The sequence below is a fragment of the Coturnix japonica genome, chromosome 1 (assembly GCF_054131305.1).
Source record: "Coturnix japonica strain WE chromosome 1, WE-NBRP24, whole genome shotgun sequence".
In the NCBI taxonomy this organism is placed as follows: domain Eukaryota; kingdom Metazoa; phylum Chordata; class Aves; order Galliformes; family Phasianidae; genus Coturnix; species Coturnix japonica.
In genome coordinates, this window is record NC_140663.1 from 131,389,677 (window position 1) to 131,533,855 (window position 144,179).

Below are 144,179 nucleotides of genomic sequence, written 5' to 3' on the forward strand. Positions count from 1 at the left end.
AGCAAGTACCTTTGCAAAAGCTTGTGAAAAATCACAAGTGTGATATTAAATACAGGGTGCTAAACTATAAGTTTGGTGACCCTTTCAGAAGACACTATTAGGAAGAAATTCTTTACTGTGAGGGTGATGAGACACTGGAACATGTTGCCCTGAGAGGTTGTGGATTTCCCCTCCCTGAAAGCATTCAAGGCCAGGCTGGACAGGGCTGTGAGCTTTGGGTCTAGAAGGAGGTGTCCCTGCCTATAGCAGGGGGTTGAAACTAGATGATCTCAAAAGTCCCTTCCAACCCAAAGCATTCTATGATTCTATGGCATTTAAAACCCTTTTTCCTTTCCACAGAAAGCCTTATCATTCATCAGCTCCCACCAGCACTGCTGCTCCTCAGCGCCAAACCCTGCTCCAGGTGGCAGCTGGTAACATCCCTGCAATGTCCTGACAGTTTGTGACCAGTCTCCTTGATAAGCAGAAGGAAACCCTGCCTGCATTGCTGGCAGTCTAAGAGCACAGCAAAGGGAAGAGAGCCTCACAACCAGCAGGGCTTCACATAAACAGAACTAAAACAAGCAAACAAACCTCAAGCCACATTTCTCCCCTCTCTACTTTGCCCATTTAAGATCTGCCTGGAGTACTGCACCCAGGTATGGGTCTCCCAGCACAGGAGGGATGCAGAGCTCTTGGACCAAGTCCAGAGGAGGGCCATGAAGATGACCAGAAGACTGCAGCTCCTGTCTTATGAGGGCTAGGCTTGTTCAGCCTGAAGAAATCTCCACGGAGACCCCATTGTGGCATTCCAGTACTTAAAGAGAGCTCATATTCAGCAGAGGATCAACTTTTTACATGTCTTGATAGCGATAGGACAAGGCCAAATGGTATTAAATTCAAAGAGGGGATATTTAAGCTAGATGTCAGGAAGAAACATCTTGCTTTGAGGGTGGTGAGGAGCTGGCACAGCTGCTCCATCCCTGAAAGCACTCAAGGCCAAGTTGGATGGGCCCTGGGCAGCCTGATGGAGGGGGCCAGCCCTGCCCATGGCACAGGGTTGGGGCTGGGTGGCTTAAGGCCCCTTCCAACCCAAACCATTCTGTGATTCTATATCATAGAAAGCAGATCCCTCACAAGGCCTGAAGTGGTGGTGGGTTGCCCTCTGCCCACTCAAGCCTGCAGAAACTTTAGTGCCGTGGTGCTGCACCCCCAAGATGAGGCTCATTTGCAACATAAAACAAAAAGTGCTTGGAGAAAGAGGGCAGCACAAGAAGCATTTGCAGAAATTATGTATGAAGTATATTTGAACATCACTCATATTTCAAGCATCTAATGTTGCTACCCGCTTAACTTACAAGGAAGAAATAAAACCACACCTAAATTATTTCCAACTATGCTGTACCACTGATCCTGAAGCAGCTTTTCAGCTGCCCTCAGGAGACAGAGCTCCTGGCCTTGCTCAGGGACCCCTATTTCCATAATGGAGGGGGGCTGTGCAGTGCTCAAGGACCAGATGCGGTATTTAAGATATAGTGTAGTTAATTTAATTCTCAGTCCTTCCTACCCATAAATAAATAACTAAGCAAATAGATTCTTTTAAATACTAGATTGCAGAGAAAGGAGAACAGGGTGCCTTGGCACAGGCATCCAGGCGTCTCCCGCACTCGGTGCGACTGCTGGAGCCATCCCGTGGCCGAGGTGGGAAATGCACAGCCCCAAAGGGCTCATCTCGGGTCCCTGCTTAGGAGAACCAGACCCGAATTCACGGGCTGTTCCCCAAAGGATGCACTTCCTTACACTCTGAGCCGAGTCTGCATTGCTGCCCTCCTCTCCTGCTCCAACCTGCCGCTGCTTTCTGGCCCTTCGGCTTTCACAGCTCCTTTTTATTCCGATTTCTTTTTTTCCTCCTTAAAAATCCTTTCTGAGGAGAGCGGAGGGCAGAAAGGCATCTACGGAAAACTCACACAACTGCTCGGTTCTTAACGTGTGTAAGAATCGCACATCTGGCGTATCTCTGACATCTGTAAGTCCCGTTAGTGCTGTAGAGCAACAAGACCTCCCTGCGGGAGCGCAGTTCCCATTGCTGCTGCTCCCGATTCCCGGCTATAGGACCGGCTGCATGGAGCCTGCCGAGCCCTGACCCTCCCTCGGAGCCGCCTCCGACCCCTCGATTTCCTCCGCTCTTGGGTTGTGCCTCCCGCACTCAGCCGCTCCCCTGGGTCAGGACTGGAGATCCTAACGGGGCACAACCAGCCTGGAAAATGAGAAGCTGAAAGAGCCCGAAAGTTCTGCTTCTGAGGCTGCAGCACTCGGGACTATGAGGTTCAGGAGCGTTTTCGTTTCACGCCCCAAGTGGAAAAGATCCGAGCATGGGGAAACGAGCCCTTCTCACGCTGCCTGGTCATGTTGCTGTAAATAACCCACCAGCCCCACGCGGGCAGCGCGGTTGCTTCCAGGTGCGGTATAAAAACCTCTGGAGAAGGCATCGGGCTGCGGGAGCCTCTCAGCGCCCTGCAGCACAACAGGTAACGGCACCGCTCCTCTGCCTTAACCCTGACCCTGCTGCGGCTGCTTCCTGCTGACTAACAAAGGAACTCAGCTCTGCGCTCCTCTCCTGCTCTCCCCACGCAAACCTAACCCCGGTTTGACCATTGGTTTTCTGCGTTTGGATGCATGTACCTCGTGGGCTCAAATAGCTTAACGGTGTACAGCAGCGCTCTTAGCATTTACATATATATATATATATATATATATATATATATATATTCACACACACACACGCATATTATGCAGCTTATGAGAAGTTTGCATGAGTGCTCAGAATCACCGAGCGCTCGCCCAGTCCTCACTCACACCACAGTGCTTCCCTCTGAGCAGATGGAAAGGCTTTTTGCCTGCTGATTCCGACTACGACAGGCAATGCGGTGTGATAGCGTGCCAGGAAAAGGGAGCAGCCTTTCAGCAGAGCTGTGCTCACAGCTGGGGACCGAGTGACACGCTACTGCTGCTCAGTAACCTACTTCTTTTATTTCGGGCCACGCGGTCGGATCCAAAAGCCCTTCCCAAGCAATGAAACTCAGAGGTTGAGGCAGAAAGTTTCTTAGAGGGGATAAAGCGTTACCGTAAGGTTTATTACCATCTTACAGTTGGCTCTTAAGCATTTTATTACCTCGTTCACTTCACGCGGCAGTCACATAGACGCGATTGTGTGACTTATTCCATCTCCTTCAAGTTCTGAAGAAATCAAATGTGGCGTTGCAACTTTGTTGGCAACAAAGTCAAAGACCAGTAGCCCCCAGGTGTCGATTCCATTCAGAACCATTGTCCCAATAACTCAGCTGTTCACCACCATAAAGAGCCAGTGTTTTCTATGGGAACGGGTTTTGCTTGCTGTATTATCTTCCCTAAATTAAATGTTTATAAGAGATGTATCACTTTCAGTGAAATATGGATCAGAAAACCACCAAAACTGTAAGAAATGCCTGTTCTAGTAGGACAGCAGCAACTGGACCATCCTGCACACGATGATGCAGATACCGCCCAAGAGCAACGAGTAGCTCAGCAGCAACCTGCGCCTGCAGCCCTAAGGCAGAGTTGGTCATTCACAATAATAAATGAAAGCTGTTTGTACATTAATGTCCTTGAATCCAGATGTATCATGATGTAACGCTACAGGAGGTGGCACACAAATCTTATGCTTGTGACTAAAGAGAGCGGTAAGGACTAGATCGGGTATCAGTAGAACTGCAATGGTGTCAGTATTGTGGGTGCAAATAAACCACCTCCACCTGTCAGCAGTCATTCTGCCCTTAAAAACTACCTGCAGGCACTGCCAAGCTTCTCCTCTGGGGACTGGATGAGATGCCAAGGGAAACCTCTGGCAGTGTGAGGCCACCCAACACAATCACATGAACCTGGGCAGAGCCAGAGCAGGATGGGGAGATCCCACAGGCAGCTTTCCAATCATCTTACGCTAAGAAATTGCCCTCAACTTTCTATACGTGTATTTCTATTTCAGCTCCAAGATCTCTGCACAGCAGCTGCTATTTCCCAACAGGATGCAAAGGGCAACAGACTGCCAAGCAGTGGAAGGAGAAGCTTGTGAAGAGCCCCGTGACTCTGAGAACTGCACTTGCAGCTCCAACTGCTCATCAACAGCAGAATCCAACTCCGGTATAATCCTTTGTAATACTGTAATTGCTGTGGCATGCTGGCATTGCATCGCTTCATTTTTCTGTCTTCAGATAGTAAATGTCAATCTGTCACTCTTCTTGAGCGCTACTTTTCCCAGGCTTTTTTCCTCTGTTGTCATTTATTTTTGGACCAAACCTAGGAAGAATATTCTAATTCCACAATTGACATGGGCTGCCCCCACCAGATCAAGGCTGCCCATGGCTGGAGAGCAGATGGTCTTGGAGCCCCATCACCCAACAGCTTTTCCAGTGCATACACTCATGTACAACACTCACAAAATACATTTAAACAAGCTGTGCGTTAACACATGCATATAAAATACCCATTCTCTCTCTCTCTCTCTCTCTCTCACAGATTCACCAGTAATTCTTAAAATATTGCAGAACTGGGCTCCTACAGTTTCCCACTACTTCGACAAAGAGCATTACACTTACGCAGGCCAGCGCATTGTCATCCAGGAATCCATAGAACACTATGGAGCGGTGGTATGGCCTGGGGTAAGTACTCTCTATATATGACATCCAGGGAGCTGACGTGACAGATAAATCAGTTGTGACAGTGGTAGACAAACCTTGAGCTGATATTGTTTTTAATTAACATCTGTTTCTTGTGAGGAACCAAGCTGTGAAGCACCAGAGCAGAAAACTCTGCCTTACACTGACTTGGTAGTTTGCACCAAAAGAAATGGGGGATGGAAGTGAATAGAATCATAGAATCATAGAATTACCCAGGTTGGAAGACCTTGAAGATCATCAAGTCCAACCACAGCCTAACCATAGTACCCTAACTCTAAGAACCCTACACTAAATCATATCCCTGAGCACCACATCCAAATGGCTCTTAAACACATCCAGAGATGGTGATTCAACCACCTCCCTGGGGAGCCTATTCCAATACCTAACTACCCTTTCTGTAAAGTTCTTCCTAATATCCAACCTAAACTTGCCCTGGCGCAACTTGAGGCCATTTCCCCTTGTCCTGTCACTTGTCACCAGTGAGAAGAGACCTGCCCCACTCTCACTGTAAGAACCTTTCAGGTACTGGAAGAGAGTGATACGGTCTCCCATCAGCCTCCTTTTCCCCAGACTAAAATAGACGGTAAATCTATGTACAGAACTAAGGAAATAAAAAGAAACAACAACATACACACACCGACCTCTTCCTATTTGTCAGCTGGATGAAGATATCAAGGAAAAATAATGTTAAAATTGATTGGAAATACTGAAAATGTTTCTTTCAAAGAACATTCTGGAGCTATCCCAGTGCAATATACAAACTTGCAAACAGGTCTTTTCCAATCTTCATTCCTCCTGCTGCAAAAAAGAACTTTAACGGAGACTCAGAAATGTGGCTCTGAAGGAAGAGAGGGTTTATTTATTGGAAAAGCTCACCAACAATGTCTGACCAAAAAGAAGAGAAAAATGAAGCGTATGGATGAATGAAATGGTACCCTAACCTGGAAAGTCATGTCATGGAATGACATCAGTTCTCAAATTAACCAGGTGTCAGATCGTGGATGGTAAAACCTCCCAAGCAAAGCGACAGCTTGTGCAAATTGAACGGGTGATTCATGAGCTGTCAGCCTTCCCAGAGCAGGTAGGCAGCGTTGCATTATAAGAAAGCACAGAAGTTAAAACCCCAACACCACCATGAAGAAGACGAGTAAAAGAGCAGTTAATTTCTTTGGCATCTGTTTATGTTTACTTATCAATAGAACAGCTCCCATCTGGATGCTACCTATCTTGAGCTGTAAAAGGAATCACAAATGATATACGTGTCTGCTGCAAATCCATTATCTCACAAAACCTAAAATGAATAATAAATTACTTTAATTGGAATCGCTTGACATAAAGAACAGGACACAATGTTTCTTTCCATATTATGTTTATGTTACAGCCATCAGTGTTTTCCACTGTATAAAAAAATACAGTATAAAAACATCAAATTAATTTTTGTGCAACTTAATTGATACCGTCTTATGAATACGTGGTAACTATTTCAGGCACTGGCTTTGTCTCAGTATCTGGAATCAAATCAAGAACGATTCAACCTCAAAGACAAGAAAGTGTTGGAAATTGGTGCTGGAACAGGCTTGGTTTCCATCGTGGCTTCCATCTTAGGTCAGTAAACTATTTCCTTTCAGATTTCCTGTGAAACACGATCTAAATCTGTGACTGCTACTTAAAAGCAATGAAGCAACAGCTGAAATTAATACATTCACCACTGCTCTTTAAAAACATGAAAGCAAGTTGAATACTGTTTTGTTAATGAAGATGCTAGTAATTGTGGAGGGGGAAGCAGGGGAAGTAATATCACAAGAAGTCTATATCTTTAGGTTCAACTATATACGTTTGGATTAAAACAAATCTATGTATTCTTTAGGAGCTTATGTTACAGCTACCGATTTGCCTGAAGTTCTTGAAAATCTCTCATTCAATATTTCAAGAAATACACACAACGTGAATACGCACAAACCTGAAGTGAGAAAATTGGTGTGGGGGGAAAGACTCAATGAAGACTTCCCTTTATCAACTCACCATTATGATTTTATACTGGCAAGTGATGTTGTATACCATCATAGTGCTCTGGATGCCCTACTAGCAACAATGGTGTACTTCTGCCAGCCAGGGACTGTTTTACTGTGGGCAAATAAATTCAGATTCAGTACGGACTATGAATTTTTAGAACAACTTTGCAGTATATTTGATACATCCATCCTGGCAGAATTTCCAGAATCAAATGTCAAGTTGCTTAAAGCCACAGTAAGAGAGAACTGAAGGGAAAAAAACCAACTACTGATTTTGATTTAATGCCTGCATCTCGCAGTTTGGAATGCGATGTGGAATTACGGTACGCCCTCTGTGCATTTATGTCGGTGAAGCTGTAGCTGTATCTGAATTCTGCATTTTGTGTTACAAGAAATCTGGCAAGACGGTACTACAGTTCATTTGTCTTGGGTTCACACTTGCAACCTATTCAAACAGACCAATTTCAATCCACTGGGGGAGCACTGGCAGTAAGTCAGATAGCAGGGAGGCATTAACAGAAAGCACTGATCTTCTAGGCTGCACTCAACTTCTGCTGTTTGGAAGGCGTTCTCTTTCAGCAAGTTTCATTTACGTATTCCCAGATAAACCGATATTTTTAACTTTATTTGTTTTTATTCCCTTAATCTCTTAAAGTATCAGAGTGCACGTGGTGTTTTCCAATCGTCAGTTCTGCACGTTTATTCTGCCGTGTTTTACATTTTTAACATTATTAAACATATATGTATAGCTTTACAATACCTGGTCAAGATTTAACTGTCTGGCACTTTATAATACACGTATCAGCCTGTCCTGATACTCAGGTTCATGTGGATTTTTGAGTTTGCTCGAAATCACCCCAAAATGAAGATATACAAGAGCACCTATGCATCAGCAATTCTGAGCTGCATCTGTTAACAGTTTCAGAGGTTGAATTTTTCTTATTAAAAAAACCCAAACAAATAAACATAAAACAAAACCACAAATGTAAACTCCTGCAAACAATACGGATAATTATGTCCCATTACTTTTGTCTAATAAATAAGGTTTTAGCTACTCCTTAAGTAGCTTTAAGGCCTTCATACAATTGAAAATGAAATTAAGATCAAACGTGTTAAAAGTCATTTTACTGTAAAAAATACAGAGCTTTTACAGGTTTGCAGTTAAAATTAACAGTTAAGAACCTAACGTGCATGCAGTAAGTTACATCAGCCTAATTCCAAATCCTCTGTGTTGGCAGTTCTGGCACATCCATTGCCAGCAATGGGATGCACAATAAGGTAACTCCCTGATGACTGGAGTCAGGTTAACAGGTATTAAGCTGTACCCAGGTGCCTTTACTGATAAATACACACAATGTAATGATCGACATTCAGTAATGAAAACATGCGTTTAAAAAAAAAATAATAATCAAACTTATCTTTTCATATCCTGCCCTTATAGAATTACTTTAGGTTTACAATGTTCAGACTCCTAGAATACACAATAATCAGGGGGATACATAACAGGAAGCCAGTTTTCAGAGAAAGTTGCACAGTGAGTCCATCCAAGTAACTTCATTAGCTGAAAAAAGAAAGCAAACATTAAAAAGATAGTGAGACACTCATGGATCTTATTCTTCAATTTCAGTCCTTCCACCAAATATTGCATTGACATGAACAGCTCACTAAGGATATCTGTAATCAGAAAGATAAGCCCGGAGAACTTTAATTTATTTAGCTCTGAAAGGCTAAGTGATCTACAGCCTTTCAATTACACATACAAGTATTTGATGTGATCATATTTCGTAGGAGGTACAGTAATTCCCCTTGATTCTCTACCTGTATTATAGTGGTACTATTAGTGATTACTAACAGTAATGATAACAGTGGTTAAACACCCACATAATGATTGAAATATGCAGAAGAAATATGGCAAGTACTCTAGGAAAAAAAAAAAAAAATCAAAGAAGAAACTGCTATTAAAAATGGGACCAAACATCAAAAGCTTGGATAAGGTTAGCACTTTGAGTTCTACAACGTAAAATATAACAAAGATTATGCCTCCTATGTTTAAACATTTACTCAGCACTAATATAGACCATCGTTTTACTAAATACACTTTACCTGAATGCAGTTTTTCAAGTTGTCTTTTGTTGGCTTTTCTTCTGCAAGTTTTGTTGCAAACTTGAGCCCTCTCCCATACATTTTGTTCACCAATGCGTGCTTATAGGCAAAAGTCAAAACCTACAAGGTGAAAATATAGCAGCTTAGATATTAAAATACATGGCTCTTATAAGGCTTAACAAATAACTGAGCAGATTCTCTTCAGGTAGTAGAAGTGATTTAAACATTTACATGAATGAGATTGCTTTTTTTTTGGCAGGAAAACAGATCTTTCCTAGTGGCTGTTATAAACACGAATGTCCTAGAAACTACTTATGACTTCATGAACATATTTGACTTGAGAACATTTTATGCAATACAGGCATCATTATTCAAATTATTTAGTCATCACATTCTTAGATTCTTTGGATTTTCATTTGCAATCCAATGGTAAAAAGTAGTTTAAGCAAAATAAAATCAAGAACAAGGCAGAAATATCCGTAATCCACAGAAACAAAGACCCCATTAAGAGTGTTGGTTCGCAGGAAATAAACTTACTGCAGAAACAAATATGAACATATATATTGAATGATATATGTGTATATATATGTATACATACAGAGGTATGCACATAGTTATAAACAGGCAATGAAGACAGGTAAGCGTGAAGACGAACCTCAGGTTTTTGGTCAACTCCTCAACACTGGCACTGTATTAAGAATAGACGATAAGAAAACTTCCTCTTGACACTCAAACTCGATAGTGTTCACAATACCTGACAATGCTGCAACTAGCATTCATGAATGAACGTGTTTACTTCAGAGATATGTGAAATAAATCAGGTTCTGAACATTGTAATTGCGTTCAGAGTGTTGCATGGTGGTTCATACTACTTCACCCATCATTAAGAATTAGTGATGAATCAGGACACTTTCATCTATTCCCTTTGGAATACTCACAGTAAGTAGCCTATTTTATTATTATTTTTAAAAGAGTAACAGCACCTAAGTTGGAGAACATGGCATTACTATTATTTTTAGTACAGTTCTAATGCAATCTGGTATTAGAGTTTGCAATTCATTCACTCAGTACAGTGATTTTCCTTTCCTCTGATTCCTCAAATGGAAGACAGTTTTCCAACAATGCATACTTAAAATACACCACTGAGAAGCCAACAAAAAAATACCTCAAGGATGTACAGAAATATTTTGCTTTATTAAGATTTTAAGTATTTTTCTAGTAATAAAATAGTAAGGAATCCAATATTCCTTTCTGCAAGGAATGAAGAACCTGCCTAATTTTAGCTAATTGAACACACTTACTGACTGTTAATTGACATGCGATATTCTGCAGTATCTATATCTAAAAGACTGAGCAAGAAAAGGAATGGCACACTTAATTATCATGGAAGTGAAGGTACAGTTTTCAAGCTCTGAAGAGCCAAATACTTCATATGCAAAGCACTCAAGCATTGCCCGTTCTTCTTCCGTCTTCCAGTATTATTTGGTTATGCTGAAGTATTCACTTAAGCTGCAATAGCTTTTCAATACAAACTGTACTAGTTAAAGCACACACACATATGCAACAATGAGCATAGAGCATCATTCACATACAAATCTTTCCAAATATCGCTATTGGAAAAGTACTTTGCATGCTGCATTCTCAATCCAAACACTTCTGAACAACTGCTCAGTGGATCCATCAGCAGACTCGATTAAACTAAACTTAAAGAAGTAAAATGAAGAAAAAAAAATCCTTTCTGAAAATATGATAGAACCACAAAACAAAACAAAAGAAAACAAACCAAAATTAAGTGAGAGATGCATTGGAGCTTTCAGCAAATATAACATATTAAAGGCTAACCAGAAATAATGTCACTGCTCCATTAAGAAAGCTCTTACCTGACCCCTGTAAGTTTTGAATGGTTATTGAACATCAGTGATAAAGGCAGGATGAAAGCCACTTGACAGCATTTCTTTCGTAACAGGGCTTCCTAGAGTTTTTGTGGCAAGAAAACAAAGTATTTTACGAAACACCCTTACTCTGGCCAAATAAAAGTCTGGGTATTTCTAAATGAAAAAATCTCTGAAGGACCAAAAGGTTGAAACAGTGCTCCAAGACCCTTCGATAAAAGATCATTTCTGTCTAAGTGCTTGAAAAATAAACAAACAAAACCCCACAGTAAACTGTAAACAAGTAAGAATACTGAAAGTTTGTTAGAACTTCAGAAGTTAAGAATAATGCATGAAATGCTTTAAAATCAGTATAGATTTACAAGTAAGGATTTAAGAAATAATACTTCATTAATTTGATCAATAAATGCACATGTAAGCCTTACAATAGTGCAAGCTTTATAGCATCACAGAACTATATAAATAGATATAACAAAGAGCTGCTATCAGAATGTACAGCAACAGCAAATAAATCTATAGCATACAAAAACAGCTACTAAGTGTAAGAATAGGAATGAATTCTAAATGCTTGGTATTATTTCAAGATTTCAATTAATACAGGGCCAGCTTTTATAGAACAAATGATATAGATGAGAAACTGGCCAAAGAACCATATCAAGGGAAACAAAACAACATGCACTTTGAGGGTGCTTTTGGGTTGGGAACTAAACCTACAATCCCAAGCTAATATCCTGTAATAATAAGTGTACTTAAAGCTGGACCCACAGCAATAGTTGGTAACCGCCTGCCTAACTTGCTGACAGCCACAAAAAGATGCATACACTTTGGAAGATAAAGTTCTGAAGTTCTCTCTCAACACATTTGCATGGCTACAGCCCTTTCAAAGCTGAAAACGCTTCTTTAAAAAGCCAGTGCACTGAAGATCCACAAATACTAAACAACTACATAATGAAAATCTTTCTGGGATCTTAATATTTGGCAAAAAGAAAAGAGATTAGTATAATTAGTTACTTCATTATTTGAACTGTTGATTAAAATGTATCTGCATTTACAAGTAACTAAAATGCTACATTATACAACACCTATAGACTACACACCTCCCTGTAAGAATACTGAAGCTGTTGTGATTATAATTATCAGGGAGTGAGCTTCTTCAGGCTCAAGTGTTGCTGTGGGAATAAACTAAGGTTTCTCAGCTACTTATGTTGACTCTCTGCTCAATCAAATATTACAAATAAAAGCAATATTCATACAAAAATTGACTTATCTTATTTTCAGAGAGGAACAGGAGTTCATGGAATCAAGTGCAGAGCAACAAGCTTTTGGCAGTGACTGAGTATGATCTGCTGGAACAGACAGCTGCATATGTCTGTGAAAAACACTCCAGGCCAAAGATTCTTAGAAGGCAGGATGGAAAGGTCTGGGTATTTTATCTGTTTGCTTATTTTTAAACATGACTTTTTGCTTAACCTTTGGATTAGCTGTTGGGGAGTTAAATACTATAGATGAGTCAGGGTCAGTAAGAAATAGGTAAATCCTACTACTCTCCTGTAGAAGTTTTGTTTAAATCCGGTCATTTTGGCCTGCAAAGTTTACAGTTATGTTCAGGTAAATTTAAAGTAAATAAATAGAAGACCCAAACTTATACTTAAATACTAAAAAAATACTAAGGCACTATCACACATGTGCCTGCTGAACAGAGCTACCTCAAATGTGGTATATTCAAATTGCTTTTCTATATAGAATACATATTTTCTTTCATGTAACATTTAAAATAAAACTTCAGAGATAAGAGAACTAACTAAGGAACAATGTACTTACTATCAACAGCAAGCAACAGTCTCCCTACACACTTGTTAACATGATGACAAGCATGATACTTCAGTGGAAAAAAGCAGTTAAGGGAATTTAAGAACACTCTGTGGTAATGCACATACTTCAATAGCAGAAAAGAGGTAGTACACAAATAGTACTTGATTTACTAGGGGGTGAACAAAAACACACAGTAGTGATTATATTCTCAATGCACCTTTAGAAATAACATAGAAGAAAACACAGTTTTCAGCAATTCACTTAGCTTTTAAACATTGTCATCTGGAAGAACTTTGACTCAATAAAGCTTTGAGGTAAAAAAACAATGCAGTGTTTCTATCTAAAGCTGTTAGATTACATGAAGCACTAGAGTACCGTACTGAATATTAACATCCACTTGTTCTCACCCTATTGCTCCACCTTTTGAGTATTAATGACACAAAATCATGTTCACGTATAGTAAGAGCTCCGTATTTTCAGTTCTAACTTCATGTGTTAGAATAACTTTGCTGCCTCATTTAAGTCTTTCCAGAACTCAGTCACAGAAATGCATTCTAGACTTTTTGTTTGTTTTGTTTACTACCAGTGTGAATTTTGTCAAGCACAAGTCCATTGTACTGAAGGCTATCATGAACAGCAAAGACACCTTTGCTCTTTGTTGCAATAATACTTGTCTGTTTCTTACAGTTTGTTTTGAAGCTCTTAATACTATTATGTTCTCAATGCTATTCTCAAACTTCCCTCTGGAAGTCTTGGTGCAACATGATCTAGTCCACCTGTCCATCTTGGAGGCCTTTTCCCACCTTGGCAATTCTATGACTCCTAAAAGGATGTGAGCTACACAAACATTAACGTTTCTCTTAAATGCTCAGAACTTCAGATTGTCTTCTACCAGTCTTCAAAACAAAATTACATGCACCAAACACACAGTTTCTGAAGTAGTAAAATAATCCAGTAGTAAAACAGTAAAACTGTATGTAACACTGAGCCAGTGGCTTATAGGAACAATTATTCTACATGGATAAAAAGTTACAAAGGAAGAAAACTGGACGCTAATAGCAATATTTAAAATAAGAAGATACTTGTGTGTATTCAAACAGAAGGTTCAGAAAATTTTAAGCACAATCCCACCTACAAAACTTGCCACAATAAAAATAGGTGAATATTGACCAGTCAGCTTGAGCATCAGAGGCGGTTTGGTAGAAGTGAGTGGAAAGAAAGAGCTGCAAATCGTCCCATTCATTTTTTGTTTTTGTAGAAAAACAACAGCCCATGATACACATGTATTGCTACTCTCACAGTTTACAGCAACAGATAGTAGAACACAACTACGTTCTTCCTATTTTTATTTTTTTTTTTCATGTTAGGTTATACCATAATACAGATCTATACTCTAGGACATTAATAGAGTTAAATAAAGCATAACTGGATCATCATTATCTGTTTATGTTTCTGAATGACCACATGCAGTGGAATTGCTAGGTCATGGCCTCAACCAATGGTTGAGCACGAGGTGAGAAGACATGGCTAACCCAAGGGAGTTCAGGTGCAAGCAATGCACCAGAGTGACCAGAAGTAGTAGAACCTGGGTCCACCCCTCCTCATCCCTGCTTACGGGTCAGCAGCCAAGGGAGCAGTGTCTCTCTGGATAGTGATCACTCTTCTCTTGAACCGTCACTGTTTATCAGAAGGGATGAGCCAATTTTCCTTCTTTCTTGTCTGCTATCGCTCTGTAGGGCCTGCAACCCATCTGAAAGCAATGTCATTGCCTCCTTTTGTCATACACCACACAAAGAACACTCCTTTGCTGTCTGGAAAGCATCCTATCTCAAGGATTGCTAGGAAGACTCATTTTCAAGTTTTCAGAAGCTACTGGTCTAAAATACTCAGAGCGTTCCACAACAGTTCTGCACTAGAGTTAGTGTCCATAATCAGTTCAGAATTGCTTGACTAGTAACTCCAAGAAGGAAAGCAAAGAAACAGTGCATAACCACAATGGAACTCACTTCCACATGAAATGCTACAACAATATCAGCCTCTAAGTTACCTATTTAACAGCACAAGAAGCATCTGTTTTCAGAGCATAACCTGCACTCGCACACAGATAGGTCCCATGCTTGGATCCAATCCTTCATATGTCCAAATCAAACCAGAGTTGCTCATTCCAGACCCAGAGCACTTTTCTTGATAGGTTTCCAGCTGGACAGCCATGCTGGCAGTTTTTCCATTGAAATTATTCACATCATGTTTATAATCAAAAGATTAAGGGCTTCACTATTGCCAGTACTGTACTTACAGATACACAGGAAGAAAATTCTTTCCTACACAGTACAGTTAAAGGACAATCATGGGTTACTATAATCAAATGAAGATCAGAAAGAATATGCTTAAAAGATGCATGTGTACAAGAGTACATGTGCTAAAAGAAGTGAGTAGCGACCATCAACCTTCTTGTTCAAACCTCCAGCTAAAGCACAAGTTCTTACTAGGAAGACTGCTTATTATCAAGAAAATTAATTATTTTTATGATTTTCTTTTGTAATTATCTGAAGTGCTTTGGCAGCTTAACTGAAATAGAAATAAGTGCATTAGCTGCTTCATCTTCCAAAGCCATACACAGAGTTACACACAGCAACTAATTACATAGCACACAGTAACTCAATCATTAAAAGGTCAAACTCAGTGAATTAGAAGCTACTCAAGTAGAATGCCCGAAATGACTCTTTTCTTCTGGAATAGCTGTTTCAAATTGAAACAGAAAAACTTAGTTTCAGCATCAGTATACATAAAATAACAAGAAATTTTTTGCCAATAAATTTTTCAGTGTAAACATTTCCAAGAATTTCTTCTTTTACTTCTATAGACATTAATGATAGCAAAACACAAAACTTCTGCTGTCTTATTTTATAGAAGGGGCAAAAGAATGGAGGACTACACAGAGTAGCTGTTTATACTTCTGTGTACAGCTACAGCAGCTCACAAGTTCCAAAACCATGCCTGAAAGGTACAGAGAGGGGGCAATTCAACAAAGCAAGCACCTTTTTCAAGGAAGCTTGGTACTCTATTCCTTTCCTTTTAACCCTATGTAAACATTCAGCGAGATGGGTTTACCACAGATTTGATAGGTTTTGCAAAATCTCTATGAAAAAAGTTCATTAAGGAAGCACAACTTACGGGGACAGCATGAAAATGCAGAAGGGAGGAACATACATGTGCACACAGAGGTGGTGCATAATTCCAGGAGGAGCACAAAAAAAAATACAATATGCAAAAGGAAGGATTTACTCTGCACTCTTACCTTGCTGTCAAATAGATCAGTCCATTTCGTTGTTTCCCAGAATGTCTCTGTCAAGGCTTCTGAGCAACTTTCATGATCCTCATCCTTGCCTTCAGCATCACTGGAAGCAGCCCCATCTTGGGTCTGCAGATGAAGAAGCTGGTCAGCCAGTGCGCTTCCTTTTCGACAAAGTGCATCCACTAAAGTAGTCTTCTGTTTTTCCATTTCACTAGAAAAAAAAGCAGCATGAAAAATATTAAGGACTTTATTTATAGACACATCATTAAGAACAGAATCAGTACCGACAACCAGCAGTTAGCACATGCACATTGAAAATAAGCACAAACATCATCCTAAAAACAGGGCTATTTACAATAACTAAAAATAACTGAGAAAAAAAAAATCTGAGACATACTATAAATGACAAAAACTTGATTGTTCTCCTCAGTTTGAAACATCTTTGGTGTCTTAGGGTTAGGGCAGCTCAGAATTTTAAAACTAAGTAAGCCAGCATCTAGAAATATAGCTTTACAGCTCTTGGCATTATAAACAGAGTCAAATCCAGCACTAACACGAGCAGATGCAATTCTGCTGACTTCAAAGGACTTGCACCCATTTAAAGCACTGCTACATCTGGTGTTCAGTTTCAGATGTTAGATTCAACCACATGACCTAATGGTTCAACTTACCAAGAAATGTTCAGAATGAAATTTATTATAGCGTAACTTTGTTTTTATGTCAGTAACTCTAGAATTACATACACACACATTCAGGAAAGCTAGACTACTTTTACAATGGAAATCTGGTATATTATCTAACACACCAAATAAATGTTCAACCTCCCTAAGACCCTAAGCTTCAAATCTGTAGCTCTGGTATTTGCAACTAAAACCACAACACAGTAATTCTCCAGACTAGGGTATCAGTTTAAACATATTGTCTTCCTAGGGATGAATACTGATAAATCACAGAAACATATCTAACAGTAAAAAGAAAAATAATAGAAAAAAAGATTCTCAAAAATACTCAGAAGTATGCTCATCGTATCTTTCACAAATGAGATCTTTGGCAAGCAGTTACTTCTAAGACTGCTGCCAATTTTAGCTGCTAACCCAGTTACAAAAGGTTGCAAAGTATTATGAAAAGGAAGTTAGCATTTCAAATACAAGCCTCTACATCAAGGTTCTAATGGTTCCTCTGATGTGACATTAAGCTTAGATACAACCTTAGTATCCCATTTTTTTTTTTTTCAGAGTTATTTACATCCTGAAAGCACCCTTACTTTATTCACCATTTCTAGGTAACAAATTGCAGACTTCCCTGTTCCTGTACTCTTGAAACATAATAAACCAAATCCTGCAAACAAGCTTGAAACTGTCTGTGCTTAGAAAAACAACAGAAGCCATTCAAGACAGTTATAGTCATTCCAATTCTTATATGCAGAGAAAGTACAGAGAGTACAAAAATAGGATGCAAGAAAATTATTTACTGGTTAGGTACTTTTTTATAGTAGTTGCATCAGGTCTGGGATCAGTCTTCATAGCAAAATAAACTGCTAATGCTGTTTGATCAATATGAGAGATTACAGTATTTGCGGCTTCAACAATTTCATCAAGTCTCTTCATACGTTCCTAAAAGAAGAGGAAGAAACATATTTAGAGATATGAAATCATGCTACTTGATTGCTGATTTTATTACCCCTAGGATAACTGTGAGGCATGCAGAAATTAGACTAAGTGATTCACTATGCCCTTTTCTACACTTTCTCCAACTTCTCACGTAGAAAAACCTGATGATCATAGTATCATAGTCTGGTGCGGATTGGAAGGGACCTTAGAGATCATCGAGTCCAACCCCCAGGATTCAGCCTCCTGTGTAGCAAAGCGGCACTTGTACCACTTGCGCCACAGGGGATTCAAACTCGGGCCCCGGTGTTGCAACACGGCATTCCTACCACTGCGCCACCAGGGCACACATATGTCTGCATTATCAAGACATCCCATGTACGTAGTACATTTCACTCAAAAGAGACTAGAAAAAAAATGTAAACACACAGATGCAGATTTCACAGGAAGAAAACACGTTCCATAAAAAACTGATGTTCTCTCAAGAAATAATGGTAGCATTTATGCACTTCTGACTGAAATGCAAAATCAGAATGAAAATGAAAAAAAATTGAAACTAATGACATACACGTGAAGGTGTATTTCTTCATGATGAAGAAAAAAAAGCCCATGCACACAGACACTTCTGTGTAATAGTTTGCAGTTGTCATTTTTCGATGGCAATGACAGATGGTAAATTTAGCTGTATTATTTCAAGGGGTTACTGCCCTCACTTGTCTGGGCAATTCTGATGCAACATATTATCAATTCATAAGTGGAGCAAAATGAGAAATGTCCTCTGCTCAGATATTATCAAAGTAATATTTTGTAGCCTAAAGCGATAAGGAAGCTTAGAATATGTTTAACTGAACAAGGAACAGATGACAAGCCAATATACAGAAGGCACACCTTCTTTCATTCTATTGCAGGATTAAGTTATTCATGTTCAGTCAGCTTACATCACTGTCAATCTAATCAGGATATTCTGCTTTATTGTACTGAGTACAGCTATGGCAATCAATTCAAGACCAAACATGTATGAAGATTCAGTTGTTTAGGCTAAAAAGATGAAGTGAGACGAAGTTTTAAAACATTAAATAACCTTTTCAGAATCCAGTTGATGAAGTCTCGCAACATACAGAGGAAGGTGATTAGGAAAGGCTTCTTTCAACTCGTTGTACACATCAGGGGTATCCAGCCTAGAAGAGAGGAAGACAGAACATGAAAATACAGACTCTGAAGTTCAAAGCAATGTTTTTCTCAGTTTCTTTTGTATAGCTGCTTCAAGGTTCTGTAGTAACAACAGCAGACATACTTGGTCATCCATTGTATTTTTAGATCTCGTAAAGCTTCAGCAAATTCTTCTTTTACATCTTTTTCTTTTTCCTGTTCTCTTTCTTTTTCTTTGCTGCCATTTTTACTCTTGGATGGTGATGGTATCAGATGATAGTGAACTGTAAGGACATCCTGGAAGTGGGAGAAGAGGCACATATTGAGAGGGATACAAAAGCTAAATAAATCATAGCAAGCAACTACTCTGAGCTACACATACACTGAATAGGAATTCCAAGAGCACAGGTATTATTAGTCTCTAAGAACTATTTTTTAAGCAATATAAAGGTGCAAAAAACAAAATAGCACGCTTAGCATAAGATGATGCTTAAAATTGAACAAGTTGACTTCTGTGTATTCAGATAATTTTATATAATATTAATTAGGAAAACAGCAGGGTTTTTTTGTTGTTGTTTTTAAAGAGAGCAAACAGATTGGTTAGAAGGTAAAGAAGACAGAGATCCTATCCTACAAATCTAGCAATAAACAAGCAAATGAAGATGACTGAACTCTAGAAATAATACAGTAATATACACACATGAATTACATCATATAATAAACAGGTTTATTTCTCCTGAATTTTTCTTCCCCCAAATTAGCTACTGCGCTCACAGTCAACTGTGTCTTAGCTTGCTGCTAGAGATGTCCCAGTTTCACCTGTATTTGTGTTCAAAACAGGTGTATCGTGGTTTTATGATTCTTGGTTGCTGGTATTCCATACCATAACATCATGACAAGGTGAAAGATAATACAGCTTATTTACTACTTTGATAACTCTTGAATGCTAGCACTGAAATATAACTACAGCTTGAGTTCATGGTAGTCAACAATTAGCACAAGAAAATCAGCTACAAGATTTTATAGCTAACTAAGCTAACACCAGGCTCTGAAAGCCAATCCTGAGATAATTTACAGATAAGTTTTTAAATAAGCCAATATTAGACTTCAGTCTTTTTCTTTAAGACATTACAGCTGTTGGGGGAAGTTATTTTGTTGTTTTTATTGATGCCTTTAAAAAGAAAAAAAAACACCACAAAAACAACACTAGTAACTGAACACTGAGGGCACATATCCAGCTATTCCCTATTTAAAGTACTTCACAAAGAAGATGACTTCAATTGAAATACTTCAGACACAGTTATCCTGCTGAAATATCATGCTGCCCAATCAACTGTTCTGGCAATTTAGTTGTTCAGACCAATTACCCTGAAACAGACCTGTGTGAATGCAGAAATGATATCAGTGCTACATAATGAAATGCAATCTCGTGCACGATATATTTCAGTCAAGTATAAGGGTGACTATAAGAAATGACTATGCATAACTTTAGAATAATAGACTTTAACATCACATTTTTAAATCTATTCAAGAATGCTGAAGCAGAACAATTTTATTTCTAATGACAGCTAATCAGACCAGCAGCTTGCCAAGTAACCAGCATAGTATTCACTATGCCTAAGACAAAACGTCATCAATATTCCCCCCTGGCAATTCTTCCTGCTACTTATTAAGCAGTTACAGGTTGAACTACAGAAGTGACATTTACAGATAGATTTTTTCAATGTTGTTTAGAGCACATTGTAGTTTTCATAGGAACTACCCTACACCAGTATTTCGTGCATGACACATACCTAAACAAGACTTTGGCAATACCTAGACCAAAGCATGACAGAACAATTCACAAACTCACAAATTCTGTATCCTCATGTAGTGGAGGATATAGAGGTTAGGAACAGGGTGCTGGGGCTGGCTACAGTAATTAGAAAGGTATAAACTAATAATGTAGTTCATTAAAGCAAACCATTTTGAGATGCCTAAGAAATCAGTCCAGTGAGAAGATCTGAATCACGAGTCTGCAGTGTTTTATGAGACACACTCTACTAACACTTTCCTGAGAAAGAAATCTGCCTTCCTGTAAGTATTCTAACACTTCAGCATTTCCTTACTTAAGGTCCTCCACTACCTTACTTAGCAACAAAAGTTTCAGGTTATGTACCCAAATGCTCTGGGCATTCTCAAGCCTTGCCTAAATCACAAGGCTTTGCTAGTCCAGTTTAAGGTTTCAAACCAAGTATGATCACGTTAGCAAAATCCTAGCTATAAACGATGCACATTTTCTTTTAAGAGACTAATTCAATGTAGGTCATTCTGAAAGTAATGCCTCCTATTTATTTCCATGGAAACTACATCAGATGCAAAGAATATGATAACGCTATTTGATAGAACAAATTCTCAGCTACAAAACCTTATTTTTCAATGTATCCATCATCATTGGTTCAGAATTTTTGCCAGCAATGAGTAGGAGCCATAACAATCTGCATCAGCAAAAGTAACTTACTGCTGCCACTGCTGAAATGCACCAGCCACCACCTTACTGTCCTTGCATCCACTGTTTGGTCTTCACAGACATCCAGCAAGCACTAATGAATGTCAGTGGGCACTATTTTTTCCATCCAGAAGGAATACAGTGACACCCCTTTCCTTCACATGCACTTTGATGTCAGACACCATTTTGTCAGAATGCCCTTCTGCTAGGCAACAAAATGGACTGGAATAATGGCAGGAGGTTCAGCCTCTACTAACATATCACCACCCATTTTCCTCTGACTTCATGAACCAATGTAATAAAATAGGAGGCATTACTTTCAGAGCAGCCCTTGTACATAGCTAAGCCATCAAAAAGGCAGTAAAATCACTGCTCTCTCAGCCAGCTGGCTTTGGTCACATGAGATTCTACAAACACTACAAGCTATGACCTCTGAAAGAAAAACAATAAGCCTCATCTCTTGGCACCTTTTTCAAGAGTTTACAGAAAAATACTCATGCTTCTCAATATAAATCAAATGCATTTCAAAGGGTAAATAAGGTGTTCTAATAAAACACAATAGGCATTAAGACAGACTGAAGGCATCTGCATTCTCTTTTCTCTACTCCATGAGTAAACACCAGCATTACTTAAAGCTCTGCATCTCCCTCAAGTTACTAGAACATCCCAGAGTGACACTGTCATTGCCTTTACTCTTATCGGAGAGCAAGGAGAAGGAAGCTTCATGAATCACAGAATCACAGGCGTTGGAAGGGACCTTAAGAGATCATCAAAAGTTCAACCCCTGCTAAAGCAGCTTCCCTGTAATAGGTCACACAGGAGCTACAAACTGAAGAGCAGCGAGCAAGAATATTTTACCTTGAACGGATTACCTTAAGGCAACTTACAAATTAATGAGAAAGCTGCCCTTTGTTTATCCTATAAAAAACTTAAGCACTATTAAAAACTTTGGAAGTATACATGGCATGCACTTTGGTCAGTACAGAATCATAGAATCACCAAGGTTGGAAAAGACCTAAAAGATCATCCAGTCCAACCATTCACCTATTACCAATAGCTCCCACTAAACCATGTCCCTCAACACAACATCAGTCGTTCCCTGAACACCCCCAGGGTCGGTGACTCCACCACCTCCCTGCGCAGTCCTTTCCAGTGCCTGACCACCCTTTCTGAGAAGTAATATTTCCTAATGTCCAGCCTGAATCTCCCCTGCCCTATCACTAATGACATGAGAGAAGAGGCTGACCCCCAGCTCACTACAGCGTCCCTTCAGGAAGTTATAGAGAGCAATGAGGTCTCCCCTGAGCTTCCTCTTCTCCAGGCTGAACATTCCCAGCTCCTTCAGCCTCTCCTCATATGGCCTGTGCTCCAGACCCCTCATCAGCTTTGTTGCCCTCCTTTGAACATGTTCCAAGGCCTCAATGTCTTTCTTGCAGTGAGGGGCCCAAAACTGAACACAGTACTCGAGGTGTGGCCTCACCAGTGCTGAGTACAGGGGGACAATCACCTCTCTGCTCCTGTTGGCAACACTCTGCTATACTCTGTGTACAATTTGGTAAGCCTCAGAGAGTTTACTTTTAACTTGAACATAACTTGTATATATCCTCAACATATAAAATGCCCTCACGAGACCTATATTAATAGATAACCATTTCATTTAAGTATTTTAATTTATACTTACGTCTGATGTTTCAACATCTGGAACTCTACATGGAAATTCCATTAAAAATACTATTTTCATTTCAAGGCATTTGAAAGCATAACTAACTAAAACCTCCTTGAAGAAAATCATCTTTGGTCTTATTTTCCATTTAATAAATGCCTTGCACATGCATGCCTACGTACACACAGTGGAATGTGTCAAGGGAATTTGTAGCTACTTTAAGATGCAGATAATTTGTGTAACATTGTTTCTATGGCAATGTTTATGTTTTATGGTTAAACTGAAAATGAAGTACCTAAACTCACAAGCCAGACTTAAACGAATTGGGTAGGCACACTTCATTTTTGAAAAGGGGCTGATTAGCATGTGATTACACATTGCAAACAAGGTTAAGTCTCCTTCCTGTGCTAGTATCACAGAATCACAGAATTGTAGGGGTTGGAAGGGACCTCTAGAGATCATTGAGTCCAACCCCCCTGCCAAAGCAGGCTCCCTACACCACATCACACAGGTAGGCGTCCAGGCGGGTCTTGAATATCTCCAGAGAAGGAGACTCCACCACCTCCCTGGGCAGCCTGTTCCAGTGCTCCGTCACCCTCACTGTAAAGAAGTTCTTGCGCACATTTGTGCGGAACTTCCTATGCTGTAGTTTCATCCCAATATAATGTGGTTCTCTCTACTTCAATGTGAATCAAGAGATCCAAGAAAAACATCACTGAATTCTGAACAATATACTTATCAAGTGATCAGAGAGAAAGGAATTGTTGTTTGTTTGTTTTTTCTTCAGGTCTACGCATAGTGAAGACAGGAAAACACTGCATAAAAACCCATGCCCTAAGGGTTTTTATTTTTGTGTTCAGATAAAATTAAGTCCCTTGGCATTGCTTTTGATCCAGAAAACTAGGGATTAGGTGAATGCTTTGTCCAATAAGACAAAGACTTGCTTATACTGTGGAAAGAACCTACTGTCTTTTTGTCCAGTTACAACAGCTTTTGTTCTGGCTTGGGCATATATACGGCTCAGGTATGAACACAAATCTGTTCTAAAAGCAAAAGAAAAAAAATAGCATAACATGCAACCTTGAGTTTGTTTTGTTAAATTGAATTACGATTGGAAATAAACTCCCTTATTACGGATCTACTTAATGAGGACTTTATATCCTATCCACTGGAACCCATTCATTCAGAAGGATTTTTAAAGCACCTTTCCAAAAAGCGATCTGCATAATCTTCAGTCAAATTATGAAAATAAAATGGCAGTGAGGTTATTAAATTGAAATCTTTCTGAAGTCTAATCACACTCCAACACAGCTATTCCACCAATACCAAAGAAACCAACCAACAAAACCAAACATTTTACTGCTATTAGCTGTGGTATTCACAGCTCTCACACCCTATTTCTAATAAGAATCCTAACTAATTTGGATGCCATTCCAGAAAACAGTGCTTTGAAAACAAGAGAAGGTAAATAGCCTTATAGATTCAGAAGAACAAAACAAGAAATAAAGATAACCACAAACCACTCCCCACAAACAGCAGCCCTATAGAGGGCATCTTATATACTCTATATATTCTTTTCACCCCCCAGTTCCACTAATTCCTACACCACTGTATATACTCTAGTCTACATCATGTCATATTTGAATAAATCTCAATCTTGAATCGAGACACTTCTCAATCAAGTTCATCCTCACTAACAAAATATGCTTTTTAGGATATTTTTTCTACAACTTTAACAAAGCCCTCATAAGCAGACAGTTGTTTTGGTATGCAGTTTGGTATCCAATACTACATAAAGCATAAGGTTTGTACTTAATTTCTAATCTGCAGACAGAACACAATGGGTAGAAACACTCGCCACAGAAAATCTTTGCTACAAACACTGAAGATGCCTGTATATCTCATAGAAAGAGAAGCTGCAAACCACTAATCACATGCATTTTTATGGCACTTTTTGCTGTAATATTCAGCTGCTCACGTGCCTCTTAGTTACAGTGAGACACATTTACAGTGCTGAAGGAAGTAACCCAGGACTAAGGAGGTAGAATGAGGGAAACAAATTAAAAATCAATACTGGCAGACAAATTCTTTAAGTCATATGCAACAAGACTTAAATATATATTTATATAGATATATATATCTTTGTCAAAAACTAACATTCAGTACCTTTTTAAATTTTCCTTGTCGCTTTGCTGCAGACTGCCCCTGGGAGTTAGAATAACATACTGTAAGAAAACATGCACACACCACATAGGCTGGAGACACCTTCTCTGTACAATTATGGTTATATTTTCAACCTACATATTTTTCAACTGTTAGAGAGTCACATCTATGACCAAACATGCTCTTATAGCATGCTCTTTCATTTTAAAATTAATAAAACAGTACATTTTTTGTGTGTAGTTCTTTATTCCTGTAAGACAAGCAAGTGTTGTTAACCACTTAGCTTACATTAAAGACATTACAGAAATTCATTTACTAAAGCATAGATTTGAGGCTTTGTCTAGTGGCATTGTTCCATTTCCTAGGATTGCACAGAAATAAGACACTTCCCTGAAATTGCACCCCACTTGCTGAACTACTCATTCCTCCCTTGAGTACTCATTCTCTTCTGTTTGCTGTTACATACTGAGATCTGCTAAAGGCAATGGAAAGAAGTTGATATTATTTGATAACATAATTTTTTCCAGTGAAATATGAACATTTAAGCCTTAGAATATGGTACACAACAGACCTCAGCTAGAATTTGAGTGTAAGATCTTACATATTTCTTCACCATCAAGAAATGAAACTCAACAGGAAATACCTAATACTTCCTACTTCCCAGTCAAGAAATCCTTATGTATAATCACTTAATCTAGTTATAAAATGAGAATTAGAAACAACAGTTCAAGAAAGTGCAGAATTCAGGTTGAGTCAAGTATACTACACCGTTACAATGGATTTATCATGGATTTCAAGAAAGTACGTTTGCAACTTTGCAGGAACGACAAACATATCTAAACCTTTATATTTTAAAGCAAAGCTTAACTACTTTTTTCTTTTTCCACACCACATTCATTCATTTATACTCTTGACAAACAGGTGTTACTGGAAGTTAGGTAATAAGGTAAGATTAATATGTGAAATTTTATTCATTAGTTCTACCAGCAACACAACAGACTGAATGAACTACAACTATCTACTCAACAAGATCTAAAGATATGTGTCAACCTCCTCACAGAGACCTACTTTCTTAAAAAAAAAAAAACAACAACAAAACACTGCAGTTCTATCTAAGTTATCAGTCACATTTAGCGATACACGAACATGGATTATTTCTAAATACTACCCATCAATCACCAGCACTACTCAAAGTTCATTCTTCTCTTTGCCAACTATTTTAAAACACTTAAATAACTAAAGGAATCCCATGATACACAGACCACTGATCTGGTCACTTGTAAGCACTGCTGTACTATGGATTCATTCAAGTTAGCTAGTAGCTTTCATGGGATACTACATTATGAGCAAAAATACCACATAGCTTTTTTCCACCACAACATAGAGATCTTATGTCATTCTGTTGGAGCATACAGCCATATTAGTGGTTGACAACATCAGTCTGCAGAAGGTAAAAATATCTGCTTAAGTATTTGAGTCAACAAATCGCCTTCTCTGTAAAGATAACACGCAGGTGTTAAAGAAGGACTTAATTTTTTTCTGCAAACTGCATGCATGCAAGGAAGAGTATTGTTGTTTACTAGAGAACCAACATGCACAAAACACATACGTACATATTTTTCATTCAAAAAATGACACCAAATAAGGAATTTTAAAGTCACTTTTATAGACTGCCATGCCAGTAACAACAACAAAAAAGCAGTTGCTTCTAGAAATAAGGATTCAGAGACAAGGAATTAGAATTTAAACTTTAGAAGATGTGATTACTTTTGAAATTTGAAGATGAAAACTAAATTTAAAAAGTTACTCTGACTTTATAGTGAAATAGCTGCTTCAAAAATGCATTACGTCGCTAGAAGAGGTGCTCTTCACAGTACTAGAAGCATAACATACAGTGCGCTCCCTTGGCATGCCATTTGCCCACTTCAGAAATTTGCAAAAAAGAAGCTATCATCCATTTAAGATACTCACAGCTTTCTTTCCAAGTTCTGTTTTAGACAGTGTAAGAGCTCCCGCAAGATAACATCCTGGTCCTGCTCCTTTTGGTATCCTATTCAGAGAAAGAAGACTCCATGTTAGAACTAGGTTCAGTAACGTTCTGTTTGAACTACAATAAAGAATTTGAACAGTGTGAGAAAAATACACAAAGAATACCAAGTGTGGACAGATAGACAGTATCAGACAAAGCATTAATTTATTTAATTGTAGAGGTTGTTGGTTAGGTGTAGTTGAAAACAGAGGACTTCAGTAACTTACTTGTCATCAGGCAGAGATGTAACAAAGAATGGCTGACTGTGTTTTGGTGGTAATGTCAAACTGTTGGATTTCTTCTTTCCTAAGAGAGCAAGACTATGGTTTTCATAAATATCTAAGCTCAAGGTACTAGACAACCTGTGTGAAACAATAAATGGAAGGTCCTTGATGCGATCCAGCTCACTGTTCTGTTCATGGCGAATTTGTAACCGAATAGTGTAGTCTCCTTTTTCCAGTTTCACAGAATACTGAAAGAAAGAAGCACCTGTAAATGTCAAGATTAAATACCTGACCAAGAACACAGATATCCTGAAGTAAGACTGTCCTATTTTTCTTGATTCATATAGCTCTGGTCATTAAAAATATTCTGGATAGCTTAGTTTTGAAATCTCTTGAAAACAGCTAAAACACATTCCTGATCAACTGAAAATTATTAATAGTTTTCAGACCACAAGATAGGCTGACATAATTTATTCCCGTTCTAACACTGTATTAACTGCTCAAACAGAAATCAGACTACTTGTTAAATGTTCAGTGCAAAACTTCTCACAGGTTTGCCTTAATACACATTATGTTTACAACACAACTTTGGGCGTTCAGTGGTTAAGATCACAATACATTTTCTACTGTTTTACCAGTTTCACACTGCAGGATTTAAGGTTGCACTTTAAAGAACTGGCAGGCTCTGTGACCTGATTGTACAAAGCTTTCTATACCTGCCATTAGGAATAGGTAGATGACATTTATTTAAAAAGCAAAGAAAACAAACAAACAAACACAAGGATTTTTAGTTATGAAAGCATTCTTTAATTTATGTCAACTTCAAAAGGCACCACAAGGATATTCTGAGTAGCAGTATGCTAAGCTCCCTAAGCTCCCTTTAGGATGTTTCTGATGCTGCTGCTGTAATCCAAAAGGTTGTCCTGAGAGGAGTCAATTAAGGACTACCCTTCTCTCAAAATCTCTTTCTTCTGGATTAGAATTATGCTTCCTCTTGATACAGCTTCCTGGATTGGAAAACTTTGAATTGCTTTGGAATTGTTCTATGAGGCAGAACATCAGAAATGCAGTGTGGTGGTGCACCAGGTGGAAGCACAGGCTACTTTCATACTTTTCAAGACACGTTTCAGAAGCCATCTTTCATATGCTTCCACAATGATCAATCTTTCCTTTGAAACTCACTTTGAAAGGCACCAACAAAAAGTAACTGAGCTTTAGCACTCAGAAGGCTGCTTAAAGACAAACAGCATAGATGACAGTGTAACATAGATGAATGTAACAGTGTCTGAGCTATCAGACCACAGAAAAAAAAAACAAAAAACAGTACATGCTTTTCACATAAAAGTTTACAATATCATCTTTGAAAAACAAACAAGAAGTCACAAAAGGCAACTGAACTTCAGTTCATTTCTTGAGAAGCCCCATCAAAAATACAAGAGATCACGAGTGAACTGCTTGTTGTAGAAATAAAACATACCAGAGCTCTGACTCTTTTCTTGGGAAAGTGAATCACACTCAAAGTTTGATTCACATAAACAAATCTGTCAATTCTTATTTTTTTTTCCATACAAATATATAACCACTGGAAGGTACGACTGTATTTTTTCCTCATCTCTTCACAATATTATATTATCCTTATTCATCAGGATCGGTTAGGAGGTAACAGCAAGTATGGAAGGGGAAAAAGTCCAAGTTCCACAGTGTGCAGAAAACAAAAGATAAAATAAATATAGTACTCTGTACCTGGTGTGGGTAGGCATCTCCTGACCCCATCTGTCTTTTGTTTTGGTCAAAAATAATCCACAGTTGGCTATCAAATTCAGACTCATACAACAACTCACACAGAAGTGGACAGCTTGGTGTTACTTCTCCACTCTTAGGCTATTAGAAGAAAGTTCAAAACATGTCAGCCATTGTTGAATAAAACAAGTATAATTCTTACACACATTCAAGAAGAAAATTGACCTGAAGCTATCTGAAGTCACAGTAGCTCCTAAAAGGAATCACAGAATCACAGAATTACCCGGGTTGGAAGGGACCTCAAGGATCATGTAGTTCCAACCCCCCTGCCTGGCAGGGCCACCAAACATACACCTTTACTAGATCAGGTTGCCCAGGGCCCCATCCAACCTGGTCTTGAACACCTCCAAGGACGAGGCATCCACAATCTCACTGGGCAGCCTGTTCCAGGACCTAACCACTCTTCTAGTAAAGAACTTTCCCCTAACATCCAACCTAAATCTTCCCTCTTTTAACTTAAAACCATTAGTCCTGCTATTATCAGCCCTTTCGAAGAGTTTACTCCCCTCCTGGGAGTAAGTTCCCTTCAGGTACTGAAAGGCTGCAATGAGGTCACCCCGCAACCTTCTCTTCTCCAGGCTGAACAAACCCAACTCCCTCAGCCTGTCCTCATAGGGGAGGTGCTCCAGCCCCCTGATCATCTTTGTGGCCCTCCTCTGGACCCTTTCCAAAATCTCCATATCTTTTTTGTACTGAGGGCTCCACACCTGGACACAGTACTCCAGATGGGGCCTCACAAGAGCCGAGTAGAGAGGGACGATCACCTCCCTATCCCTGCTGACCACCCCTCTCCTGATGGAGCCCAGGATCCCATTTGCTTTCCGGGCTGCCAGAGCGCACTGCTGGCTCATGTTAAGTTTCTCATCTATCAGGACCCCTAGGTCTTTTTCTGCCGAGCTGCTCTCAAGAACAACTCCCCCCAGCCTGTACAGGTGCCTGGGGTTCTTCCGGCCCAAGTGCAAAACCTTGCACTTTGCCGTGTTGAACCTCATTAGGTTCACCCGACCCCAGCTTTCCAGCCTGTCAAGGTCCCTCTGAATGGCATCCGTTCCCTCCACCATATCGACCGCACCACTCAGCTTGGTGTCATCAGCAAACTTGCTGAGGGTGCACTCCATTCCCTCATCGATGTCATTAATAAAGATGTTAAAGAGCACCGGTCCCAAGACAGACCCTTGAGGGACACCGCTTGTTACCGGCCTCCACCTGGACATAGAGCCATTGACCACCACCCTCTGTCTGTGGCCTTTCAACCAATTGCTTATCCATCTAGTTGTCCACCCATCAAATCCACCTTCCTCCAATTTGGAGATGAGGATGTGGTGGGGGACCATGTCAAAGGCCTTGCTCAGGTCCAGGTAAGAGAATCAGATTAGAATTCTGACAGTAGAGAATCTAGAACTTTGATCTAATAATTTGTTTCTGACAGAAAGGTAAAGTTAAGAGCTGTTTTTAAGGAACAGACTATATTTATCAATGACTTACAAAAAAACCAACAAGCATAAACTCTACCTGATGGAAGTTGTAGGTCAAAATCATCTCATACAGTTGACGGTTATTTGGTAAAATATCTCTGGATCCCAAAGGTTTTATTTTTGCACTCACTGGTCTGCAGTTAAAATAAAAACAAAGAAGGCACTGCTAAGAAACACGTATCTGCTGTCAAAACTTGTATTCTTTAAGCAGAAGCATATTTTGAAGCACATCTGAATACAACACTAAAATCTTCAGTTAAAAAGAATGCTTAACAACATTACAGACGCTGCCAAAACAAGAAGCCAATAGAACTCAGTAAGCTCAAAACTAAAAGCCGTTAAAAAAAAATAAAAAAGGAAAAACAAAAGAAGTCACAACTTTGGAAGTAACAGAACTGATGACATAAGGTAGTCCATGAGGTAGATGACAATTCAGCTATACAAATCTGACAGTCTTTAATTATAAAATCAAAAAAATCTATTCCGTCAGCTATTCCAGTGCAACCCTGACTCCAACTATTTAATGAGAAGCCTTTCAGTACCTCCCCACTATTTTATGATTCGCTACTCCACTCAAGAGACTATCAAACTTCAATTGAAATATATAAATATTTCTTACTAGTATTTGTAACTGGAGTTAGTTTACTACCAAACGCCTTAAATTTCACAAGGAAATAAGAATCTCTATTTTACTAGCCAAGAATGAGACTAATATACATGAAGGGATGGTTTCATTTCCTCACTTAAGCCATAAGAAATTAAATATTTCTGAATGTAGTATTAAGCAGCATCTACAGTCATAACCAAATATTCCCTGACATCAGTTCTAGTTATTAGACTCTATGAACTGTCATAGTCCAATACTGCTACTGCAGGGCCCAGAAAACGAAAAATATTAGATTACTGACCTTTGTGAAATTGTCTGGCCAAAACCTTAAAAGCGCTGCTTAAACTGTATAGCATTTCTTTCTCCCTGTCGAACTACCAATGTTAGTGACTGCTGTATTGATTAGTCATTTTTCCTCCATGTCAGCTTGTGTCAAACCAACACGACCAACAACAGAAGAAATACAGCTTTCCACATGAAACACGGTACCGGATTCTACAGAAAAACATTTCCAATCAAGCAAAAGAGTGAAAAATAATGTTTCCATGTAAAAATTAGGCAGGATCTGAGGCAGATGCTTCAAAGAAAAAGAAAGAAATACGTAGCACCAAATAACTCAGTAGAATTTCTTTCTTTAGATATTAAAATGCCTCTTCAGCTCTGCCGCCTTTGGAAACACCGAGAAGGTTTACTATACTATTTTTCCTTCTAAATTTAGATAGAGAAAAATAATTTATATGGAATAAGTGACAATAACTGTCCACTTCTGTCAAAGCTAAGTGGAACTAAAAAATAACATGCTAAGAAACAGGACTTCTAAATTCATGCCTCCAAACCCACTTCAAGTTTTACAAGAATACTCTTGTTACCTTACATTTCACTGTTCATTTGGGACCATTTTAGAAAGATATTAATAGTTCTCTAACTTTCACCATACAGTTCCCCAGAAACAGTACCTGAGAGTTTGAATCCAGCTTTTCAGGTTTATGCATGGAGCAATATCCTCATACTTCAACATGGACTGAACATCAAACCGTACAATTCCTTCTGAAGCATGCTAAGGAAAGAATAAATAGCAATTATGCTTCTATGCATCTGTAACATCAGACATGGACCACCTGATTTATCCCTCATAAATATAACAGCTGTACCTATCCATACTAGAAGTAAAACTGTGAGTTTCTTAGTGTCATAAGCTTATCTCTATTTTAAGAATGCAGACATACTGAGACTTCAAACAACATAAAAAAAACTACAACAAAAGCAAGAAAAGGTACTGATATGGCCAGAAGCCTTACTAAGATTTATTTTTCCAAGACTATCCGCTATTAATAATTTAAGGAATTTGTACAGAACTGTATAAATCACATGTAGGGCATACGCGATACTTTCTCTGAATACGTAATTCAATAAGTGCAAGCATTTTTCATCTAGAATCTTAAATCAAGTATTTTATAGTGTTTCTGCGTAGGATTGTTATTACAGAATCATTTATCTTAACGAAAAAGAAACAACACTACACACAGTTTAGCGATGGTTATTTTGGGAGTTTTCTAGTCTTTTTTCTCTTTTTTGTCGTATTTCATGACAAAGCCACCAGTAAATTAGCTTTATTAAATTACATTTTAAAACATTCAAAAAAAGTGTAAAAATGTATTCTCTTATTTTTAACTCCTCACTTCTCAGCTCATCTGACACCGCTGGTGTGGCTTGAACCCACTTCAGTAGAGGCTGCCATGCACAACACCAACACAGCTTCCTCCCCCCACCTTAATGATTCAAGATCTGGATCCTTAGGAGAATGCACCCTTTCCTTTTTCCTCCTGGTTACTCAGCTCTTAGATCCTGAATACATTCAACTGCAATTTGTTCTGGCCCTTGAATGAAAAAAAAGCAAGGAGCAAAGTGAAATCAGTATGGTACTGCTTCCTGCTCAGCCCTTGAAAAGGAGGTGACAAAAATCAAGCCATGGCAGGTTGCCCAGGACAGCAAAGAACACTGGAGCAAAGCAAAGTACTGTAAATAATAAGATAGTAATGTTTTTAGTAACTTCCCAGTCCTTTGGTATCATGGAGCCTCAGCAGTTACGATGCTGCCCATCCATTGTGCCTTCAACTGACCTAAACAACGAATCTCAAACCAAAATTGGCAGATCTCAACAAAAGCCTGAACAGAATAAAGTAAATTTTAATGATATTTTATTCCAAAAATGCTATTTGCTGTACTGCATTTCAGCAATTGTGGTCTAGCAAAGTTTCTTCACACAAAAACTTGCAATAGTTACAATGTGAACCTGTCAGTACGCCCTTTTTTCTACTGGTGCCGTGGGTATTAATTTTTCTGCTCCTTTTTTCCCCACTGATTTATAATGAAAGGCATAGAAAATCCATAACTAATGGTTTTTACCTATTTTTAAAGGAAAACAAAAACATCTCAGGTATAACCATGCTTTTTGTCTGCCTAAATACAGAAAAGAACAGAGAAAACTTAAAAAAAAAAAAAAAAAAAAAAAGAAATAATAAAAAATTCTGATATGTCAGAGGACTTCAGAATAATTGTAGGTAAGTAGCCTGGAAGACTTACCATGTTTAGCTGAGGAGTAGCACAAAGTACACCATGAAAAGAAACTGTGTAATTAATGCTAACGTCACTAAGGCTTGCCCACCACCGAGCAACACAAAATTCAATTGTTTTTCCAGCCTGAATAATAAAAATGCAAAGTTAGACAGATGCAAACTCTCATCTTCTCTTTCTATTCACCCATGCCTTTCGCAACCCAAAGCCAAAAAAAAAGGGAGTAATACAGCTGCAAGCATACCCTATAATGTCCAGTTTACTCAATTATGTTAATTTGTGTGGTAGTAAATAAAACACTACAGTCGATTCCCATCAAAAGCAAGTGTGCCAGGGAGACACTAGAAAGAAAGTTACAGCTTTTAAACATTAAATATTCTTTTCCCACTCTTTCAAATTTAACATACATGGTAGTTTATAGAAGACATTAATGCGTATCAGAAAATAAGATAGCGCTCTCTACTTCTAGAAGACATGAAGCTTGGCAGGTTTTTTGTTGGTACTCTTTCTTTTGCTTGCATTTTTTTGAAGTAACATGATAAAATTTACATTCAGACCATGTATCTTAATGCCCCCACTTGACATTGACTGAGCAGCAAAGAAATCACCACCTCCCTTAAGCAGGGCAAACTTGTTAGTGGACTCATTCACACACCTGAATATCCTGGTTCTGTTTTAGACTCTTGAACTAAAATTAACCAAAATAAGTAGACTTGTAAGCCAGTCAGTGTCACTTGGCTTCAACATCGCATAGATTTCTCAGATTATCACACTAAGCATTAAAAGCAAAATGTGCTTAACCAAATCTATTCAACAAGCATAAGTTCCTGTTTAAAAGGGAAACAAATGGGACTGCATAAACAAGTACTAATAAATTGATGGAGCTATTTGAGACCTTTCCAAAGCAAGAAAAAGGTTTAATTCCCTACTATAATAAATAGGTGATTTATCTGTTTTTATTTATTTTTTATTTTTCTTTTCCCCTTAAAAAGGCAAAAATCCAAGATCAACAACAACAAAATCCCAATGTTTTCTTTCCTCTACCCCCCAACATAACTTACTAAGACAGGAAATGCTTCAGTCACTGATCCTTTTTCTGGCAAGGATAGAAATTTGTAGAATTCATGACTTCTATATGCTTTTTGCTTCACTAGCTGGACAGCATGGAGCACAAACTTGGCAGTCACATCAGAAGAACATGAACTTATTGTCACTTCTAGACAATAGAAGAAAGAAAGTTTAGTTACGACAGTAGAGAATTTTAGACAGGAAACGGAGATTCAACAGAAGACGACCATTTTCACAAGACAGTCACATTTTTAGAAGTTATAAGGCTCACATGTGAACAATACCTACTTATCAGTTATTTATTAAGACCCTGTCAGATTAAGGAAAACTAAGCAGGGTCAGAGATCAGATAAGATAAATGTTACTCAGCTGTATGGTAAAAACTAATAGGACATTATATACCTGTACAGCATCGATTACTGGTGAATTTCAAATTAAGAGCCTTATCCATAAACTTCAGTACATAAGAAAGATTTTTATTTATTAATATCATATATGTAGAAGAGGAATACTTTTTTCTCCCTATAGGATTACAAGCTTCTTGCCCATCACATTTAAGGCATCATTCAAAGCTATGCCTACAAAGGTTAAAAATTATGCACAACTCAGAAAATAATATTTTTCCATAAATACGGGATATGCCTCCAGTAATGGCCATCATTTCAGACTGTGTTTGCTAGATCATAGAACATATAATCAGTTTTTCATTATAACAGAAACCATAAGAAAACCCCTCCACAAAAAGAAAAAAAGAAAAAGGAATAATTTCAAAACAACTTTGTCAAGTCTGATGGATGTGATTTATTATTTAATATGCTCTTTTTCCTTACCAGCCCACGTAGCTCCCTGGGGAACATCAATGAAGTGCCTTCGGATTTGGCCAGGTTTGAAGTGAACATCTGTATAGGCAAGGTCGTAGCTTGATGATTCATCTACTCTGTACACCAAAATGCAAATACAAGTAGTAATGGAACAAGGTGTGAATTTTTTTTTAAAAGACGTTTTAAATACAGAAATAATCTCCAAAAAGAGCATAATGAAGATACTCAGCCCTCAGCAGCAAAAGTATTTTGAACTACAAATTTGCTTCTACTTAATCATACTACTTGATAAAACAGAAAAACCTACAAAAATAAACTGACTTTAACCAATATGGATTTATGAAGGTCAAAAATGGAACCTGTGTTCAATGTCAGATGAGGCTGTCAGATTGTTACTGACACTTTCAGAATATCCAGAATTGGAATGGACACATAGTGGCCATTGAGTCTAACCATGGTACCCCACAGGACCACCTAAAATTCAAACCCTATGTCTGAAAGTGTTATCCAAACAGTCCTTGAACTCTGCCAGTTTGAGGCCTTGACCACTACTCCAGTGAGCCTGTTCCAGTGCCTGATCACCCTGTGGTGAAGAAACTTTTCCAAAACACCCAGACTGATCCTACCCTGACACAGCTTCACGCAGTTCCTCTGAGTCCTGTCACTGGACAAAAGAGGTCAGTGGCTGCCCCTCTGCTCCCTGTGTAAGGAAGCTAACAACACTAACTCTGTAAATTTTCTGTACTGAAGTTGAAAAGGAACTCTACCCCAAATTTCATCTGCCAAATAACACCCACTGCCCTTAAGGACGCTAATACATCAGCTAGAAGTCCGAGAAAAAAAATAGCCAAACTCAGCTGACCTGCACTTAAAAATACATTGATATTTTGTTTAAAATTCTGAAATCATTTGTATTCTGATGGTACAGAAAAACTCTGTCATTGTTGTCAAGAATATTCTGCCTTTTGGCTTCCGGCACCATAATGAAAAACAAAAGCTACTGCAGTATAAGTCTGTTGCAAGAATCTTTTCAGAGCTCTTATCTCCTATCAGTCCTAGTTCAAGAACTCACAGAAAAAGGAGGTGAAATAAGTATGACAGCACAAGTAAACTGAATATATGAAACTAAATGTTAAAAAAAAAAAACAACAAAAAAACTAATACAGTTCGAGCTTACCGACCTTGTTGGTATAACAACAGTTATTGGAACCCTGAAGAGCGGGCCTGCATTAGGTGTTGCTATATCATATCCACAAACCTGACAAAATAAAATATAGCTGCTTAAGATCTTTGGTCAAAATGAAATTATAGAAGACAATGTTGAACTAGTTGGAGAGAGCTTTCAACTGCTGTAAATGAATATACATAGCGAAGAAAAAACTTTCATTATAGTTACTTATTTCACTTACATTTTTATATGGTTACATTTTTCCAATAAAGATACTCAAAAATCCCTTGGAATCTAATGTATAAAATTGCATAGCATATCTGCTGCTAAGCCCTGGACTCAGCCTACGTAGTACCAAAGGTGGCACTATATTCTCATTTATAATACACAGCTTTCATTACATCATAAAATTAATTCTAGAAAAAAGTTGACAGAAGCAGTTTGAAAAAGAAAGGGCATGCAGACCTGCACAGAATACCAATCCTTTCATACCTCTGTATAATGCACTCCTTCTCTCAGACCACGTGGATCCACACGAACATTAATGTGTCGACACTGGTTCATAAGCTCTAAATGACTGGGGCACTGGACCCATGGTGCATTTGAAGTTAAAGCTAAATGAAGCTGAAGAGATATCCTTTCAGTGTTTTCTGTCAAGAAATAACAGCAATAAAAATCAATACCAGATTTTGAACTCACATTGCACAGTAACACAGAATTTGCCATTAAAATGTATCCATCTCAATAAAATGTAGGAACCAATTCCATGGAGTCCCCTGAAGTCAGATTCTCCACAAAAGGACGCTGTTCTATATTACCTTTTAACTTGAGAAAACAGCAAAACAGAAATATATAATACAATAAAGCCTATATCTAAGTTCAGTTTTTTTTTTTCTAGCATATAAAAGAGGTAAACACGAAAGAGGCAAAGGTAATGTAGCAAGCGATCCTTCAGTTGCCCATAACGTAAGACTGGAAGCAGGCAAAAATATTCTCATACAGATGCAAAGTCTTGTCTAAAGTACATATATGAAGTAAAAGCCAACCTCACAGCCTCTGAAGGTTTTGCTAATCACCAGATCACATTATAGAGTAACTTAAGTGAAAGCTTATGATTACTGAAAAAATTACTAGCAGAAACTGAACATCTGCCTCTGACTTTGTTAGCCAACATAATAAAATAGGAGGCATTATTTTCAGAGCAACCCTTAAACGTTTTCATGTTGTTTGCTTCTTACAGAATAAAGCCTAGAATACGATTGTTTTATTTCTTAATGTCATATGATTAGTTAACAAAATTACTGATTGCAATGCAATCCAGCAAACAACAAAGCTAATCCTAGCTAGTAACCTGTCCTTACTCACATTATCTCTTCCCCTCAGTACATTTACCATTTTCTGACATGCCAACTTTCTGGATCGCTGGAAAGGAATCATCTCAATAATAAGCTCTCACATAGTTTTTTTTTTTTTTGAATACAATGCAATCCATTTTTCAGTGAGGCGAGACCCATTTGTTACTTAATAAAATACAGCAGGGTAAACCAATCCATGAAGAGAAGTTGTGAAACATACTTTCATTGGCACTAGTTACCATAGTTCACATGCATCTACAACCTGTATCAATTGCTATATTACCTTTAGGTATATTTATGCTTAGCTACTTAACAGAACTTTTTTGTTGAAATCTTACATTTTTTCCCAGATTAGATAAAATCCAAACCTAGAATCTGTAGTCTTCAAATACCCAGAGATTAGTTTTTCACTAAGGTTTTTCCCTTTATTGAACAGCCTACATTCTTTGTCAAGAGTTATTCCTGGATACTAAAGATGTTTGATTATTTTTTTCTATATTATTTTCCTGGGAGCCACAACTTCACTTTAAAGTTATTTAGAACAAAAGGAAGCTTGAAGCAACAGAAAAATCTGAAAAGAAGTTCTACAATTATAAATCTGAGATTAGGATTGAAAAGATGTTTAGACTCTTGCCTTCATTTACCAACTATTTTGGAGTTGCATTTATTCTTTCTGTAGTAGGAGACGTGTACAGCTCCTCGTTACCGTAGCTTTTCTATTTAAAGACTACATTTCCTTTTTAACTCACACAAAATAAATTTTCCTACCTGTATTCTCAGGAAAGACAGGCTCTATACCAACTCCATGATCAGAAGGTGCAGATATCTGCACGGGGTCTCTGAGGTAGATGCCACGATTGCTTCCAACAGTAATAGTAAAGCCTATGTTGCTTGTGAATGATGAATTCTGAATGAGGTAGTCATAGGCTTTATCAACCTGTTAGAACACATTCTAAATTAACACAATTCAACTTCAATAGTCATTCATGCACATTATCCCTTCCATGAGGTATTCAGCAAATACAGCAACAAGCAATGAAGTTACCGACATCCTAACTATCAGAGTCATACTGATTTTGAGGCAACACTTTGTGCACAGCCATATAGAGCAATGAAATAGTAAAGAACATTTAAAAAAAATAATAATATGACAAATCCCCCTTGCAATAAATTTATAAGAAGACATAAAACAAAGGCTTGCTTGGAAGTAAAAGGCCCAATATTACTTTAGATTCCTTTCCCAGCATTTTCCCAGCATTACAGATGTGTTCAGAAGACATCTCCTACTGGGTTCCAGAATCTCAAGAATAAGAATTTAGGGTTAAGCATTTAATATTAAACATCTTTAAGCATGAGAGAAAAATCTTGGCACCTCTTTTTGGCAAGGATAGGAATGGCCACAGGAAAAAACATAGGTTTAGTTTTTAATAGCTTAACTTTATGCAAAGGGCTGTCATTCATGCTGCCCGTATCATAAAAAAATTCACACTGGAGATTTCCAAGTTCTTAAAAGACAATACAATGAATGCTCAATGAATTTTTAGTGCAGGCCTACCCACAGCAAAATCACCCCACTACTGCAGATGTACTTTTTGTGAAGCAAAGGTGTCCTTTGCTTTAGCGTGGGTATCTCTGCATTTTCATTGCTCAGAATGCACTGTTCTAGCTTTTGTCTGCAAAGAACAAGTTCAGCTCTTTGACAACATATAAAAAGTTTTCCAACAATGAGACAGAATTTACACATAAAAATCCATATGTGGGTGACAAAATCCCACGTCCTACTTTTACGTCCACACAAAGGAATTTGTCTAGTTAACACATATTCAAGAGAAACCAACTACATGCTGAAACAAAGAGAAATATTTCATTCCTTCTCCCCTCCCACTACATTCCCTTCTTTATCCTGAATCAGATCTGATATTTAAGTAGCTTGGGAGCAAGCTGAGTGAGCTCATCCAGAAAACTTCAGTTAATTTACAGGCAGTTATTTAAGGGTTTTTTTGTTTGTTTGTTTTGCTGGCAATTACCTGAATAACACCATGTCCTTGTGCAAATACTTCTATATTTTCAGCTTTCACTGCCGTATTTTCTAAGGCTCTTCTGACAGAATGAACAGTGTAATGAATATTGTTAGCTTTGAGCCCTGAAATTAAAAGTAAGGATGGCATTAGAAAACAAGTTACAAAGTTGGAAAGCTACAGAAAAAGACTTTATCTTTTATGTTATGCACTGACATTACCTGACAGAACTAATGCAATGCCTCCACATGCATTGGGAGAAGACATGGATGTGCCATTCATAAGTTGTGTTCCTCGCAGAGTCCAGTTTGGAACTGAAGCAATAGCACCTCCTGGGGCACTGATACTTACTCCAAGGGCTCCATCAGTGCTAGTGTAAAAAACAGAATTGTTGAAAAAACAAGCTTTGATTTTCTGCACAGTTTACCTTGAAGTTATCTGCGCACTTAAAAAGATAATTTTAGCTTTGGCACAGTCCCAAATAGTATTTTACTAAATCATTAATCCATTAAATACAAGATAAAGCATTACATTAAGTAGCAACTTAATGTCAAACTAATCAGCTAGGCCTGTTTTCCACAGTGCAAGTTATTCAAACTTTCATTCCTTAAATACTATACAAAGTTCAGTCAGCTGACTTATCGAGCCAAAATTGAATTAGAAAGCATACACAAATACACTAAGTATTTCACTACGTAAATAAATATTTCACTGAGCCTATTTAACCATTATTGTTTTTAATGAAAATATACTATATCTTAAAGCAAAATTAGTAAAAAAAAAAAAAAAGAGACTAGAAAAAAAAACATAGAATCTAGAGATCTGGATTTTGCACAGCCACTGCACAAGCTGGTAAAATTTTGAATTAACATACAGAAGTTGATACATTTTATCTTCTTCCCTTGCTGTTCTTGTCTCAAGAAGTGGTTCAGCATCAGCCGGGCTGAAGTCACCTTCTACCTTGCCCGATCATTTTTAAAACCCCAATGAGTACCTACGAAGCATCTAGGTTTTAACTGTATGAGGCTAATACTCTAAATATTCCTCACTCTGTTCAGATGAAAACATGTATCACTTCAATAAGGACCACACTGAGCTTTAACTATTAAATTTTGTGGAGAAGCAAGGTGGATTTGTATCATACACTAATAGCTTCATGTAAGTCTCAAAATCAGAGTTCTCTACATTACAGAGTCACAACAAATTTAATACACTTTATGACAGTCCTATATAAATTACAGTGTTTTTATCGTACATCCCAGACAAGCAGATCATGGCATATCTGTCTGAAAGCCTCTAGTGCTTACTAAGACTTCTTTTGGCTACCGCATTACTACCAAATTCTTATGAGACATAAAATAATAATAAAAATTCTCGAAGAACCAACATTTTCATAGATCTTTGAAATAATTCTCTATAACGAGTTGGAAAAGCATTCTTCTGTCCTCTCGCACCTCCCCTAGATTCAAGCAAAACCAATAATGGTGCCATTATAATGTCACTGAAGCCAGAAGTAACAATATCACAACGGTATTTCTTCAGGTCTTCAGCACCAACAGAATAGTTAGCTATACCACACTACTGAATGAAACAAATGATACTGAAAAGAACCTTAGAAAAAGAACTGAGAAATAGTACACATCTCCAAACCACTTTACTCAGGCTTTCATTTTCTTAATAGACTTTACTGAAACGTACAGATTGTGACACTGACAGTTCAGTCATCCTCCCTCCCACTAAGAATTCTAGAGGCCTATAGATGAAGCCCTTCCAATACCAGCAGACTACCTAAGCAATTCCTGGGGAATACTTCCATTTTGGCATCAGTGACCAATTTTTAGACCTGTAATTAGTTAACCAGAACTGCAAAGTAAGGAATTCCCTCTTTTTACCATAACTTACCTTGGCCCCCTGGATGACCAAGTATATTGATTTGCTGGCAGTTTTTCTCTCAAAGAATATTCAGCAACCATCATATCAGGTGATACATAGGCACCAACACCTATTAGAAAACAAACATCTTAGATGCAAAATGAATTTGTAATAAAACAAAAAATGAACTATTTTAAATACACTACAGAATGACTATTTTAAAAAGGCTTTAAAAGAATGTTTTTTCCATCTCAGTAAATTTTATTGTTACAAACCAAGTGTAAAGCACATGCTACAAAGTTACAATGCTCACAGTGATACTAAGTAATATGTAAATCTTGCATGAAATAGGTAACTTAGAAGTGCTATTTGCATTCAACTGAACAATCCCTATCCACCATCTGTACTTATTTCACAACAGATCACTACCAAATGCGCCTTCCCCTTTTTGGGGAAAATAATTTTGTCAGTGTTTACACTGACACAAACTACACTAAGGCTGCTGCAAAGGAATCTATGTGAATTGGTTCATGTTCCCATGACTCAGAGCTATACTACCTTAAACAGATGGGCAAAATCACACTCCTGAACCACCACACGGTGGAAAGTCAGCATTTCCCTGCTGATCAGCTCAGTGGGCCCAGAGCCCAGGCAGAATGGAAATACTGTCTTTTGTTTTAGGGGAAGAAAAAAACCCAGCAAACGTTCATACCTATTACACTAGATGTAGTACCACCAGGACACCCTACTGTAGAAAGGCAAGGGCCATTATTTCCCGCACTTGAAACATAGATTACATTGTGTTTCCACACCGCTTCGTTAATTACTTCACAAATTCTCCTGAAGTATGAGGGAAAAAAAAAAAAAAAAAGGAGTTATTTAATCAACAATACACACATCAACATTAAAATAAAAACCCAGAAAACAAAAAAACACCCAGATTACATAGTGTTTCAACTACCAGAACACTTCTTTGCTCTAAACTATTCCTAGTATCAAAATTCATAGCACTTTCAATATGCCTATGTAGTTTTCGTAGGTATTTAAAAAAAATAAACTGCAATATTTTAATGCCATCATTTCGGCCTGGACAATTCTTCCTTACTGACAGTACATTTACAGAAAGTCAACACCTGAAATTACACTTGTGTGATGTTAAATAACTTTATGCTAAATACAGTAGCACTTACCCAGAATTTGGCCAATGTGTTGCCTCTCCATAGCTGTAGTTGACAAGATCACATTTGTATTTTATTGCTTCTATCATCTGATAAAGCAAAAATTAAAGGCAATGTAGGTAATTACGGAATAGGAAAAAACATCTGCTTAAAACTGCCTGCTACACATTTATGGAAAAAAGCAACATTTTTTTCAACCCTCCGGAGGGGACTGAAGTAATCTACATTAAAGTGGTGTTTTCCTAGGAGCCCAGTTAAAAAACAAAACAAGCCATTAACATGCCATGTACCAAGCTATAAATTAAGACATTAACATAATATAAAACCACAAAACTCATTAGTATTAAATATGTGTCCTTAATAAGACAAATTTCTCCTTTCTTCTGTGGTTTAGTTAAATTCCAAAAAGCCACAGTAGTAGTATTCACACAAATCTTCACTATAGCAATATATTCTATGATCTATACAAATAATCATTTTATATCTTCATTTCTTCTCTTACATCCATTCTCCTCAAACACGTAACTGTATAGCAGAGGCATTAGGACTTTGATCATGAGAAAGTAGTATTTTTTCCTCACTCTTAAGAAACAGTCACAAAGTTATACACCAGTTGCTACTCTAAGTATTATAGTTATGTAGCTAACCATAAAAAAAAGGATAAGAATAAATAACTTTAAATAGGCTTACAAGCCACTTATCCTATGGGCTAAGTTAGACAAACACCGCAACACTCATCTGAAAAAAAAATATATATAAGCCTTACTGAATGTTTATTTCTTATAAAACAGAAGTTTTTCAATGAGCTTGGAATTATTGTTTCCTTTTATTTATTTTAAGGCTGGTGGTACTATAGGACTATAAAACCAAAGCATATGAGTTACTGAACTAGAAAGTATCTCAAATTATTCCATAACAAATTCAAACTGCTGAGGTTAACGTTTATCCAATGAAATACCTACAGCTCTTATTAAACCAGTGCCAGTTTCCATTGTACTAAGTCTCGTATCACCAATCTTGATTGCAAGAATCTGAGCTCCAGGAGCCACACCATTTCGCTCTGGCTCTTCAGGAAAATATCCTGCTGCAATACTAGCCACGTGTGTTCCATGTGCCCCTAGGCAAATGAAAATTCAAACCACTGTATGGTTAGTGAACTTCTTTTATGCTGATTTAATACACTATAGCTCTATTAGTTTTCATTTAATGAGCTACATTAGCAAACCCAGAATTGAAACTACTTAGTATAATATGATATTTATTTAAATGAGAGGCAAAAAGCCAGTAATTAGGAGCAATTTGCCAAACAAAACAGCTTTTGAGGGCAGGAAGGAGGAGGCAGAAGAAGAGAAAGAAAGTATAATAAACTTCACTGACAGCCATTAACAAAAAGGCCCAACACTTCCTACCCAAAGTAACAAAAATTATACCAAAAATAATCAGACTGTGGAAATTAGGGGGAAAAAATAAATAAAACTCCACACAGCCATAAAAGGAATCTCACAAAGTTATCACTGATTTAGAAGCCAGAACTGTTTCTGTAGTTCTTCTGATATATGACAGCTTCATGAGAAATCAAGAGCATTTAAAAAAAGGAAAACCAACCAAACAAACACATTCATACCACGTTAACCACTCAGGACGTTCCCAAAACAAAACATGGTTATAGAGAGAACACATAAAAATGGGATCAGAGCAGTCAGGGCTACAGCTATGGTGGCACCTATCATCGTTAAAAAGTTTGGATAAGGCAAAATACTGATACTCTTTTGTTGACAGATGTTTTAAATAAGATTCTTAAATTGTGAAAGCCCAAAAAACAATGACAAAATGCAATAACCAACCTACATTCAAAAGCAAAACAAAAAAGCTGCTTTCAATGAAGGTTCAATGGCTAAAGCCATTAAGATGCAGGAAGATCTTAAAGAGTAACTAAACTTAAGTACACTATACAAATACATGCATATGGACAAAAAGTTGACTGAATTTCAGACACAAAATGTAAGTTTAGAAACAAGACGTTGTTATGGGTTTACTACAGGAAATACAAATAATGATTTTTAATGCCTTTAATCCCAAGTACCAAAAATGGGAACCAATACAAATTGTTGCTTCTCACGGTACCAACTCAGTAACAAGACTTTAATTAACTTTACTTTTATTTACCTCCACTTGTCACAATCGAAAGAAGGTTCCCATCATCATATATATTAACGGAATAATTCAACATTTCAGATGTTCCAAAAGATCCATATTCCTGAGCCTCTTTGTAGGTTCTCAACACTGTGCAGCCAGTTAAGTCACCACTCTCACTTGTATCTATGCAGGCTCTGTTGATAACAACAGTAAGAAAAAGGTGATTTTTCAACTGCTATGTATTCCAGTTATTGGTCCTCCCCCTCCAACAGAGAAGTATCACAAAGACCTCAACGGGTCTGGTGCTGGGTTGACACTATCTTAGTTCACCATGTCAATACTTTAAAACTTGGCCTTTTATAATTAGATTCAGAAACTACAAAGACCTCTAAATTAATTCATTTTCAAATGCTACTAAATTCAAATAACGCATGCTTTACAAAAAGAGATTATGTAAATGCAGGTAATTCCTTCAGGGGAGGAATTGTACTTAAACTAGCTGCTCAGTACTCATATACAGACATCTGAAGTCTCAGCTACTAGCTGTATGATGCATGTCAACAGTCAAGAAAAGTGACAAACTACATTCTGAAGCATGCAATGTCTTCTTCCTCCCCTATTCAGCTTCCTACTACCAATGCATACTCAAAGCAATTTTATTTTTTGCCTTAGAGGAAAAATCTACAAGCTTAATATTATCAGAGTGGTACAAAGTGTAAGACTTGATTCTATTCCATCTTCATTTACGATCAGAACTCTGTCACGATACAGGATCATTTCAAAGCAAGTAAAATTTCAGAACTCTACAGACAAGTAGACGTAAAAATTAACATAGTACTTATTGCAAACTATTGTTTTATATGATTAAAATGTTTTGTTTCACAAGTTTGGGTACTTACCTCCAGGTTTCACCATCATGCCATACTAAACAATCATATACTGGACCAGGATCACTGTATTTTTTCTCAAAAGAATTCAACAGTTCCACTTGATTTTGAAGTTCTTCCTTTATTAGCTTATTTATCTGACACAGCAATAAAAATACAGTTAAGAGTATTACTAAAATTACTACTAAGTAGTTATGAATACAGTCTTAAGGCCTGTTCTTCCTGATGTCAAATATTTACTCCATTACTTCATTGGAAACAAAGACTACCACAGAAGTCACAGACATCAACAGTGTTCTATCCATTCTTAGCCTACTATGTATAATTCTGACTTCCATAATTATTCTATTTCATATCTTTATTTTTTCTTCAGATGGTTAAATGACACAGAAACATCCCAAGGAATTTCTGGTATTTCAATGAAATAGTATCTAGTTTACAAAAGAAAGAATATGCTTAAAAGATTCCAACTTTGTGCACAACAAAGATGATCGTCTCAAAAGTTAAAAATAAATCTTACTAAAAATATGGTATCAAGTATTTGAACTAATTCCCTTTTCATAATCAGCAACAAATTTAGACAGTTAATAACATTTGGCAAATCAAGGAATCACCCATATACTGTGGTTTGTGGGGTTGGTTTTTTTTTTAATGAATCAGAAGATGCAGTGATAAATTATCACTGCAAACATCTTTCATTCGCTCAAGTAATAAAAATATTTCAGCCCTCTCCATCAGTATCACATTGTTACAAGTTCACAGAGAAGTATACTAACTTGGGAAGGAGAGCTATGAGCAGCATCAAATTCTTCTTGTTTCCTACAGGCTTCTGCTAGAGCCAGTCTGTGAAGAGGATCCCAGAGCTTCTCCTTGCGCTCTTTCTATAAAATAAAACTCAGTTCTTCAGTACATATTTCATTGGCAAGTTATGATTTCAGACACAATGGCTAAGACATTCAATACAATACTACAAATAAACAGCGGCTACACTGGAAAATTAAACAGATACCAGCAATACTAGACTTTTTTACTCAAGGAACTTGTGTAAGGAGGACCATTTGACCATCTGCTGTGACTTCGAAAATTCACAGGAGAAACTAATTGTGTCAGAATTAAGCAAAAAAATCAACCTTATGGCTAACAGCCTATTTATGTTAGTAAAGCACATACCATGTTTCTCTAGAAAAACCTCTACACTAAAATAATGAAATATCAATATATAACAGAAGCAAAAATGTGATTTCTCACCTGAATCCTCTCCTTGAGAGCTTTGGGATATATGTCATAGCCATTTTTTATCCCAATATGATATTTGCCAGAAGGATTTACCCAGTTTGCTGGAATCTACAAAAAAGTAAATTCAGGAATACGTTAATCAACAGCAACAAACAAAATTCAACATGGAGCAAAGGAGTTAAGCAGAACAGTCTTGAAGATATTAGAAATCAGTATGTGACAACGCAGATAAACACTTCAGTATCTGTACTTTTACAAACACAGCCCCAGTAAGCAACTTTTCTGGTAAAGGTCTATGGAAATAACAGTACTATCAATGAAGACAAATGTCCTGTTATGGAGAGTTAATAGGATAAGGACAAGTATCTGAATATTTAGCTTCTTATCTTACTGTAATTTACACCCTCAGTAGAATAAATTCATGACTCTTAATAACAACAAGAAAAGAGAGCTGGTAGCTGCCCAGGGATCCCGCTGTTCCACCATACAAATTCTCACCTTTAAAGTTCTTCCAGAGAGACCCATGATTTCTCCATCTTTAGCTTCTACAACAGTACATGTAGTTACATCACCACTGCCAGTTGTATCAATTATATCAATTATCTTGGGCTTCCCATCAGTTGTAATCTGAAAACATAACCATAGAAGGAAATTAAAATGCAGCTGAATAGTCCATAATCATTTTTCACTTTTGCTAATTAATAAATATATAAATAATAATAAAAATCAAGTAACTTTGTTGAGCTTTAACTGGAAGACAGAAAAATACCTTCAAATCAGTTTAACTTTCTGTGAGCCAAGGACACCACATCTAACTTCCTGGCTTCTAAGTCTTCCCTAATTTCACAGAACTACTATTTGCAAAATGAAATGCTTATATTTCAATGACAGGCAACACTGCTTTCATCCTACTGTTCCAGCCACATCCTGCAGTAACTACAGCACAGATCTAGAAAGGTGAAAGGTGTTGAACTACATGCAGTTACAAGCTTGAGTCTTAACTGAGCACAAATCTAGCAGGAACACAAATTACTATCACCAATTATCTTTCTGCTACAGGGATTCTAAGTCATGTTTTAATAAACCTGAAGCGGTAGGAGCCATCTCCCAGTCCCCCCAGTAAAAACAGGTTTAAATGGTTAAGTAAAAAAAAGTAGTAAGTATAAGCAGGACACTGATTCCTATATTCCAGAATGTAATAAATACTGTTTTTGGAGTGTCTAATTAAGTAAGAGCTCCCGTTTCATAAACCAACACTGTTTACTTCTCAGAAGGGTGGTCAGGCACTGGAAAGGACTGTCCAGGGAGGGGCTGGAGTCACTGACCCTGGGGGTGTTCAAGGAACGACTGGATGTTGTGTTGAGGGACATGGTTTAGTGGGAGGTATTGGTAACAGGTGAACAGTTGGACTGGGTGATCTTTTAGGTCTTTTCCAACCTTGGTGATTCTATGGTTCTATTCTATGTTAATATGTTCATAGAAAAGTGTTAAGAAAACTGTTATAACAGTCCTCCAGGAGTCAATACTGGGACCAATATTCTTCAGTATCTTCTTCAATGTCATCGACAGTGGGGCAAGCGCACCCTTGGCAAGTTTGCAGATGATACCAAGATGTGGGGTGCAGCTGACAGACTTGAGAGATGGGATGTCATCCAGAAGGATCTAGACAGGCTTCCACAGCAGGTCAGAGAGAACCTTATGAAGTTCAAGAGACGCAAGTGTAAGACCTTGCACCTGCATTACAGCAACCCTCTCTTCCAATACAAGCTGGGGAATGAAAGAATAAAGCACAGTCCTGCTGAACAGGACTTGGGGGGTACTGGAGAACAATAAGCTGAACATGAGCCAGCCATGTGCTCTCACGGCCCAGAAAACCAACTGTATTGTGGTATGGTCAGTAGGTTGAGGGAGGTGATCCTACCCATCTACTCTGCACTACTGAGACCTCACCTAGAGTGCAATGCCCAGATGTGGAGTCCTCAGTACAGGACAGTCATGGGCCTGTTTGAGTGTGTCCAGAAGAGAGCCACAAAAATGACCCAAGGGATGGAGCATCTCCCCTTTAAGAATGGGCTGAAAGAGTTGTGGGCTGTTCAGTCTGGAGAAATGGAAGCTCGTGGGAGACCTGAGAGCAGCCTTTCAATATCTAAAAGAGGGCTATACAAGAAAGAAGACAGACCATTTAGGAGGGTCTGTTGTGACAGGACAAGGAGAAACTGCATCAAACAAAAGATGAAAGATTTTGATTGGATATAAAGAAGAAGTTCTTTACAATAAGGGTCATGAGACACTAAAATAGGTTGTCCAGAGAGGTGGTGAATATTCTGCCCCCGTAGACACTCAACATTAGACTGGATGTCCCTGTTCATCGCAAGGGAACTAAATGAAATGAGGGGATTTGATACAGGTTTATAAATACCTGAGGTGTGGGGGCCATAGTGGCGAGGCTGGTCTCTTTTCAGTAGTGCGTGGGGACAGGACTAGGGGTAATGGGATGAAAGTACAGCATAGGAAGTTCCGCATGAATGTGCGGAAGAACTTCTTTACAGTGAGGGTGACAGAGCACTGGAACAGGCTGCCCAGGGAGGTGGTGGAGTCTCCTCCTCTGGAGATATTCAAGACCTGCCTGGACGCCTACCTGTGTGACGTGGTGTAGGGAACCTGCTTTGGCAGGGGAGTTGGACTCGATGATCTCTAGAGGTCCCTTCCAACCCCTACAATTCTGTGACCTTTACAGGTCCCTTCGGACTCAAATGATTCTATGATTTTAACCTGGTAACACACCTTCTGAAACACTTAAGCAGCACTAGAAACTTATGTGAGAAACAGAGCTCCAAAGCATTTACAAAATACAATTTCCTTACGCTCATAATTAATTCTTTCAGATGCCAGACTCCACTGGCAAAGAAATCAGTAGTTACACCAATCCTGAAGCAAGTGGAAGCCAAACCTGAGACCATCCAAACCAGACACTTCAGTTGGAAGCACGTGGTAATCTAAGTTATTCACTGATCAAAGCACGGGAAAACAAGAAGGAAAACATAATCCAATGCGACGTGTTGGAAGTAAACAAGTTACACAGCAACAGGTGGCCCAAACACCAATTTATGCTATGGTGAGCTCGCGTAGTTTTGAAAGTCGCTCCCCAGACAGTCCAGAAAAGCCTTGTGCAACTCCTGCACTACACAGCTCTTTGCCTTTTAGCTGAATAGTAGGTCTACACTCACACGTGAATTTGTACGCACAATAAGAACGAACAATTCAGAGTCCTACAGTCAGACAAAAGAAACTCAGCATTTCAGCTGAAAAGGTCCAAGGTTCAATTCCTAGTGGCAGAGATCCAGTCAGAGTCCGCCATTCAGTGCAAGTAACCGATATGGCTTCTGCTGCTGACACAAACTGTTTGGACTGCTGCCCAACAGTAGTAATGCTACAGTGAAACTCAGATTTCAGCTTGTTTTTACCTTCTCAAGTCCTGCAGTTCTAAGAAAAACAAAACGAAGCGACCTTGTTTAATCTCCTTGTTTGATCAGAAGGTCTGGAACTACTTAATTTACTACAGACAGGAGGCATCTGCACTAAAATTAAAAAGTAGAGAATTTCTATACAGTAAAAAGTATTTTACAGAATCATTAAGGTTGGAAAAGACTTCTAAGACCGTTTAGCCCTACCATTACTGCCTGCCATGGCCATATCCCTTAATACCATATCTACACATTTCATGAACACCTCCAGGGATGGTGACTCCACCACGTCTAGTGCGTGGGGACAGGACTAGGGGTAACGGGATGAAACTACAGCATAGGAAGTTCTGCACGAATGTGCGGAAGAACTTCTTTACAGTGACGGAGCACTGGAACAGGCTGCCCAGGGAGGTGGTGGAGTCTCCTTCTCTGGAGATATTTAAGACCCGCCTGGACGCCTACCTGTGTGACGTGGTGTAGGGAACCTGCTTTGGCAGGGGGGTTGGACTCGATGATCTCTAAGGTCCCTTCCAACCCCTATGATTCTGTGATTCTGTGATGTCCACAGGCAGCCTGTGCCACTGTCTCAACACTCTTTTGGACAAGTACTTCCTTACTATAGAATCACTAAGGTTGCAAAAGACCTCCAAAATCACCTAGTCCAACCACACCTACCATCAGTATTTCCCCACTAAACCACGTCCCCTAATACAACATCTAAACATTGTGACATTATGTTTTATTTACAAGAAAAAAAAAAACCCACAACATAATTCTACTTATTTATTTCTTACAGTTGTTTGAAAAATTAGCTTACAGTAGAATTATATTATTTATACATATTTATTGAAGTTTCAAAAACGTGCTTTCACGTTAACTCTGACTTTACAAAACTCAAAGTAGTTTCTTTTTGAAGTGCTCAATATATCTGCATAATCCTGGCAGCTGATACATATAGTAGTAGCAGAGAATCATAGAATCATCCAGGTTGGAAAAGACCTTGAAGATCATCAAGTCCAACCGCAGCCTAACCATAGTACCCTAACTCTAAAAACCCTCTGCTAAATCATATCTCTGAGCACCACATCTAAATGGCTCTTAAACACATCCAGGGATGTCGATTCAACCACCTCCCTGGGGAGCCTAGCACCACTATCTGTGACAATGCTCAATTAAAGGGTAAAGACAGGCGTCTTCATAGTACTTCATAGTAATGGGGAAATTACAGTGTAGGGATGATCAAAGACAATGCATATATACAGCCACAACACCCCATTAAATTCATGGGGACTCTCAAAAGTTCATCAGGATTTGGCAAATAACAACAGGATATAGTGTAATGTAATGTACCAAGAGGGCTGAGAAGGGAAGAAACCAGCACAAAAAAAAGCACACAAACTGAACTGTGAGCTGGAAGCACCAGGTGAAGTGTAAACCAATGGAATGCTAGGTGAAAAGAGTTCCCTACAGAGCATTGGCTGCCAAAGGTCTGGAAAAGAAAGGAAAATCTGTACAAGGGTAAATGCTTTATCCAAAAAAGAAAGCAAACAGGCAGAAAAATAGCTACTGGCTTAAGTTTTGTTAAGCCCAGTAACTGTTGTCTTTATAGCAACAAGTGTTCAGGTAAGAATATAAACATGAAGGTATTTCCTTGTTATACTGCTCCCCAGCAAACGACTGCGTGTCATATGTTTATGGCATCAGTGTTCAAAAATCAAAGCATAAAATAACAAACAAAGTAAATCCACCCAAATAAATTAGACACCGGGGAGCAACAAAACATAAACTTCTTTAATGTGACTAAGATCTCCCACTATATTCAAAACAGGACAGCTCACTTTGGCCTTTCAACAGTACTGATACTAACCACAACTAAAAGCTGTAATGTTTATTAGCCTTTCAGCACATACTGCCCTCTTTGCACTTTAAACAAGAGATTCAATTTGCGCCAGGCTGAGAACTGACAGTAAGTCTGACAGCAAAAAAACGCAGCAGTGTTTTACATGGTGTAGGGAACCTGCTTTGGCAGAGGGGTTGGACACGATGATCTCTAGAGGTCCCTTCCAACCCCTACAATTCTGTGATTCTGTGAGTAAAGAAAGTAGCAGGAAGGCTGGCATCTCAAGACTGGGAACTGCATGTCACAGTACAGCTACTATTCCAGACCATATGTTGTTTATCTGCAAGACAGTCTTACACTGGAGAGGCAAGACATAAACTGCCCACTTCACTAAGAGAGAGGACATCCTCTTTCCAAAGCAATGATTACAAAGCTATGCTACATTCTGTGTGTGGCCCATGCCTCCTTTATAATTTCCCAGACTTGAAATTTCACCTTCCATACAACAAAAACAAGTAATTTCAGGCTGTTATGGATTTTAAATCCCCATTATCTTAGTACTGACCATATCAACTGGCTTGAAATTTACACCAAAGCAAAGCTTCCCCTACTGCCCATAAACTCATGCTCTTTTTGGTTCACCAATTCTTGTTTACAGCATATAGAAATTTGAGTGTTTTGCTTCCACATGTAAAACTTCAGAACTACGCACATCCCCTTTATATTCCTGTCTACATAACTGCCTTTTGATAGAATAACTTAGGGTAAGAGGAGCCTTAAAGCTTATTCAGCCCCAACTCATGTTGTTGCAGGGCTGCCCTGAGCCAGCACAGGCTGCCCTGTGCCCATCCAACCTGGCCTTGAGTGTCTGCAGGGATGAGGCTCCACAGCTTCTCTGGGCAGAATCACAGAATGACCCGGGTTGGAAGAGACCTCAAGGACCATGTAGTTCCAACCCCCCTGCCTGGCAGGGCCACCAAACATACACATTTACTAGATCAGGTTGCCCAGGGCCCCGTCCAACCTGGTCTTGAACACCTCCAAGGACGGGGCATCCACAACCTCCCTGGTGGGGCAGCCTGTTCCAGGGCCTAACCACTCTCCTAGTGAAGAACTTCCCTCTAACATCCAACCTAAATCTTCCCTCTTTCAACTTAAAACCATTTCCCCGTGTCCTGCTATTGTCAGCCCTTTTGAAGAGTTCACTCCCCTCCTGGGTGTAGGTTCCCTTCAGGTACTGAAAGGCTGCAATGAGGTCACCCCGCAACCTTCTCTTCTCCAGGCTGAACAAACCCAACTCCCTCAGCCTGTCCTCATAGGGGAGGTGCTCCAGCCCCCTGATCATCTTCGTGGCAAGAAGATCACAGAATTATCAAGGTTGGAAAAGACCTAGAAGATCATCTAGTCCAACCATTACCAATACTTCCCAGCTAAATCATATCCCTCAACACAACATCCAAACGTTTCTTGAACACTCCCATGGTCGGTGACTCCACCACCTCCCTGGGCAGTGCATTCCAATGCCTGACTACCGCACACATTAACAAAACGCAGAGCTCTCAGGAGCAGCCATTGTGTAACAGGAGGTGCAGACAAAGCCAGGCGGGCTGTAGTCCAGCAGGGAGCGGCAGGACCGGCCTATAGCCCTGGATGTCCCCTCAGTCCCCGCGGTCACTATGACCGCTGCCCAGCCCGGTGCCCGCCCCCCGGCCGGCACCCAGGTGCGGTGACTCAGGGCCCTCTGCCCGTTACCTGCATGCCCGGAGCTCCCGGGTCCACACCGGTGTCCAACACAGCCAACAGCACCCCCCGCCCATCGAAATCGGGGAAGCGGGCGAGGAAAGCAGCAGCGCCGGTCTCTTTCTTGGGCAGGAGGCCGTGGAAAGGGAAGGGCTCCTCAGCGGCAGCCGCCATGGCGAAAGGGCAGACGGGGCCGCGAGTCAACGGGCGCTAAAGGATGGGGACACGACGCATGCGCCTGCGCACTGGCCCAAGAGGGGGAAGCATCCCCTGGAGGCACACGGAGGGGGCGGGACTAGGATGAAGCATCCAATCAAAGCGCGAGAGCTGGAGCGGGCAGGGGGATGTAGCCAATCGGAAAGTCAGCCTTCTCCACGTGTCGGGGCCGCTGTCTTAAAGTGACAGGCCGCGATCCTTCGGGGCCGTAAGGGTGTGAGAGGGAGCGGATGTGGGGTGTGGTGTGGTGGGAGCGCTGTGTTGTTTACACGGCCGGGTCGGGGCCTCAATGGAGGACTGGGGTGGTCAGCAGGGATAGGGAGGTGATTGTCCCTCTCTACTCTGCTCTTGTGAAGCCCCATCTGGAGTACTGTGTCCAGGTGTGGAGCCCTCAGTACAAAATAGACATGGAGATTTTGGAAAGGGTCCAGAGGAGGGCCACGAAGATGATCAGGGGGCTGGAGCACCTCCCCTATGAGGACAGGCTGAGGGAGTTGGGTTTGTTCAGCCTGGAGAAGAGAAGGTTGCGGGGTGACCTCATTGCAGCCTTTCAGTACCTGAAGGGAACTTACTCCCAGGAGGGGAGTAAACTCTTGGAAAGGGCTGACAATAGCAGGACACGGGGAAATGGTTTTAAGTAAAAAGAGGGAAGATTTAGGTTGGATGTTAGAGGGAAGTTCTTCACTAGGAGAGTGGTTGGAACAGGCTGGAACAGGCTGCCCAGGGAGGTTGTGGATGCCCCGTCCTTGGAGGTGTTCAAGACCAGGTTGGACGGGGCCCTGGGCAACCTGATCTAGTAAAGGTGTATGTTTGGTGGCCTTACTAGGCAGGGGGGTTGGAACTACATGATCCTTGAGGTCCCTTCCAACCCGGGTCATTCTGTGATTCTGTGTAATGCTTTATATCCCATTCAATACACAAGCTGTATGTTGCAGGTTGGAGACATACTTACTGCTAGCTGAAAATTTCTGTTCTGTTGCCTGGGTCCCAGAGGCAAACAAACCATCTAATGAGCAGTTCCTATTAGCTGTACCCTATAGCTCAGTGATGCGCACTGCCAAACAGCAGAACAGGTTCAGCAGGAAAAATTAGGCTCCAGGGAAGGTGTGCCAAACATCTTTTAACAGATTGAAACAATAATAAGAGAAAAGAAGGTAAATTTAATTTAATTTACAGTCTTTAAAACTCATAACCCTATTTTAATATCATTACTGTGTGTGATGGCACAGAGTTAAGGTTAAGGCTGTTTATCTTACTGAACCTTTGCAGCTCTGCACATACAGATTTTCCTTTTTCTTTTTAATTTTATGTTTCATCCTAAGCTTCTCAGGTTTCTTCTGTTTCCTTTGGTTGTACAGCTTGTTCCACTAATTCTGGAATATATATGTATGGTTTTTTTTTCTTTATGGTAGTATCCACTCTCAGCTCTGATTCACATTACTGTGTCTAAGTTCTTGAATTTTACGTAATAAGCAGAACTGTGTTGTGGTTTTTTTTTAATGAGTAATAATGATGCTCTTCCACAAAAGTACAGCTGCCATATTGAAAACTCAAAAGAAGAGTTTTTCACGTAACTTCTTGACACAGTATGGTTTGGTCATTTAAATAATGATTTAACTCCCCTTGGGATCTAAGTTTATGCAGCAGATCATCTGGATTTGCTGTATTAAGTAGGCTCACATCTCCATATTAGGAGCCATTTCAGCTGTTTGTATGGGAATCTGGGGACTGAGCCAGAAGGAAGGAGTATGCAACAGCTGTCACATTCCAGGACCCTGATTTTCAAAGTTGCACATGATTTGCAACTTTGCCTTTGAAATCAATGAAAACTATAGCTTCATTTTCCCTAAATATTTCTCTTGTATTGTGAAATAAGTTTTAGCTCTTGCAGCATCTAAACATCTACAGGTAACTAGATTTCTGTAGACAGGTGGTGTTCCTTCCAGCTTCAGCTCTGAGGATGGCAAATTTCATGCACATTTTCCAGCTGCAGAGTGGCTTCCAGAACACTAGATGACAATACGTGGGATAGGTATCTCTCAGAACATTACTGAGTACAGTGCATCATGTGTGTCAGCCAACATGTGCCACCAGTGTCAAAAACACTGTTTATAGATTCACTGCTGTGGTGGGACAGTGTGATTCTGAGATTAGCATTAAAGCTACCCCAAACAGTACTGATGGTATTCTAGGTCTAATTCTGAGAATCAGCAAAGCTTCTTCAATCTCAACAGTACATAGCCGTTCTCTACCTTGTTTGTGTAGGCCTGTCAGGACAAACAACAAATCCCCTCTGATTTCACATGCAACCCTAACATTCTTCAGGCAAGAATGTTGAGGATACTCACCACCTCTTTCACTTGAAATTTCACCCAGAAGTTGGATGCTTGGATTCAAGTTTCTTTTCTGTCTAAGCTTGAATCTTTCCGCGAACTAGAAAACTCTAGCTGCAACAGGAGCCTTTTCTATTTTGTGTGGAAGAGTCCCAAAGTGAACAAGAGACAACTTGACCCAGTATCTTACTAGTGCAGGCATTGACATGGATGGAGTACAGGGATTTTCATTCTTTCTCTAATTAAGATGAATTACTCTATGCAAAGTATCAATTGGAGTTAGTACAAGACCTCTTGCAAGCAATTACCTTGGTCTCCAATTAAAGATTTCACCCACTCATGTCTACTTTCAACCTTGCCTTAGTTACAACATGTTTAAAGGAGGAATGAGTATACTAGTTAAACTGGGGTCAAAGGCTTTTGATAAAATCATATTAGGCAACGGAAGGACTTCAGTATTCTGAGTGAATCCATTAATTACCAAGGTCCTCAGTAAATGTCCCTCCCCATTCCAACTTAATGAGGTGGTTTTAGCTTTGGTATTTAACTCTTTAAGTTATAGTGGGGATAGATGGTAAGAGGTGGACAGCAAGATGTACCTGAGTCTGGTCATTTCCTTTCTATTGTCTTCTGATGGCACTGGCTCTTGTGAGTCCCATCTGAGTGCAAATCGACAAAGATCCAGAAGGAGCAGTTTCCCACCTGCACATTCAAAGAACTGATTAGTTATGAAAAACTAAGAAGATGAAGTTCATTTGGCCAGACACTGACCTGATCAAAATGCTGCAACTGGCATTCAGTACCTGTTCAACCTCAAACACATTACATAGTGGTAATCTGAAGTGCCTTCTGGTACAAAATTAAAGGTATAGTTGATTTTTTAACCATTTATTTCCTTGAGAATAGAGACAAAAATAAAATAGTATGCTGACCTTTTGTCATGGTGTCATGGAATCATTTGAGTTGGAAGGGACCTTTAAAGGTCCTCTAGTCCAACTCCCGTGTAATTAACAGGGATTAGGTTGCTCAGAACCGGATCCAGCCTGACCTTGAATGTTTCCAGTGATGTGGAGTCTGCCACATTTCAGCATTCTCAGGCTGTTATCAACTCTCTCAGCCTATTGTCAGAAGAGAGGTGTTCTATCCTTTGTATCATTTTTGTGGCCCTACTCTGGTTGCACTTCATCAGGTTCATTACTCTTCTGTACTGAGGACTCCATGTCTGGACACAGGACTCCAAGTGAGGTTTCACCAGTGTGGAGTAGGAAGAAGTCTCAGAGGAGATGTGCTTGGGTCATCAGCTCAAGGACAAATATAAGAAATGACCACCTGTTATCATAAAGAAAGCTTAACAAGCTTAACTCAGCTCAAAAAGTGTTGAGAAAGACTTTTATTTTAGGTATCCAAGTGTACCAGTGTGTTTTGGGATTGTGTAAACAGCCTTCCTTGAGATAATTAGTGGAGAGAAGCAGCGTGGGTGGAGAAGGGTGTTGTCGACCCAGAAAAACCCAAGGTATAAAAAGCTGGACAGCCAATAAATAAAAACTGAGGAGAGCCACGGCCTTGATCTGGTTTCAACCCATGTGTACCTCCCCCATGGTAGGGACACTCAGTGTTGTAATGATGACCATATAGAGACCAGTAATGGAAATTATGTTTGTGTTGTGATTCAACATTGTATCGCAACTGCTATATTGCACTTGTGATTTCAGTACAGGGCTGTCGCACTCTGCTAAATCCAAATCCTCTGTAACATCAAATATCTGCAAATAAGGAAATGCGCAATTAAACATGAAGACCTCCTCATGTGGAACATCTCAAAGAATTGTTCAGAGAGTATTGGGCTTTGGCACACCTCCAGCCATAAAAGCAATGAGGGCCACTGCCAAACATAGCTGGCAGTTGACGCTATTGGTAGCATTCCTTCCCAGGAATTATTCAAGTTGTTGGAGATTGTGTTCCAATCACAAAGCAATTTATTGAAATATATCTTCCCTAAGAAGATTAGAAATGCATTTAGTGAGGAACAATGCAAGCACTGCAAGCAATTGGAGAGAATTATAAGTTTAAATTACAGCTGAGTTTTGCAATGGCGTTAAACAAAATAATGAGTGTCTGGCAAATGTGGCCTCCATGATCAGTCTTCTGTTCAAAGCGAAGGTAACACATTCTGTTTAAGAACATAAATGAAACTGAGACAAGCATGCCTTCATTAGTGTAAGTCAAATGTGACTGAGAGCTGTAGGGTTCTCTTTAACATTGCTGTGCAATTGAACAAAGAAATTGATGGATAAAAAATATGTACTTGCTAATTCTAGAGGTGCTCAGATTCACTTCTTATGTTTCTCTGAACCTTGAAACAGAACTTTTAATCAGACTTCCTCTTGCATAGGATGCAGAGATTTGTAGCAGAAATATAAAAAAAGTATAACATATTTAATGGAAATCTATGTATGTAAAAACAACAACATCAAAAAACAGCAACAACAACAGCAAGAAAACCCAACTGAAACTGCAATGTCAACCAAAAGATGAAGGACATTATATACAGATTGCAAAGCCCATGACTAACAGCAGGCAATGGTGTAAATAGCAGGGAATGGGTCTGGAACCAGACAGCCGAAAGCTCTGATGTGACCACAGCATGAATGACTCTTCAGAAGAAAACTCAAACTTGTAAGATGAGGATGACAGCAAGGTTACAGCAAGGTTGTAGTCACAAAGATTTTCACATGAAGAAACCAACCATGGTTAGCAACCTTCCCTAAAGATTATGGAAAAAAGAAGTAAGCAAGATTCTCAGGCAAAAGTTGATACCACTGTAACTAACTCATGAAGTGTGTAAATGACATCCAAAACCCACTGTCAGCAAGAGGAATCCAAGAGGTTTAGCTAGCTGTTGACAGCTGATGTCCCTTGTTCCCTGTGTCATATATACATGAACTTGGCAAGACCACAAGGACATACGTGTTGCTGCAAGTGGATGTGTGGGTGTAACCTCTGAGGTAATTAATGTAATGATCAAAATTAGTTTTGCTTAGTGTAAGTACCCCTTTCATCCATGTGATTTCACACTAATTTTTGTTATATTAAATTTATGCAATCACAGGAATATTGTATTAACGGGGTGACTGCCAAAGCAGTTCAGCGCTGCAGCAGACATTATTTTATATGAAAGCCATTTGGGTGTTCTTATGCTTTTAATTGGTTGGATTTTGTAAGACATCACAGCTTTGTTTCATTTCAAATTTATGAAGGTAAATACTCTTGTGCAAGTTGCAATATTATAGTCTTAAGTACAGCAACTCAAGCTTATTTGTGCTGGAATGTAAAGCATACATCCTTACAAGCTGCTTAAACACTAAAGCTTTTGAAGCTGAAAAATATATCACGTCTGTATGCATATAAGAGATATATTTATATTTGTAATGGTAGAACTCAGGAGCTTATGTTTTAGAAATGCTTCATTTGTTTAGAAATAAATATATGAAGTATTTGAGACTGTTTTCTTAGAAACTGTGCAGTAAGCCAACAAAGAATATATGTAGACATATATATCTGTAGACAATACTTCTTATTATAGATGAGCTTGAACTCAAGAAACTACAAACTTCATACAAACTAGTGGCAGCATGTATTAACACTTTACATCTTGCATTCATAAAAATTATAGGGAAATTAACAGAGCGTATTAGTAGGCCTGAGTGGGGATTTCACTGACTGTCTTTAAGGGCATAGAGGCAGTCATGGCACATTATGGAGAAAAGGAAGCATAGGAGAAAACTACGGGACCCTGTACAATGTAATGGACATTTTCATGTTTTCCAATGGGCGACAAAAAGCAACATAGCCTAATATGACATAGGACTAATGGGATAGTAAGAAACAATGACACACCTTTTCTTCATATGCGTTTCCATGTCACACCCCATTCTCTCAGACAGCCCCTCTGCTGCCATCTGTGGCATAACAGCATAAACAGAATATTAGTGAAGAGGTTCAATCTCTACTGCCGTACCACCATGCTGGCCACCATATCACAGGCCAACATAATAAAACAGGAGGCATTACTTTTGGAGCAGCCCTCATAAATTATATAGTACTGTTAGTGAGTACAAACAACAAAACCTATTTTATTTCTTTAAATTTTATTCTAAACATTAAAAAAATAAAAAAGAGAGCAATAGTATGAGTGGAATATGTGACCTTGTTCTTGTGACACTAATGAGTGTATCAGTCTGGGTTGGTCAGGGTGGTTGCAATGGTAAGTTCTCAAGATGTTCATCAGAGAGTTTTGGTGAAATTTTACTCTTTTTGTACTTCTTCTTTGGAAACAGGAGGAAAGAACAGTTCACAAATGTATTGGTTCTCAAATATATTAAAAAATTGATGATTTATTTTCAGAAATCTTGAAAGATCTTCTCAAACTTCTTTATCAAAACAGAAAGCAAGGCTGTGTTTTTTTCACTGTTCACAGGACGGTGTTTAGCCAGTGCACCTAAATGCATACAATTATTTGCCATAACTTGAGTTGGCACTGCACCGCACCCTCTCTGTATCCTGTTCTGAGCTCAGACAGTTTTAGTAGCACACTGATGGTTTGGCTGTTGTGAACAACCAGTGGATGCCCTGGACTGGGCCAGGCCACTTGATAGAGCAGAGCTGCCATGATGATGTGAGGCCGGGGGCAGCCTCAGGATGGGTTGGCCCAGGTACATGTGGGCCCTGGGTTTGACGTGCCTGAAATAGATCTACAGATTAGCTCAGTTCTTTAAACTAACTTTTATTTGTTCGTGGTTTTGTGTTTTGGTTTTTTTTCCCCCCTAAGTTGCTCTCTAATTTCATTTCTTTATTACTCTTCTACTTTCGCAGAAAAGCAAAGATGCCTTTGAAATATGAATTTAAAAGAAATCTAGAAATCTGGTAGAATGCTGTTAGAAGAACAAGCTGTCAAGAATCTCCAGGAGGGTGTTTTGACTGCTTCTAGGAAATATCTTTTAACATCTTTTTGGAAGAGCTGCACGACTACTTCCAGATGATAGTGAGAATGATTGGTTTCTCAGAGGTGTTTTCTGGGTAACTTAATGCCTGAAAAATTTATTTTAGCACAGAAGGGCCAGTGAGTCCATCTGATTCTGTATCCTGTCTCCCAGGGAAGGCAGGTGACACCTGGGGAAGAATAAGACCTGGGCAAATCAAAGCATTATTTGTGAATAGTCTCCTACCCTTTCATTATTTTCAGACCAGGCTGTTTCCTGAAACTAATGAGGCTTGTATATGAGCTTCAAAGCTCTGTGTTTCAGATTCTGAAACAAACAAACAAAAAAAATGTATCTCTTGGAAGACACATTCTGCCAGAGATACAGTGGGTGGAATGTGGTTTTGTTTTGCAGAATATAAAAAACACACCCCTAAGTCATTACTTCTAATGAGAGTAATGTCACAAATTAAATGTATGTTAAAGTTCTCCTCTTGAGGGCAGCAAACATTCAGAACTAAATGTTCATGTTAATATTGCAGTGAAGACTATCTGGAAATGATGACAGTTCAGTGTTAGCTTGCCCAATGGCCCCAGAGGTCAGAGGACAGCTGTTATGCTTTAACCCCAGTGGGCAGCTTTACCACACAGAGCTGCTTGCTCACTCCCTCCAGGTGATGGGCAAGAAAATTGAAAAGATAAAGGTGAGAGAACTTGTGGACTGAGATTAAGGCATATTAATAGGTAAGGTGAAGCTGCGTGCTCAAGCAAAGCAAGGCAAACAACTCACTTGGTACTTCCAATCAGCAGGCAGATATTCAGTCACTTCCAGGAAAGCAGAGATTGTCATGTGTAGCTGTTTCTTGGGAAGACAAATACTGTCATTTGGAACATCTTTCCAGTTTTCTTACTCAGCATGATGCCATGTTATGGAATATCCCTTTGGTCATCTGGGTCAGCTGTCCTGGCTACATCCCCTCATGAATTCTTGTGCATCTCCAGCTCCTCATTGACAGGGCAGCATGAGAAATAGGGAAGTCTTTGGTCCTGTACAAGCACTGCTCTGACACAACTGAAAACATCAGTGTTCTGTCACCACTGTTTACATCAAAAATCCAAACCATAGCACCATACAGGTCCTCTACAAAGAAAATTAAATCTAACCTAGCCAAAACCATTAACAGCTCTACCCACTGCTTTGCAGCTCTTGCATTAAAGGACAAAGCCTGAAAGTTTAACTTAAAAATATAGCGTATGAAACCAAGGCTTAATGTTATAAACCAACAGATTAACTGAAAAGTAGACAAGTAACCATTTGTACCTGTGATTGTAAGGCAAAGTGAAAAAATGTGGACATCTACTACAGATTATGCTGTTTTCATTTTCTGTGCATTGCTGCAACTAGTGTCAGTTGAGTGTGGTGAAGTTTAACACAAGCTTTCGAAATGTGGCTTGAATTCTAAGAATATACATTGGCATATCTCATTTTACTGTTACATTGATCTTATTAATAGGAAATGTGACTCAGAACTTTAATCCTTGCTTTTGACCCAGAAAGTAAGCCTAACCCAGGAATGACCTGCTTCTCTTGAAAGAAGATGTATTTCATATGCTAGAAAACATAATATCCTGAAACTTGGAGAGCAAGCTGGAACTCATAGGAACAGCAGAGAGAGTTTGATTGTCCTCTATTCATTTTGTGTTATTTCCAGCTGCCAGAGAATCTTATTTCCAGTGTGGTATAGCTGTTTTGTACTCAACTATACACTACAGCACTAGTAACAAAATGTAGTCCAGAGCAATTCTCTAAATCCTCTTCTCAAATACTGAAGTAATGTACGTCTACTTCACTCTTGGTGATAATGATCAGTTCTTTGTAAGGGAAAAGGAATTTGGGTAAGTGATCCCCAAGGAATATGACATGTTCCAAAAGAATGAAATTCATGCTGCTGTGAAAGGCAGTGAATGTTGCGTGCCTTTCCTGGCAAAGCTGTCCAGGGACTTATTTGTTAAGGAGACTATACCATGCAGGGTTGTTCTGTATAGTGTACCAAATGAGCTGCATTCAGGTTGGTTAAAGAGCGTGTGTTGTGACACTCCATCCATCTACATAGTTGGACTTAAATTCTGGGATGGCTGATTCCTATTAGCAGCCATTTCAACTTGTTCCTTGCCTCTCTGTAAGCCTCTGTTGTTGGATCACATGGAGCCCTCTTCTGCTTAAGTCATCTCTTGAAAAAGTCCTTTGGAGCGGTACCCTAGCAGCCTGTCTGGTGTAGGGAGAAGTTTCCTCTTTTCCCAGGCAGATCTCTATTCAACTTGAAGAATGACTTATCCTGGCCGGATAAGAGGAAATGTTTTACTCCATGTGCTCTAATGTGCCCAGAAGCATTAGGTTGATAAACACTGTACATCTTGCTGTCATAGACAGCAAGCCTCAGGATGGTGCTTCTGCTTTCAAGGGCTTAAAACACATAAAACCTTTGTATTTCTGCAGATGTTATCATCTTACATGTCAGATTTGGCAGGGTTCATAAATGTCATCACCCACTGTTTCTAAGAAAACACCCATATGAACTTCTTTAAATCCCTTCTGCACTGCTTATTCTCTCCTACTTTTTTTTTTTTTTTAATATAACTTGAAATTTTGAAGTATGTATTTTTGCACAGAAATACATGCATGTTTTTTACATGTGTATTTCAAATTTCATCGAGGGTCATACCACTCAAATAGGAAACAATAGCTAATACTTAGTATGCAAAATCTTTCATATTAGCCATGCAGAATATATATAAATGATTAACTTTCTGGCCACTAGATGTGACTGTTGCTCTATGTAAACACAGCTGAATTTATTGCTATGAATTCTAGTTCTTTGGAAACATTATGTGCAGTAGCTATAGCTTTCTAACATTGTCTTTAATTTTATAAATTAAATGTTCACTATTTACTTTAAAAATTAGACCTTAGAAGTTTCAGAGCATTGGAAATACATTATTTAATAATTCCGAAGTCTAACAGTTAGAACACTGTGTTAGAATGACAAAATATTTTGCTATGGAAAAATAAATCAGTAGTAGAAATAAATTAGTAGATCTTTGGACTGAAGTTCTACTAGATGCTCTTTAACATGCAAAATATTTTACAGTGGGATATTAGCCTTTTCTTTCACTAACTTCATAGGATCATAGAATGGTTTGGGTTGGAAGGGACTTCCAAGGTCAACTGTATTCAATATCCCTGCTATAGGCAGGGACACCTCACTCTAGACAAAGTTGCTCACAGCCCCATCCAGCCTGGTCTTGATCACCTCCAGCGTAGGAGCATCCAGACCTTCTTGGGGCAACCTGTTCCAGTGTCTCATCATCCTCACAGCAACACTGACCATAGTACCTACATGTGCTCTAGTGAGCACTGAGAAGGGGATAACTGCTACCCCTGATGTCTGGCTGGGCTCCTGCCAATGCAGCCCTGGATGTTGGCCACTTCTGCTGCCAGGGGATGCTGGTGTCTTGTGCTCATGTAATAGTTTGAAATAGGAAGCACAGCACAGAAACAAGTTTTCAGCTTTTTCTAAATGGAAGAAGTTGTAAGTGAGCTCTATGTGGATCTGTGCTGGGATGATTGCATGTGCCTGGAGAAAGGGACAAATTGGTGAGTGTGAAGATAAAGGTTTTTTGGATGTTACTATGCTATTCATGAAAACGAGAGTGAGGGAATATTGTGAAGATGAATGGACACATGCAGAAAAAACCCTTGCTTTGTATGTGCATATGTAGGTTACTCTTAATATATGATGCATATTAATATACATATATATAAATGTACATATAACGAAAAATGCCATTTTTATTGTGTATAACTTTTTGAAAGATAAAAAAATCCACCAAAAGTTTCATGGATCTCTCACCCCTCCCAGTCTTGCATGCTTAGATAGATGATGCATGAGGTCCAATTGAAATGCTCAGCATATCTAAGAAAGAGCAGAGAGGTTCCCTCTGGGTTGGGCATTTGTGAGATGTTGTGTGCCTAGCATCAGAGTCAACACGAAAATGATCATACATGAAGAAGCCCAGCTTTTTAGACCATTATAGGAAAAGTGACAGGAACAGTGCCAGCTAGGAGCTGGTAGCTACAAATGTGCTGTAGAGATTTACATTAAAGAATGTGTAACAGAGAATTATACATCTGAGCCATCACAGTAGCTGCTGATTGAGCCCATCTAGGGTGGCCAACACCTCGTGTTGCCACATGTATTTGGGTGAATTTGCAATTAATCTTTGAAGTCCTTTTCTCCACGTGCAACTCCTCTCTCATCTAAGCCAGCCTAGCACCACTGCCTGCTCAGTGCTGCTGGATCCATTAGCTCTTCCCTAATTCATCCGAATCGCAGTTAATAATACCTTGGTACTTACAGAGTACTTGTGTATTCAATACACTTTACAAATATTCTCTAATTAACTTTGAAGTGTTTCCTGGCAGCATCATAGAAAGTAGAGATGAGAAATGCTTAGAGATAGAGAAGTGCTCTATTCATTACAGTTTCCAAAATACTCAGAGATAGGGGCATCAGCTGCTTTCTCCAGAGACCTTTGGGAAAAAAGATCACCAGTATCTGCTAGCACCCTACCTTCTTTCACTCTGCATCCTACCTTCCAAATTTCTCCCCAGGTCTTCCCAAAATGTCAGCTAGTTAGATATTGGTATATGTCTAGACCAACCTCTGTAATCCCTCTTCCTTCTTCTGGCTGATTGAGTGTCATCTGTGCTATAATCTGACTGTTAGTATTTTGGGGGAAAGAGGACAGTGAGCAAAGCAGATGAGATATCTTTAGAAAAACTGCTTAAAGAAGCTGTGGGAACAACTCATTAAGTGAAGTTATACATTGCTGACGATAACCAGAACAAATAAAGCTTTTCTAAAAATGAATGTTCTTTTTACCTGAGCTTAGCTGAACAGCTCATCGCCACTCACACTTGTTAAGGGCTGATAGAGTATATAGCACAGCAGCCTAGGTAGCTGGCACCATGATTTAGTGGCTCAAAAGACATTCCTAAATCTGTTTTATCTTAAGAATGTCTTAATTAAGAATTAAGAGTAATGCTAACATATGCTTTAGGTTTTTTTGTCATTTCTCTCAAGACTTGAGAAAGCTTCAAAATCACAGAATCACAGAATCACAGAATTGTAGGGGTTGGAAGGGACCTCTAGAGATCATCGAGTCCAACCCCCCTGCCAAAGCAGGTTCCCTACACCATGAAAATAAACCAAGTGAACTCATTTCCAATCCCTTCAATTCAGCAGGTACTGACTGTTAATCCTAAACTACAGGGAACATAGCATATACCATCTCTGAACCACATTTAAGAGAATTCATACGTCATACAGTGTTCTTCTGCTGAAGCCAGTAGCAAAATAAATGACTGAACGAATAAATTCTCTTTACATCAGTGGAGACCAAATTATCTCTCAAATTAACAACAAATACCTTGCTAAATTAAATCTTGTTTTCTTCAAATAGCCACAAGGAGTTAGAGCACAGAGCAGCAAGCTAATTGCATTGAAACAAAGACATCTTAGGCAAATGCCAGTTATAACAAGCAGGGTATTGTTTAACATCCTGATACTCAGATAGGAATTTATGAACACTATTCAGACTTTATATAAGCATTTTTTTTCTCTGTAAAGGAAATTAAAGGCAAGATTCAGGCCAAAACAATGCTTCAAGTCAAAATAATTGTATTATTAAAATAGGATTTTGTAATGAAAGAAGATTATATCTTCCTCTGTAAGTACCAGCTTCCTTTTAGTAAGATACAACCTACTTCTCCCAATGCTGCAGTGCCTGTAGCTTTTTTCTCTCTTTCCTTATGTATACATGCATATGTGTATAAATGAATTCCTGATCATAGAGAGAAACAGTCTCACACACCACTTCCACACGTCCTCTTGGGCTTTTTCAACTAATGGAGCACTCTAGCATCTGTAGGCTGAGATGAAATATTCAACACCTTCCAGAGGTTATGCAAGCCTTTTTTATATGTAATTAAACAACTGTGGTTTAGCTGGATTAAAAAATTCATAAACACTTCAGTCCTTTTGGTTAAGTCTTCTGCTGGTACAATGAAGGCACTCCAAGTAAATCTTCTGTACAAAGTTTTTTGTGATTCTGGGGAGAGCGTTCTGTCTTTCCTCCAGAATAAGTAATGTGAGGAGACTGACATGAAAGCTGTAAGTCTTTTGTATTGCTCTTCTTTATTATGGAAGCAACAGGGTTTGAAACATGTTGTCTGTAACCAGTAATACAACTGACTTGCTGTATCCTTTTTTCTCCTCCTTTGTTTTTCCCTAGTATTCTTAAGCCCAGAATGTTTATTTGCAAGAAGCAGCAATACTTTAGTTGCTACATATGTGCTGACTGGCTCCCAGGCTGTTGCAGAGCTGAATTCTACTAGCCCTTTTCTTGGTGGAAACATTAATCTAAGTCCCATTCTTGAACCACCAATTTTCATATGATTTATCACATAATTGTTTTTCATAGATTTATTTTTTTTATAGTTTTCATAGTCCTATTTTTTCAGGTTTTGAAGAGAATGCCCAGCGGATTCAGTGGTTGTTGGTGGTCAGGACAGATACCTAGACATTTGGGCAGAAAGGCAGTACAATTGTGTAAATTCCTTTTACCTTCAGAAAGCCAACAGTGAAAAGGAAGGGAAAGGAAGGGAAGGGAAGAGGACACAGCTTAATCTGCTCTGATCAACTGTCCTGCGCTTGCTTACTGTTTGACAGGATGGCTGCTCCTGTGGACTGATAGAAGGCTGAGAAATCACGCCTTTCTTTTCACACAAGAATTCAGCTAGGACCCCAGCTTCTGCATTCCCAGGAGCCTAGAATATTTAATATTTAATATAATATTTAAGACATCAACTAATCTGTCAAATTTGATTGAAATTGGCTGGTATGTCCAAAAATTATGAAACAGTGAACAAATGGAGACATGAGAACACACGTGGATAGGCAAAACAAAAATATCTCTCCTCTTGAATCCATACCTAATCAAAGTTTAATTAAAGTTTCCCATGAAAGTCACCTCGATAAGTTTCCTAATTTATATTCCCATGATTTAATCATATAATCATCTGACTGATAAATCTAAGCATTATTCAAATACTATATAAGCCCCACCAATTTTTTTAACCTAGAAATCAGAAGTCCTCAAGTGCTGGATTTCCAAGCTCTGAATATTACGATAATACTAAGTATACCATGAACTCTATTTCCTCCCTAGTGTTGATTTGTCTACTATTACAAAGCTATATGAATGAAAACACTGTTTTTATAAACAGTGTTATTCAGTGACCTACAAATAAAAATTCCACAATTCAGAATGATATTCTGAGTTCAGTTACTGGAAGCTGCTTCAATATAATTCTTCAGATACCTTTTAAAATAAGGGAGATAAGCTTTAACTTACTGGTCATTTGAACTCTTGTGTAGTGTGCTTACAAGAAAAGAACTCTGCTCCCCAAGGGCATTGATATGAGAACTTCTTGCAGCATTTTGAGAGAAAGGCATGGCCAGGGAGGCAGCACTGTCACCAACAGGGATGGGAGCTGTCTGCATGCTCCTCTGTTACAGAGAGCTGCCTGAGCTTCTTCTGCAGCCGGGGGTGTGGGAAGAACTACACAGGCCTCTAGATTATACTAATACTATACAAACTTCTTTAGATCTAAGTTCCAGACCCAATATAGCAGACATGGCCTGATCCAGGTCACTGACTCCCCATTATGTGTTCTGCAAGGTTCCCAATACAGAAGTATGTTTTCTTTACATCTTCCATTTACAAATAAGCTGGTATGTATAAATGTACATGAATCATTTAAAAATGTTGCCAGAGAGTTACACTGAAAGGTAATGTAGCAGACTGTAGCAACTAGGAGTAAATCCCATTGCACTGAATACTGCTGTAATGTAGAACCACAATTACAAGCAAACAAAAGGAAACAAGAAGATTCTTGAATCTTCTGGCTGTATCTCAGAGCCTAATTAGTATAGCTATGTCAAAGAAGTACATTAATGAACCTCTGAATCATCCGTACTCCTCTGTGACTGATACCATGACTCAGAATTATATCAGCTACCAGGGTCAGGTGGTTTGGTGATGAAAACAATAAATTGCCATCTATCTCCATGTTCTGCCATGAACTTGCATGGGCACACTGTCATTTCTACACCTCAGTTCTTCATTGGCACCACAATTGTTTCTCACAGAATGGATCATTCATTGCAGTGAGCCTTGATCCTAGAGGAGTCTTCCTGGAAATCCTGAAGATCTCAAGAAAGGAAAGACAGTGATCACAAAGAGGAGTCATCAGATGCAGAATGACCTAAATTTCCAGAAGTTCCCTAGAGAAGAAATGTTGGAAGTGGCCAAGTTGGGAGAAGAGGATTGAGGTTTTAGGGGAATAGAGACTGAGGGTTCATGGGGGGGAAACAGACAGACAGAAAAGCAAAGAAACAATGAGCAGATCTAAGTTTAAAAGAGCAAAGAACAGACTCAGATCATTCGAGGAAGGAAAATGGAGTTACTAGCATATTATGTGGAGGGTAACTAATGAAAAAACTGGATGCAGAAATCCTGGTAGGGAAACACGATGAAGGAATGGAGGAAATATCTACCTAAGATAGTTATGTAAAACAGAAATCTTCTCGTATGTTATTGTGTAAAACCAATATGCAAGGAAGCCATCATACTCTGATTGGTCCCGATGACAAAGACACATTTTTTGCTACCTTTTTCTTGCAGAGGCACATCAATAATGCATATCTTAATTACATTCAACTACAGAACCTACATATTAGAATGGTGCTGCTGCTTTAGTGATGAATAGAGTGGTCTGCCAATTTGTCATCTTGTGGGAAAAGCTTCGTTTGCCTGAATAAAGCTACAAGGGCCAGTCTATAAGAGAAGACTGGAAAATATGTACTATAAAAAAAACAAACAACATTGTATTGAACAGTAGTAGGTCCCTGACATGAACACTGTGCTATATTCTAACCTTTGCATTATAGCTTAGCTATATTGTCAGTTGTATCTGAAATATAAGCAGTCCAGAAAGGAACAACAAAGATGAGACTTATACCACACAGAAAACTGCAAAGTCAAAGGTTGATTGACCTGAAAATTGGAAAAACTATGAAAATATGACATTTCAGGAAAAACATGTATTTTTAGATAAAATCATTTAGGTACTTTGAACAAGTTTACCTGATGTTCTCATGTTCTTTTAAAACCATAATACTAAGAAAAACTGAAACTGTCTTTATAGCATCTGTTTTTAGGTAGTATCAAAAATTCTGAACAAGTTTTCTTGCACATTGGCGCATATACCACTTACTGCTAGCATAGTTTTCATGATACAGGGATGGATGGCAAGATTGTCTCCCTGAGAAACTGTCAGTCAAAATCCTGTGCACTCTGCTGTGTCATAAAATCCAAATATAAAAAACTTTTCTGCTGGTTTCAGGCTTTGACTACATCTGAATCTCCTATCAGTTTAGATCGCATAAAATTTCCTTGTTTTGAAACAAAATTTGGGTAGAAATGTTAGGTTTTCACTTCTTTTAATTGTAAAATACAAGGTTGAAGCTCCTTCAGCCACAAGTACTGTAAATGGAGAGGTGTAACTGATTGCATGTTAACTTCAGATACAGCCTTGCACAGCAGGAATCAAAATTTCTTAGTGTCTTTTTCTTGCTTGACTCTAGATAAAGGCACATCCCTTGGAGAGAATATGGAGCATCAGAGAAACTGATCTGTAAGAAAGGAAAAAGCATTTAGATACATTAGCATTGCATCAAAATTTAAAATAACTTAGATGATACCAGATTTTACTTCAGGGGAGAAAGACTTTTATTTAAAGGTGAAACACGGTATGTGGATTGTATGGGCTACATAGGTGATGTCTTGCAAGAGTATTTCCAAGAGCACACTCAGCACATGGACGTGTGCAGTCTGTGTTGCCTATGCCTGTTGAGTCTCAGACATCTTCCTGGGGCACAGTTGCCTTGTTCCTAACACATACTATATTCTCACCTTTATGTCCATTGTCTTGGAAAGATATCCTAAGCATCACCCAAAGTCAGTATGGAAATGCCACTGAAAACAGAACCAAATTTACTAGCTGTGCCATTTCTACCACTAAGATGTCCCACATGAGCAGGAGAAGCAGAAGAAACAATATGAGACATTATAAACTGTAGGCTCCCTTTCATGGATATTAGGCCAAAACCTTTGATGCTGGGTTTGGCTGGGGATGCAATAAATTTAGTGGAAGTTTCTATCTGAAGCTATCCTTGTAAAGGAAACTTCCAGTGCTGAGGAGCTCTTAAGATAACGGTTTTATGTCAGTCCTGTTAGTCTCTTTGCCAGAGATCTGACTGTCAAGTTTACATCAGTCCTCAGGTAGTCATGATAGTCGTGACAGATTTCCGTTCATTCCCAGGCTGCAAAAGCCACTGATAAGACTCAAGTGAGGCACTGTTTTCTCTACCAGAATTCTGTAATTCTTCTTTCACACTTCCGTTCTAATCTTTCTATGCTTATCCATGTCTGCTTTTGTTTTTGTTGCAGTTTCTTAGTCTCTGCTTTTTACAGGTCTGAGCTCACGCATTTATCTTCATGTGAGATTCCACTAGATTGATGTGAGGTGTTATCTCTGAATAATTTTTCACTTTAAGTAATCCATCATACAAAGACAGACAATGAAAACTTTACAGATCTTTCTTTCTTTTTTTTTTTTTTTTCATTGTGGGATGAAGAAAGTTCTGTGGTGGGCAGGGAACAAGCCACAAAGATCAGAAAAGAAAGAAAGACTTCTTGTCCTTTTTCAACATCTGCAACCCTGAAGAAAAGCACTGGATTGACCACTTACTCCATATTGAGTTAATAGTACCTGTCTGTGAAGAAAGAGTGACAACTGTTTTGAAGACACAGATAAAGGATTTATTTATTTATTTATTTATGTCAATATTATACTCGATTCCATGAGGTGAGAATTTTTAGTGGATGAGACATGGGAGTAGATGCATGCAAGTACAAAGGATTTCTGGGGGGAAATTCCTGATGATCTTATGCTATTTCACGTGGAGTGGAAGTCCACTGGAACTGGAACATTCTAGAATTAATAGGTCACTTCTGTTCTGTGTGACTCTCCCCTGGGAACTTGAAGTACTATTAGGATAATAAGCACAGTTATCGGGCAGATATGTTACTAAATCACTTTTCAAGTGAGCAAGACAAAAAGTTTGTTTTGTAAAAATTATTTCATCATCTGCAGCTCTTTTGGTGCAGAAGCTCTCAGAAATATTTTCTCTGTCATTCAAGTTTAAGACAAATATTTTAACTAAAATATTACCTCAATGTAACTTAAACATAAAACAAGGAAGGTTAATGACCGTCTCCTGACATTAATGGTTTGATTTTAAAAATAAATCTATCTTGTATATTTCTTCAGCTTTAAAATGGATAAATTCTCTGCTCTCCATAGCAATCCAACAGGAAGACACTAGCTTCTATCTACTGGGCAATGACTCAGGGCATCATTGTTGTCTCAGAAGGCTGAAGGCAGAGCAATAGGTTAGGATAGGAAAGAACTATAAGGATAAATGTTCCTTAATAGCCTACAGGAAAATCATGGAGCAGGGAGGAGAGTTTGGAAAAACAGAGTAGATGATTTGCTCAATGGAGGCTTGCTCTTTGTATCCTTCCATAGTAAACTCAGAGAGGAAGAGGGTCCTGCCATGCCAACTGAGAGAAGGAACCTGCCATCACGTATTCTGCACTGGCACTTAGTAAGCTAAGATATGTGAAATCCTCAAAATATGGATAAAAAGGAAAGAGAGAAAAAAAGTAGAAAAATGGACAGAGAATAACAGAAACAGAGTGTGAGGGCAGATGGACATTCATATGAGAAGTACCACAGTTATACGACAACTTAGCATGGGTTCTCTCAACAGAACAGACCAGACTTAATCCTTTATATTAAGAATTTTGCTTATGGTAGAAAACTGTGAGGAATGGCTGACATACCAGAAGGCTGTGCTGTCATTCAGTGAGACTTGGACAGACTGATGAGTTGGGCACAGAGGAAGCTAATTAGGTTAAGCAAAAGCAAGTGTAGAGTCGTACACCTAGGGAGAAATAACCACATGCGTCAGTACAGGTTAGGGACTGACCTGCTGGAGAGGAGGTCTGCAGAGAAGACGTGGGTGTCCTGGTTGATAACAGGTTGAGCATGAGACAGCAGTGCGCCCTTGTGGCCAAGAAGGCCAATGGTATCTTGGGGAGTATTAAAAAGAGAGTGACCGGCAGGTCAAGGGAGGTTCTCCTTCCCTTCTACTCTGTTCTGGTGAGGCTACATCTGGAATGCTGTGTCCAGCTCTGGGCTCCCCAATTTGAAAAAGACAGGGAGCTACTGGAGGAACTCCAGTGAAGAGACACACAGTTGATGTAGGGTCTGAAGCATCTCCTATATGAGGAAAGGCTGAGAGATCTGAGGCTGTTCAGCTTGGGGAAGACTGGGAGGGTATCTTGTCAATGCTTATAAATATCTGGCGGGCAGGAATTAAGTGGATAAGGCCAAGCTCTTTTCAGCTGTACTCAGTGACAGAATAGGGAGCAATGGGCACAGCCTGGAGCATAGGAAGTTCTACATGACTGTGAAGAAAATCTTATTTACTTTCAAGGTGACAGAGCACTGGAGCAGGCTGCCCAGAAGGGTGGTAGAGCCTCCTTCTCTGGAAATATTCAGAATCAAACTGGACAATATCATTTGCATCCTACTCTAGGGAATTTTTTTAGCAGTGGGTTGGAATAGATGATCTCTAGAGGTCTAGATATGATTTGCTGCTGTAGATGTAAAGCTGGGTTTAGAAGGACATATTAGAAAAGTAAAGCCTCCCAAAGTTTAAGAAGGGTCAGAGAACTATAAAGCTGGAAATTTAAATTACTGAAAGTACATCTGAAATGTCAATGACAATAACATAAAAGAAGGATAGGAAGAAAGAAAATTCAATTTTAGTATTCTAAAGCTGAGTAAGTACAGGCCTTAACAGTGATTCTATCTCCACTTCCAGAGTGCCACAGGACACACAGTGTGCCTAATTTAGCCTTTTAACTTGCACTTAAAATTTAGGCTGATAATACCTCTTTCTGAAGATGCTCAAAATCACAATCTTCACTCCATTAGCTACACGGCATAGTCATTAAGTTTACAAAGGCTGATGAACTAGGAACAGAAAATTGAGGTACAAGTCTGTTTTCTAAGTTAGTTAGACTGGATCCCAGCCAGGAACAAAAATAAAGGACATTTAGGCAGTGGTTTAAGAAGCAAAAAACGTATTTACAAAAGTTAACAGAGTATTTACAGAGAATATGAAGCAAAAGAGGTTACTCAGGAAGTTGAATTCCAGAAAAATAGGAAAAATAAAAATAAATGCCGGCAATATTTTGGCTGAGGAATGGAAAGACTGAAGAGCAGGTAGAGACAGGACATTGAAAGAAGCAGTAAGCAGAGAAGAACCTGATGGGAAGAGACAGAGACAAGAGCAGAGGAGATGATATAGTACCCCAGTGACTGAGAAGAATAATGATTCCTTCAGAATCAAGTAAAAATTTGGCTACAGCAGAGTTTAGGAGAGGATCTCAAATTTTTGTAATGCTACAGCTACAACAGTATATCAAGAAACAGCTTTAACTTGTTATTTCAATTGTGTTAAAGACAGTTTCAGGTAATATAAACCTTGTTTCTAAATTTCACTTGCCCACTTTTTGGTCATTTGCATTTGGCCTTGATCCAGTATCCTTACTACTTTCAATGAAACTCAGATACATATTGGTATCTGGAAATATTTCAGTTTCAGTAGTGTTTGGCCTCAAATTTAATGTTTATTAAGCAAGGCAATACTTAGAATTTATTTGAATTGTTACTTTTTTTTTTTTTAGTTTTCTTCCAACTTAAGCTCTGGCATAGGGAAATTGATATGTTACATATATATGTATATATATATATATGTCAATACTATGAACATAAATGAAAGCTGATAATATACATCTGAAAGTAAAATTTGACTGTAAATCAATAGATAAAGTTATCCTTCTGAAAGCATTAAAGAGAACAGTGCTAGGAAAGATCATAGGGCAGATCTTCCTGGAAGCTATGCTAATTGAAATGGAAGGCAGGGAGGTGATATGCAAGAACCAGTATGGCTTCACCAAAGGCAAATCCAGCTTTCTGTGATGGTATAACTGCATCAATGGACAAAAGGGAGAACAAGGGAAGAGCCACTGGTGTCATCTATGTGCACTTCAGTAAGGCCTTTGACACAGTACCCCACAACATCCTTCTCTCTGAACTGGAAAATGGGCAAACTGCTCGATGGACAAAGAACTGGCTGCAGGATTGAGTTCACAGAGTGGTGGTCAGTGGCTCTATGTCTGGTTGGAGATCACTTGATGAGTGGAGTCCTTCAGTGATCAGTGCTGCCACCAGTACTCCTTAATGCCTTAATCACTGACAGTGACAGTGCACCCTCAGCAGTTTTGCAGATGACACCAAGCTATGGGGCAGGCACTTTAGAAGAGTCTGTTGTGATAGCACAAAGGGAAATGGTTTCAAATTTAAAGAGGGTAGTCTGAGGTTGGATATAGAAAAAAAGTCTTTTACAGTGAGGGTGGTGAGGCACTAGAACAGGTTGCTCCGAGATGTGGTGGAAGTCCTGTCTCTGGAGACATTCAAGGCCAAGATGGACCAGGCTATGAGCAACCTTATCTCTCCATGCATGTCCCTGTTCATTGCAGGGGAGTTGGACTAGATGACCTTTAAAGGCCCGTTCCAACTCTAAGGTTTCTATGATTCTATGAACTTTTGTAAGAATTGCTGCCCAGACAAACCAAAATTTTGTACATCATAAAACACAGTGACACAACAAAAACCAACCTGCTGGATTCATAACACACCAGAGGTGATTACTGTGAATGTACAGTGTGGTTAAAATATGTTTAGAAACTCAGTAGAACATATTTTAGAGGCACAGTCATTCACTATTCACCACTGTTATGATGAGCTGCAAATTAGCAGTGCATAATTACCTCCTGGTCTGATGCAAAAATGGGACTTTTTATTTTAAATAGCAGTTCTCACATTGCCTTCTCACCAGTAGAGTATTTCAGGCAGTACTGCATACATACCATGGTGTTCTACAATGTGATCCATATTAAAATGCAAAGTGAAAGAAAGGAGGTTTTTTTCACATATCTCAGCTAAAAAGGATGTGTCTTGTTAGAGCTCTGAGTCTAAAATCTTGATCTCCACTGGGATGCCAGCATAGGAAACTACATGTACTGTCTTTGAAATTGTGTTTTACTGGTGGGAACCTTTAGTTTCCAACTTGAAGAAAATATATGAGATGAACACGTCGTTTGAAAATTCTCCTGCCTATTCGACTTGTGTTTGCTTTGACATCACTTGGAAGTAACTATGTGATACATCAATTTTTAATCAAAAATATTTTAGCAAAATATATTTGTTTGGGAAGCTACAACAAAATGAATTATACTGTTCTTTCATTGTACATCATAAAAGAGAATGCTTAATAACACCATGCAGCACAAATTGTGCTTACATAGTGATTTTCACAGAGTGTCTTAAGGAAAATTACATGTAAAGAATGCAAAACCACAGATTTACTTCATTTTATGAAAGCTGAAGAGAACAAATAAAATTTATGTCTAGATTTATACAAGAAATTGAATTAATGATGAAAACCTCTGTGGGCAGTATGCTCCAGATGTGGGAAATACTGACATACTACTCCAACACAGTCTCTAACTTCCAACAAATGTAAGCATACCATTAAGACAGCTGAGACAAAGAATAGCAGAGTTATTACCATAGTGATATTTTGCCACATACGTGAACAAAAGGCAGTGGGTTGCTCTAGGTTAAAATAGAATAAAAGATTAAAAGCAATATAGTGCTTTTCATAACAGGCCTACAACCTAAGAAATGGAAGGATGAGGGACAGGATACTAAACCATGGAAATCTGTATTGATAACATTTGTTTTAGGGATACTCCTAACAGACTATAAATTGACTAATAACAGTAATCCAGAAATTATTAAAGCACAAGTTGGTGCTTATATATCACATAATTATGCAAAGTTGAATTTTAATCTTAGAGACAATGATTCATCATAGAGATCTGTATGATACCCAATGGTTTTCTCACTAACTTATATAGAGCCATTATGTACATGTAATATTATCACTAACTGGTAACTGAGCAGTCCACCACAAGTAGTGCACCCATAAACACTCAATGGTCAGAAATTTAATCACAGAATGGCCTGGATTGAAAAGGACCTCAAAAATCTAATCAAACTATTCTGTTGCTCTCTAAATCCCAAGAGTTGCTATTAGAAAAACACCACTGTGCCCCGGTGGCGCAGTGGTAGGAATGCCGCGTTGCAACACTGGAGGCCCGGGTTCGAATCCCCTGTGGTGCAAGTGGTAGAAGTGCCGCTCTGCTACACAGGAGGCTCGAATCTCGGGGGTTGGACTCGATAATCTCTAAGGTCCCTTCCAACCCGCACAAGACTATGATACTATGATACTATGAAAACAAAGAGAATAAATGAAAAAAGTCAAACAACAACAAAACCCATTTCAGTCCACAAAAATGTAGAACCAGAATGAAAGGAAAGAGAATGAAACTCCTTTTCCTTTAATCCCAAGTTGAGACTGGAAGGCTAAAGTGATGGCTGTGATGTGGTGCTATATCATTCATTTGATGGACAATGCTTACTTCCTTATTGCCTAACAGGCAACATTAAGTTGTTAAATTAAGGTAGGACAGGATCATATGGAAATTGGACAATTCTTTTTACCAGTCTTCAGCTTGAAAATAATTGATAATCCTTTGGAAGGGTGGCTTGCAACAAAATAATGGAATAATGGGGCTTAAAGGAGAAACAATTGAAGTTCTACTACTTCCCTCCTTCCTTCATGAAATTATAAAGAAAAAATGTGCATTTCACTACTAACTTATTCTATTACATTGTCAACTTAACTACAGCTATATGTACAAACATAGTATTAACCAAATTGCTGGCTACTAACAGCCAGTTACGTGCACAGTTAACCAGTGTATTAAATTATGGTTACAAATAGCAGAACGGACAGATTTTTTTAAGTATAGCACTGCTCATTAGCACTTTGGGAGAAACTAGAGTCTAAGATGATTGCTTCTTGTACAGCATCTCTCCTGATTTACTTGTGGCTACGTAAAGCACAGAGACGACTCTTCAGAAATGTCTTTCATTCTCTCATTGGAGAGTGAGGGTTTAATTTTCAGAGGGGGACAAAAGTCTAGATATCTGGGGAAATTTCCTCAGGTATGAAAACAAATGATGGGAAAAAGATGATTTTTGTTTAAAAAATTCCTTTTGTCTGATACTTGATTGACTCACCAGCAATTGGGGTTTTAAAAAAAGCAAAAGACCAAATTGTTTTCTACTGCATGAAATCTCTTCCTGCCTTTTTCATCACACACTTAACAAATGTCGTGCTAGTAAGATTTATAAGTTCATTAGCATTCAATTTAATTGTGACTTCATTAAAAATAGGAAGAAAATCTTCTGGAAAAGTGTGGCCAACAGTATCTTAATATAAGTTTAGAGTCACAGTATCAAAATATAGAATTATTATGAGCTTAACGAATTAGATGTAATCAATTGTCCTGAATAGTGCTGAAACTGAAACCTGACTCAATATCATCTACATTCTTTTCCAGATCAGGCCTTTTGTCCTCGGTTCCCAAAAAATAAATAAATACAAATCCACTCTAAAACAACTGATGGCAGGTCTTACTTCGCAGTCCTCATTATTTTATAGAAAGCTTTGAAAATCTGGAAGTTTAACATTAGATTAATAATAACAGCCCTTATTACAATAATTATTAACAGTTTACAGTTGTAATCAAGTTGCTGAAGGCCCCGCTCATTGCAATGAGGCCGGAAAAAGTTCAATTTGTTGCATAATTAGCTATCTGCTCTTCAGCACACAAGATAAATATAGTAGAAGATGTCAGTTGCTAAATATGGAAGACTTGATGAAACAGCTCCTCTCTAACATCAATTCTTCCAAACAAGTAAGTGCTACCAAATTCTGTAGAATTTTGGCTTTATCTACATATCAATATAGAAATAAGCACACTTGAGCTTGTGTGGTTCAGATGAAAACCCTCTGAATGCTAAGAAAGAATGATCAGTAAAATGCTGTCTTCCTTGGTGGTATGAGCACACAGTTGCTAGTGTTTCTGCTGCTGCTTCCAGCTTTCTCAAGCAATGGCTGAATGAAGTCCTCGGCATTTTTACCTGCCCTTTATATCTATTTTGGAATAGAATGAATTAGTAACTCTGAGTTTCCTGTGAATGTGGTATTGCTGGGATCTCTGGGGATGCTTGAGCTACTGAAATAACTTGGGTCAGTCATCCACCAAAGGCTTGTAAAAGCTCTGAAGAAGAGTTTTGGTGACAACCAGGAACTATTTACAGTAGCATGAGGTACAAAATAGGATGAGAAGAGAAAGACATGCAGTGACTTCCGGCTGCGCAATAAATAGCTCAGTGTTTAAGGTGGGAGAAAATCAAAGGTGGGAGAAGCAGAAAGAGAACGCTCCATCTGGCTTGAAGAAATTGGAAGAGATGGCAGGAAAGAAGGACTTTTTTTTCATTTATCAGACTGCTACTTCTTGAAGAATGCAAGTGAAGTTAATGGCTTCGGAAGAATCTGTGTATAGCATGTTGAGATGGTGAGATGTAATACTCCTCCAGTGCAGTGAAGGTTTTAATTTTGATCAGTCTTCCAGAAAGAAATAAAAATGAGAGATTCTTGGACTGAATTAGAGGAAAATCACAAATTCAAATTTTAATTCTTAATGACCGTTTTAAATTAAAAGTTGACCACATTGTGATTAAAGATGGCTCACAGATCCTTCTTCCTCTTGATGGCTTTGGCATGGGATGACAATATAGCATTCAGACTCAGTACACAGAGTTGAGAGATGTGACCGAACTATTAAACTTCTGTTTCTTTGATTACTTAGGTTTGAATTTGCCTGTTTTGAATTTGGCCTCAGGATAGCATCCTCACTATTCTTGGAATGACAATAAAACTTGAAATACCAACTGCATAAGAAAGTGAAAAAAATATGTGTGAACTGCTCATGTTTCTCTCTCATTCATCTAATAGTGAGGTAATAATGAGCAGCTCAAATTATGTGGCATTTATTTCATGCAACTTCAGACACTCAAAACCTAGATCTGTGCAGAAGTTATCACTCAAGAAGTAGTATAGGGTATCAAATTACAATCATTCCTGGATTTACCTTAGAAAATGAGTGTACAACCTTTTGATTTGTCATACTCACTAAAACCTGCACCAGTGAAGGTGTCCCACTGAGCTCTTGGAGCAGGTCCAGAGGAGGGCTGCTAAGATGATCAAAGGGCTGGAGCACCCCTTCTATGAAGAAAGGCTGAGGGAGCTGGAGAATAGAAGGCTCTGGGAAGACCTCTTTGTGGTCTTCCAGTACTTGAAGGCAGCTTATAAACAAGAGGGATATCAGCTTTTAACAGCGGTAGATAGTGATAGGACAAGGGGGAATGGTTTAAAACTAGAAGAGGGATGTTCCATACCTTGAAGTGTTCAAGGTTAGGCTGGATGGGATCCTGAACAATCCTATTTAGTGTGTGTCCATCCTGCCCATATCAAGGGGTTTAGAGCTAAATGATCTTTGAGATACCTTCCAACTCAAACCATACTGTGATTAAGTGGTTCTATGATTCTATGATTCTGTGCTCCTAGACCATCAGGCACCAACACTAAAAAGAACTGCTAATTGATGTAAAACTTATCTGCAAAGACAGCAAACCTGCGAAAAAGGGATACAATTCACTGCAGTAATGATGATGTAATGGACAATTATCAGGCTCAAATAAGGAAAACTATTAGGAAGAATGCAGTGTTCATACTAATCATGTTTTAAGATTTTTATATAGTGATATCTCCAATAGGAGATGAGTATAACAAATTGTAGGCATACTGACAGTCCCTCCTACAGCTCAATTTGCCTGACACATTCCATTAGAAGACTCTGTTTTCAGCTATTTAAAATGCTGCAATAGATTAGCCAGAGTTCTGGGCTAATTTTTTTCCAGGCTGAAAAATCTGTAATTTCTTTCAAGATTTCAGGTTAAAATGAAAACCAGGGAGGAGCTCTTTGCCTTTCTGATGGTTTTTTTTTTTTTTTTTTTTTTTTGGTTGGTTTTTTTGGTTTTTTTGTGGAGAGCAGTGAATGCTCCTGTGCTTGAACATAGAACCTGGAAGTTTACTGGTAGGGTCCAGATCCCATCAGGAGCTGCACAAATTTGAACAATGTTTTTATGTCAAAAATTTAAAAATAAAAATAAAAAAATAATAAATAAATAAATATATATATATATATTTTCAATCTCGAAGCCTGTTTTCAAATTATTTATCACAATAGAAAGCACAGCTGCATGTTTTTTTTGCTGTTCACAGGACTGTGTAAAGCCCATGTATCAAAATGCATAATATTCTTTGCCATAACTTGAGCTAGCATTGCACTGTGCCCTGTGTCTTGGATACAGCTCAGATAGCGTGAATAGCACACTGATGCTTGGTTGGTGCACCATGTAGGTCATGGTCCTTCTCCACTCTCACCAGCAGCTCCTGGCTGACCTAGCTTTCTCTCAATAAAATTTTCAAGAAACTGGTATTTTTTCAGAAACACAAAAAAGAAGTAGAGGAAGCCATCTATTATGTTTTCCATAGGCTTTGTCTTTTCACTGTGAGACACTCTGTAGGAACTCCAGCATTCAGTTGTTAAGAATTCTGCGCAGGGTGGACCATTCTCATACTCAAATCAGGCTTTGCCACTCTACAAGGAATTCTTCTGGCACCTTTGTACTCCTGAACAACAAACTGCACCCAAGAATGACTGAACTCTGGCTGTCTGATAACCTCTGCTTAATGTAAAAAAAAAAAAAAAAAAAGGCAAGTAGAAATTTTATGAAACTACTTATAAGCTTATCTCCCACAGAAGGCTTCATTTTCCGTCAGTCAGTAGAAGCCAGTCTAAACCCACCACTGATCCTATTCTTACAGAAAAGAATGCATTAGCTCATCTGGAAGCAAGGAGAAAGTCATGTCAAAGTCCAGCATGTGCTAGCAAAAACAGAAATCCAAACAAAAGGAGCTGATGTCAGTTGTATTATTACTTGAAATTTTTCCATTTTTTTCTTCTAAATTTCATTTATCTACGACTAGAAAACCAGGGCAATCTATCATACTCTCTCTTCCATTTGTTTTGACTTTGCTTTCGTTACCTGTAGAATAGACAGTGATTGCAGCAGTCTGGGAGACGGTGCTTCAGTTTTGAATCAGATTCCTGTAGGCTCCACCACCTCCCTGGGCAGGCTATTCCAGTGCCTGACCACACTCTGAGAGAAAAGTCTGTTCTAATAAGTTTTTTACAAACTCTTCCACCTCTATTTTCCTTAGACATCAACCTTCTTGTCCACAGTTCTCTTTTTTTCCCCCAGTCCTTTGTCTTCCTCCCATTCATCCACTACTGTGGATCTGTTTCAGCTTTATTTCCCTCTCAGCCCTACTGAACTTTATTTCTCAACCAATCCACTGATACTTCATCACTTTTGATGATGGTATGCTTTTGTTAATTGTAGTTTCTTCTCTATTATTTCCTCTACCTCTTCTTTTGCTATCAACCATTCCAAATCCAGGGTAAAAATAACAGCTCTACCGCTCTTTTTGTTTGTTTGTTTGTTTGTTTGTTTGTTTCCCATCTCATTTAATCTGAGATAGCAATTTAACATTTTGGCTACATCTGGTTCCTACAGCAATCGCTTGGAGGACAGACAACCAGTTTGATCCATTTGCATTTCTGTTTCTTCAGCATCCAAATGGCAGAACTTCTTATATATGGGATACAGAGACTGTTTTCAAGGCAGTACTAATTCCTGCTGCTGTATTTGAAACCTTAAAAAATTGGGAAAGTTCACTAGATGTGTAGAATGAGTGAGTGTGTCTGAAACACCCATCAACTGTTTCACTAGACTCAACTGTAATGAAGAATCACAGAATCATAGAATGGTTTAGATTGGAAGGGATCTTTAAGATCATCCAGTTCCAACCCCCTGCTACAGACAGGGTCATCTCCCTCTAGACCCAAAGCTCAAAGCCCCATCCAGCCTGGCCTTGAATGCTTCCAGGGAGGGGGCATCCACAACCTCTCTTCCAGTGTGTCACCATCCTCATGGTAATGAATTTCTTCCTAATACCTATTCTGAACCTACTCTTTTCCAATTAAAAAAAAAAAAAAAAAAAAAAAAGATATTAAATAGATATAAATCACACACTGTTACAAGCAATAAATAAATATAAAAAAGTACATAAAAATTAGTTATATTCTTACAGATACAAAAATGAAAATATTTAATACTAACAATGCAGCAATATTAATTAAATCTGTAATTTCAAGAGAGAATTTATTCTTTCTTTTTCTCACACTCATTTTATACTGAAGTAACTCAATCATATTTATGCTCTGTACAATGCCTCGCACAACAGAATTCTGCTCTGCATGGACAGCAAAATTAGCCACTAAAATGTTTTTGCATCCATAAGAGCACAGAGAACCAAAATAAAGAACAGTAATTTATTCTACTGCATTTATAATTTTCTCCTGTTTTACATCACTACTGGAAATGGAAAAGGGGGGAGTGAAATAGGAGTTCTGATCCTGAAAAAGCAGCACTGCTTCTCTTCATTCAAAACCTTAATGAGAAAGAGAAAGGGAGCAGTCTCAATTGAGCAAGACAGTTTTCATCACATGCCTCTTCACCAAACAGGGTTTTGACATAGTCATATTTTGTGTTCCCCAAAATAGCACTTCAGTATGCTTCAGTTTCTGAACTTGTTTTTTTTTAACTCCTTTGAATTTAATTAGGCTATTCATCAGCTTGGTAAATGCAAAGAACCTTTTAAAAGGGAACAGTGTTTGATTTTTTAAGTGCTATAATCACTCCATCTAACTGTAAAAAGATATTTCCCAGTGAGATGTTTCAAAGGATATTAATATTCACTTTACAAAATAATAAAAAAATAAAAATCCTCTGTCCTTATTTTAATATTTAACCAGGAAGCCACCATAGTATCACTGGGAATGATCCCCTTTACGCAGAAAACCCCTATGTACGCTGTCCCTTGTGGACATTTTCGAAGCCCCATTTTTGAGTAGTTCTTTAAATAAATCAGAAACATGCAATTCCCATTTAAAGTAGCAGTGTAAACCATGGCTGTTATTAGTTGCACTTTCCCTTTTCACTCCTCTTATCCTTTTTGTTTTCCTGATGAGCTGACAGTTCTTCATGTCCAAAAACCAGACCTTATGCCTTGTTCCTCACATCCCATTGTAACTGTGAGTTTTGCCCTTCGCACAAGCACTCTTGCTCTATTCCCATTTGCTTCTCTCTTAACAGAGATATAAAGCAACAGCTCAATTATCAGAAGCACTGCCTGCGGTAGAAGGCTGAATGGCCTTAAAGAGTATGATGACCACCACAGACATGGCTGCTGAGACCTTTGACAAAGGCAATGAACACTTCTCTGCTGCGTGAAGCACTGAAGACCTGACCATTTCTGGAGTGGGGGCTGCTGCTTCCCTTATGTGAGATGCTCCTCTGCATCCAGCAAGCGCTTCCATGGACTCAAAGAGAAGAAAGTGGGACAGTTTTGGCCTCTCATTTCTCTACAGCATGTTTCAAAACACTTCCTCATCTCTTTTCCGCACCGAAGTAAGTGGTTTCCTTAGCTATTTGTCACTCAACTTGTCTATCCTCCTCACTTATCCATCAGCTCAGTGTATTGGGTTTACATGGCAGGGTTTTGGCAGTGGGGCTGCAGGGGTGGCCTCTGTGAGCAGAGCCCAGCACTGCCCTGTATCAGAGCAAAGCCAGCTTCAACTGCTTCAAAGGCACACAATGCTGCCAGAGCTGAGCCCCTAAATGATGCTGAGTGTGCTTGGAGAGTAGATTGAAAGGAAAATCTGCTGCACAACAGCAGCTGGGAGAGAGGAGTGAGAAATATCAGAGAACAGCCCTGCAGCCATCCAGGTCAGTGCAGAAGGAAGGTAGGAGGTACTCCAGGTGCAGAGCAGGGAGGTTGTGGATGCCCCATCCTTGGAGGTGTTCAAGACCAGGTTGGACAGGGCCCTGGGCAACCTGATCTAGTAAATGTGTGTGTTTGGTGGCCCTGCTAGGCAGGGGGGTTGGAACTGCATGATCCTTGAGGTCCCTTCTAACCCGGGTCATTCCGTGATTCTGTGATTCAGAGCAGCAGCTCCCTGCAGCCCAGGAGAGGCCCATGGAGGAGCAGGCCGTCTGTCCCTCTGCAGCCCATGGGTGTCGCATGGAGCAGATCTCCCCATGCAGCCACGGAGCAGCCCATGGGACAGCAGTGGATGGGGCCTGAAGGAGGTACAGCCCATGGATACCCCACAGGAGAAGCCCAGGCCACAGCTTCAGCCCATGGAGAGTAGCCTGAGGTGGGGCAGGAGGGCCAAGAGTTAGTGGCGTTGCCACCCATGGGGACCGATTCCTGGAGAGTGGTTCCATTGTACAGAGCCATGTTGGAGCAGTGCTTGGAGAGCTGCAGCCTGTGGGAAGCCCATGAGAGAGTAAATCATGGGAGAGCAGCAGAGACAAAGTATTGGGGACTGACCACAGCAGCCCATTCTCTATTCCCCTGCATAGCTTGAGGGGCTGGGAAGGTAGAATGGGGTGGATGGAGAGAGTTGTTTTGTAGTTTGCTTTTAGTTTCTTGCTGCTCTAGTCCATTATCAATAGACTCTTCTCCTTTATATTGTCTGTTTTGTTCATAATGGCAGTTGGGGAGTGACTTCCCTGCTCTTATTTCAATTAATGATCCTGATTTCTGATTGTGTTTTCTCCCTTTGCGTGGAGGAGAGGGAGCCAGAGAGTGATATTGTGAAGCTTAGCTACCCATCAGTATGAAACCACTACATCCCGTTCCATCTTGTCTCTAGCAATGCACACACATGTACTTGACCTTATTCCATCTAGAGCTGACAGCTCCTGAAGTCACTATGCCCTGGAGAGAGTGCAGCATGGTGGTGCACACCCGTGTACTGCCATGCCATTAGAAAACAAGCATTCATTCTTTCCTGCCTGTGGAGATTAAAAATCACAAAAAGCATGTGGAAGCGTAATTGCTATTCCTGTCATCTTACTGTTGGGTATGAAGCATGTTAAATTGACCACGGGAAAAGTATTTCAATTATCCCATTAATGGCACTGAGAAATCCAGTCATGAGTCACACCAGTAAATTTTAGGGAAGACAAACAGATTCATACTGTGTGCCCACAATGCTCTTCTATTGATACAATGCTCTGTAATCCCCAAGGGCCTGACGCCACACTGAATGCATAGGGAAGGCTCAGAGCGGCAAGGAGCCTTACAGCAGTGTCTGCGAGAAGCAGAGCACAGAGCAAATCCCCCTCTCCCATGGCAGGAAAGGGGAAGGCATCACTGCAGCCAGCACAGTGTTTTGCAAGAGCATCCCTGTGCTTGCTGCCGATGGCTTCACAGATACTGGCTTTACAAGAAGCAGCAGGCTTCAAGCAGAGAAAATATTGGTTGCGGGAGAAAACAGTGTGCTAATAGGAACGTAACTGTGGCATTTCCTGAGCTTTGCTCTCCTCTGTCTGTCATGCGTCTGCGGGAAGTATGCGCTTGTGTTTTAGGACAGCTCCCTTCAATGGAGAGCACCAAAGAGCAAGTGAACCCTCTGCACTCTCCTCCATTTTATCTAGCAGATTTAAATAATTCATGTAATAGCTATGAAAAATACCAGAAAGCAAAAGCATTTCAAAATTTGCTTCCATTTGTGTACTTCAGGCTTCAGTGAAACAGCTTTAAAAATATAGGTCCATTCAAGCTGAAACTGCTTGATTTTCTCAGGACTTGCACACAAAATACTTTCACAGTCACTCTGCTCTGAGCGATCCTTTTTCTTCCTGAGTTCTGTTGTCACAAATAGCAAACCCGTCTGCCTCCAAGCTTCATCACCTTGAGCGAACGAGTGCTACATACAGGATTTGGAACACCATACATGTCATCAAAATATTACAATGCATCTCAAGTTTGGAGACAACACCATAGAAATATGCACGAGAATGCCAGAGGTGATGAAGGGCTGATGAATAGAACATGAGATTGAGGTGGCCTGTTTTATTTATTTATTTATTTACTGGGAAAGTCGATCACTTTCCTTATTTATTAATTTATTTTCCCAATGAATAAGCTGTTTTCATTTATTACAGTTCAGTCCCCCCACCACACATCCCCTGACCCTCATGGCTACAGGATGTCTGAGTGCTTATAAGTGGGTCCTGGTTACAAAATTAATTCCTGCTTTTATTCAGATTACAGGAAGTTCTAGCTACAGCTTTTGTAAATGACTGACGCAGGTATCTTGATTAGTTTCTGAAATCATTAGATTCTATTCTCATATAGTAAAAATCGCTTCTAGGGTTTAAATTTATTTTTCTCACCTGCTATTTCCACACTTAAAATAAATGAATCATTAATAAGTCCAATATGCTACCAGCTCAAGAGATATAAGGGAGAACTGGATGCAGATCTGCCCAGTTTAACATTTTAACTGCGTGTTTGTTTCAGAGGCCCAACAAAGCCAGCCTTCTGAATTAAGGGTTGAGCTTTCCAATATCAACAATTAAGATGTGTTGGTGATGGCTTACAGAGAGAGAGAGAGAGAGAGAGAGAGAGAGAGAGAGAAAGAGATCTTGACTCTCACAGTGGGATGCCCTGGATCTCTAGTGATGAGGAACAGGAAGAGACTCTTATCATCTAAGATCCATTATAATGAAACATTTCTGCCTGCAGTTTTAACTAGGCAATTATCTATATTTAAAAGATTTTTAAAAGGACCAAGTTGGCAAGGTCTGGATTTCCTAATGCTTTTGCACATACATTCAGTTTGTTGCCTTTAGACACTGGAGAATTAAAAGAAGGTACTCCTTCAGCTTACTACATTTTGCAGAAAAGCACTTCATGTCAAAGGCTCATCTGTAACATCCCACATTGTGCTTCTTGACATCCACTTATACCAGCCTTGTTGTATTCCATCTCATGATTGGGGATAATGAGGAGTGTGGCTGGTATGCCAGGGACTGACGTGTTGCAACATGGCATTATCTGCCTTGGGAAATGTGACATGAAGGCATTGTCTGAAAAAAAAACCCAACAATTTAATTAAGAAAAAGGTTTCTTAGCCCTTAACAACAGAGCATAAACACTACCAACACCGCTGCTCTTTTCTGGAAGTAAGTGGAATAACTACTGTCAAACTGAAGTGTTTTTATTCTTATTTCTTTGGCTGGGGGAAGCATTCTGGAGAATATACCCTTTCAAGAAAAATGGAATGAACTGAAGCAATTGAATTAGGGCTATATAATGCCCTTGAAAACATAGCTTTGTGCTTGCATAATGTGTTATTATATTTCCACATCACCTGTACCCCATTAAAAGGAACTATTCCTAGAAAATAAATATTCAAATCATTCACATCCTCACAAAGAAGCCAAGTTATGGGAAAAAAAATTCAAAGGGTTTGCTGGATGATCAGGACTCCAGAGTGAATTTCTTCTTATGTTACCCGCACATGAAATCAGCCTACATTGTTGCTGGTCATGATTGTTTGTTTTTTTTATAGAAAAAATTGTTAAGCAGCCCACTGCTAGTTATACAAATTAAAATGCATCACTAATTGTATGTTCTTATAACTGTATTTAGTACTGTTATTATCTGTGGTGCAGCAACACTTATAAGTAGCCTTAGTATGGATCTGGGACCCATTGCACTGAGAACCCTGTAGCAAGATGTTATACATGACATCTGCTATACGCAAGCACAAAAGATAGTGGTTTGTGCTTAAAAGTGCTTGTGTTGTAATGACATAAGAAATCGATGAAATGCTCTGGGACCAAATTGGAGAATAAACTACAGAGAATAAGTATATTCACTTATGTAACAGAGTGCTTGTTGCTTTCATTTCCAAGTGACCAAACTACCTATATGTGAGACTTCAAGGTTTATAGTGCGAGCAGATGTGAGAGCTACGCTTGCACCCAGGGTCGTGTTCTGCCACAGATGCCATGCTTGCTGTAAGGGATCAGTGCAGTAAAACTCTAAGAAGCTCATGTGGAGGGTGAGGAGTACAGGGCTACAAATTAAATAAAATATCCAAAGCAAGAAAATATTTGTAGGATCAGGGTCCTAAATTTTTCATACTCTTCAGAGTCGTTTCAACTGAGTTAAATGAAATTTAAAATCAATCCTTTCCCATTTACTTATGGGATGAAACTGTGGAGATGATGAGGTTAGTCAGGCAAGCAAGGTGAATACTTTGGGCCTCATTGACCCAACAGGGCAAAGATCTGGAAATTCCATTTTTGTGATATTTGACAGAGTATAAATTATATTAAGTGCTCCTGTACCTTTGTCATGCTCTAAAGCCCAAGTATTGGCATCTAGGTCAGTGTACGAAGGTCTTGTCGTAAATGAGAATTGGGCTGTGAGTGTCTGCAGGCTTCTCTAGTATTTTCCTCAAAGATATGAAGTACACACATGGCTCTGCCAGGATATCTTTAGGCCCCACACTTCAAGAAGTCTATCTGGCCCACTTCTGTTCAGTGACAGAAACAGCTGCTTGAAATAGCAGAAAAAGAGTTTTACCCTGCTTTAATACATGGATCATCAGTGCATTGGTAAAATGCAGGTTCCTCATCTTGTCTCTGCAACCCATCACACCGTTAATTTTTAAATGCATATTTTTTCTTTAAGAAGGCAGCAAAATACAACAGGCAAGTGCTGAATAGCGATGACAGCACAACTGAAAGAACGCTGTGCCTCAGAAGAACTGCAGTTCTAATTTTGGCCTATCTTTGTCCTGCATGTGTTGGACATCCTGCAATTGTCAAAGCAGTCCAATGACAGATTCCAGTAGTGTGGAGTTGCTTTTTCAGCAGTTACAAAATGATGGTCACCAGGCTTTGGGTAAAATTACTGAATATGACAACATAAATATAGTGCAATCACATGCAACAAAAAAGTCCCTGATCTACAAAAAACGATTACTGAAGTTGCCACACTTTGCTATCTGCCATCATATACAAAAGATGTCCATTGTCCAGTACCGTAATTGCTGAATAAATTGGCATTACTGCAGGATGTGGTTACCTATGCTAACGGCAGTCACAAAACACCTCCCAGACTCATGAAATATTTCATCTGTTATATTTGCGTTTTTTAGGGACATATAAGGAAATTTAACCAATAATACTGAATTCATACTGAATCTCTTTCTCTCAGAGGGGGTCTTTTACAGGAAGTTTTGAATGCTTTTATGCTATAGAGTCATATAACTGTGTAATTACACTGTCAGCAGAAACTGAACAATGGCATTCAAATTCACATCTGGGCAGGGGACTGGAGTCTGTATTTAGGTGCTAAGCAAAGACTCAGTACAGGCTTGGCTTTGCTAATGCAGAAATCCTCAGAGATGACCCTACAAGAATGTGGTTGTGCTTGGATCAGAGAATGCTGATGCACTTCCTAGCTCAAGGGGTCCATGCCTACTCCCTGGTCTAGTAATAAATGTGGAGGTTGGTGGCCCTGCCTATGATAGGGGGGTTGGAGATTCATGATCCTTGAGGTCCCCTCCAACCCTGGCCATTCTGTGAATGTGTGTGATACTGTGCCCATACGAGCTCCACATGTCCATTCTAGTGACAGCCTGTCTCTTTGTTCTGCACAAATCCAGTAACACAATGCTTCAAGCTTACTGTCATTTAGATAAATGTTCAGGTGGAGTGGGCATTTAATTACCTCACTAGAAATTTCATTCATTAATTGTTGGTGTTGGTTTATTGTTAGAAATGCCACATTGGTTCTGGTAGTTCCAGATATATATGTCTTTTTACATAAGTCTGTAGAGGTGAACAGCAAGTCCTGAAGGCAGTTTCATTACAATGTACTGCATTTATCCTGAGGGGCCAGGGATAACAAAGAGCCACATTTATCTTCCAGCTTGGCACATGCACATATATTTCATGCTACACCCTGAAGCTGCATGAAAAGTTCCAGGGGACAATCTGGGATGGATTGAAGGAGACTGACTGAAACTTCTCTCTGCAGAAAGTCACAGAATTAAGGTTAAGATATTTTTTAAAGTATTTTTACCATTTCCACTCTTCTCCTAGTGGTTCACTTTTTAACTGACAAAGTGATTTATTAGCTGTCTTTAAAACGTTCCATCTCACTGAACAAAATGATAAATATCAAAACCTGAAGCCTGACCCAACATCAATATCAAGCAGCTCAAACGTGTATGAACTTAGTTTATTTTTCAAAGAATAAACAAAAGGCAAGTGAATGAATACTCTATATAAGAATGCTATAGAAAAGAGTTATTAGTCATAGTGACTAGAAGACCCAACTCACTAGGTTAATTCCACTAGAGACAGAATGTAATCACACTTGAAAATTGTGAATCAGTTACTTTTTTCCCCTCCTTCCCTGGAGAAAGAAGCTCTGCGAAGCAGAAAATGTAGTGTTTTTAAGTAAAATAAACCAAAAATCTAAATTGTGTCTTCCTGGTTTGCTTTGTCCTCACCATCATCCATCTTCTGAAAGTCATATGACAATTAATGTGGTCAACTCTGTCAGGTTCATGGAGGAGCACGATTTGAGCCTCCTGTGAGTAACAACAGAGAAGATGATCTCAGTTCCAAATGTGCACACACACAGCGTAAAGGTAAAAACTGTGAAGCAGTCAGAAGTAATTCTTTCATTAGAAAATGGGACTTCCTACTGTTCATGAATGCTAGTAGTTTCACAACAGTGTGGTTTCACTTAAGCCATTTATAACTTGTTCATTGTGTTTTGTTTAAGCTCGTCTTATTCAGTCTTTTTTTTTTTTTTTCCAGTTCAAACAGTTTAAATACAGAATATATAATAAATATTATGAAAATATTCACAATTTTGGTGCAACTTGTTTTACATTCTGCTGATGCTTGTTGAACTGGCTGTCAGAAAAGTTAATAACAAGGACTCAAGCACAACCCTGCTACTGAAGTACCTGACAGTTCTCTACTCCTACCAGCGTCTGTCAGCTCAAACCCAGCATAATCACATGAGAACTTTTACAACAGAACCATTATCTCATTTAATCAACATAAGTTGTCACTCACTCATTGGAAAGGGATGACAGACTCGACAGACTAAAACCTCCCCAAATGGACTCCAGTTTTCTGAAGCTTGTTGATTCTTAATATATACTTCTGGACTGGAAGCAAAGGAGCAACGGCTTATGAATTTCACCTTTAGAGATTGTAAATACAGATTTCTTCAGGGAAATGCTAAACATAGCCTAAAAGATGATCAATCACCATGGACCAAAGCAGAACACCTTAGGATTACAGAATCATGGCTACTCTGCATATTTCTTGATATCCATTTGGCATGGCAGTGTGTATCAGAAGCTCAGATTTCAGAAAGAATCTAGAATACTGCTTTGAAGAGAGACATAAAGTGATGGGCTGAGAGCCTGCTCTGAAGGGGAGAGCAAGGAGCTGGAGGAGTCGAAGCAGATTCCTCCATTGGCATGAACATTTCTTTAGAAGAAAGAAGATCTGGGGAAGACCAGAAGCAAGACAGGCTTAAACTGAAGGAATTACTAACTTTCTGTGTATTAAGATTGAGTTCAATGTATTTTAAAGGAGCTGTTGCATTGAAATACTCCTTTGAGGCAATTAAACAACAAAGTTGATCCTACATGTTCTTGCATTTTCCAGAAAAGTGACAAAGAAAATATTTGCAGCTCAGGAAAGATTGAAAATGCTTATTTTCAGTCACTTTTATAAAGGTTCCTGTCGTGTTAAAACCTGCAGAGTGACAGAGAAGCCCCTGCATAAAAGTGGGGAAAGGACAAAAAGGAAGAGAATGGCATTCTCCCGTGAGACTAGAATAGAATGTAGATAAAAATATGGAATTTCTGACCTATCTTTTCCATGCAGAATACCAGATCAGTGAAGTGCAAGTGCTGTTTGTCTCCTTGTCAGTAGCTGAAGACCAAAGATAGCACACTGACCTTCTCCAGGGTCTGCTGGGAGAGAGGTAACCTTCAGGGTTGGGCTCATCAGATTTGCTGGTATCACAGCAGATTGTCTCCATGACTGAGATATCTGTTGCAATATCTCTTTTCCTTATTCATCCAAACGACCATAAAGAAAAACAGATTCTCTGAAGCAGAAAGGCAGAAAACTTGTGTGTATGGAAAAATGTGGGGCTGAATAGCACTGTGAGCACTCATAAGAATAAATTTATTTAATGATATGGCCCTAATCACCAATCATTAGCTTTTTAGAAAATAATGAGAAACTAAATTTATGTGAGTGGCTTTAGCATCGGGAAGTTCACAGAAAATTCTGTAGCAAGTGTTTCCATGAAGGGCAAATCAAAAAGAATGAGGAATGATTTTCTGAACAGACTGGAAAATGTCAAAGGGAAAACTTTTGTTTTAAGGCTCCAGCTCAAGAAGCTCATAACAACAAAGTCAAAGAACTGTATTCCTGTGCAATCTCACTTGTCCTATAAGTCCAGCTTAGGCACAACCAACTGTGAATGCTGTTTAGTCCCTCAGCATCCATAGCTGGATGCCTTCTCCACATTGTTCATCATTTGGGTTACTCTATTCCCTGGATTTCTGCCTCTACTTCTTCAAAGAAAGCCAGCCACTTAAAATATCTTATCTCCAAAAGTAGGCAGTAGCAACAGCCTGTTTTAATTTTGTTTTAGAGATCAAATTCAATCAAAATCCTTTGTTCCTATTCTGAGAGCTTCATGGTTGGGAGGTAGGGATCCATCCTTCAGGGCTGAAAACATCAGCGGAAATAAAAAATCCCGAGGAACTACATCTACCAGATACTGGGTAAAAAGGACTCGGCTTTTCCTAAATGGTAAACAAAATAAAACAAGAAGTAATTGTGTTTTTAGTTTTGTGTGGTTTTTTTAAATTTTATTTTCTATTTTTATTTTTATTTTTATTTTTATTTTTATTTTTATTTTTATTTTTATTTTTATTTTTATTTTTATTTTTATTTTTATTTTTATTTTTTTTTAGATCAGGCAATTGCAGAGAAGACACTCAAATATGGAAAAATCTGTTAGGGATGTAACTTCCACAGGGAGATGACAGAAAGTGTATATTTATAAGCATTTCTATCTTATGAAAACTTCCTCTTCAGTGAATACTCAGTTATTCAATTTGGAAGCATATATAAATGATTTTCATGATCTACTTAGGCCAACATACTGTACAGCACTATGAAATGGCAGTAAACTTCTTATATGGCTGTTTTACTGACAGTGTAATACAATTTCTAAACCTCAAAATAATTATTTCTCTTAGCTGCTGCTGCTGATTGAAAGAGAAACATGTTCTTCACACCTGATAGAGATGTCCATTAGGTCATGAAAGACTGGTTAAGTATGATCTGAAATAAATATCATAAGTGGTTCTCTTTGACAGTGTATGTTTGTGGGTTTTTTTTTCTTTTCTCTGTTAATGTCCAATTATTTTATGTGTTTTCACTGGAGATAAATCAATTTTAGATAACTCAGAGTAGGTTTGCTTTGATCAGTGCATAGATTTCAAAATCTTTTGCTCTTTTCTGATATAATGTGATATTATAGGACAATACTTTCAAAAATTCTTCTAAGAAATATTTCTAGGAACATAACTCTTTTTCTCTTAATGGCTTTCAAACTGCTTTGAAACAATATATTTTGGGCATACCAGAAGTTTTCTGACACTAGCAACTAAATTTCAATTAAATTTCCTTGACCAGTGAATTAAACACATTCTTGTGTGACTTTTTAGCTTAGAGAAGGCTGGGAGTGGGGATCTTATCAATGCTTATAAATATGTAATTCACAGGAGTCATGTGGATGGGGCCAGGCTCTTTTTGGTTTTGCCCAGCAACAGGACAAGGGGCAACAGACATAAAATGGAACACAGAAAGTTCCATGAAGCCAGTGTGGATGGGACTTGAAGCAACTTGGTCTAGTGGGAGATGTCCATGCCAATAGCCGAGGAGTCGGAAGTGGTTAAAGGTCCCTTCCAACCCAAACCATTGAATGATTCTGTGATTCTATGATTTTGTTTGTTACTGTGATGGTAACAGAGCATTGGAACATGTTGTCCAGAGAGTTTGTGGAACCTCCTTCTCTGGAGATATTAAAAACCCACCTTAATGCTTTCCCATGTAACCTACTATATGGAATCTGCTATGGCAGGATGGTTGGACCCAATGATCTCAAGAGGTCCCTTCTAACTTCAGTGATTCTCTGATTCTCTGATTCTGTGATTCTGTATGTAGATGCATCTGTACAGCTTTAAAATGAGTTTTTAGAACTACCCTTGAACAAGTGTTTGCTATGAAATGTGGCACATATTCAACTTCTTTGTCCCTTTTGGATTTGATCCTCGCTCTAGAGGTGAGGTCAGAATACTTCTTTGCTGTTTGATTTTCTCCATGCCCTTTCTACTTTCATAAAAAATAAAATGTACTCTCCTTTTTCCTCTTCTTTTTCTTTCTTATTTTTCTCCCAGAAATGTTTTTCCAGAATTCAGAAAAATACTTTTTTTTTTTTCCCTTTTTTTTTCTTTTTCCCTACTCAACAACCATCTTTAGCATCTTGCTGTGAGCTTTCAGTATTTTACTGTCCTCAGAGGTATCAGCATCACCCTTGATCAAAGCATAAAGAGGGAATATCAAAATGGAATAAGGAAGAATACGACATTGCTTTTTCACTTAGGAGCAACACGACAGTGTAAGAATCACAGAACCACAGAATCACAGAATTATTAAGGTTGGAAAAGACCTAGAAGATCATCCAGTCCAACCATTGCCAATACTTTCCAGTTAAATCATATTCCCCATCACAACATCCAAACGTTTCTTGAACACTCCCATGGTCAGAGACTCCACCACCTCCCTGGGCAGTGCATTCCAATGCCTGACTACCCTTTCTGAGAAGTAATACTTCCTAATGTCAAGCCTGAATATCCCCTGCCACAGCTTGGAACCATTCCCTCTATTTCTATCACTGTCTACATGAGAGAAAAGGCTGACCCCAAGCTCACTACAACCTCCCTTCAGGAAGTTATAGAGAGCAGAACTCTACTTTTGTAACAGCTGTGCTACTGTTTTACAGTAATATGCTGTACTACTCTGATATGCTGGGCTACCATATCTGTTCTGTTATCATCAATTCAAGAGGAAGTGACATAAAATCAAATACCTAAAAATAGCACTACAAAATGAGAATCTGTCCCTATTCAGCTTATGAAGAGGAGGCTGAGATAAGATCTTGCATAGCAACTCATACATATGGAGGAAAAAAGATCTTAAATGTGTAGTTCTGGCTTTTAGGGAAGAAAGCAACAATGCAAATGCTTACTAATTCGGTCTTACATAACATAAGATAACCAGATCCAATGAGGAGAAGTCAGGCAAAATCACCTTGACATAAGATGCAGTTTTTGATTAGGGAGGATGATAAATTAGTACTGATTTTGGAGGGAGGTGCAGTCACTATAATTGGAAGGTGACGTTAGTTGCCTTCCTAAAGATAGGATTTGATCTACCTTCTGAGAGCTCGAAGGTTGCATATGCAGGTGCGTAAGTAAGCCTAGGTGGTTGTGCTCCTTCTTGCTTCAGATCTTGTGACTCCAAACACAGCTCTTCTCTTTACTTTCAACCAAGCATCCACAGGGAAAGGAAGGATCAATAATCTTTCCTGCACAGTTCTACAGAGCCAGCAGCTCTGCAGTAAATGACTGCAATCTATTCCCAAGTCTCCCATTTTCTTCAAGGTTGCCACTAACAGCTCATTTAAATAATAAGAGTAAACTGGCTTTTCTTCTGTCTTAGTCAAAAGCTTAGACTTTAAATGAACCTGGGTGCTGGACAACAGGTAGACTGTGAGGTGCACCAGACGAGTCCTGTCAGTTGGCTGAAGACTAACAATTACTCAAAATTCAATTGAACACCAAATCTGAGATGATTAACAAAACAGTTCTGGAATGAAAAAGAATTCCATTCTAGAAGGACCCATGATGCTTTTTTTCTTTTTCTTTTTCTTTTTTTTTTTTTTTTTTTTTTTTTCCCCCCATGGTTTAATAAAAGAGAAACAGATCATTTCTGTTGTAGTAGATTTCCTTCACTGTTGACTGACGCCCCAGCCTTCTATGTTCTCCCTGTGTTACAAAAGGGTTTAGCTGCCTTAGAGGATTTCAGTCTAATTAAAGTCATCGTGTTCAGTACAGGAATGTGTGGGTGACACTTACATATCTTTAATACATAAGAAGTCAGTCTTAAGTAATTTAACAGTCAGCTTTGGCCTCTGGCGATGACACACTCCACAGAAAGATGAAATCACCACTTCTCTTAATGATTTTTCTCATGAATATAGTATCAAATCCATCTGTCAGATGTCATTTGTTACCCCAAAGCTGTTGGCTTACTGAGAGCCTTTTGGACCCTTCTTAGCTCCAGCCTGACCCAGTCTCTGCTGGGATGTGTGTGCTCTCCCGTTGAGGATGGGCAGCTCACCTCTGCCTGCCCTGGTTTCTCTCTCTGTTCCCTTAGGCAGTCTATGGATCTGTCAGCCAGTAGCAGGGAGATGGTGCACCAAGTCAAATGCAACCTTTGCAACAACTGGAAGCAACACATGGGACATGGCCTAGATCATCCTCTGGAGCCTCTACCCATAGGACGAAGGGTAAGGCTCCAGCAGAAGGGTGCCACATCTTATTGGACAAAGGCACGAGGAGCCCAGCAGCTACTGGAGTCCAAGCTCATAGCTCCAAGATAAGTTGCTCCCAGAAGCCAGAAATGCATTCATGAAGTAAAGATACAAATAGAAGGTGAAAGCAGACAGTGGGACATTCTCACTCAAGGAATAGAAATCACAGCCTTTAGCACATCTATACCAGAAAATACTCTGTAATGGGGTCTGCTTTACCACTCCTCTCCAGACCTTAAATTCACTGCTTTCAGTACCTGCTGTACCTGAATGATCCATACCATATCCTTGGGGCATTCCTTCTTATCCCTTTTTCCACCACTTGGTTTTGGTGACACCTTCAAAATCTGGTTCCAAGCTCTCATTAAAATCATCTTGGAATAGACTTTGTCAGCAGTGAAAAAAAGATATTTTGGGGTAAAAAAATGTCCATATACAGTTACATGAGAATCTCAAAACTCTACTCTTTCTCAGACTCCAATGAGCTAGGCAGGGTATAAACACAGAATGAAATATTGCCATGTCACAGAGACTTACAGTTCTTTGAGAAAGAGTTTTTAAAAAGCCCCGAAGTCTGCAGGAGGATGTTTTACATTCTCTTTATGCTTTGCAGACAGACCAAAGAAAACGGGAGGAATGGTCAATGAGATTGGTCCCCTGATTCTTTGAAAGTCCGCTGATCATTTCTTTGTATCCTGAAGAACCAAACATGTACTGTCAGACATGTAGTATCACATGTGAAGTGGCATTAAATTGTTGTACACTGGGAGTTTTAAGTTACAAGGTTAATTTTATAATACATCCAGTGAAGGGGGGTCTGTGCAAACAGAATCCAGAGTGTATAACTAAGGTGCCAAAATCAGCTGAAATTTTAGATATTTGGACCTGGCAGGGAAAAAAACCCAAAACACCTACATTTCCTTTAATGTTAATGGAGAGAGGTAAGCATCCGTGAAGATACTGAAAGGGAGATGCAGCCTCACTAAACTTATCTTTCTTCATTAACTGCATAGAGACTTTATGAAATACTAGATGATTTCATTTATTCAGAACCCATTCCATGTAGTCTGCTTTGAAGATATAGACCTAATAAAGCATGACCAGCTCTTTTTAAAAAACAAAATGATAACCGTGGTGTCCCAATTTCCCAACATGTAGATATTAACATAGTGATGAGAACGCTTGCTGCAGATTGGAACTGTTGATTGTGGGCTCTCATGAACACAGGGAAACTTGTCTCCATCTTTTCCAGGAAAATCTCCCAGAAAACTGGTTCTGGTGTACTAAGGGAGAAAATTCCCACCTTTTATTTCTGAGGTGAAGAGGCTTGGCCATCAGATGAAAAAAGGACAGGTGTGGGGATTCTTACATTAGAGCTATAGTCAAGATATGTTTTTGTTTGTTTGTTCGTTTGTTTGTTTTTTAATGTGAATTCTGTCATTTTGATACACTTTCCCTCTTCTTCTTCTTCTTCTTATTTTTTCCCCTGGAAATAATTCAAATTGAATTGAGACTTCTTCCTCTCTAAGTTGCAAGATATAGCTGAAAAGCTACAATCCTCCAGTCAGCCATGTAAAAAAGCTGTCAATATATGTGAATTGGTTATGACACCAGGGTGGAGGAGAGTGCAATATGTGTCATATAGTGAAAGCTTTAACGTAACTCCTGAGATTTAACTATTGGCAGAGATAGCTAACTCACCCTCAGGGGACAACTGAACTGCACTTTGCAGTGATTTGCCATCCTCAGGTTTATCAGTTTGCTTTCTCCAGGTCTTGCCAACTATTTGGAATGTAAGCACTTATCTACCATACTGGTATAAGGCTTTTGTGAGCAGCATTCACCACAGTAACTCCAGAAAGAAAATGAGGAAGCAAAGACTCAGAACAAAAAGCTGTTTCTGAAAGGAAGAAGCGTACAACTATTATTTTGAGACTTTAGAAGGCTCTTTTCTGCCTTCCTTCTCCTCTTGTCATTAATAAATAAATAACCAAATAAATAAATAGGTCATAAAAGCCATTCTGTGTGAATTTGTTGGGTTTGTGTGAACAGGCTCCATAGGAACTTATGGGCATGCACATAGATGGAGGACTTACTGTAAACAGCCAGTGGCTGTGTGTGAGTGTGCAACCATGGCATTTGACGGATAATTACCTGCAACTAATTATAACAGTCTCTCCTCATTAACCACAACAACTTGGGTAATAAAAGGCGTTCTACCAAGTACTGACTGTAGTCTGTGTCTCCCCCAATCTGACAGTCAGTGTGACAAGAGAAAGGAAGTCTTCATAATTTTCAATATATTTTTTTCTGTATAAACCATGTTTTCCTTTTTCAAGACCATAAAATTTTGTTCTCGACCTTTTATTTCTTAGTATTTCTTTACTGGTAGTTTGTGATAGTAGTTCTAAATTATTAGTATCTCTTTTATTATTCTTATCTCTTTTATTGTTGTTATTATTTTACCTTACTGGTAATACCGTACATAGACGTGGAGAAGAGAATACAACTTATCAAAGCACTGAATGCTCTTATTTTGATTATCAGGGGAAAACAATAAAATATGAATTAAAATTCATCAAAGAATGTGTCTGAAGAAGAACCAGTACTTTTCAGTTCGCTTGGTTAAGAAATAAATGCGGTACCAGCTTGAGCACACCACAGTAAGAACAAATCAATAAAACTGTGTAACTACTGCATGTTCAGCATAGAGTTGTGTAGCAAACGGACTGTAAAAGCAACAGTCTTCATTTCTCCAGGTTTACAGACACTTTCTGCCTAGAAATAAGCTCAGGTTAGTCTATTAGGAAGCAAGCAAGTAGTGAGATCACCTTAGAGGCTTTTCATAAAACTGAGGCTTACATCAGCAATCTGAAGTATAAATCCACATTGCTTAGTGCTGATCTTGTCTTCCTCTATCTACGGTTAGAGTTTGTCTGTATATGGGAATTTAACTACAAGATAAAATAGTCCTTTATATAAATATCTTATGAGTCAGTCCCAACTGTAACTCCAAAGTGGTGAAGTCGTTAAGTAAATGCTGTTAAAAGAAATGTAAAATGAGCTATGACTTCTTCACAAGAAAATGCTTTCATAGCACTTAATATAAGAAAAAAAAAAAGTTCCATAAAAAGGCAGCATTGGATTCTGTGTCATGCTCTACAAATGACTATTTGAAAACTAATATGGTTAAAATAAGATAGAGATATGAATCAACATGTCTGATATAGTTACCATGATGGGTTTACACCAGCCACACTGGGGCATGTTATGATACTTCTATAGATCAAATCTTACAGTCCTTTCATAAGATAAATGGATCTTTTACGAATATGAAAAGTGATGTACCCTGTGCATAATGTGTTCCTGTCCATAGATAAATCTTTGTACTATTAGTTCACCAAACCCAGACTGTTACTCTATTATTAAAATTGGATAATTTCAGTTGGATTGATGTTTACAATGCTGATAACTTTGATTTCTAGTTCTCACAATTTATATATATATATAATATATATAATTATAAATCACACCAGAATTCAAAGTTTCATTTTCAATCTGTGGTATTTCCTGGAAATATAATCTATGTATTATTTAATTTTGTTACAGAATAGTTAATTTCTGTGCAGCTTCCTCCAAATTGGATTGCCTGGGGAGCAAGCCAATTTTATCAGCAATTAAAAAGGTCATTCTTTTATCTTTTAAAATATACTGAGTAACATTTTTATGGGCCATATGTTAAAATACAGCCATGTTCAGATAAGTGATCATCATGTACAACTGGTTTCGTGGGATTCTAATTTTTATTGTTCCTCAATGGTTTTATTTCACATCTGTCACTTTATAACCATATTGTGATTGCCAGCAGAGCAAATGTAAGTGCTGGAGGATAGGCTAAGCACCATCAGCAACAATTTTTCTTTTGGTTTCATTGACTTCTGTAGATGTTTCTGTTTCTGGATGTTTAATTATCTCATAAACTACCAGTAGCCCAAAATGTAGAGCACATCTTATTCCTGCGTGGTTGTATCTACCCCCCCTCCACCTCCCCCTAACAACAGCACAAAGCGTGTAAGTAGGCATATTGAATCAACAGGTTCTACACTACTCTGGACTAACATCGTGGCTGATGAAGGTCTTAGTGTTGTCAATCTGGAAGCAGTCGAAGCTCATGCAAACTGCAGTGCAGTCAGGCAATCAGCTGTCTTTGACGCAAGTTACATCTGGAGGCAAGTACTTCTATCACACACATGACACTGGCCATCTTTCTGCACAGTACTGCCTGTATTCTCTGAAACTCCACATTTGGAAAATATGACAGTTCCCAGAACTGTTCAGCCTGAGGGAAATGATTTCCAATGAATTTCTTTGCATGTGAAATGAGTATCCCTTTGGTTGGTGTCATGCCCTAGTCTAAGAGATGAGAAATGAGAATTCAATACTCATGTTTCTTCTGGGATGAAAGCCTAGACCTTGCAAATACAGCTGCTTAAATTTAAAGCATGTGGACTGTGAAGGAAGTTGCAGAGCTCAGCTAGATGACAGTAGGAGAGTGGTATTTACTAAGACTAGTTAATTTGTAAATACTCTCAGAGTGTTCAGAAAATGTGTAAGTCCACACATCAGCTGGTGAGCTGTAATGTCTTTCTGACTTGAATCCCTGCAGATGCTAGAGGAAGGACTATTCATCTAAGAAGGCTGCATCTTGTCTCAGAAACATGCAGTAAGCCCTTGTTATAGTCTGAGAAAGAAGCAGGAGCAGAAGGTATGTTGACAATGTGGAGAAGACACTTCTCTAGTGGATGTAAGGAGTTAACTTTTTCTACCTATCCAAAATACTTACAGGGAACAGACAATAACTGCTGAGATACCATGGAAAATGAGCAAAATAAACCACTTACTTCATTTGAGAAGAGGCATTTTACTGTTTACTACTAAAGTCAAACAACTGAGTGCAGGGTTGTAAGAAGGGTGTCAGATGGTAATGCTATATACATAAATACACCAAAACACAGAAACATAGAATGGTATGGTTGGAAGACACCTTAAAGACTATGGGCAGAGACAGATTCCACTAGACCACGTTGCCCATGGCCCCATCCAGTCTGGCTTTGAGCACTTCCAGGGATGATGCATACACCGGTATACTGGGAAGCCCATGCCAGTGCTTCATTATGTCCATAATAAAGAATTTATTCACATTATTTAATCTAAGTCTACCCTCTTTCAATTTTAAGACATTACCCCTTGTTCTATCACTGCACTTCCTTATAAAAAGCCCCTCCCCGTCTTTTCTTTAGGCCTTGTTAAGTACTGAAAGGCTGTAATGAGATCTCCTCTCCAGGCTGAGCAAAATTCCATACAAAATACTACAGTCTTCTCTTTGCCTAGGGTGTTTCAAACCCTCTTCACAAGGCATCTATGCACTCTAATTTCATGCAGCAACTAAGATAGGGCAGTTAAGAATTGCAGCATCATATCTAATAGCTTTTCCCAATTTGCCTCATTCTGCTTGAAGCTAAGGATGAAGAGAAGCAAAGAACAGACATAGGCAGATGCATATGGGTACTTAAAGCTGTGCATTAAGTGTCCCTGAGATCTCATTCATACTTCCAGGCATCCGAAGGGGAACTTTCAGATGTGTATAGGGTGAAGAAATACATAGCAGCAGAGAATGGAGAAGTAATAAAAAAATTAAATTAGATGAAATTAGTTTAAATAATAAGAATATAGAGGAGATGATCTCAGAGGCAGGTGCCCTTTTGGGAAAGTAGCTTTATTAGATTTTGATTTAATTTATTAAGGCTAGTTTGACAGTGTCCTTTTTTAAATAATGTGTGGAACATTATCTTCTATTCCTGTTGATGGACAATGACAAAAAGCAGTGCATCCGGGTCTGAGTGTGGTGTGAGGGTGGAACTGCAAGTTTTGTTCTGGTTTTCATCTTCTTTCCGTATTTCAGCCCTAGTTGGCTGCTGATGCCTGCTAAATGTTCTTACTGCAGAAAAGCTCTAAAGCCTTCCAAATTTACAGTACCTTGTAGCAGCTAACTGTGAAATAACCTCAATAACATAACAAATACTTAGGTTTGGTACCTAAATGGTCACAAAAGTTATTATGAAATCAGTTTTTGCTACCTGTTTTAGTTGGAGGTTTACAGATGCTTCCTGTTGTCTAATATGTCTTTTAGCTCTCTTTTGATTGTGACATCAGAGAGTTTTTTTCTCTGTGCTCAGACCAGAGATAAACAAAGCATTCAAGTTATCAAACCGTTTTTCTTGTTCTTGCTTCATGTTGTTTGCAAACTATGTTATAACAAGGAAGAGATGGTAGCCCTATATTTCAAAACGTGCACATTCAGAAGCAGGTACATTCAGAGACAGCAACACATCTGTGCCAGCTCCAGGCACTCCTTGCTGGCATGGCATTCTGCAGCAGAAGCTTGTGTGCTTTTTCTTCTCAGTTCTATCAGTTTTAATGTTATTTTCCTGTATAAGCAAAGCTCTCTGCATTGCTCTTGTGATCCCATGGGAGTCTGTGAATGATTTGAAAAGAGGAAAGCATAGACCAGAATCGAAAACTATTGAATCAGCCTGTGCTGTCTATTTACCTTTCTCTAGGTGAGTCTAAATCATCAGACAGACGAGTCTCAGACATCTAGATACCTACACAAGTCTCTTACTTCCTATGGGCATATTCTAAGCAGATGCTTCCCTACTATTACTGCAGAAGGCTGAAGATGAAAATGTTTCTTTCCCTCCCTTCCTTCAGGCAGCCCTAGGATAGGATTCAGAATACATTCAAAATATACTGGACCCTATGTTGTTTCTTTAGGAGTGTTACTGTTTTCTTCTTTGCCTCATTTTCCATAGTAGTTTCTTCCTTGCCAGCTGCCACTCAAGTTGGGCTCTCATTAGAACTCCACTGAAAGCCTAATAAATATTGGAAGCACGATTAATTAATATAGTCACTAATCTGTTCACTCTTTAATTACTTCTGCAAACCTTGACTTCCCATCATTCTGTGTAAAAATGAGCCTTAGCTGAAGAACTGTTGGCAGATTTTCTGCATTTCTTGTAACATCTGAACATAAAACAAGTTTGATGAGACTGATTTATTGGATTCTTGACCTTGCTTCTCTAGGTGTGACTTAGGTTGGGTAAATGGAGTTAAAATAAATAGCTTCAACTTTCTGTTTTTTTTTTTTTTTAATGCTTTGTTACTTCCTCTCTTTAATGAAAACTGCCCTTGAGAATTCTTATTTACTTATTTATTTAAAAAATAGCATGAGAATGGCTCAAATGTCTCTGAACAGGATGATCAGGCTGTTATTCTAAGCCTATTTGTATTTCTAATGATGGTTAACAACTCCAGCAATCTGACAATTACTCCAGATCATTAAGGGTGCAAATGGGAAACAAACTTGGGCTTTGTTTTCCAAAGGCTTTCTTATTGCTTCTCTGTACTTTATTCTACACTTCCATAATACAAGCTGCAGTGTAGTCATTTGCTGTAATATAAGTGCAAGATCAAAGATGTGCAGTGGAAACGTTGTCAGTCCCTCTTGTAATGTATTATTTACAACATGCTCTCATTCATCTGTAGCATAAAAGTAGTTCACTATGCATTTTAATTTATTAAATACAAAATTGTTACTTGTAAGGCCTATACTCGGAGTACAAAGTAAAGCTTTTAACCAAAATACGTTCGTTGATCTCAGCACAGACTCTGGGCAGTACAAGTGGCTACTCTTAATTCAACATGCTCATCTAGCTGTAGAGGTGGAGTGTTACCCAGATCAGACCTGAAATTACCCTTTGGGTGGAGAACAAAGATGAAAAAATTTGTGGACAGCTCACGGTGAATATTTTTCATTTTGAGAATGAATAAGAGGGGAAAAAAAAGAGAGAAAAGAAAAAAAATAATTAGAGAGGTATTCTACATAGTTCAGTACAACCATCTCCTAGACACGGACATAAAGCAAAAGACCCAAGGAAAGAAGTTATATGTAGAATTTAGCAACATCAATCCCAAGGCAAGAGTTCATTTATTTTATCTTTGCTGCCTTCACTGTAGTTACTAATATTTTATTGGTATAACAACAACAAACATCTATTTCAGATCTTTGTTTTTCTGAAAGTATTTCCAAAAAAGGACTTGAGGCATAATTCTTATTAGTAGATGTCTTGCCACTTCATTCTTGTTATGTACAAGATATTAGAGTGAATGCAACTGTAAATTTTGTCCAGATTAAAACCTTTTACACTGACAAGTAATAAAGCTTTAGTGTAAAGGGATGTAGCAAACACCTTTGGAAAAGTCACACTTACCATTGCTCTGCAGCCATACACTCTACATGTGAGCAAAGATACCTACTGATAAATCTGAGGTTTTGACTTATCAAATCATTTTCAACTCTTTTTATAAATGACAGCATAAGGGAAAGGCAAAGAAGAACATGGGGTATACATGGTACAAACATCTAGCTTCAGTAATGACAGTACTGAGAAAAGATCTGGCAGTACCAGAAGAGTCAAGAGGGGCCATCACTGATATCAATCAGCAGAACAGCCCATCAGAACCTAGAAGAGAGAACTAAAAACAAAACAAAACAAACAAACGAAACTGGAGGGACATAGGTTAATAATTGTGGAGCTTTTCACTAGCTTTGATTCTATGAGTCTATGATTCTAGCTAAGGTGTTGTTTTCTTTCCTCACTGAAGAAACTCTGGACAAAATTCTCATGCTGGGTATTTAAATGAATTTTGTTGCACAACAAGCTGAATAAATGTCCCAGTTTTCGTATCTGATGTACTGTTTCAGCTTTTCTTGTCTCCAGAATGTATGAATTGTCAGCACTGCAGAAGATTAAGCTGTTTACGTAGTTATTCTTCATAGCAGAAAGTTAAACCAATGTAGCTTGTGTGTGCAGAAAGCAGCGTGTCTACACGCTGGGTATTTTTTATCAATAGGTGTCTGACCTGCCCCATACTTTATTCACTTTAATGCCAGTATGGTAATTTTGGAAAGTAAGTGAGCTAGTTCTCACATTCTGCTTACTGGCATATCACACATACATAGTAAAGTATTTGATTCAGCTTGCAGATTAAAGCTCTTAGATGTAATCTCTATCATGGGGAGCAATGCAGTAATGTTAATGGAGCCAAGAGCATTATTCATCTCACTTGATGAAAAGTTGTCTGTTTTAAGGTGAGCAGAAAGACTAGAGTCTACTCTTCTTTAGAGTCCTCTGACCATGCTGAGGAAATCTCTACTGACTAGTGGGAACTGAAAAACCTATCTCACATGTAGACTATGTACAGATACATGCAGATATGTTACACATGACTCAATGGTCTTGTCTCAGTGGTACAACATCACTGCACACCAAGGTTTCCAGGCTAGATTGGAGTGGGTTCTTTCTTGGGTGAGCCAAAACCTATGGTCAGGAAAAGAAAAAAAAAAAAAAAGAAAAGAAACACATTTGCTCTTCTTGATCACTGCTACTGTGAAAATGATTAATGGTAATGAAATCTGGCAAGCAGAGAGCTCTCAATGGAAAAAAAAACCAAAAACACATACGCATACAAAACCAAACAGCTCTTGGCACTGTCTTTTCTTACTAAGCTCTTTAATTTCTTTAGCTGCATTTTGTCTTATTTACCTGAGCTACTCACTGACTGTTCTCTTACAGCGTATGACATGCACGTAGCAACAGAGAAAACCTTCAGTCATTGATCTTATCATAATGATCTTGGGTCAAGTCCTCAGAGCATTACTTTCAGTTGGAAATGCTTAAATATTCTTAATGCTTGAGACATGAACGTCTGACACGAAAAGAGTGGCAATGAACAGTGTCAAGAAGTTCTTCCAGCAAGCAATCCAGGGGATAGTTCTTTTGCCTTTTGTTCGAAAACTCATAAAGAGACATTCATAGAAATTTCTCATTATTCATTATGCTGTTGCCAGGAAGGACAATGTTAGAGACTGTACTGGAAGGACAAAAAGAACTCCTTTTTTCTTTACAGTAATAGTTTTTACACAGTATTCACAGTTTGTACTCTCCCTTTCCTGAAAGAGGGATCTTCACCAGATCTTCCAATCTACATTTGTAGATGTACCCTGCTGCAGAAGGGATCAGTCTTGTTTATGACCTGAGAAACAAGAGCAAATAAGAGTATACAGTTTGCCTTAAGATAGCTTGCTGAGTTGTATGAACTTACTATGAAGATAAGCTTGAAAAATAATTTATTCTAAGGGAAAACATATGTAATTATTAATGTTTTGAATGATTTGGATTCTCTTTCTTAGAAGACTCCAATTTCCTCCTGTGGATTTTTGCTTCAGAGAATGTGTATTAATATGAAAATTCTGCAGATAAGAACACTTCAGCCCACTGCGTCCAGTAGATACGTGTCTGCAAATTCCCCTGCTTTGTTTTGATGGCAAGCAGATTTCTGCTGCTCTTTGGTGATCTGTCCTAATGCTCTCAGTGCTGCACATTTCACTGCTGTTTAAGTAGCTTGGCAGCCTACTGCACCACCTTTCATGCCCACCGCTTTAATTGGTGCAGCTGCTGCCTTTCGGTACTCTGCTAGATGGCACTAAGACAAATATAAACAGTCTGCAAACATGTGTTCAGTCTTGTCACCACCGTACTTCTCTTTATCTTGTCAGGAATGGAGTCTGCTTTCTGTATCAATTACAGTCTCATTTAGATCAACATACATTTTATGCCTCCTTGTTGGATAGTAGCATGAAGTATAAGGTATCATGTTTTATTTATGCTTTCATCAGTGTTTGCCGGTTTTCTATTCCAAGGATCTTCCAGATACTTTGTTACTCCTATTGCTCAGACCAGTGACAAAACACTACAGTATCTTCCTTAGCTAATGGTTTGATTTCTCTACATCTTTCAAATACAATAAACAGAGACACAAGCAAAAATGCTTTTCAGAATCTTCACTGAGTCTGAATTATTTTGTTCCATTGAAACCACTTGGAGCATTTTCCTGTCCTTCACTGACACCATTTTTAATATAGCCACAGAGCTGCAACACAAATGTTTTGCCCTTTCAGAACTATAAAAGTTTCACTACTGAAAGTCTTCGTAGCAGTTACACATATCTGAAATTAAATCAAGCAACTACAGACATCAAACCATTGAATCACCTAAACATCTTAAATAAGCTTTTATTTTTTTAATGTTTCCTCTGTCCTACAACCTGCCATATTTGCTGAGATTCAGAGTTAATTGCTCCATCAGTGCTGTTGGCCTCAAGTTCTGAAGATACTTCTTGCAGTGCTTTTGTTTTACCTTGCCTGTAATGGCCTTGCCTCTTCAATGTTTTTGTATTTCTGAAATTACTACCTTCTGTCCTATGGTAGTTTATGGTTTCTGTTACTGAGGGGAAATGAGAGAGGCACAGTCTGTATGTGAAAGCAATGCTGGGACCGGCTCTGTTTAAAGATGAATACAAGAGTCTTCTGCTCAAGTATCCATGGTTGCACTCTGTTTGTACGTCAGTGATCTCAGATTTGCTATGGATTATGGTCTCAGCAGTGACTGGCTCTTGTACATCCACAGAGAAAAGCGCTACAGTTTTATCCTTGCAGTTCAGTAAGGGACGTTGCCCAGTGACCAGTCATAGCTGGAGTGCTTTATAGCTGCTCGTTCATTGCAGAGCAACTCTCCAAAGTTCACCTGAGCAGAGCAGGGCTTTGTGTTGAAGATGGCTGAAGCCAGCACTGGTGGCGGCTGCAAACACAAAAGCTCCATCTGTAAATCTCTCACCTGTCACTACTCTCTAACCCCTGCCAATTGCCTGCAAGGCAGTAGCTGACATCTGATTGCCACAGGTTAGACAGAGGAAAGTACGGCCAGAATAGACTGCTCTGGCATTCCTGCCATGAGTCTGATGGAGGGAGGTTTAATAGGCTTTCTGAAGACAAATCCTGCATACAAACCTAAACCTACACAAGATCCTCCTGCATTGTATGTCTTTCCATTTACCGGACTCTGCACTGCCAGATCATCTGTATTTAGCTTCTGTCTTGGAGAAGGGTGTCAACGGTTTACAGGCTGGTTCAGCCCAATTCCATGACTAGTGGGGTTTCCTCAAATCCATTCTTCTGGAAAAGGGAAACAGGGGACCCCAAAGTAATTAAAAACAGTGGCAACGATCTGAGGAGAAACAAACTAATTTACTAAATATGGTATCGGAACGCAAGATAACACACTATAACACAATATAATTAGAAATGAAGCTAATAAATCAAATATAATGAGAGAGCATCTGAAAGCTGCATTACTAAAGTGATGCACGCAGTCAGGATGGGCAGCAGTGAATGGAGGCGAAGGAGTAGAGAAACAAAGAGAAGAGCCTGATCAGGTGATCTTGCCAGGAGTTATATCTCCTCTTTGACTGCAAAGCCCCCATTGGAATGTAGCTCTCTTCCAGACAGGTACCTGGAACTGGAGCATTAGGACTTTAATTTACAATGCGCTAAATGATGTTATGATGTGTGGAATACCAGTAACCAAAAATCATAAAACTACGACAAAGGGTGAGGTGATTCACATCCTGATGGACCAGTGCATGTTCACATTCACTGGACCTCACTTTTGATGGGGAAACTGTTCACAGTTAAGGCATGCAGGAGCCTTTATGTTCTTTTACAAATATTTCTCATGTCTTTTGAAGGTGGAAGAATGAATATGTGTGTAATATGTGACAAAACCTGAACCGCATCAATCTGGCAGTTTCTTCCAAGCTAGGTTTTTTACTGCTTCTTGAAAATCCAGAGTTAATCCAGGCACGGTTTTTGATTGAGTTTTACAGGACCTAGCATGCCAAAGTCTTGATCCATGACTAAAACTCTCTGGCATTACTAGAGTAATAATAACAAATTGGTCAGTAAAGCAATCGTGGCACTTCCCTGTAAAGCATTTAATTGTAATTCCAGTCCAAAACAGGATAACAGATTAGGGTTTCTGATCTGGTACTCTGAGCGTCAGGCCGTTTTATGCAGCACAAAGCCTGGACCACGCTCACAACCCAGTTACTCTCTCATGAAATCTTACTATGCTGGATGAAGTCAGCAGGATTTCTCCCACTATTACTCCTTCTTAATATTATGAGTTGTTTAGGCCCCTCCTGAGCAGTAGGTACAAAGGTTCTTTTTCTCCCGTTCAGTCAGTTCCTTCCTTCCTACGCATTAAATGCTATTGTGAGATACCAAGCTGGTAGGATAGAAACAGATGATGAAGGACACCACTCATGTATATGAAAATATCCTCTTAACTAAGCAACCTAAAACACTCCCAGGAACTCAACATATGTTCACCCTTACTCATGCAACAAAACCAGGCACCACCACTACAAGACACCAGCACAGCACCAGTTGAGGACACTATTCACATGAGTTGACTCAGGAATAGTCTGCCGCTCTTTCAGCACCTTGGAACAGAGAAAGGTAAATGGTGATATTTGGTAATCTCATTTTGTACATAAGCATGTCATGTCATTTTGTACAAAAAGCTAAATCATGTTCTAGATGTCCATGGACTCTAATGGTCTACAAATATCTAGCTCATAGGTAAATACCTAGATACCTTATTCTACAGGCTCAAGTTCCTTAAATGATCACTTGTGTGACAGTTTTTTCTAGACTATGTGAAAATGATTCAGGATCTGCAGTTCTGAAGATAAAGGCATTTGCAGCTGATGTGCAAAGAGCTAATTTTGACTAACATTGTTGGAGTTAACATACACACTAACTTTGGATTGAGGTGGTTAGTCCATCTTCAAGTCTTACTAATATATAAGCTGTATATATTGTAGGTGTGCTTTGGCACCTTGAAAAAAACTCTCTTTTCAAAAGGGCTTCAGAATCAAGACTGCACTTGATTTCCCTTGCATAAAGCAGAGCTCTCTGAAGCCACCATGCCGTGAAGATGGGTTACCTGGCATTTGGTTCCTCCATCACTGTTACTGTTGAATCCCTAGGTAAGAACTTTTCTCTCATCCAGAAGATGGAGACTCTTGGTTGTATACGTAAAAGCAAGATGTCTTTCATTCTGTCATGTTTTGTTTTTGTTTTTGTCTCTCCTTAACCTGCAACAGTCTATATCAGTCAGAGCTCACCTTGTTACAGCCTGATTGATCGGAATATTTCATTCCTTCTTTCTCCCTTTCCCCCAGGAGGAAATGCGAAGCCATTGGAAAAAGAACTGAGCAAATATCCCATGTTAATTTTATCTTCTTTTGATGTGAAAGGACTACATAGATTATATTTTCTTCCTCAGGTCTGACCATCTTTTATGCATAGATCTCTTTTCATGTAAAGTCTGTTATTTAGTGGTCCTTAAGGCAGATAAGAATCCTAGAGGGAATATTTCGATGTTTCTTTCTCTCTTCCTGTTCCTTTATTCTTTTTTTTTTCTTCTCTCTTTTTTCTTCTCTCCTTTTTCCCCCCTTTTTTTTTCTTTTTTGGATCACTTGCACATTGTGCACAGTAACGTATTACATTTATTTTTGCTCATGTATCTCCCATCTCCCCGCTGTGATGAAATGCTTACACCCAGTTCAGTGTCAGTTAATGATAGGCCATTTATAAATTAATTAAAGTGTTGAAAAGGATAATTTAAGCTTAGGTTAAATAGGTCTGAGTATGTTTTAGACTTTTTAAGAATATTTCCCATATTTAACCTGAGAACAAAAACTCCCCCCCCCCCCCTTTTTTTTTTTTTTGTCATATTAGGTCAACTGTTCTTTCAAGAGGCTGATCTTTCTGTGACTTTCACTTTGCATAAAGAGGAAATCAGAACAAATTTTCTCTCCTGCTCAGGCATTTCACTGCAGACTTGTTGTGTTTCAGGGACATCCCTGCAGGCACTAAGTTACCAGGCACACAAGATGAAGGATGTTTTCCTCAGGAGAGACACAGAGTTTCTGTTTCTGTTCTAACTCCAGTAAGCCTTAAATAACATATCATCTCCAGAACCAGACCCCTTTGGCTCTACAGCCACAGCTTCTGACATCTGAATGATAGTGAGACGCTGAGGCGAAGTTCTACTTTCATTTAGAAGTAGAAAGTTACATACTGGCCTGAGGGAGGTTTATAAAGCAATTACTGGGGTGGAAGGCTTGTCAATGACTTATTGTTTTCTACAGATCACAGGCTGTTCCCAGAAACATAACGTTGGCTCTTGTGGTCATTGAAAGACAGACGGGGATCTCTGATATTTTGGGAAGGCTCTAGATCAATTTTATGCTTGTAGGGGGGCAGTGACATATGAGCTCCCATGAAAAGCACCAGGGCTGCTGCACACTCCCAGCCAGCTGGCTGCAAGGTGGCCAAGCCAGCTTGACTTCCCAGCAGCCTGTGTAACATTGGCACACAGGGAGGGACGCTTGGTTTACGATGTTTTGCAAACTCCATGGGCCACTTCTTGCAATGTAGACTTCCATTTCTGTTTGCTATTCTTCATTTCCATAAAACAGCATAATGATGTTTAAATATTACGTAGATATGGATCTGGCAACCAAGCAGTTCATCTGTATGCATGAATCCAGAATCTCACTTAAAACTATACCTACTGGAAAATTTCAGCTCCCAACAGTTTTGTTGGTGTCGACAGTCAGAATTTCCAAATATTGGCGACCAGATACCCTGATGGGGGAGGAAAAGCATATTCAGAAGCCCCTGTGTCTTTACATACTTGAGTCTCACACTTCTAGGATTAATGACATCTTCACAGAATCACAGAATCACTTTGGTTGGAAGGGATCTCAAGAGATCACTGAGCCCAGTGCCTCTACTAAAGCACGTACTCTTCAGCAGGCTGCGCAGGTAGGCATCTGGAGGGATTCTGAATATCCCCAAAGAAGGAAACTCCACAACTACTCCAGGCAACCTGTTCTAGTTCTCTGTCACCCTCACTGTAAAGAAGTTCTTCTACATATTTGAGTGGAACTTCCCGTGTTCCAGGTTTTGGCCACTGCTCCTAGTCCTGTAACTACACACCACTAAAAAGAATCTGGTCTCATCCAATTGCCTCCTGCGTTTTAGATATTTATAAACATTGATCACATCCCTCAGTCTTCTCAAGGCTGAACAGCCCCAAATCTCTCTGCCTTCCTACTCCTGGCTCCACACTGCCACTTGAAATCCAAACCCAGTGTCTAAGAGCAGTGTTCAAACACTCCATGAACTCATGGGGCTGTGACCACAGCCCCATGCAGCTCGTTCCATGCCCACCGCCCTGTGGTGCAGACCCTGTCCCTGACCCCCAGCTGCCCCTACCCTGACAGCTCCATGCCGTTCCCTCGGGCCCTGTCGCTGTCACACATAGCAGAGCTCAGCGCTGCCCTCCGCTCCCTATGAGGAGCTGCAGCCGCCATCAGGTCTCCCCTCAGCTCCTCTGCTCTGGGCTGAACAAACCACGGGACTTCAGCTGCCCTTCACATACACTGTGCTCTCCAGACCCTCCAACATCATCACAACCCTCCTTTACGTGCTCTCGAATAGTTTAACATCCCTTTCCTGTGGCTCCAAACCTGCACCCAATGCTGGAGGTGAGGTCACAGAGCACAGGGCAGAGCAGGACAACCTCTTCTCTTGGTAGCGGTGCTGAACCTGATGTACCCCAAGGCAGAGTTGGCCCTTTTGGCTTCCAGAGCACACTTGCTTGCTTGGATTCAGCCTGCCATCAGCTGCAATGTCCAGATCCCTCTTTGCAAGACTGCTCTTCAGCATTTGCCCCCAGTGGAGCAAACTCACAGAATCACAGAATGACCTGGGTTGGAAGGGACCTCAAGGATCATGTAGTTCCAACCCCCCTGCCTGGCAGGGCCACCAAACATACACCTTTACTAGATCAGGTTGCCCAGGGCCCTGTCCAACCTGGCCTTGAACACCTCCAAGGACGGGGCATCCACAACCTCCCTGGGCAGCCTGTTCCAGGGCCTAACCACTCTCCTAGTGAAGAACTTCCCCCTAACATCCAACCTAAATCTTCCCTCTTTCAACTTAAAACCATTTCCCCGTGTCCTGCTATTGTCAGCCCTTTCAAAGAGTTTACTCCCGTCCTGGGTGTAGGTTCCCTTCAGGTATTGAAAGGCTGCAATGAGGTCACCCCGCAACCTTCTCTTCTCCAGGCTGAACAAACCCAACTCAGCCTGTCCTCATAGGGGAGGTGCTCCAGCCCCCTGATCATCTTCGTGGCCCTCCTCAAGCCTGGCCAGAACTCCATACAAGCATGACACCAGCAGGGACAGCGTTCAGAAACACCGTTTGGGGGTTGATTTATGTGGCCCACGGCTGCGTTGGCCGTTCCTGTCACTGAGACCACGGTAGGGACGTAAGTCTGTTTTGGGGGAGGGAGAGACTCCAGGGGTCGGGACCCTCGGAGGGGGTGGGAGGGGGTGGGGGGGGAGGCTGCAGGAGGAGGGGGTGGCGAGGCGATCCGCAGCCGCTCCCTCTGCCTGCGGAGCCGGCCGAGCCGAGCGGTGCCGATCCGCTCCGAGCATTGCCGCACGTGGGTACGTGACGGCGAGCCGGGCCGGCGGGGCAGCGCGGCTCCTCCTCCCCCGGCGCCCGCCGGCGACTGGGCGCCGAGGCTGCGGCGGGCGGGCGGGCGACGAGGGGCGGGGGGTGGTTGCCTCCCCTGCGCGGCGGAGCGGGGCGCAGCGGCAGCCGGGGCCGGAGGCGAGCGGCCCGAGCGGGCGAGGGCGAGAGGCGTCGCGGGGCGGCGGGGACTGCAGGGCAGCGGCGGGGGCTGCGGGCGGGGTCCGCCCCGCGGCCGGCAGCCGGTCTCTCCGCCTCGAGTCGGGCTTCGCCGGGTGCTGGTGGTGCGCTCTCCCGCCGCGGGGCTGCACAATGGCAGTCGTTCAGTAGGATGGATCCTGCCGTGGCTTTTGTTCTGCAGATCCACCCATCCTCCTAGCAGTCAAGTGCCAGGCTATGGTTGTCTCTCTGGGGATCCTTCTGCCGCGTTCTGCCGGTGTCTCCGATGAGGTTTTGGCCTCGGCCGGGATTTCGCTACCGTACTTTTCGTTTGGCTTCGCTCTGAAAAAGGGATTTTTGGTTGTTTTATTTTTTTGGGTATTTTTTTTTTTGTGTGTGTGTGTGTCTCTTCACGCTTTTGGTTATAATCCAATGTTGATCTTAGGGGAATAACCATTGAGCCCGGCTGAGAAAAAAAAAAAGCATCCATTGAAAAGTCTCAAAGAAATATACCACGTGAGGAAAAAAAAAAAAACAACAACCCCACAAAACCCAACAAAATAAAAACCAACAAAAAAACTGGGAGAAGATCGGAATATAACCGCCTTTTCTATGATAAAACTGGTGCCCCTCTTCAGGAGAACTGGTCTCAATTTATTATTATGCAACCGCAAGGATCTCTTCTTTCTCAGGGTGTATAAGCTGCTGGATTGCTTTTCGCCCAAATCAATGTGGTTTCTTTGGAACATTTTCAGCAAAGGATCGCATATGCTGCAGTGTCTTTGTGGCAAGAGTCTTAAGAAAAACAAGAACCAAACTGGTAAGCAATGCATTGCACCGCGTTGTTTTCCTTTATGCTGCCCTGTCTGTTGCTCGCCGAGGTAGATCTGCAATCCTGCCGAGAAGGGGGGATAGAGCGAGGCCGGCACGGACATGCATGTATGTGTATGAATAAGCGAGGAGCGGTACGGTTTAGCTTCAGCCACTGTCACCACGGAGAAAATGTAGATATCTATGACCAAAGGCGACCCCAGGCCGGGCTGCATCTCCTAGTTTCGTGGGCTATTTCTGAGGATGAAACTTTTATATCGGAGGGGCAGCCGGTGCATTCTCCCCACTGTCCCCAGAGCCCACCCCCGGGGCTGCCGGCTGGGAGGGGGCCCGGCCTCGTGCGTGCTGTTACCAGCCGGCCCTGTACCGCACTTTGTGCTTGGTTTACAGCGCGTTCCCCCTCCGCACCCACCCACCTTCCTCGGCTCTCTGAAGTCAGTCCCCCTCCCCCACTTTAGCACTCCCCCCTGGGACCTCGGGCCAGAGGGGGGCGGTGAGGAAAGGGTCGCTTTCCTTGGGCCGCTGCCCGGACGGACGCTAAGGCTCTGTGCTCCCCCCCACTCCGTCTCCCGTTGCCGGGCTGACCCCTCCGCTCTGCCCCCGGCCCCATTGCTGCCTGCAGCCGGCATCATAAGCTTCGCTCCGGTCCTGCTCCGACAGTGGAAACTTGCGGTGCATTACATAAGAAATGCAAATGCGGCTGCCCCGGGTCGCCTGGCCCGGTGGGTCACGCTGCTGCTGTTGCATTCTTCCCTCCCGCTCGGGGCGGCCGGGAGTGTCGGCGGCTTTTCAGGGAAAACGGTCCTCCCACCCGCCTCCCCCGGGCTCGGGTCCCCCCAGCTCCTGCCCGCTCCCCCCTGGCCGGTGGGATGTCCGCAAGCACCTGCGGACGGGGGGAGGCGAGGGATGCTGCGTGTGTGCGTGGTGCGGGTGTGTGCCGGCTGCCCTGCGGCGGCAGCTCCCGAGCAGGAGGCTCCTGACGCCGGCACTGCAGTGTAGTAGATCATAGGCTCTCGTTGCCTCTCTGACACCCCAACACCAACAAGCTGCAACCCTGGCAGCCCGCACCCCTCTCCGCCCCCGGCTCTCGCTTTGCCCAGCTCGGTGCCGTTGCGGAGCCGTGGTGGGCGTCTCGGCGGATTTATTAACCCCCCCCCCCACATCCCCAGGCTCTCCTGTTCCCTCCCGGCTCTGCAGCAGCGAACGGCCACCTCTCAGAATACCAAAGAGGCCGAAATGCCCCGCTTTGGGCTCGAGAGCGGCTGCAGCGCTCAGCTCCCTCGGGCTCCGCTCCCCTTTGGCACTGCAGAGAGCCCGGGGGGGGGGGGGGTGGGAGGGGGACAGCTTCCCCCTGGGGCGGTCCGGGGCAGGGCAGCCGGGGGGGGCGGCTCCTGCAGGGCCGTGAGCGTGGCGCGGTGCGGAGCTGAGGGGCGATGCTCCAGGAAAGTATTCAGGGCCATGGTGGTCTGCAGCCCTTCCAGCCCGCATCCCTGGATACAGACCACAGGCCGGGGTCAGGGGTCCCCCTCCGTCCGCTCCGTTCTGAGTGGAGGGATGCGAAATCTCGGCCCCGCGCTGAGCGGACGATACTGGGGAAGGCTCAGCCTGGCCGCCGGTATTTGGGCAACAGGCGCTGATGCTCCACGGCACTTCCCCTGCGCCAGCCCCGCGGTGCCCGCAGGACAGCGGCGACTCTCCTGTCGAAGGCTCTTCCCTGTCCCCCGCGCCCCAGCCCCGTTCTTCACCCACCAAACTTTTCGAGAGCTTTTGGGTCTCCTGAGGCACAGCTGCTGCTGAGCCAACCGGGCAGAAAATCGGGCAGGTTGGGCAGCTGCTACCGCAGGTTGCTCAGCTATTTTTGGCCTGATGCACTTTTTTTTCCACTTCTTCTTCTTTTTTTTTTTTTTTTTTCCAACCCCCTTGAGGTAGCCTCTTTCTTTACAGCAGTGGGTGGCTCTTGTCCAGGTGCTCTGCACTGTGCCCTCTCCCTGTGCCCACCTCCTCCAGGGCTCAGCGGTCACCCCGAGGGCCCTGCTGCAGCAAAAAGCAGTGTGGGACCAGAGCATGGGGAGCACAGTAAATGGTGCCAGGGGCTCTGATGGGGCTGCAGCAGCTGTGGGCTATCTGTTGGAATGCTTTGTTTCAAATGAGAGATCCTGGAAAGCGTCTTTTGTTTCCTATAATTATTCACCTCCATTAGGAGAAAACTTTGAGGATGAAGTGATGAAGTGTGGCGTTGCTTGCACTGATTCTTTTGTTGGGCTTAAGATGACATGGGGAAGGAGAGCACCTCTGGGTGGTTTTTAAAGCAAACGGAGGAAGAGCTGAGCATTTTTCACCCAAAGCCAGCTACCCATGGGAGATAGGTTGGCTGGTTGGAGTGGGACATGCCCCCCATGGATCACATTTCCCTCTTGGTGGCATCCAGCAGACAGAGGATGTATCACGTTTCCTCTCCATTTACCTCCAAGGAGAGGCATCTCTCCAAGTCAGTCAGGGGTGCTGACAGGAGAGTGGATGGAAATTGGCATTGCTATTAATATGCTGCTGATAAAGGAGTTTAGTTTCTGGTATTATCAATCTCAGATCAATCTCAAGCACAAAACCTATTTAAAAAGAACTTCTGATGTGCGGGTTGTGCCTAAACTGGGATCTTTGTGTCATCCCCATAAAGCAGTCAGGCTGTCCTTTCACAGCTGCTCATCATTTAAAAAAGTTTCTAAGCATAGTCATGAAAGATAAAAGCAGAAGCTTGGGTCCTGTTCATGAGATCTATGGTGACCATCATTATCCCTGTCTGAAGTAAACTGGGGCCACTGCTGTGTTTCTAACTCATGGAAAACAAACCTCTCAATGAAAGACTAAGGGCCTCAGTAGGAGCTGCAGGATTGGGCCCTTAGAGTTCATTTCAAGCAGATCTGAAAGCATCTCTGACTGCCTAACCCCACCATTCCTACACTGTTATGAGATCCATGGTGTGTTTCTTTCCCTAGGATGTAAAACTGCCTATTTATGTGTATCTCACCTACTGAAGTTCTGTCCTCTGTGGAATACATTTTCTAAATTTATACAAATTTGATTATTGTTGATCAAATTAGATTGCATATTCTCCTTGTTAAGGGGTGAAATTTATGCCTGCTCATGAATCCCCCTCCTGTGGTGAAATGCTTACACCCAGCTCAATATCTGCTAATGATGGACCATTTATAACTGAGTTCAAATATACAAAGGATGACTTATGCTTAGAGAAAATATGATGAATGTATTTACAGATATCATTTGTTTAAATATTTATGTGTATGCTGTTTTCCTTTGAGAGTGATATTTATTCTTCTTACCTGCTTAGATTATGCTAAGTATATTAATTTTGAGCTGAAATTCCTATTGACTCCAAATTTAGGGAAGGAATGATTTAGACATTCAGAACTGGTCCCCGTGCAAAGGTTTTTTGCCCTGTCTATAAAACCTTCATCTGAAGAGGAGAGTGAGCTCGACTCGGTTTTTCAAGAGGACTTTGTGACATTAAAAAAGCAGCAGCAAAGCAGCAGAGCGTTACAGCAACTGCATAGTGGTAGTTTGTGGGGTCACTACTGAGATTTCTGTGTAATTGCAGAATGAGATGCTGCATGTCTAGAAGGTGATTAGCCAGATGAAGTGGCTGTGTGCAGACTGAGCTGTGCCGAGTACTCACAGACGTCAGGCTGCAGTGTGCCTGTAGCACTGCGTCCTGCTGGAGCGGGCTGCTTGTGGCCAGGGGTGATCCTGTTACTTTGGGAGCAGTGGCTTATTTCTATATCTCATTCTGCTGAAGATCTCCACTATGGTTTTGGGCATGCTGTTCCTGCCCTGTGCTTGGTTTTTCTGCTTGTTAAAAACTGCAGACAGTTTCTAACACTGCACGAGTGTGCTGCTGATGGCTTTGTTTTGCTCACTGCATTTCAGTGAATAATAGTTTTTTAGAGGCAAATTACTAGACAAGTCTACTGAACAACTCACTGAGTAACAAAACATTGCTTTTAAATGCTAAAATCTCTGTTGTGAAAAAAAACCTGTTGTGGTATAGCAGAGGCTTGAACAGTTAATGTACCAGGGAGCTACTTGCCTCTGTATGGAAAGTACCTGGAGATAGACTTTGCAGGACTAAGACCATATGTTAGTTCAGACAGAGCACACTTCATGCAGTGTGTTTCAGCTGTCAGAACACACTAGGAGCTGGGAGGAAAGTCTTCTTTTTGCAGGCCATGTGATGAAATGCTCAAAGGAGTACATTTGTCTTCAGGCTGGATATTAAAAGAATTATTTATCATTTTCTTGAAGTGGATCCTGACATGTTATGAGCCACTCAGAAGAACTGACAATTATAATTGCAAAGAGATGGTTCTTGTCTCCATGATGGGCTGAACACAGAGAGAGTAGAATGTATGCTTGTAATGTGTCCTTTTGAATATACTGTACACTAAAGGTAAATAGCAAACAAAGCTGCTATTCAAATCAGGAACACACTGTCTTTGAAGAGGATATTTCTGAGGGTGAAACCTCAAAATCATTAAGTGACAGATTTTTAATGGATGAATGAAATGCAGGCTTTGTGTGCCTGCAGCCTACTCTATTAAAAGCACTCACATTAAATATTATAAAGGGAAGTAAACAGTTGCTGATGAAGCAGTGTTGAGATGTCAGAATAATAATATCCAGAGTAAAAGTCACCGTATAAGTCAGAAGAATAACATCTTCTGTACTAAAGTTCAATATTATGTTGAACATAAACAATATTTTAATAGTGGGAGAGTTACTACTGGATGGTTGTGAATGGTAAATACGATCAAGTGGCACTCCATTGGTGATAGAAATTGATGATATAATTTTAATGTCTATATTCTGTGTTTGGACCCTGACACCTGCTTATTTTACTTATAGCTTCTAACTGGGAACAGCATGAGGAATTGCACTGAACAACTTTACTGTGTGTATGCAGAAGGTAGTAGCATGGAAATTACTTGGCCTGATCATTTGGTGGCACTGAAATGAGCCAGGTCCCATAGGGCGGTAGAATTGTACCAAGTCTAAACATTTTAATTCCACTGGAATTGTTTAGGCTTTTCTATCAGACCGTGACACAAAATAAGCTGTAATCCCTGATGAAAGATTTGTTTTGAGGGGATTCCAGAAAGGTACGATATGGGAATAGACTTTGCTGTTCTCTGAGAATTCATCACACTGTCCATGTTTTCTCATGTGGTTTTGTAATTCAGAAAGATAAGAATAGGATGAGGATGAAGAATGTGTAGGACTGGTGCTTCAGCTGTTGAACATCTCCTATCTCCAGCACTGGGCAGTAGCTGGAGCAAGAAAAAGGTAATAAACAAGGCAAATCTAGATTTGATCCTTCTCCTAATATATCCTGCCATTTTTTTAGTCATTACCAGACTGTCATAAATCTCTTTCTTCAGGCCTCTGTGTTTATCAGGCTCTGAAGGAGCTATACACCTTTACTTGTCAAAGAACGTTTTTATTTCAGCCTTCAAAATCTTTGCATGACTCCTAGTGGGCTCCGTGTAACTGTGCGTTGTGCTGTGGAAAGGGCACGGAGGGGTTGTGCTTTCAGTGGGTGCTCTTTAGTCTTCTTTGGAGAAACAGAGGTGGACCCTGCTATTCCCAGTTTGCTTTTGTGGTTACTGATGAGGAAATTTTCAGGGGAATCTTATCTATAAGGTGAAGGTCAATTCCTTTGCAGTGCCTTCTTCCTTGAACTGCCAGAACACAAGCATTTCTATTGTCTCCATTCCCATGCAGATAACTTGCCTTTGCTGAGGATGTGGGATGTCTCTGGCTTCTGAGAACAGAGATGAGGCAATAACTGACACATTCCTTTGCATGGGGAATCTGCTTTTGTGGTCCTGCTGCAGCCAGTGGATTTTCTAGGCCTATGGGGTACAGAAGCATCTTCCAGGAGGCGCATGTTGCCACTAAGTCCTTCTTCTTGAGGGAAAAGGTGGATATTGCTCCTTGAACAAGCTTTTAAGGAATCAAGCTCTAGTGTCATTGAAAACTAGAATTTATATCACTGCTGAACAGTTGGAACAGAAGAGAGAGCTTGCATATAAAATCAAAGTCTTCTGTTTACATATGATCCTCTTGGTTCTCAGCAGGAAATCTAGAAGAATTTCATTGTCCCTTAATGAGGTGTTGAGTTGAAAATGTTAATTTAAAGAAAACAAGTTTGCCAGACTTGTTACTTTTTCAGTAAATGTATTTCTAAGTGTGTCTTGCTACATTTAAACAAGATGCCTAGATAACAGTTCCTAGTTCACATTTCTCATTAGAAAAGTGCTTTGTGGAGTGCTGCCTCTGTCTGGCAGTTTCAACACATATCACTCATTGCTAAGATAGGTAAATTTACAGACATTAAATGACATGAACAGGAACTAACAGTGCAAAACACAGTAGAAAATATAAGAAAAGATGTGGAAAAATTATAAAGTAAGGAGTTCCTTAAAAAATAAAATAAAATTCCAGAACTCATTAGCATAGCAGTATCTTATAAAATAGATTGTCCTATCAGGAATATCTCAATAAAAGTTAAATTTATAGTAAAGCTTATTAATTCATAGGGCTCATGGCATGAATAAAACAGTTTACAGTTTAAATGCTCTTCCAACTAGAAAGTGTGTATGGACATGCATACTGCTATTGGTCCCCAAGAAGTTGAACCCAAATGTGATTTAGATGGATGATCCCACTAAGAGATCAGCTCAACATTTCAGATGTGAATTAGCTTCAGGCCAAATATGACTTATGTCATGCAGCAATTTCCTCCTGAATCTGATACATTTTCCATACATATTTGTGACTTTCTGGCTCGAAAAACGAGGTTATACAGACTTTCAGTACCAATATTTAGTAATCTCCTGTCTTTAATTAGGTCTGTTGTATCTCCATGAACATGATCTTCACCCATCCCAGACACTGCAACCTCCACCGTAGCCTTTCACATCTCTGTTTTTTCATCCTCTGCTTGTGCAGACACCTCAATTTTTAAATTTTTTTTTCCTTTGGATTAAGATCTGTGAGGAAAATTAGCCCTTAATTATGTTTCTTTCTGATGTTTTTAAGTTCTCTATGCTGTGAGTAATTAGCTAGTGGCAGTGAGCAGAGCTACCTCACGGGTTATTGCTGAAGTAACTGATATTTATGATGGATGATGGATTGTTCTGTTTTATGGGGCATGAGCTGTATGAGTGATTAATTTCCCCCTTTCTGCTAATTTACAGTAGTGAAACAGTCACAGAAGAACATAAATGTAGAGGCAGCAAAGCAGCAGCAATTGATTAGGAAAAGACAGTAAAGTCAGCAAGAGGATTCAGAAGGCCCAAGAACAAATTCTACCCCTTTTATTGTCTTGATTATTGCTTGAACATATTTCTTGTTTGAGGATAAAATACTTGATGTGGGATTCTGCAGTTAAAAAGCTTCCAGGAAAATTTTCTGGATAATATCACTGATCTTTTTTTCCTCGACCTGGAACAGAACAAGTTGTAGGTCCTTGGCACTGCCTGCTCATGACTCCTTAAAACTGTTCCCAGGAATTCTCTGAGAACTTCACATATGTCCATTACTTCAGCAGGGTACAGACAGAGTGAACTTGTAGTCTGCGTCTTCTTTACCTCTGATTAACCTTTCATTATGCTTTGATTAACCTTGTTTGCCATTCATTGGATTTCATGTTTCATACTGCGGTTTGGAGACATTATTGTATAAGAAGATTATAACTTGCCACTGTAATGCGACATACTCTTGGGTTCCTGCTGACTGGGGGCATTTGTGACAAAATAGGTGACTGTATGCATTATTACTCTCCATGTTCTGAAATACTGAGCTCTGCTTGAATGCAAAGGAATTTGAAATATGTCGAAGATTCACCTATAGCACAAACTCTTTTTCTGTGGAACAGCTCCTAAAAAGAGTACAGGATAGTTTTACAGCTAATATGTCATTATGTAGTGTTTGTGTTTAAGACCAGCATTTTCTGAGAAAGGCCTTATTTTGTTTTCAGTGCTGACAATGGTGGAGTTGTAGAAATGTAATAGGAGAAGAAAAGTGGTTGTAGCTTCCTCAGCAATAGCTGTCTGAGTAAAATCAATGAGTTTAATCATGGTGGGAGGAATGGGTGCCAAGGAAGTAGGAATGGATTCATTGTGATTTTGTGTTCAGCTGTCTTCCCTCATTTCGGTTGATCTTTGCGGTTTATAAAAGATGATGTATCTGGGGTGTTACTGACATGAAGTGAAGATGAATCCTGTGATTTGTGGGCGCATAAGATATTCTCTCTTCTCTGAAAGTTTTCAATGGGAGTGTACTTTAGAAGACAGTGGAAGAAGTTCTTTAGGTACTAAGCTTTTCTTACTACCATGAAAGTACATGTCAGTTTTGAGCGTTGCCATACACCAATGAGGAAAAATGCAATCCAAGGACTTTCTCAAGATGCTGAATTAGGCATGGTGCTCGCTCTTAAAAAAACCTAAACCGTTAAACACAATGGGAAGAAAAAAGTAACCTAAGGATACGCAGATGAAAAGCATGACATTTCAATGTTTGTCTACTTTGTGACCTCTTAGATGGTGGATCAGCTGGACCACCTATAGGTTGACAAAAGAGATGGCAGTTTAGAACCTTCTAACCAGAGCAGAAGTAAACTGTAAGTTGTGCAGACTAGGTTAAAACCTTTTAATAAAATGTCAGGAGAAATGGCAAAATGAAAGTTTATTACATTTTCTGAGACCAATTTTCTTTGGCTTTCAGTGACTAACTGCAATGATTACGGCTTAAGTTGGCTGCCAAAAAGAATACTTGCTAATAAATTTCAGAGGGAAGATTGGAAAAAGATAAATACTAAGCCCTTGTAGTCATATATATAGGTTAAGAATTTGGGGGTGGAACTTGATGAAGTTAGAACAAAAGTAAGTCAGAATGTGATGTTAGTACATTAGGTGAGATTTTTTTTTTAAAGTGCTATGTAGATGATATTTGAATAGTGTGGGATGCTCTCTCTCCCACTTATTCTCAGAGGGAGATGAAAAACCAGAATGACAAAAGAAATTATAAAGTAAATAATAAAGGGATTAAAGGAATATGTAGTCATTTAGAAAGGTTATCAGCAGAAAGTCCTTCAGGCAAACAGAATTTAGAAATTCTTCAGTCTACTTATCAGTTGAAGAGCAAACAGACCTGAAATTTAAGGACATTTTCATCAAAAACATCTATTTGTAGAAGTGTTCCTTTACCAAGGACATGTAAGAGTTATATTTGATAAGAGTCTAGATTCTCTGAATGTATTCCATTTATAGCTACCTTGTTAAAGGTGAGATACCCTTGTAAATGTTGCTTTGCTTTCACAAATGCAGGTACTCTCATGAGTCTATTGTTCACTGTTGCACAGCTCTGAAACAATGGCCTCCAGGGTGACCTTTACTGAGTGTCCTGTGCCTCTTGCCTCCTTGCTGGCATGTGGATATGTGCCATCCATCTGCATGAGCATGCCTAGTAGCCCTTGGTGTTCTGAACCTTCATGGGCATGAGATATCCTCCTACATGTGCCCCAGCTGCCTGCCGGCTCACCAGAGGATTCACACTTGAGTCTGCCTGGGAGGGAGGACATCAAGCTAACCTTAAACTGTCGGTGCATCTGCTGCTGAGAGGAAATACATTCATCCACCCTCCCAACCCCCCCCCCCCCCCCAAGTTTGATCTAGAACACAACTATTAAAATGCAATGTCTATGGTTCTTTGGATCTTTGGCTTGCTTTGGCTTGGTGAATCTTTTCATCAGATACCATCAACTAAGCAATATAGATGTATCCAAACCTGGAAGCATTTACGTAGTTTTTTTTTCTTTCTTTACTAAGAGATTTCTAAGGCATTTCTACACTCATGCAGGCATTAATGCAGGTTTGACATTATTTTGAGTTTTTCTTCCTATACTTCTTTATGTCCAGACAAGTAGGCCAAGAACATTACGTGATATTGAGACCAAACAGATCACCACAAATCTCCAGCAATAAGTTTATTTTGTAGATCCTAAAGTAATGTTGCAGAGAGATACAGTCTCTTCTTGTTAACAGATGACAAGTAAGGATAGTGCAACCTGTACTCCTTCAGTTGGGCTGTGATATCCTTCCCCCCACCTTAAACTCTTCCTACTAGCTGAGAAACAGAAGCCTGCGTTTATACTACTTGATTAAAGAGGGAGAGGGATTCACCCATGACCAAATGGCTCTTAATGTCTTCTTCCACCAGAGCATTCCTGTGATATTATGTTTTCTTGATATTGTAGAAATTGTATTGCGGTTCAGATGTAAGATGTTCTCCAATCTTTAGGAACAGGTTAAATCACCGCATTATATATTTTCAGTGTTCAGAAAATGAAACTGGAATTTCTTATTTTTTGTTGCTTATACAAAAAGATATGAGGTTCAACTCAGAACTGGAAGCCATGGAAGCATATGGGAAGTCCAGAACTCAGCCTTACTTCCTTCCTTGTGAGCTATATAAAAGTATCCTTACTGAAATCATTTATATATGTCAACAAATATCTCATTTAACACACCTGAATAGGCTGGTAATAAAATAAAGCAAAGTGATTTAGCAAAGAGGCAAGGGACACTGTTTTTCCCCTAGCAGTTACCAGACTGTAGTATTTCCTGCTTGCTTAAATTGCTTATTTGCTCTTGGATCTTTATTTATTTATTTATTTATTTATTTATTTATTTAGATTGATCCAATAAAGAAGAGTCTTGTTGCAAGAAAATGCCTTCTTGAATTTAGCTGTGTGAACCAACAGAACTCAAATAAATGGAGCTCATTCTAGATGGAGATGCTTGATATCTTCAGAGCAGTTCTTCAGTCCTTTAGCCAAACATTTAGAAGTATATGCAGAGTATAACAGATTGAACACTGTTAGATATTTTGGACGTTAACTGGGACTTACTGTTTGAAAAATTTGGGAATGATTCAGGGGTTCGACTCAGTGATCCTTATGGTCCCTTCCAGCTCAGGATATTCTATGATTCTGTGTCCTCATTACTAATAGTCACCACCATCTCTAGCTGATTTGGGTAGAGAGAACTAGCTGATGTGGTCCAAAACTATCATGGACCTAAGTAACAAATGTGGATGATCAAGGGTCTAGCACTTACATTTAACATGATAAACAAAACCAAAAGTGACCAGAAAACCTCTTTCAACTTTGCTAAGGCAAGTTTGGGCCTCTTTCTATTAAATAAAGTATATTGTTCCGGGGTAAGGAAGAGCTGAAGGACAGGAGTTTTCCTCCATTTCCAAATGCAACCTTTCTCTTCAACTTCAAAGACTTGTGCTCACTTTATTCAATACTAACCTTATTAGGAATCACCTCTTCATCTGTGTGTGTATGTGCAACAAAGCTGGTTGATCAACTGAGTAACATATTGTTTTAATGCATGTTTATCTTCCATTTGCTGAGCTCTCTGAAATCAATCTGAGCTGCTGTTGCACATGCTTCTTGATCTCCCTTTTAATTAAAGGATATATATCTCTTTCCACATGGATACAGGTCCCCCTCTTTCCTTCTAAAGTTGTGAGAAGCGTGACTAAAGAAATTGCTACTGATTATTGATGTTTGGTGTATTATAGCAGGCTAAATGTGGGTCATGGTCTGATAATTGAAAGGATCTGCCTTGTAGTCTGACTGCTTGCTTCAGTATATATATGTGCATTTTACTTATATTAGTGAGAACTAGAGGTCATAAACCAGTTGTACATATATATTTTAAGGGAAAATCAGTTTGTACGAAGGTGTGTTTACTTTTGTATTAACTGCTAAATATCAGAAGCTTGAATTTAAGCAATTGATTTTCCTCTTTCTATGAACTCCCTGAAAACCTTGTACTGTTTCTTTGCAAATGATATACCTGAAAAAACCCAAGGATCATTACTTAATCTGCGATAAGAAAGGTGTGTATTAAACACAAAAAGAAATTATGTTTTTACTTTGTCTACAATAAAGCCAATTGTGAAATGCTCTGGTGTTAGGATATAGTTTTGTGTTGCCTTAGAACACAGTGGAGGGCAGTGTTCAGCATGTAGACTTATCACAGAGACGGGATTTTTGACTGTGAGGCCCTTTGTGAAGAGAAGTTGCTTTTGTACTTGGGGAAGGAAAGGGAGAGTTTTTTGCCTTTGACTGAGCTTTGAATTTTTCAAATCTTGTTAACTTTAAATACTCAGATTGGTTCTCATTAGTGCTCTACTCTTTAGTCTCCATAAGGAAAAGACCCTTTATTTTCTGCAGAAGACAATGAATTCCTTGTACAGATTAAAAGTGGTTCTATGTCTAAGCTACTCTTATTTCATTCTAAGCCTCCCCCATCTTCTTGTCTATTTTAACTTACAGTGGCTAATTTGCAGAACAAGTATGTCTTCTCTAGTTTGCATCCAAGGGAATTAACACATAATGAAAGTAATCTAGATCTACAGAAACCAAGTAGAGCAAGCAGCAAATGAAGAGCTGAATGAAGAACAATTCTCCACTCGCATGCACATAGTCCTCTTGGGTTTTCTTTCTAAAGAGAATTGATTTATTCATTTTTTTTCCCCCACAGGATCCCCAAGTTCTCGTTTTTACCTTTTTTTGCATTTTTTCCTTCATTCTGTTAGGAGCAGGCAATGGAGGAAACCAGAACAAACCAGAGGTTACCCAAGCAGAAGTCTCATTTTGTTGGTCATCATGAAGGGAAGAGAATTTGCATTTGTCTAGACAGATCATAGATTATCCTGAGTTGGAAAGGACTCGGAAGAATCACTGAGTCCAACTCCTGGTTCCACACAAGACCACCCAAAATTCAAATGCAGTATCTAAGAGCACTGTTTAAACATACCGTGAATCCATCAGGTTGAGGCTGTGACCACTGTACTGGGGAGCCTGTTCCACGTCCACTTTCCTCCAGTGAAGAACCCTTTACTGATATCCAATCTGAGCAGAGACAGGAGGATGCTGAGGCTCTTCTTTGGCCTTGTTGTTTATATCATCCCATCAATAGATCAGCGAGAGAGAGGGATATTCGTGTTGATGATATCTCATGAAGGACCTCAAAGCAAATTTTTATAATAGAGGGCTTGCTCGAGTTAGTAGGATTTTTAAAATCCTTTTGAAAAATCCTTCCCCCCCCCCAAAAAAAAAAAGAAAAGAAAAGAATGTAATTTCAAATTACTAACATTGTAGTATGCAGATAGTGAGCAGGTCACTTGGTAGTCCTTTCCACTGATACTCAGCACTGATTTTTTTTCTCCCTGGGAGAGATACTCAAAAACAGTACCTCAAGTCCCTGATATACTCTCATTTATTTATTTATTTAATCCAGTACAGAAAGTTCTGGCTAGTGCAGAAAGATATGGCATCTGTTGCTAGCACTAAGAATACTAATTCCTTGAGGATTAGATTTAATGGTGAGCTCATGGAACTTGTGAAAGTGCACTGGTGGAATGGCTGCCCTGGAGTGTACCGACTCTCATTATGGGGCAGTAGGTATCATCCTGCCCAATTAACTCTTCAACTGACTACAGAATAAGTGTCTATCACTGAAACAAGACACTAAGATTCTCGCTTGATGTTCACTGCTGTTTGACTTAGGAGGGCAGCTGAAACAGAGGGCTCCACAGTACTGCACACACAGTTCTTTGTGTCCTCTGCCTTTTGATCTGAGGTTGCACCGAAGCAGTCAGGCAGCTGAGGTGGTGAAGAAGTATTTTCTGGAGAGTCCATAGGAACCAGTAATATGCAATTCATTTAAATTAGTGGTGAACAGTTCTGCGTTAACAATTGTCTTAGTGCTAATAAGGAGGAGTGCCCAGAATGTAGTACTTTGTGTGCTCAAATCGAATCTGTGCTTCAAGAGGAGCCAGATCTTTTGTTATTCCCAAAGCTTTCTTACAGAAAGGACTGCACTGAAGCTTTCTTGCTCAGATATTTTTACAACCTCTTTTAACATCAGTATGTGTTTGCTTTCTTCTTTTTTCTCTTTTGTTCATAACTAGGCAAACTGTTAGCACACTCTTTTCAAGGTCAGAAATTAGCCATTGCTCCTACATTTCCCATCACAGACTCTTGAAAAGGCAACATTTTAGCTTTAATATTCCATGGCAGATGACTAGGTGGACTGCTGTTGCCCCTGGATGCACAGTAACCTAGTTAGATGTTTAGGCAGTGCTTTAATTTGTTATCCAATTACAGAGTACTTTAACCTGTATTCCCCTTTCTTTGCCCACTGAAAGACACAGGAAATTAATTTTATCAGTGTTGTGGTTTCTACCACAGTCCATCTGCTTATTCTCTTCCTTCCTGCTTAAGCTCTCACTTTTCATCTTCCTTTCAGACAAATTTGTTAGAGACAGGGTGAAAATCCTGCTTTAGAACAACCAGCTGGTACATTTTTCCACCCGGGTGTGGGTTCTGGAGCAAGGCTTCCTCACTGCTCTCTCCATTTCTGCAGGTGTCCTACAAAGCTTCTATCAGTTCACATCCTTTGCTGCTGTGCAGGGCCTCTGGAGCACTGCATGTTTCTATGCATTTGAAATCCTGGCAGATTTTAAAAAGCCTGAGAGTGGGGGCACCACTGTTGGGCTCCATGACAGATCTCCTGGTCTTCCTTCTCGTCCCTCCAGCAATGGGAGAAAGAACAAGGAGTCTGCTTTCAACACCAAAGTGACAGTTTCTGCTTGGTCCTGCTGCCAGGTGGATTTAAACGTGGCAAAGCTGTTTTGTAATGTAGGAGTGAAAAGATTTTAAACTTTTAGTTGATTTCCTGTGGGGCAAATAGTACCTTTCTGAAAACAAGCTCTACTCAGAACAAGTTGGGATGAGTCTGAATAACAGGTGGGAAGGGAGAAAACTTCTGAAATTTCTTTGAGGAGTACAAGCCTGGCTAGCTGTGGCAGCCAGTCTGTGTGTAGTAGGTTTTGCATGCGTGGAGTAAAGGGAGGAAAGAGCAAAGGCCATTAAATCCGTTTATATGCAGATGTCTCCTGCACGTGAGCTTTGGTTTTGCTTCTGAGATCTCAAAATATTTCACTATTACTAATGAAAGATTTCCTGTTCCACAGAAGGTGAAAAAACAAAGTTTTAATTCCAGTTTAGAGAGCTTTCCTGCTCTTCCATCTTCTCGCTGTGTGCTTCTCTCCCTTCCTGCTCCTCCAGGCTCATAGGTACCACACATCTGTTAATGCCTATCAAATTACCCTTATTTTGATTCTTCTTCCACGTGCTGCAGCCATTTCAGTTGTGCCTTCTCAACTTTACTCCACCTCTGGGCATACTGAAATGAAGATTTTAAAATATATCTAGATTAGAGTCAAATAAAGGCTAACTTTAGGTGGGCACAAAGAAGCATGAAGAATTTTTCAGTGGGTGATAATTCTACCACTTTTTCTTTCTTTGAGGATAAATTTTAGTTTGAAAGGTCTTGTGAGAGGTAAGGAGGTTAACACTGATGCCCACCCCACTATTAACAGTTCACAGAATTTTCTTGAAGGTGGAGTGCAAATGTCAATGGAAGAAGTTCAGTCTTTTCAAAGCTATATCCCTTCGGCTTGCAGGTCTGTTTGTGTCTCAGTGTGACAAGGATTAGTAGCAAAAAACATGTACAAATGTGCCATGTTTAAGATACATTATTCCCGAAAACTGCATAAATGTGTTTATCCTTTGAACGCCAAGAATTTTTTTTTTCTGAGTATCTTTCCTCCTATCCTTTGGTGGGTTTGTTTTTGCTTCCTTTTGTTCCTGATTTTGTTGTTTATGCTCCCTCTCTGCAGGTTTGAACTCTTTCTGTCTTGTATTATACCTCATGAAGCTTAAATAAGGTCTGATTTCACTGCATTAACTGGTTCCTAAAGTTGTGTATTGGCAATGAGCTTCACACTGAATGTTCTGTGCCATTGAATCAAATCTCAGGCTGTAGCTTTGGAGAACTGTCTGTTCAAAGATTGAAATTCATACATTGTTTGTGCCTGAACTGGTGCTTTTTGTTCATATCCTGAGTACAAAAGCGAAATACTGCCTATATTAAAGGCTGAGCTGATGCAAGAACTACTGAGGTTCCTGGGCCAAAGTTGTCACTTGGGTAAACAGATGAAACCATTAAGACTTATAAAGGTCTGTATCTACAAACTGGCACTCATCATGGTACATAGTTTTCCTAAAAGACCTGGGAGTAGTCTGGAGGCCTAATGCAATAAACAAACAATAAAACACAGTCATTTATGTGGCCTTATTAATAGAGGTGGCAAACATACAGCAAAGTAGTTAAGAAATAAAATGAAAGATTTTTAGGGTATTTTTATAGCTCAGAGTAAGAATAATGTTCATATTTAATAAGAAGTATGAAAACAAATAAAAAATGAATTCCATTTACTTTTTTAAAAAATTTTAAAAATTTTTAGCCTAAGGTGATTTTACTTATATAAATATGAAAACATACTACTGGTATCTTAAGAATGTCCTTTACAACTTAATGACTACTCATTGTTTAGTCTGTTTAGCCTTGATCCTAAAGAAATTTTTCTGTGGATCTTTGTTGGTCAAGGAAAATATTCCAGAGATACAAGAAAGATAATGCTTCATTCGTCTCACCAGCAACTTGCCCTCCCTTAGTAGCTAAATAGGTCACAGAAGCTATAGGAGTAGAGGCACTGAAGACTTGCTCATATACATCTTCTCTTTTAGAACTGAGATCGGAAACCTATATTGCCTGAAATACCTTTTCAGGGACAAAGAAAAAAAAAAAAAAGAAGGAATAACGTCATCCTATGGTTAAAATAGAATTTTGGACAGTCTCTGTTCTTCATCTGAAGATCACACAGTGATTACTGCTGTCTGTCCAGATTCAGCACTGCAGTGGGCAGCAGCAAAGGAAAGGGTTTTATTACAGGCGGCCTCTGCTTTGTCTGCATAGTATTGCCATTATTATGACCAAAAAAAAAAAAAAAATTAAAAAAATTAAAAATTCCCTTTATACACTCATTTAAACAGTGCTATTCACATGGCCTGTCACTGCCATACCAAAGATGACACAGCACCTAATTTCCTTTTTCCCTTGTTTTCTAGCAGAGTGGCAGGCACAAAGTTATTTCTTCTATTCTGAGCTCAGAAAGATGTCCAGAAGTTTACTGCTTGACAAGGTGGGAAAAGCCACAGCTCTTTGGCAGCTGGAAAGCAAGTTCTAAAATGGTGGGCTGTAGGATGTATAATAATCACCCCTTTCTCATCTTAACAAATCTGACTCTGACATCACTAGCTGGTTTCAGCAATGCTACTGCTTACAGTGCTGGGCTTCCCATTTCAATAAAGACAGGGAACTTCTGGAGAGAGTCCAGTGGAGGGCCATAAAGATGAGTGGAGGCCTGGAGCATCTCTTTTGTGAGGAAAGTCTGAGACCCCTGGGACTGTTATGCCTGGAGAAGAGAAGGCTGAGGGGAATCTTATAAATGCTTGTAGATATCTAAATGGACGGAGTCAAGTGGATGCCCAGCAGTAGAAACAAGGGGCACAGGAAGTTTCGTAAGCACACAAGGAAAAGCTTCTTTAAGTGGCAATGGAACAAAGTGCCCAGAGAGGTTGTGGAGTCTCCTTCCCTGAAGATATTCAAAACCCACCTGGATGCTCTCCTCTGTAACCTACTCCAGGGAACAGTTTTATCACTTGTGTTGGACTTGGTGATCTCCAGAGGTCCCTTCCAACCACTATGGTTGTGTGATTCTGTGCTCGAACAGGCTCCCAACTCCTTGCTTCCCAGAAATGTGTGGGACACAACTACAAAATCAATGCTCTGCTTCGATGCAACTAGCAATTCAAATTGGCAAGTTTGCCTCAGCTGCTCATAGTATTTCTTCAAATCACTGTTGTTTGGCAGAACTTGAGCTTCTTATTCCTCAAACATTTGTCCCTTTGCAGTAAGGGGTAGTTCTGCTTAAACTATAATTAAAATCTTTGCTTTTCCACATTTTCTCTAATCAGTCAGTGTATACTACTGTCATATATCGTGGAAATTAAGAATAGCAAGTTACAGGATGTTACTTCAAATTGTTGACAAATGCTGAGTTCTAATGGCTACTGCTTGTGGGTGTGAGCAGATAGCTGAATGACTAGGGCTTAGAGAATCTTTCAGAATTCAAGCTGTGACTCACATATGGTTGCTAACACTCAATATTTATGAGAGGAAAAGCAATATTACCTGTTCCAGTGCTTTCTGAGCATCTGTTCAGAGCAGGATGTGCTTGGGATCTGGATGACTCTAACACAACACATACAATGCAGACATCAAGACTGGGATGTATTTTCAGTTGTTTGTGCTTGAGTAAGAGTGACTTTGACAGTCAACAAACTGGGGAAAAAGGGAACCACCTCCTGTTTGCTGCAAGATTGAGATTATTTGATTTTCTGATGTTTCTTGTGTTTGCTTTTAAGACCAGATCCTCAGCTATGGCTGTGGCACAAAGTTTGTCCACAGGCATATGATGTAAATAAACATCCCCGCATCAGACTGTGTTTCTAGTTTTCTTGTTCAATTTAGAAACGACACTAAATACTGACCCCAAGGGGCTCAGCTGACAGAGAGGAAGTGAAGAAAAGAAGCTATGCCCCAGTTCCTCTGGCCTTAAACTTCCCTCTATGAAGAAGTGAAAGAAAATCACTCAGGAGCCATAAGCATTTCTCCATATGATGTGGAGGCAATGTTGACAATTCTATGTTTAAGCAATTGGATCTGCAGCAAGATGCCAACAGCCTCAGGAGAGGAATTAGCCAAAATTTCACCACTGAGCAACGTCTCAGCTGATGAAAACTGAGCGGGTTTCTTTCATGTCAGTGATGCTGTGGAGATTTGGTGCTGTCACAACAGCACTCTCTTCCCAGGACTGCTGTATAATGTAATATCTGAAACAAGGGCATTACTTTATATTCAGTATGAATAGAATTAATTAAAACTGCTCTAGCATATTTTATATCTGTAGTGGTTTTAAGCAGAAAGGGTAAACCTTGTTGGCTGTTTTTATTTTTTATTTTCTTTTCAGGGAAAGTAGTGCAAATGGTAATTAGTGCTACAGAAACCCTCAGACTGGTAGTAGTTATACCCTTCCTCCCCCCCACAGCCCAATATCAGGTCCATGTAACTCCATTCCATGGAGTTCTGAAGGAATAGAGCATATCAAGAAGCTCTGTATTTTTTTGTGTTCCTTAAAGTAGAGAGAAATTCCAGTCTGCAGCATACAGACCTTCTCAGATTCTCTATAGAAGAGAGAGACAATAAAAATGAGTTGTGTTAAAGTGATTGCATCCACCTACGATCATGTATTATTCTGCAAATGTTAATTGTAATTTCAAAATTTCTATGGGCTAAGACAGGCTCACTAACCTCTATCTAGAGATAGCAAAGTGAGGAATACAAAAGTCTAATGACTTAATATTTTTCTATAATACTTTTCCTAAGAACGCAACCTTATTTTCCATTAATTATAAAACTGTTCTTTGCTCACTAGCCTTATTGAGCTGGCGTCTAGATATCTTGAAGAAAGTAAACTTCTGCTGGGCATGTGAGGCAGTTAAACATGCTACATGCTGTTGTAGTGCTTGTTTTCAATATTTGTCAATACATTATTAAAAACAATAAATAAAATACAATAAAAGGAGATGCCGAATCCAATCATTCTTGTTAACTGACTTTAGACAGATATATTACTTTAACTATAGCAGTAAGCTTAAATCTTTTAGTTTGTAGGCAGTTAGTTGTAACAGGAAAAAAAAAAAAAATGGTTCCCTGGTATAAAGCAACCTCCTCTTGGTGTAACACTTAAATTTGTACTTAACTGATCTCCATTATATGCATTAATTATGATAGATTTGGGCTTGAATTACATGATTGCCTGTTACTATTTGTTTTTTGTCTTCACTGCCTGAGCTCTGCAGGAGCACAGGAAGGAGCACCTCCCAGGCAGCAGAGCAACTGGAGACAGCCATCCCTGCCCACTGATGAAAACCCCGGGCTGAAGTATGTTCAGCACAACCAGTATTTCAGAGACTGAAACTGCTAAATTCTCATGTCTGTTATAAATACACTCTGAAGTTTTCTGTGGTGCTTTTTCAGCCGTCTGCTCTGTTCCACTGATGCAGACCTTTTCAGAGCAATGACAGAGATATTTTTTTATGTGTGGGTAAGACATATTTCCAGACTGCTCAAGCTGACACTAATAAGTCTCAGGAGGGCTTATTAGTTCAGGTGTGATTAGCAACTGAGCTGTATGTGCATACTTGTGTTGTACCATGCTCAAACCACCTGCTGTGCTGAGGAGTGTGATGTGGGGATGGCCAAGTGGCTCCATGCGAAGCAATCTAGATCCATCTGAAACAGGTACTCTTCAACAGCTTAAAAACCGTGATGAATACAAACTGATATCAAGTTAAAAAAAAGCCAACAACATGACGCTGGTGCATATTGTTGTTGGTGTGAGCCTGACTGGGAAGAGGAGGATGTCTCCTTCATGCAGGGGAGGATGCAATGTAAGTGCCAGTTCTTCTGAGATTTCAAAGGCCAAACACCTTTCAGAGTTGAGGACTATCACCTAGTTAACTGCATAGGCTTCCTCCTTGGACTTTGATAGAGAAATCATTGTAGTTGTTATTCAAGTTGACAGCTATATGAACTGACAAAAGTATGCAGGATTTATAGCTTTATTTGCTACTAGATTGTCATTAGTGTGTTTTCTGCTTTTCCCTTTATGCATCAACGTGACTTGGCACAAAGTATTTCATTTGTGGTGTAACATAGTGCTCTATTTTTATGAAGTTTTGTGACCATACTATTTAACGTTATAAGAGATAATGAAAAATGAAAAACAGTGTTTCACCACCAAAATGGGAACGATTTAATACATTGGACTTTCTAAGCTCCTAATAGGAAGTCTTTATGGAAGGCTTATATTTTTCAAGTGTAAGTACCTACGTACCAAAGTACTGAAGCAAAACCAAAGCAGACACTACAAATTTTTCCTTTGTGTATTTTCTATAGCAGCCTGAGTTTTGTAGTGTTGTTTTTCTAAGCCAGTATTACACAACTGGACCTAGAATATTGTTTAGAAATCTTTAAAGGAGGCCAAAAATATTGTTAAATGTTATTTTGAGAAATTAGCTTTGGTGCTCACATAGTTACAGTGAAAAAAAATGCAGCATGAAAAATGCTGCTTGAAATATTTTAAAGATAATTTAAGCCAACTGGGACTGTAGTTTAAAAGAATATTCTTAGTATATCTGTAGCAGTTTTCACAATGCATATTTATGGAATAAAAGATGTATACCTTTGGAGCCACGAGGGAAAATAAAGGAAGATTTTATTCTGGGCTCATACATGCAGAGATACATACTTAGTTTTGTGCTTATTGCAGATTTTCAAGTTTTGTTTGAGTGACATGTAATATCAATAGTCACGACAATTTATGTATATGATTGTTTTTTGCATGTAACTGTAAACTTGACAGTAGGTGGAGAGTCTATTCTAGGGTTGTTGGTGCTAGGAAGTTGCTAAGGAAGATGGGGTGAAAGTGGGATGAAGAGGCTCTGTCCTTCTGAAAGCTACTGGTTGTGGCGATGACCTAGTAAGTGGGAAGATGGCTCCAGTAGGCTTCCTGCTTCTTGTATGGGAAGAAAGATTTGAGGCAGCTCTGAGATGGGAGAAAGTTTTGAAGAGGATTTTTGCATGCAGTAACCTGATAGAAAAGGAGGCAGGAAATAAGACTGGGCCCTTTTTCTTGGGAAGAAGATGGTTGTTCTTAGTTTGGCTGTATGAGATTGGATGTGTTGAAGTAGTCCCATATGTCATGATGAGCAATAGCAAGGGTACCAGCTGCCTGCCCAGCCAGCTCTGCTAGGTGCACGAGGGCAGGCTGCAGGCTGAGATTACGTGACGAATCTGCCAGAAAAATGAATGCTTGACAGCCCTTGCCACAGCATGAAATGCAGCACTCATCAACTTAGACTTCAGAAGCAAAGGTGAAACAGTAGCATCTCATGAACAGACTCTTCTTGAGGTCCAGAAACCTCTTTCCCTAAACTTTTCTTCAACACGTGGTTTCCAGTCTTAGACAATTAGACCTAATCAGTCTGTCAAACTTGGTGGTGCTCCCCAGGCTTTACAGTCCAGCCTGGATAGCAACTGTATTTTTGGCTTCTGATGCCAGCTGACTAGGAACACCAGAGCAGCTCCCCCATCATTGCCTGGATCAGTAACATTCTGGCTCCTTTCCTGCATTCTAAGATCAGTAGTTTGAACTCTTAGGCTCTGGCCTTGTTGGAGGTATAAAAAACTGCCCTTGAGACACTCTTCTCTAAGCTGTAAATAACCAGTTTGTAGCTTTCTCTTTTAGATATCTTTGGGAGGAGATGGGTGGAAGAAGGAGAATGAATTGGAGGAAAATGTCTAATTTCATCCTCAGGCTTCTTAAATACAGATGAAGCTAGTAAATTCATTTTTCATTCCTGTTACTGTTTCACTCTTTTTGTTCATAACTCCCAAGCAATCCAAAATAAAATGGTAGAGTTTCAAAGGAAAATTGGATTATACTCTCTTGGAGGGAGGTTAAAAAGAAGAAAACAGGCTTTATACTTTGACAGAATTCAGTGCAGACTTTTCAAAAATAAAATGCAGTACTTTTGCAATATTTTGTAAGACTGTATTCTAAAGACTCAGCTAATCAGATATGCATGCAGATCTAACACGGGTTGCCAACTCTCATGATTTTTTTTTTTTTAATTTTAATTTTTTTTTTTTTGCTACAATTATGCGGCGCAAAAATTGGCCTCTTGTGAGAAGTTGCTGACAGCTCAGCAGTTCTGCTTCAGTGCTGGCTGCAGAGGGTGGGACAGCTGCCAAAGCGAAGAGTGGAAGAGGGCTTTGGACAGAGGTGCAGCGTGCTTCCAGCTGAGGCAGCTGTTGCACAGCTTGTGTGTGTTTGTGCTGCCCTGGGAACTGTGACCTGCGGGGCAAACTGAGAAGTCTGCTCTATCCCCTTGCACACTCCCTCTATTTCCTTGGGGCAAAGTGGGAGAGGGAGAAGGAAAAGAGGTTGTGTAGCAGGTGGCCTGGATCTGTGTTTCTCAGTCTTATAATCAGATCCCAAGAGGGAAAAGGTGAGCAGAGAGGGTAAAAGATATTAGGACATAATATCCAGGGACTAGGAGAGCTAATCACCTGGTCCGTTAATTAGTCACACTGGGTGGAGAAAAAGGAAAACTGCAATTGTACAAAAGATGGAAACTGGGCAGGAGCAGAGCCTGGTGCCAGAATTCATGAAGATGTAAGGCAAGGGGATTGCCCACTGAAGTGGAGGGCCACATAGAGAGGCACATGGAGCAAGGAGGTTGGGAAAGCTTCCCATCAAAAGCAAAAAGTGAAGGTCTGTATGTAAGGTTCTCCAAAATACTTTGCATGAAAAATAGAGGACTCCTTCCAAATTCTGGCCAAGGACAGGCTGGAACTGCTTTGTTCAACACTGTGTTTGGTTTTTCTTGTGGGTTATGATCTTGTGAGGTTGGTTATTTTATGTATAGTTCCATACAATATTATAAAATCTGCAGTGAGCAAAATCAGGAAGCATTAAAGCATTTTAGAACACTTATCTATTACTTTGTTATTTAAATACTGAGAAGGTAGTTGTTACTTTATTAATTTAGCGCCTTGTTTATTTGGATTTTTGACAAAATACCTAATTACTTCTATAAGGCATTAGTGTTAACAATCCTTTACACAAGCTTATAGCATTTAGAAGATGGATATCTTCTATGAACTATAGTTCATTGTTCTCTTATATTCCATATGCTTTTGTTTAACTAAAGACAATAGTAAATCTTAGCCAGTATTATTATCTGTAGCAAGTCCTGCTGAATGGATGTCCAAGACAACTCAGGAAAATAAGTTGCTTTAGAAAATTGGCCAGATGCTTTGGTTTATGCTGAATGTTGGTTGGGAAACAGAGCTTCATCAGCTCATTCATCTCATTACAAGCTCCCATTTTATTCTCTGGTCAGTTTGGAAATTTCAAACCATGGAAGACAGCAAGTAGGAGCGAGCTGGAATGAAGAAAAATTGTCATCTTTAGCAGTCTGCAAATATGTGGGAGTGAGAGCTAGCTGGTAAACAACTTGGAGAAATGTTAGGCGGACTTCTTCACTGCTGTGCACGGTGTGAGGCCTCCTATGCTTGTGCAAAGCATAAAGATGCAACCAAATCTGGTCTGTCTGTTTATTGCACTCTATTTTTGCATAATTGTGAGCTGCACAAATTACAGGATGAAGGATGGTGACTTACTGGTGATTGCACTGCATGCATTTCATGCTGAAGGTTTCAAAAAATCAGCATAATTTGAAGAAAAGTTGCATCACTGTAACTGTATCTGTTGTTAAAACATATGCTGAATGCCAGTTCATCAGGGAAAGAATAAAAACAAAGACCAAGGAACAGGCTCTGTCACCTCACTGAGTTCATACTGAAGCAATGCACAGGCTGGAGATGTGTCACTGAGACCCAAAGCGGATTGACTTCAACACCTCATGGCACTGTTGCCATCAGCTTTCCTCTGTTCTCCTAAGTTCTGAGTGGAGGCTGCAGCATCATGCTTTGGCTTCTGGCTCAGAGTCCCCTTCACCCTTGCCGGGAGCTGCAGCACTTCCTGAGCTTCTGCCTGACAGGGAACATCCTATTAAGCTTGCATTTTGGGTACTGCAGGAGAATGTTGTCACATGTTGTAACTGAAATGGTGAGATTTGTTGCTGGAGCTATAATTCCCTAAGTGTGAATGTTTTCGAGTGCTAATTTTAACTTAAAGACCAAAGACTGAAGGACTATTTTTAACTTAAAGACTTGTTTCTCTATGCTGGGAAACTAAAACTGGGATGTGTTCAAAAGGCGTTATAAATACAGTGTGCCTATTCTAACTCCTTTCTCTCTATTTTGATCATGTAATGAGCATTCAACCTGAGTGATTCCTATTGTAAGGGAATGTTGATTTTTTTACATGTTATAATTGAACTTAAAAAGAGAGATGGCAAGCTGTAATTTTGTAGTTACACTGTGGTTGTACTATGGGTTGAAAAAGAAAATGGTCCAAAAATCCATGTCTGGTGCTGTGGACTTGGTACATATTTAAAAAAAAACTCTTTGTGGGGAGGCAGCATATCAAAGCTGAGGAATATCAAATGGCTGACTTAGGTGTTTGCTCTGAAATTATTAACAGTTAATACTAAGTGTTTGCATTCACAGAAAGAGAATATCTGATGTTTTTTTCTTCTTTTATACAAATGCAAGAGGAGCCGAATGATCTCAGTTTCATGACAAATACAAAATGTTTCCCTCTTTAGGACTTTCTAGTCAGCTCCTTTGATTTGTGCTGAAGAGGAGGAACAGAGCTAAGTGAAACTGTCATTTGATTTCTCTCTGCATGTAGTTTGACTTTTCTTGGGACAACACGATTACTCATAGGAGCAGTTACAAAACTTTTTTTTTTTATTAATTATTGCAGAATATTCATGAAAATTAAAGATGGCATTCAGGTTGATGAATAGACATACTGCCAATCAGATGAGTTATGCTTGTTTAATCAGCAGGAGACATTTAGGTTGAGATCTGTCTACTTTGCCGAAGTTTTGAATTGTGAATATGTGGTTTATGATGCACTGTTGCAATCCTGGAATCATAGAATTATTAAGGTTAGAAAAGACCTCTAAGATCATGTAGTCCAACTGTCAACCCATCACCAACTTGCCCACTAAACCATGTCCCTCAATGCCATATCTACACAATCCTTGAACACCTCCAGTGATGATGATTCCACCACCTATCCCAATAGGCAGCCTCTTGCAATGCCTCACCACTCCTTCTGAGGATAAATTTTTTTTAATATATGACCTGAACCTCTCCTGGTGCAACTTGAGACCATTCTCTCTCATCCTTTAGCTAGTTACATGGTAGAAGAGGCCAACATCCTCCTTGCTACAATTTCCTTTCAGATAGTTTTAGAGGATGTTAAGATCAGCACTTCAAAATCTTTCTTGTAGTGTGAGTCCCAGTGCTGAACACAGTTCTTGAGGCACTGCCTCATCACATCTGAGTACAGAGGAACAATCAACTCCCTGTTCCTGCTGGTAACAGCATTTCTGAAACAAGCCAGGATGCCACTGGCCTTTTTGGCCACCTGTGCATGCTTCTGGCTCATGTTTAGCTGAGCACTGACCGACATACCCAAGTCCATTTCTTCCACACAATCTTCCAGCCATTCTAACCCAAACCTTTACCAATGCATGGTGTTGCTGTGACCGAAGTGAAGGACCTGGCATTCTGTCTTGCAGAAGTTCATACAATTGGCTTCAGCCCAGCTACCCAGCCTGTCCAGATCCCTCTGTAGGGCCTTCCTACCCTCAGGCTGATTGGCACTTTCTCCCAACTTGGTGTCATCTGCAAATTAACTGAGGGTGCACTCAATTCCCTCATCCAGGTCATCAATAATGATATTGAACAGGACAGGCCCCATCACCAACCTCTGAGAAACATGACTTGGGATTGCTTGCCAGCTGGATTTAATT

General features: G+C 39.7%; 3 protein-coding genes across 13 annotated transcripts in view; 2 read left to right on the forward strand and 1 right to left on the reverse strand.

Annotated features, from left to right (window-relative positions):
* Positions 1 to 2,479: 2,479 nt before the first annotated feature.
* METTL21C (methyltransferase 21C, AARS1 lysine) lies at positions 2,480 to 7,088 on the forward strand. The gene is made up of 5 exons (XM_015851482.3): positions 2,480 to 2,507; positions 4,001 to 4,155; positions 4,531 to 4,673; positions 6,179 to 6,296; positions 6,559 to 7,088. The coding sequence occupies exons 2-5, from the start codon at positions 4,041 to 4,043 to the stop codon at positions 6,951 to 6,953; spliced, it is 771 nt and encodes a 256-aa protein (XP_015706968.2). The 5' UTR covers positions 2,480 to 2,507; positions 4,001 to 4,040; the 3' UTR covers positions 6,954 to 7,088.
* Positions 6,044 to 54,614, reverse strand: TPP2 (tripeptidyl peptidase 2). 7 transcript variants are annotated; one of them, XR_014948118.1, is made up of 31 exons: positions 54,380 to 54,614; positions 47,822 to 47,950; positions 47,336 to 47,431; positions 46,864 to 46,968; positions 46,100 to 46,224; positions 45,231 to 45,394; positions 44,027 to 44,181; positions 43,077 to 43,153; positions 42,599 to 42,726; positions 41,917 to 42,016; positions 40,236 to 40,384; positions 40,024 to 40,139; positions 38,765 to 38,933; positions 37,134 to 37,291; positions 36,655 to 36,731; positions 35,483 to 35,589; positions 34,646 to 34,800; positions 33,594 to 33,710; positions 31,967 to 32,067; positions 30,441 to 30,537; positions 28,872 to 29,009; positions 27,132 to 27,376; positions 26,847 to 26,925; positions 24,879 to 24,917; positions 18,707 to 18,858; positions 18,494 to 18,590; positions 17,288 to 17,418; positions 15,809 to 16,016; positions 10,687 to 10,778; positions 8,807 to 8,926; positions 6,044 to 8,264 (listed from the first exon to the last, which is right to left on the reverse strand). XR_014948118.1 is itself a non-coding variant. In XM_085552813.1 (30 exons), the coding sequence occupies exons 1-30, from the start codon at positions 54,539 to 54,541 to the stop codon at positions 8,175 to 8,177; spliced, it is 3,786 nt and encodes a 1,261-aa protein (XP_085408939.1). In that variant the 5' UTR covers positions 54,542 to 54,614; the 3' UTR covers positions 6,044 to 8,174. The 7 variants fall into 7 exon arrangements, 3 of the variants coding, with proteins under 3 accessions (XP_085408939.1, XP_085408941.1, XP_085408955.1); XR_014948119.1 differs by lacking the exon at positions 10,687 to 10,778 and having other exon boundaries at positions 17,277 to 17,418; XM_085552813.1 differs by lacking the exon at positions 10,687 to 10,778.
* A 62,011-nt stretch (positions 54,615 to 116,625) lies between these two features.
* The window catches only part of FGF14 (fibroblast growth factor 14), a 358,569-nt gene continuing 331,015 nt past the window's right edge, over positions 116,626 to 144,179 (forward strand). For 3 of the 5 annotated variants that reach the window (XM_032442015.2, XM_032442012.2, XM_032442013.2), the window contains exon 1: positions 116,641 to 117,521. Coding sequence is in view for 3 of the 5 variants with exons in the window: in XM_032442012.2 (XP_032297903.1) it covers positions 117,314 to 117,521 (208 nt within the window). In the remaining 2 variants the exon portion in view is untranslated. Of the gene's footprint in view, positions 117,522 to 144,179 lie in introns of all 5 variants that reach the window. The other 2 variants (XM_085552899.1, XM_085552924.1) reach the window with 2 other exon arrangements.

What these genes read in the sequence shown, in the direction of transcription:
- TPP2 (XM_085552813.1), bottom strand. Translation starts at nt 54,541, where the DNA reads ATGGCGGCTGCCGCTGAGGAGCCCTTCCCTTTCCACGGCCTCCTGCCC. An exon ending in TGGTCATCCAGGGGGCCAAG is followed by an intron (nt 40,385 to 41,916) that starts GTAAGTTATGGT and finishes TTTTTACACTAG; the next exon opens with CACTGATGGAGCCCTTGGAG. An exon ending in ACATCTCTGCCTGATGACAA is followed by an intron (nt 26,926 to 27,131) that starts GTAAGTTACTGA and finishes TTCTCTGAATAG; the next exon opens with GATACCAAAAGGAGCAGGAC.
- METTL21C (XM_015851482.3), top strand. Translation starts at nt 4,041, where the DNA reads ATGCAAAGGGCAACAGACTGCCAAGCAGTGGAAGGAGAAGCTTGTGAA. An exon ending in AACAGCAGAATCCAACTCCG is followed by an intron (nt 4,156 to 4,530) that starts GTATAATCCTTT and finishes TCTCTCTCACAG; the next exon opens with ATTCACCAGTAATTCTTAAA. An exon ending in CATCGTGGCTTCCATCTTAG is followed by an intron (nt 6,297 to 6,558) that starts GTCAGTAAACTA and finishes TGTATTCTTTAG; the next exon opens with GAGCTTATGTTACAGCTACC.